Genomic DNA, 144,179 nt, shown 5'->3' on the forward strand with positions numbered 1-144,179 from the left:
GCTTCTTGGGCTGGGGCAGGAAATATATAACCAGTACAGAAAGCCAACAACCGCTCAAAACCACCCACAAAAGGATATGGCTTGACAAAGGAACATAGGAGACAATTCAAAAGCTTTCCTGATGGCTGAACGCAGAACAGTTTGAAGCGCAGGTTATTACTCAAAGCATTAAGTAGATCACCATGAGAGTCTCTACTGAGATAAATGATGGTTGAGTAAATCAACACATGGGGTAGAAGAGATCAATCTTTTTCACAGAAGAATTTCAACTCATTTATACAGACACTACTCTCCAGGAGATAGAACTTAAAAGTCTCCCCTCTCCACACCTAACCCCTTGAAGTAAATGAGGTACTGTACTTAGTGACTTGCTTTCAAACAGTAAGAGAGAGAGAGAGAGGGAAAAGATAATTTTTCACACTAGGGAGCCTGGCCTAATGGTGAAGGTGACCTGCGCCCTATGCATAGTATATACTTCCAGCCCCAACATCATGGGGTTAGAAGGTGACTTGACCCTCTGTGAGTGTCCCCCAATAGCTTGTAACCACAGCAGAGTCATGAGAGAGCACTGCCAGAATGCCTGACTGCACTCCTCCAATCTGGCAAAGTCCATGAGAAAATAAGACTACGATTTCTAAATTGTAGCAGACTAGAAGGGTTAAGAAGATGGGGTGACTACATGTAACAACTAGTGTATTCTCTCTTTTTTTTAATTTATTATTTTTATTTACTTATTTATTTATTGCCTCCAGGATTATTGCTGCACTATGAAACCTCTGCTCCTGGAGGCCATTGTCCACATTTGGTTGCCCTTGCTGTTATTGCTATTGTTGCCATTGCTGTCGTTGTTGTTGTTGGATAGGACAGAGAGAAATGGAGAGAGGAGGGGAAGGCAGAGAGGGGGAGAGAAAGACAGACACCTGCAGACCTGCTTCACCGCCTGTGAAGCGACCCCCCTGCAGGTGGGGAGCTGAGAATGACACTCTGGAACAAAAAAAAAGGGTGCAAAAGAGAAGGCGGGGGCAGAGAGAGCTAAATAGCATGAGGACCTTAGCAGTAATATATCAGTACCGGTTCACTAGTTGTGATAATTACATCATTATAATGTAAGCTGCTAGCAACAGAGTGAGCTAGGTGAGGGGTATAAGGGAACTCTGTTAACTTTGTGACTTTTCTAGGAGTGTAAAACTTTTTTTTTTTTTTTAAATTAAATGAAAGTTCAGCCTCCTTGACACGAGCAGGACCTTCACTCAGTGGCTTTTATGGGACACGCTACCACATTTCAAATACTGCCAGCCACAGAGAGGCCTGAATCCTTGGAGAATAGACAGCAACAACGCAAAGCATGCAGGGTGGTGAAGACATGAGCAAGACACTGGGGCTTGCAGGTTGACTGTGTAGGGAGAGGCAGAGGCAGATGGGGGTAAAGCGGGCAGGTAATGGGAGATATTAAAGGCAAGAATGAGAAAGCCAGGGGAGAAGAGAAGGCCTGGGTGACTTCAGTAAAGTGGATTCACTGGAATACAACCCCCCGCCCCCCCCCCCAAGACCAAATATTTAAGACTGTAACTTGAGACACAGGAAAGGTTCAGAAAGGTGGGTTGAATTGTTGAGTAACTAGATTAGCAGACAAGGTCCTGCTGGAGGTCTGCTAGAACATCAGAAACTCTGTCTGTAGGCCTCTCAGGTGTCTGATGGATTTGCAACCTGTCCAGGTGCTGACTGTGGGTGTATCATCCTGAAAGAGGGCTTGCAGATGTTGACTTTGGCTTTGAATGGCCCAGAGTCCACACACAGGTGCGGAAGCACTCGGGCACAACTTACTTTCTTGAAATATTTCTTCTTCTTTTTCTTTTTAATTTTGTTCTCTTTATTTATTGGATAGAGATAGTCAGAAATCGAGGGTAGGGGAGATAGAGAGGGAGAGAGAAAGAGAGACACTTGCAGCCCTGCTTCACCATTTGCAAAGCTTTCCTTCTGCAGGTGGGGACCAGGGACTTGAACCCAGGTCCTTGCGCACTGTAACATGTGCACTCAAGGTGTGAGCACCAGGTGTGCCACCACCCGATCCCAAAACATTTCTTGATGCTATTAGCAGGCAGGTCTTCAGACCAGCACTAGGACTTCAGACTTCAGACAGGGTTTCAGAAGGCGCAGAGAGACAGCTGGGAGAATGCTGAATTTCCCCGTGCAGTGACCACAGACATTCTTCCGTAGGGCTTCTAAATGCTTAATACATTCACTTGCATATGGTCAAGTTTATACAAAAACTCAAATTTAGGAGTCATTATGAAAAAGCGACATCTACTTATATATCTATTACAAGATATGGGAAGATTATGTGTATTACTATTTAATAACCCCAAAATGCATAAAGTGAAAAGAGGAATTACTGAACACTAAGTTATGAATGTCTATCTGGTTTCTGCAATACACAAGTAGGGCAAGAAAGGCTTTCACTGTGTATTCTTACAACTTATTTAATTTTATCCATGTACGGTGTATCTGGAAATGAAAAAATCTTGCATATGATTTCAAAGACTCTTTGGGACTTACAAACAGGTTCTAATCATCTCTTTTTTCCTGATTTATGCTTGGATTTTACGGCTTTTTGCTTTCTGCAGAATCCATCAGGTGCCAAATTACAGACAGGCTAGTTATTCTGCCTGTTAAATTCTTGCTTTAACATAATCTTCAATGAGGTTTAACATGAAGTGACAGAAATATACTGATGGGACTAAAACGAGGAAGCCACTCGTCACAGTGCATTCTAAACCAAGGATGAACTTTCAAGCTCAATCCTACAGCTTGTAAACAGCACTCTTGTACTAAAGTGTGGTTTTCTGTTAAAAAGTGTTACTTTGTTAGGCGAAAGCATTTTTAAAAATCATCTAAGAACATTAGCAATAAATCATACTAGCACCTTAAAAGCATTTTTTGAGATGTCTCAAATTTTTTTGAATCAACAAATAATAGATTTCTCAAATATATAACTGATCAAAAACCTCACTGCTATCAAAGATCTCATCACGATCACACACTACTTTTAAGCAACTTTCTGTTTTCTCACATTCCAAAGCTATATGGTTTCACATTCCAGAGATGACTCCTTGCTCAGCACTGACAGAATGAGTATTCAAGAGCCATGTAGCCACCTTGAGCTGTTTAAAAGTAGGACATGCTTGTGAAGAGGTGTACTCCAATAACATTTCAGCTAGCATCAGGAGAAAAAAAAAAGATGTCCGATTTTCCTTGCATAGGTTTCGCCATAAGGTTCAGTCAGATGTAAAACATGTACATTCAGCTTTCATAAGAAACAAACAAACACACGCACAGAAGCAGGGAGGAGATACTAAATCCAGCAGCAGCACGGCAGCCCTTGAGAAATTGCTAGAAAAACAGATTCTTGAGCCCTGTCCTAATCTGTCACAATCTTCACCCCAGTAAGAGTACAGAAAGTGCTCTATGGCTGGTGACACTTGAGAATCTTTGGGTTAAGAAGCCTTAGTTATGTCCAAACTCAGATTATATTCCTTAGTGAACACTGTAAATCAGGAAAATACGATTTCTTTTTTAGACCAACCAGAGATTAGAAGTGACTATTAAAGGGGGACCCGGCAGCGGTGTAGCCAGTTAAACGCACATGGTACCAAGCACAAGGACCCGCATAGAGATCTGGGTTCAAGACCCTGGTTTCCCACCAGCAGGGGGGAGTACTTCACAAGTGGTGACGCAGGTCTGCAGGTGTCCATCATTCTGTCTGGAGAATATTATGCATTAAGTTGACTTGAATGTAGAGAGGTTGGGGACAGGGAAGAGGACACACAGCAAAGGTATACATCAGAAAGAGAAGCCCTTAGGCTGAGCTGAGAGCAATGGCTATGCTTGGGTCACAAAATAAATAAATAAATAAATAAATAAATAATAATAATAATTAAAAAATAAAAGGAACAAGTGTAGCTGCCAGAAATGATAGCTTAAAAAAATATTCACAAACTACAAGGGTATCTAGTTAGTAATACATCAAGCCTTTGGATGTGGCAATGAAATATATATTACCTTAAATAGAACTGATTTAGGTGTAATCACTAGCAGGTCACAAACTGCTCTTGAAAAATTTGGGGACTGAAAAAAAAAAAGAGAAGACTGTAGCTAAACCATTAATATGGTGGAAAGAGAGGGGAGAGGGAAAAAGAGACTTATGGAGGATCATTGGAACAATAGGGGGAGTTATATACATATATAAAGGGGGAGTTATATAAATCAATAGTTCTGGAATCAGCCCATATCAGCAGAACTACTGCAGTTTCCACTGGAGGGGATGGGACACAGAACTCTGGTGGTGGGAACAGGATGGAATTTATACCCCTTTAAGTTTTATAAATCAATATTAAATCACTAGTAAGAAGTAAAACAAACAAAAAGATCACCCTGGGGAAAGCAATAATATACAATGAATTATTAATAGTTACTTTTTTCTCCCCCCCCCAGGGTTATTATTGCTGGGGCTTATGCCGGCACTAGGAATCCACTGCTCTTGGCCATTTTTTCCATTTTATTGGATATGATAGAGGGAGATTGAGAGGAGGGGAGAGAGGAAGGAAAAAAGACAACCACAGACCTCCTTCACGCATGTGAAACGACCCCCCTGAAGATGGGGAGTCAGGGGCTCAAATGGGATCCTTGTGCTTAGTACTATGTGGGTGTAACCCACTGCATCACGGCCTGCCCGGACCCCCAGTATATTTACATTAAAAAAAAAAAAAAGCTTTCTTGTTTACTTGAAAAATGCAACTGTAGCTGGGTATCTCACACTTTTATTTGTGACAACAGGTGAAAGGGACTGGTCGGTTGGAAAGCCCTCAAGAACTGGAAGAAAGGAAGAGTGCAAATTAGCAGGAGGGTGGGAGGACGGAGACATTCCAGGTGGCAGCGCTTGTTGAAGGAAAGGTTCCTTGTTTCTGATGACCTGAAAGAGTCACTATATGACTGAGCAATGAGGAAGAGGAGATGTACTGGGGGAAAAAGTCTTGTGGGAAAACGAAGTTCTTGCAAAGTCTGTATCATCCTAAGGATCTGGGAGTGCCCTAAAGACAACAGAAGTGATTTAAGATTTCAGGCAGAGGAGAAAATGCATCTAAAGTGTCTCTGGTACACAATGGAGGAAGAAAGGGTTTCCCTTACCACCGGAAAGTAATTCCGCTACCAGCACGCTGGGCTAACAATTCTCACACTATCAGAGACAGCATCAGATTCCACAAGACTGTCCCAACCCCCACTTCAGACGCCAATGATAAGCTCGGGTTGTTATCAGTGCTTCTGACCAACTGGCTATTTATCAAGTTTTCCCATAGGCCTTTTCTCCTTGGGTGCATTTTCTAGAGTGGCACACAGAATTCAGAGAACCATCTTCCTCACTAGGGTATCAGTGTATTTATTACAAAAGGGTCTAACTCAGGAACAATTAGAAGAATCGTATAGGGAACGGTAAATGGGAAGGGTGCAGAATTCCATGCTCCTTCATGGACTCCACTATCCCCACTCTCTCTATTTTCTTTCTTTATTATAGGATAGAGCTATAAATTGAGAGGGGAGAACGGGATAGAGAGGGAGAGAGACAGAGAGACCCCATAGCCCTGCTTCACCTCTCATGAAGCTTTCCCCCTGCAGATGGGGACCAGGGGCTTGAACCCAGGTCCTTGAACACTGTAATGTGTGAGCTCAACCAGGTGCGCCACTGCCTGGCCTATGGAGGCTTCTTTGTTTGCTCTTTTCCCCCCCTTTTGTGGCACTTGTTGTAGTTATTATTGTTATTAATGTCGTCGTTGTTGGATAGGACAGAGAGAGATGGAGAGAGGCGGGGAAGACAGAGAGCGGGAGAGAAAGACAGACACCTGCAGACCTGCTTCACCGCCTGTGAAGCGTCTCCCCTGCAGGTGGGGAGCCAGGGGCTCGAACCAGGATCCTTACGTCGGTCCTTGCTCGTTGCACCACCAGCGCTTAATCCGCTGCGCTACCGCCCACCCCCCTCTGGAGGCTTCTTTATAACAGGCATGATTGATTGATTATATCTCTGGACACTGGAAATCATTCAACTTCTAATTCTTCTCCTCAGGCTGGAAGTCAAGGGTGGTAGTGGTGGTGGTAGTGAGATTCGAAGTTCTTTTGCCTCCAGGGTTAACGCTGGGGTTTGTTGCTGGCACTATGAATCCACCGCTCCTGGCCATTTTTTCCATTTTATTGGATAGGACAGAGAGAAATTGAGAGAAATGGGGAGATAGAGGTAGAGAGGAAGACACTTACAGACCTGCTTCGCTGCTTGTGAAGCGACCCCCCTGCAGGTGGGGAGCCAGGTGCTCGAACCCAGATCCTTGCACTTTGTAGTATGTGTGCTTAACCACCTGCGCCACCACCTGCCCCACCCCCTGTCTTTTTTCTGTTTTTATTCATGTGACTTTACCTGGTTCACTGTCACTCTTTACTTAGGTCTTTCCCCATTTTTTTGAACTATTTCCATTGCTTCAAGTTCCAGCTCAAATTTTTTTCTTTTTGATTAATTAGAAAGAAGTAGGAGTCAGGCGGTAGCACAGTGGGTTAAGAGCACGTAGTGCAAAGCGCAAGGACCGGCATAAGGATCCCAAGGATTCAAGGGCCCGGCTCCCTACGTGCAGGGGAGTCACTTCATTCACAGGCAGTGAAGCAGGTCTGCAGGTGTCTGTCTTTCTCTCCCCCGTCTTCCCCTCCTCTCTCCACTTTTCTGTCCTATCCAACAACGATGACATCAGTAACAACAACAGCTACAACAATAAAAAAAAGGGGGGGGCAACAGAAGGGAAAATAAATATATAAAAAATTACTTAAAAAAAAAGAAAAAGAGGGAGTCGGGTGGTAGCGCAGCGGGTTAAGCGCTCGTGACACAAAGGACAAGGACTGGAGTAAGGATCCCGGTTCAAGCCCCCCGGCTCCCCACCTGCAGGGGAGTCGCTTCACAGGTGGTGAAGCAGGTCTGCAGGTGTCTTTCTCTCCTCCTCTCTGTCTCCCCCTCCTCTCTCCATTTCTCTTTGTCCTATCTAATAACGAAGAAAGACAACACTAATAACTACAACAATAAAACAACAAGGGCAACAAAAAGGAAATAAATATTAAAAAGGGGGGGGCAAAAGTAGAACTGGAGCTTGAACTCCAGACCTCGTGCTTGAGTCCAGTGCCGGACCCACTGCATCAACTCCCATTCTCACAACAGCCTTTCTCAGAGAAATTGCTCCTAACCTACCCCCAGCTCACAGAAACGTATGCATTCAACAATATTGAACAAGGCAGTGTGGTGTTTCAGACACTAAAAGGCATGGGGATAAGGAAAAAGAAATTGTCTGCTCTCATGCATCGTTCTTTGTGAGACCCAAAGGAAGCCAAAGCAACTGCAGGAAATGGGTGAGACTGTGAGCCGTGGGTTGGCCCACTCTGGGGCTAAAATCCTGCTCAGATCATCTACTTCAGGAGGCTTTCAGTAGCTAGGAGAGTTACTTCAGCTTCCCCATGGAGATATTAATTGCCATCTCATGTACCTCTGAAGTTCAGTGAGATGATACCTGAAGTGCACTGGACTGTGCCTGGGACATGGTAAATGCTCACTCACTGTTACTGTCTATCTAGCCATAGATGCCGTACGGTACCTGGAGGGAGAATGCCCTTGGCATATCCTGGTGCAAGATGGCCAGGGGAAGCCAGTGTGAACATGATCCAGTGGAGGAGGCTGAGTGTTTTTAGGTCAGAAGTGGGGACCAGGTCAAAAAGAAGCCTGAAGGAGAGTACGGATTGAGAAAGGGGAACGAAATGAGAGAGGCCGCTCACTCTAACAGTTCAGGACGGATGGCGGTTTCTTAGGTAGCGCCAGTGAAGCAGCTGAAAGGTAAACTGAGGACATTGTTTCAGTAGCCTTATTCCTACTCGACGACGAGTTACAGGTGAGTGTGGATACAGGGACTAAAGGTGAATAGGTGAGGAGGTGATGATGCTTATCTGGGAGCCAGAGATAATTTGTTAAAGGAGATAGAGGCCTAAGGAAAAAGTCAAAAGTCTGCTTTGATCAAATATGATCTCAACTATCCAGTGAACACACCCAAGATGGAGGCCAAGTAGGTGGCTGGGTTCAATTCTGGAGCTCAGGGGTGAAGTGGCTACCGGAGGTCACGCGATGGTGCTAATAGGATAGGTGGAAAGTGTTGCTGAGGACCTGTGGCAGTTCAACATTTAGGGGTCCAAAGAAGAAAACCATCAAAGGAACTGAGGAAGAGGCTGAGGTAAGAGGAAAACCAAGAGGGTGTGGTGTCCAGTGAAGAAAGTGTTTCGAGAATGAAGGTGTGATCAACTGCCAGGTGCTTCTCAGGGGTCAAGCAAGATATTACCTAGTTCGTGCAAAGTACATCTTTGTTTCCTCAGCTCTATTTCCTCAGTGTTTTCTCTGCCCCCTTCTCACTACAATTTTTCAATAGTCATGCTTCTTGTCTTCTCTTTCCTTATAGAAATTTCACAAGGTCAGACTCTATCTTATTCCTTTAAGAACATCCAGCTACCTTATTTGTCCAGTAAGTGAGAAGATGAATAAATCATATGGATATGGGGGAAATAGGTCTGGAAGAACTATCTAAAAAAATAAGATTTTCCTGAGATGTCCTAAATGTTTTTTGTAAAGATTAATACATGAACTTTTCTTTTCTTGCCTAGAATGAAAGATGTCTACCACAAATCAGATCTGACTTTAACATGTCAAAGCATTTCAATTTTTACACCAATGTTTCATGACAATGTAGTCCCAATTAATTTAGCTATTACCCAATTTGTTGCACGCTCTACAGATATAACGGGCTATACCTATATATAATCTCTACACACACATTTTATACTGGCTTCTTTTGGTCAGGGATATAGCTTGGTGGTAGAATGATTGCTTTGCAGGTATGAGCTGGGTTTGATTCCAGGAAGCAAAAACACCCACCAAAAGTAAACAAAATGTTGACTCCAGTTGATAATCCCCAATGATCGTTAGGAATCTCCTCTGTTCACGCCCGAGTATCAGCATCATTACAGTACATCAGAGACATCAAGGTAAGTTGACATTTTATATTACGTGACAACGAATTTCAAAACCTTGATGGGAGGAACTATAGAAACACAAACAATAAGAATGATGATTCCCCCCCCCCCCCATTCTTTAAGAAACAGAAAAAGAGGAGAAACCTGCAGCACTGCTCAACAGCTCATCAAATGTTCTCCCTGCAGGTGGCAGCCAGGGGCTTGAACCTGGGTCCTTGTGTATGATATGTGTGCTTTACTGGGTGTGCCACCATGTGGCCTGAATTACCAAATTCGGTCAAGCATACACAGAGAATCTGAGGCATGCTTAGAAAAAGGGCCAGTGGTCAGGAAACAGAAATTCAAGCCCCTACGTCTCCACAAAATGAATCATATACAGTGATCAGCTCAACAAGTTACTGAATCTGGAGGAGACAGGAGCCCAACATTTGACTAACAAGAATATAAACACCCAGGTTATGAATGTAAACTTTCATCAGCATATCTGATTTGAAAACTATGTATTAGACAAGATAAAAACTGTCACATCCCGAACTAGTAACCAGTTTCACTTAGAAACCAAGTTCTAAGTTCTAGTTCTAAGTTTCTAGTTCTAAGTTTTAAGTTTTAAATTTAAGTTTAAGTTTTAAGTTTCAAGTGTCTAAGTTTTAAGTTCTAAGTTTCTCAGTTTCACTTAGAAACCAAGTTCTAAGTTCTAAGTTTCACTTAGAAACCAGGAGTGCCCAGCCTGTGTGCCAAAGCCACAGTGAACCACCCATCTGTGAGGTGAGTGTCTATCTGGCTGCAACCATTCCATTTTGGCTTCTTGGAGATGATGTTCCTAGCTGGCTCATTTCAGCTCCCTAGGTCTTCTGGGTAACTTTAAAGTAGCTCCCTGAGAGCGATAAATCAGTCACTCACCTTTGATGCTTACTCTCATTCCAAAGGGCTGAGAAGGCATTTTCCCAATCCAATCAACCCTTGGAAGAGTTTGCTCGCTTCTTTGAAAGGTTATTACACTATCTATATAGAGTACTTGCAGACTCAGTTTACCATTCTCCCTTTCTCTGTCTCACTTCTTTCAGGAAGAGGCAGAGAAAAAGGGGAGGGAGCCACAGCACTGAAGCTTCCTTCAATGCAGTAGAGATGAGACGTGAATTTAGGCTGGGAGTTGAACCTGGCAAAGCAGCACACCAGCCAAGTGAGCTATGTTGCTGGCCTGAAGCCAGCTCTTACTAAATCTTCCTCTGAATCGCGATCAAATCACAGCACTGCTGAAAAGTCAGCCTGTACACCAAATGCCGGCATTACAAAGCCTATCTAAACTGCCACCTCCTTCACATGGCTTCGTGTACATGAATGCGCATTCTGAATGAAAGTCAAGAACACAGAAACACAGGCACTAAGAATGACCATCCCTCCTTTTTTGAAAGAGGGTGAGAGATAGTGAAAGAGAGAGAGCCAGGCAGGGGCACACCCAGTTGAGCACACACATCACAGTATATAAGGACCCCACTCTCACCTGCAGTGGAGAGACTTGACGAGAGGTCTGCAGATGTCTCCCTTCCCCTCTCAATTTCTCTCTTTTCGATCAAATAAAAAGGGTGGGAAAATGGTGGATTTATATTCAGCCCCAGCAATTACCCTGGTGACAAAAGCAAGTTTTTATAAAAAGAGACAGACAGAGGAGGCACCTGCAGCACTGCTCCACTGCTCATAACGTTTTCTCCCTGCAGGTGGCTACCAGGGGCTTGAACCTGGGTCCTTGTGCATGCATGTCAACAGTGATTCGGACAAGGTGGGACATTAGTTCTGGAGAAAGGAATATGTTTATATTTGGGATCAGAAGCTTGAAAGATTTTTTTTTTTTTTTTTGCCTTTCAGTGAGAATTGTTAGAGGAGGGATAAACTTCAAGCCTAGGTGATGAGACACTAATGCTGAATGTAGCATTTCCAACTGTGAGTTTAACATGATGTGGCATTGGTTTGGGGGTGAGTGAGCCATAGGAGATGCTGTAGAAAGCCATAGGAGATGCTGTAGAAAATACTTTTTTTTTTTGGCACCAAAGTAAAAGTCACTGGGGTGGGTGGGTGGGGGAGAATACAGGTCCAAAAAGGATGACAGAGGACCTAATGGGGGTTGTATTGTCATATGGAAAACTGGGAAATGTTATGCATGTATAAACTATTGTATTTATTATCGAATGTAAAACATGAATTCCCTAATAAATAAATTTTAAAAAGTACTTTTTTTTTTTAACCTTGGAACTTCTTGAAGCTTTTAGTATGTTAATGTGTTTTGGGCTCTACAATGGAGGGGTTAGCCATACAGTTTTTATCAAATCTTCTATTCAATTAAGTTTTTGTTCCAGTTCCTCTGTCCTAGGCATAGTGGTTAGTCCTGGGAGCACACTACTGAGTCTAACAGACCTGATTTCTGCTTTTCTGAACTTATGCTCAACATGAGAAACAATCAAACACCCCACAAGTATTTAAGTCACAGTGAATGTCAAAGTTAACCCTCATTTCCTAACTTGTGACGGTTGTCCTCTTCCACGCAGTATAAAGCATTGAAGCCCCAAACATTTCTCCCAAGTTTTTCATGGATGTGGTTCCAAGGAACATGACATCTCAGTGTAAATAACTTTGCCACAGGTGGACCACATTTCCTGAGCTTAAAGTACTGCATTTTTAGAGGTGATCTCTAGAGGCGAAAGCAAGACACAAACCACTCATTTATGACAAGGCCAGAAGTCACTGCAAGCCTCTAGATGCTTGATGAAAATGGCTCACGCATTAGAGCTTGCTGATATGTGAGGTTGAAACAGAGGAGACGGGGGGGGGGGGGGGGGCGGGGGGTCCGGGCGGCAGTGCAACGGGTTAAGTACATGTGGTGTAAAGAGCAAAGACCAGTATAAGGATCCTGGTTTGAGCCTCCTGGCAGGGGCGTTGCTTCACAAGTGGTGAAGCAGGTCTGCAGGTGTCTGTCTTTCTCTCCCCTCTGTCTTCCCCTCCTCTCCATTTCTCTCTGTCCTATCCAATGACTACGATATTAATAACAGCAATAATAACTACAAGGGCAACAAAAAAGGGAAAATAAATAAATAAAATAAATATTAAAGAAACAGAGGAGACCTACTGTGGTGGAGGCAGTGAAGATGAACGTGGACTGATGAAAGCATCGGATCCCCTGCGGTTCCTACTGGAAGTGGGTAATTAGAGTAAGCAAGTCTCCATTCGCAGTGCCGGCCTAAACCAATTGCACTTTGCGTGTTGAGTTCTCAGTGTCAAGATTCTGCCTACTTTCAAAGCTAGTCATCTTTATTATTTTTTTTTTCCTATTTATTGGATAGAGGCAGCCAGAAATTGAGAGGAACGGGGGGGTGGGGGGGGGAGGGAGAGAGACATCTGCAGACCTGCTTCACTACTTGTAAAGCTTACCCCCCCGCAGGTGGGACGGGGGCTTAAACCTGGGTCCTTGCTCACTGCAACATGTGCGCTCAACCAGGTGCGCCACCACCTGCCCCAAAGCCAGTCATTTTTAACAGGTTCTGTCTTCTAACACAAACTTGCAGAGTACCAACTATGTGCTAGGCTTATCTCTGAGAACTAGAGAAAACAGAGGAAAAAGCCTCCCTGTGCTTTACTTAACCTTCCAATGCAAGCTCAGGGACACCTTAGAGAACCCCAAATCAACTTCTCAATAGGTATGTCAGAGCACTATTCCTAACTCTTCACTCCCTAGGGGTAATTTTTCAACACATTCAGACCAGAAAATGAATATATTCAGAAAATACTTAAAGATGACGAAGGATAGAAAAGGCAGAGAATCCTTTTTGACTCATGTTCCATTCCAGCGATTGACTCTTGAGTGTGACGAAATATATACATTTTCCCCTATCCGAAGGTAGAACATTTCTACCTGGTATATTTTGGTTAGGTTATGTTTTGGCTTAGGAATGCTACTAGTAGTAATACATACTGAATAATTTTGAGTGCTCTCAGACTGAAAATAACTTAATACAAAATTGAATTGCTCTACTTATGCACAGTGGAGGAAAACCTATAGCCTTTGTTAAAATTATTTTTTTCTTTCCTAATCAATCAAGTCTTACAATTCTACTTCAGCTATGTTCAAACATCTAAGAGAAAACCCAAATCACCTTTGACCTAAATTCCAAAATATGATAAAAGTAAATGCTGTCGTTCTTTGGCACGGCTCACATAAAACAGTCTCTGAGGACTGAAAAAACACGCTACCATCGAGAACACACACACTAGAAAGATAACCATTAAAAATGTCTATTACTTTGGGGTTGGGAAGTGGCAGGCCCAGTTGAGCACAAGTTATGATGCACACAGGCCTTGGTTCAAGCCCCTAGTCCCACCTACAGGGGGAAGATTTCTGGAGCAAGAAGCAGTGTTGTGTCTCTCTCAGCCCCCTCTCTATCACCCCCCCCTCAACTCTTGTTTCTATTTTTAAAAAAGTATTTTTAAAAGTTACTATCCCTTAATATCAAAATGTTTATATTGTCTTGATTTCTATCTAGTTTCCAGAGAATGGGGGATAAACATACCGAGAGTGACTCATTCATGAGTTTGTCTCAGACTGACCAGGGCACGGATCACCACATTACAAAAACTGGCAGGACAACTTTGATTATGAGCAGGCTTCTTGGGGTCACTAGATACATAAAAGGTGCTGATCACAGCCCAACTCGTGGCCAGAACTTCAGGCATCCAAATACAAAACATTATAAAGGACAATGATTCCAGTTGAATTTTATTTTATTATTGTCTAGTTACCGAAGTCAGTATATTGAAAGGCGTGGCCATCTCTTAATTGTAACTCACACGTTCTCATTCAGCCATACAGCTCTTACTTCCTTGAGAAGCTATGAACAGGTATAACAGGTGACTTATTTTTATATGATTTCACTTTTAGCTTCTAGGAATAAAGACAGACACAAAATTTGCTTATTATTTTTTAATAAACCGTAGAATTTTAATATTCAAACAAAAAGAAACAAAAATAGATATTTAAGCTCGCACTAATTTGTTTTATTCTTCCTCTGGATATTAAAGGCATGACTTACCTGGGACTAGAGTGGATTAATACAGTTATGATGCTGGTGTAAGGATGAACTAGTAAATCAAAACGGTCAATGACTTGAGCAAAATTTACTTTCACTTGAGCCCACTGCAGAGACCTTCCACTGGTCTTGTCTGTGGAAGCCACACGCCTTCCCATTCTTAGCACACTTTCTTATTTACAATGTGGCACTCTGGCTAAATTCTCATCCTCTTGCTCACTGAAGCTCCCTTTCGTCTGTCAAAACATCGAGGGGGAAAATCCCCAAACTGAATAGATGAATAAACACTTTTAATGTGAACAATCATATTTAGATCAATCCCTTTTTTGAAAAATCCGAGTCAGTGGGTGTTTTTTTTTTTTTTTAATCCTTGAGTAACTCAAACATTGCCTATCCTGCCTCTACTAAAATAACATTTTTCATTTTATTGACATTAGTCCATTATTGGTGACCTGCTTCTGTTTTTCTCTGTACCCCATTTTATTGCCCTTCTTGACTGAACCCTATACTTTCCATTCCAGAATATTTTACCTTTTGACTAATTTCAATCTTGTTCTGTGAATAACTCTGCTACCAATCAGTGAAAAAAAAAATCACAGAAGGGAAAAAGAAAGTAGTAAACACTAGCAGGACCTTACTTGAACAATTCATGTGATTTTTTTTTAAATAAGACAAACATTCATTTTTTTATTGTGGACTCTACAACCATTATTGTATGATACTGTATATTTAGCATACCCAAATGGGTTGACATTCAACACGGACAGCAAGCTAGCTCACAACAAGATTAGCGAGATGTAATGCACAATGGGTTCAGCTGGCGCAGCCCCAGCAGCATGGTAGGTAATAAAGTGCAGCAAAAATTTCCTTATATTGAATAAGAACTCCAGTGACCTCTGAATATTTTTGGTAAAGTTAAGGAAAAACTACTGCAGTTAGGAGACTGGTAATCTTCAGACTTCCAAGAATGGCTGCCAGGGACCACAACAGTGAAATATTAGACCTGGAGCCAATAAAAAATAATCATCATCATCATAATAAAAAAACCTACTAGCTAAGGGAAGAAGTTTTTTCCAATGTAGTATTATCTTATACAGATACTCAGCTTATTATGATTTCACAGAGCTACAAAGACACATGAGCATTGGTAAATGGTGACGTCACTTATATTTCAGCATGTAAAGGACATAGTTTTTAAAAAATAGGTAGCAAGAAATTCCACGACAGCTCCTGAGACAAGTAATTCTCTGCCTTACATCCATTCTATTCCAGTGATAGCCAGTCTCAGTGGCAACAGAGAGTAAAAACAGTGATCTACTGTGAGTCAGAAAGTACTGGAAAAGTGACAAAATTGTATGTTATTAAATGACAAAACATATTTAGAGGCTTTATTTAAAAATCTCTTACTGTTCATTATCAAAGTTACAAGATTGTTTGCATACCAATAGACAGACTGTAAACATAGGAAATTTTTTCATTAAGGAAAGATGGGTTTACTGTAATTTGATCTTTTACAAAAAAATTACTGCAAGTTATTGATAACAGAATTTCTCTTTTACTTTCTTAAGTCTAATTCTCTTGAAAATTAAACCAATGTTTCCACTCCCTCAAGCTAAAGTTCACCTCTGGTCACCTTAGGAAATACCCCTGTTTATTTGCTGATCAGAAATACCAATCAGGTAGCACATATTTCCATTTTCTTCTTAGGCTGAAGGTTTCGGCTTCGTTATATTTTACAAGAAAACAGAAGGCTCGCAATGGTCCTGTCGAGTGTTTCATGTCACAGCTGAGGTTTAATGACGGCAGTGGGGCAGTGGAGGAAAAGCAGTGGTAATGCAGAGTCAGACCAGCCCGAGCGCCCTTATCTGACATGGAATCTTTTTCCTGTTTGGCTCGCAGCAGTGTTTCTGGTCAGGTTGCTTCCACCAAACCTGACTGAAGCAGAAGGGTGACAACATGCTCTGGTAAACTGTCTCGGGGTGATTCCTCTCAGGCAGAGTTGATCCCTCAATCTGTCGGTTGGGGGACGACACTGATATGAAGAAAGTTATCTGGGTAGCTCAGGTGTTCACTCAGCCACTGCAGAGGTGTTTCTAACATCGGTTCAATTCCATGAATCATCACTTGGTTCTTTTTTTCCCCATCTATTCCAAGAAAGAAATCCAACAGTATCAATGTGTTGAAACGGCTGAAGGAAAAGAAAAACAAAACAAAACACAATCTGCCTTTTGAGAACTTGAGTGAATCAAATAGACTTTTACAGTTCTAACAGGTTAAGCTTATCTCCCAGCAGGAAGTGTGGACATGGAGAAAGTTTGAATGTTGCAGTAAGTATCACCCAAAACAGAAACCTGAGGGTTACAATGAATTCTGATAAGAATTCTGTTGCTATATGTGAAAGTATTCATTCTTTCTTAATTACTGTGCTTACCTACGACTGACGTTAATGAAACTGTGGTGCAGAAAACAGCCCACTGTACCCACTGACCAAACTGTGCCTCAGGTACATGAAAAGACTGCACTATGTGGCTCTGCGAGGCCAGGACAGGTACAGAGTAGGCCGACAAGCACAACTTGAAAATGATCTAATGGGAATGTGACTGGGAACCATCAAGCAGAGCAGCAGTGCTTAAGAAGATGTTTGATAAAGAGATGGGACTTCAGGTTAATTTTCATTACAGCTATTCAAAGAAATACCCGGAAGTGCAAAGGACAGGGTTAGCAGTTAAGAGTTTAAATAAGGAACTATGAGTCTGACTCAGGGATTCCTGTTTTAGTCATTAAACCTGATTGATTTTTTGCTAACACCCATTTGCTAATTAAAAGGGTGCTGAAATTCGGTTTTTAATTCAAATTTTGTTACAGACTAAATTTAAGGTCAGTTTTGTTCTTTATGATTTTTGCATGATAAACTGACACTCTTTAAAGACAGCACAACCAAATTCCTCTTTTGAAACAAGACAATAAAGAGAACCTCCAAGCAACTCCATGGCCCCCCTTTAGTACAATTCTTGGCTTGGCTCTTCAAAACATAGTATGTAAGCCTCCAGCTTCCTGGACACAGGAGACAAGGAAGCAAGGGATTCTTAGAATTCTAAGAGGGAAATACCCTTTCCTACTCTGCTCAAAATGACTTTTGATCCCTAGTCCTCTGATGTCTCGGCAACATGGGTTGATGATGTGCAATGATTAGAGCTTGGCTGGCACCTGAGACAAGAGACCCTTTTAAAGAAATATTTAACTTCCTCTTAGAGGCAGCCCAAGTCATGGGAGGTGACAGTAAACAGTTTGACAATAAGAGGAGAAGGAGGAGGAAGAAGAAAAAGAAGCAAAACTAAAAAGGGGGGGGGGGAAGGAAATAAAAAACTACAGGGAACCAATAATAGAAAGCCAAAGTAAAAATCTAGCAAAATTGTTATCAGTACTAGAGGACTAAACAGACAACCCAAACTAACCCTTGAATCACCTGTGATAGTTTAAAACAATTGCGGAAAAAGGTTATCGCATCAAAAGGATTTGATTTTCCTTGTCAGTTTGGTTTTCCATCAGGATGGGAATCATCTATAAACCAAAATTTAAGCCACACATAGGATACTAAGGAAATCATGTTTTAGATATTTGAGATTTTAAAATTCAAACAGAAAGAAACTCTCAGTTACCCGCAATGATTCATTCTTTTCAAATTCTACATTGTCATAACTTTACTGTATTAGATGTTTCTTAGAATATTTGAAAACATTTCCGTGTAGTTCTCTTCATTCTTATTACATATTTCTCTGAAATATTTTAATATTCTCAGAATCTTCCTCCTACTTAGCACTGAGTCAAAATATGAAAGCGCAGTGGTGGAAGAGTAAAAGTTCCTGGTCTGAAGTTTTTCCTCATCTTTGGATACTCTGAAGCAGTAGAAGAAACCAATTACAACTCCATATTCCAAAACTACGCCTAAAGCAACTTTTAAAATGTGGGAGCAGATACAGCATGACACAGTACTCATTCATGCATAATATCCTGAGAGCCAACAGACCAACCCTGTGACATAAAGGGGCAGACAGACTTTATAAGCAAGCCGTACATATGCAGAACACAAGCACTAGTAAAAGTTGTAACGGTCTATCAACAAGAAAGTAAGAGAGGTTCAGGAGATGAAGAGCTCTGTAAGCATGACCAAAAGCAGAGAAAGCGAGACATACAAAACAGATGGAACAGGGAGCCATGTCACTGAGCTCCATGTGAGCATGCACCAGTGATTTAGGTGGGGAAATAGGAGAACAAAGATACTGCATTATCAGAAACCTGAAGATGAGACGCCAACTGTGGTTAGATTGTGACCACTTCTACTCTGTAACTAAACTGAAGTGAGGAAGTAAGTCTAGGACTGTCACACCCCTTAACGTAACAGTGTAAGATCTTCAAAACAAAATCTTGCCATTGTCTACTTTTGCATGAACGTTTCACCTGTCTACATATACCTTTTGTGCTTCCTGACTTCTCCAAAACAAAACAAAAACCCAAGTGATAAAAGAGGGTTTTTTAAAAAAAGATTTCTTTTTATTATCTTTATTTATTGGCTAGAGATAGCCAGAAATCTAGAGGGAAGGGGATACAGAGAAGGAAAGAGACAGACAGACACCTGCAGCCCTGCTTCACCGCTCATGAAGCTTTCCCCCTGCAGGTGGGGACCAGGGACTTGAACCTGAGTCCATGGGCATTGTAACATGTGCGCTCAACCAGGTGTGCCACCACCCGGCCCCAAAGAGGGATTCTTAAAATGGGAATACAATTCCCTTGGAACTATCAGTTATATGAGCTGCTTTTTTATTTGTCATGGTGACCGCCACCTTCTAGCAGGGTGTGTTAGCAGTCAGTCAATAAATGCTTTCAGAACTTGCATCATCTGCTACAGCTGCTAGAATATACAACCAAAATTCACATTTCGAGAATAACTATTGGTGGCCAGATCAACTGTGGAGAAGAACTCAATGTATAAAAAGCGGTTTTGCTTTTTAATCATCAAAATGTTCCCCGGCAAACCAGGAAGTCTATATGCTGCCACCTGAACTCATGCCGCCACCACACAGTAACAGATAAACATGACTGGCCATTCCGGCAATGTCAGAACTAACAACATGGAGCAGTGAGAAATGACAGATGTTTCTGTTTTTCTAACAGTGGAAAAAAAACTCTTCACGATATGACTAAAGTAAATCATGATTTGGGTAAATGTTGTCTTTGTGTTTCAAAATGGGAATATTGAATTCGGTACTTGGGAATACGAAATCTTGTCTCAATAAGCAGGTGACACAGGAAAGAAGCGTTGTTCTTCATGCATCCCTGCAACTCAGGCTTATTCGAAGTTAGTTTGATGCTTTAATGTTAGGCTAACATTTAAGACAGTGAGCAAGTGAATCAGTTCTGTAAAAATTCTTTCATAGAGGGTCGGGGTGGGGGCAGGGAGTTACTCTGATTGTGATCTAGCTTCACACTTACAGACAAGTTGCAAGAATGGTAAGTACCTCAGGAGAACCTCATTCACCCTGATTTTGCCACTGGTTCACCTCACTAGCTCTACCATTCTGACTAGATACTTGTTTTCTGAATCAACTGGAAGTAAATTGGCAACACTGATCCCTAGATGTTTTAGTCTGTACATCCTAATCAATATTTAGATTAACCTTTATTTATAAGGATAATAATTATGAATACTTGGATTTGTGAATTAAGAAAAACTAGGAACAAATGTCAAAGACATGTTTTCTTTTTTTTTGTTATTGTTTCATTTAGAGAAGGAATTCAATTTACTTTGTTAGATATTACACCTTAAGATATATATATATATAAATATACAGTCTAACCAATAACATTTTTATATTAAGTCCAAGTATTATGGAGAACATATAAACGTATAGCTTTGGTTATTATCATAGTCTAATAAAAAGCAAATAATCTTTTTAAAAATATTTACTTATTCCCTTTTGTTGCCCTTGTTTTATTGTTGTAGTTATTGTTGTAGATGTTGTTGTTGGATAGGACAGAGAGAAATGGAGAGAGGAGGGGAGGACAGAGAAGGGGAGAGAAAGACAGACACCTGCAGACCTGCTTCACCGCTTGTGAAGCGACTGCCCTGCAGGTGGAGAGCCGGGGGCTCAAGCAAACTTAAACTGTCATTTACTTTAAAGTGAGCATTTTTAGACTGATGTTATCATTCAAGGGAAAAAAAAAACCTCTCAGATTTTGGTTGTATGACTGGAATGGGAAGAGTTATATATAACTGCAAAACAAAGACACCCACTAACCACAAGTCATTTGTGAAGATTATAAACTTAAAACACGGACAGCTTCTAATGCATATTCAGAAAAGCACCAGGTTAAGTGCACAGACTACAGTGCACATGGACCCAGGTTCAAGCCCCTAGTCCCCATGGGGGGAAGTTTCACAAGTGCTGAAGTAGTGCTGCAGATGCCTCCCTTTCTCTCTCCTTCTGTCTCCCCACTCTCCTCACAATTTCTGTTTCTATTCCATGAGTAAACAAATCTTTTGAAATATATATGTAGAGAAAATACTGCTATACAATGATATAAGTGAACCATAAAGTCAACTGTGCACTGGTAGCCACAGATCCTACTGCAACAGACAAATGGGGCGGTGGGAGAGGTGGGTTCCAGGTCTGGAAAGGAAGGACTCGGACAGGCCTCCTTTTTCTCTCAGGGTGTTTCCTTATATATATAAAATGAAGATGTCTGACCAGAGTCTGCAAATCTGGCTGACCATCAGAATTTGGAAGATTAAAAAATATCTATGTATAGGTGTGTGTGTGTGTGTGTGTGTGTGTGTGTGTGTGTATCTGATCTGTGTGATCTTATGCAGAAATCCCACACTGACTCTAGGTGAAGGTAAGTAGCTTTGGTTGATGTGGGATTGAGCCTGTCTCCAAAGGCTGCCGACTGCTGACATAATTATGACCCGTGGAAATTTCTGATGAAACTCTATGAGTTAGTTTGTAAATCACTGGCTTAGCAAAGGTTCACTAACATGTCTCCACTTCTAGTGTAGTAGTCTCTAGTGCGTAAATAGCAAAATAAACCTTTCCAAGTTCAACCAGCATAATTTGCAAGTCTTTTCACCCATAAGCTTTCTAAGTCTGTTCCCTCTACTGTAGTATGGGTAAAGGATGAACATTCTCCAGGATTGCAAGTGAATTCAATGAGATCTATTTTTTTTTTAATTTTTATTTATAAAAAGGAAACACTGACAAAACCATAGGATAAGAGAGGTACAACTCCACACAGTTCCCACCACCAGATCTCCGTATCCCCTCCCCAGAAGGTGGACTAAGCATAAAACAAGGCACAGGGTTTACACACAGTAGGTATTTAGTAAAAAAAAAGTGACCATGTTCCCTATTTTTTCTCTAAAAGAATAAGTGTCCAAAATGTTACTCAAGAGTAGTTAATGCAAAAGACCAGGTATAAGAGGTTACAAAAGCCTGTAGTAATAATGATTAAAAAAAAAAAAATCTTTGTTATAACCTGTCCCTGCACACCAAGTTATGGGAAAAAGTTAATTATTTTAGTACTAGATGTGCTGAAAGTCGTAGGTGTAGATATGTGTATATGATAAAGACAGAGAAAAAAGATTTAACTATATGACTCCTGTGTGTGCCTGCGCTTTGAATTACTCAGCTCCATTACTGTGCAGTGTGCCACAGATTTTTATGAACATTTTAACGAAAAAAGAATCAGCAACAAAAACGCAGTCATTATACAAACTAAAGGAATGACATTTACAAAAGACCCTTAACGCCACTGTAAACCTCTGGATTAACCTGCCAGTGATTTTTAAGGGATAGTCAGTAGAACATTCTTTTTTTTTTTTAATTTTTTTTAAAATTTATTATTGAATAGAAACAGAGAACCTGAGGGGGAGAAGGAGACAGAGAAACACCTTAAGTCCTGCTTCACCACTTGTGAAGCTTTCCTCTGCAGCTGGGGACATGGGGCTTGAACCCAGGTCCTTGAGCACTGTCATGTGTGGATTTAACCAGGTGCAACACCCCTGGCCCCTAGAATACCTACATGTTCTATCGTACTATGCTTTCACTGCATAATGGTCTTTGGGTCAGGTTCCTTTTATAATTTAAATCTGAACAATGAAACATTCAGAGTTGTTATACAACTTACAAGGTATAATTATGTGGGGCCTCACAGAATGTGATAAATTGTCTTGTAGAATTTTTTTTTAGACTAGCAATAGCCTACACCCTTCCCATCCCAGTCTGACTCTCAGTAATTGCACTTATCTTTCAGCTAGTTTTCTTTAATGAATACGACTTATCTTTAAAAGCAGGCTACTTGAGATTCTACTATGATGAGTTGCATTCTTACTACTACCGATTTTACTAAATATAAAGAATCTCTTTGAATTTAAAGAAAGCTAAAGAAATGGATGGGGTTTTTAATCAGAAAAATTTAGTTAAATGCAGTTTAATTAAGACTTTTTGTTACTCTGTATCGGTGATTATGGAGTAACAGAAATATAAAGTCGAATGTTATGACCGCTGTGTTTGGCTTTGTGCCTTCACATTTCCATTTTTTAGTTCAGCAACAGATTACTTGCAGTCTCAGAGTGTGTGATACTTAAGGTAAAAGTTCTGAAAAGTACTTATGACATATGAAAAAGTCCTAAACAAATCACTGAGCATGAACAATATAGTTCACTTAGCATGAACAATATAGTTCTTTTTTTTTGAACAATATAGTTCTGTCTGACAAATTTTTTAGCCTTGGACATGTCCATTAGGAAAATGCCAACTAATTGAATTCACTGACATGAAAAACCACAGACTGAAATCTAAAGTGCATACATCATGCTGAAGGATTTTGACTCAGCCTCAACAGTAATAATCAGCGAGGTCAGGTCAAAGAGGGTTAACCAAGCCAGGATATAGCCAAAGGGATACATCAAACGCTGATTTTAAAAGGGCAATTAATCTTAGACAGAAATGCTTCCTGGGGAATGAGATCTCAATCTTAAGAGTACATGATGTAGCAGTAAAAATGAACATATACAAGCTTACAGAGCTTTTATCCTATGATCACAAACAGAAGGAGAGAAATACAAACCCATTTACAAATACTTACGTTAACTTCTTCCGGTTCCATAACTTTGTAAGTAGTACAAATCTTAATGTACATATAGTACCACGATTAATATAGGTCAATTATCTCTTTCCATGTGTAGAAATATATCACTTACAGATTTATTTCTGTCCAAGATATTCTAAATCCTTACCTTTTAACAATTTAAATATGATTTTCAAAACATGACTATGTTGATTTTTTTGATTGATTTCTGCTTAAAATTTTTCTATTTCCTAATGAGAACATTACAATTTAAACAAAATCCCACATAATTAGAAAGTATTTTAAAATCATACTAAACTGATTATAATACTTTTCAAAAAGCTGATTAAAATTGCCTTGAAGATAAAAATGTATGTTTTATATTAAAAATTCTTCTTACAGCCAAAAAAATCATCAAACAAGACAAAAAATTTTAAAAAGAAATAGGTTCAAATGTCTTTGATCTACTTTCATAAAATGACCCAGAAATTCTAATTGGTTGTAATAAAGTCCACTAGTATTTGTTACTTAACAAATGCTAAATTTGCTTTATTTAAAATATAGGCGAGACAATGTTTTTATATGGGCCAATAAATCTCACAGGTCTCGTCTTAATGAAGAGATGACTATGCCATTATTTTACTCATGATTTTTGTTTTCTGGTGCTAAAGATTAAATACTAACTGTGCAAGTATCTGTTCTCTTTAAAAACTCAGGTTAATTCACTTAAAACTTAGATTAAAAGAACAGTAATTGAGAGGAAAGTTGAGGGGACATTTCTGGACAGATCTGATAATCTTACCACCTTCATCAATGAAATAAACAAAAACAGTAAGTTTATTATTTCTCTGATTTTTGAAAAGACGGATGTCAGTAAGTTCAGTCACTAAGAAATTCTATATCCCCAAGATTAGTTCATGTCGTCCACCAACTTGGACAAACTACAGAGAAGGAGGGAGGATGGGACAATCAAGGCAAAGAATTTGATGCCGTTTAGTTGAGAATTTGATGGTATAGTTAAAGAGAAAAGAAACTGCCTACCAGGTTTAAATTGAGCTAGCAAATTGTTTCTATCTAAGCATGAGCAAGGAGCTATTCACCGATGAGGACTACATCTGAAGAGGGTTTTGAATTCTCCCTGTAAGGGCTATGTCACTGTTTTCTTTAAAATACACATCGCCCAATGAAGAAGAGTGAGCAGTAAGGCTTCCATTGCAGTTCAGTGACCAGTCCTTTATGGCGGGATCACACTATCCCAGCAAGGTGCAAATGGGCTAGGGTCACTTGTGGGGAGTTAAAAACTTTAAATAAATGTGCAATGTATTATATATAAGCCTCAAGGAAAAAATTTTTCACTAGCACAATCACTTTGGGACCTCTTCTTGCCTTAAGACTTAACTTTTAATATATTAACATTATGTGAGAATTGAGCTTTGGCCGTGACAAATGGCTGTCGAATTGTACTTGCTGGTAAAGGAATGAAGGAGAACTTTACTAGTTTGGCACAGAGTAGAAACCCTTTACTGTACATACAAGTACAAACATTTGCACAATATCAAATATGAATACGAGCCTGACCCATTCCAACTACTAAAGAGGACTGATCAGCCAGAATATCAAAGTAAATCTATCAACGTAAAAATGGGCATTTTTATATTTTATTTACTTGAGATACAGAAGAAGAGATAGAGAGAGAAGAGGGAGAGATAGAGATAGAGAGAGAGAGAGAGCAAGCGAGTGAGCAGAGCACTGCATAGCTCTGGTTTATAGTGGTATGGGGGGTTGAACCTGGGACTCCAGAACATGAAAGGATTTTGCGTAACCATTATGCCATTTCACTTACACTGACATTTTTATTCTTGAATGTCTAACTTTCTAGGGTTTTATACTTTCACATGAACAGACTGAAATAAAATACAGCTAGAAAAAGCTTATAGGTGATTCATATTCTCCAAAGTAAAAGAATAAAAGCAGAAGCTTTGAACTTTGTTTTTATTTTTTCTGTTGTGCTGATGACCAAAGAAAGGTATTTCAGCTTAGCTCTCTGGGTCATTCTAACTACAGCTGACACCACACAGACCATTTACCTAAGCTCACCTTTGGTTACTTTCTGTTATTTCTGACTTGGCAAACTCCTCCAACTACTTATAAAACCAAAAGAAACATACAAAAGCAGCGTATCATTAGTAATTCCACAAGAACAGTGACCTAGAGCACATCTTCACAACTATCAGCGCATTCTACATTCATATGACGAAATGAGGCAAAACTCCTTCCCGCATGAATCACTTACAAGGAACAGTAGACACTGGTGGCACAGACTTTCATGAAATACTTTCTCTTTTTATCACGTGACGACAGCCAGTTCTTATCCATGCACACCCAATTCAAAGTCTTTCGCTTTCAGCTTAAGTCGGGTGCAGGTGTTTCTGACTGCTTCGTGTTTGACAATACCACAGGTGTACTGAACCAGACAGTAAACAGTTCTTGACTAAAATACTGACTTAATGTTTTGGATATTCTCCACAGGTCTTGAAATGATAGCTATTTTCCAAAATGAAGTTAACAAAAGGAGGCGACCAACAATTGTTTTTTCCATAGACACGTTACTGGTGTCAGAAATGTAGTCTTCTCTATGAATAGATGTGGGCCCTAGGTCAGATCGGTGAGGCTCATAGTTAGTGGTATTTATATATTTTCCCCTTACTTGGGAGCTACTCTACTCTCTGCCCTGACCCAGCTCTCTAGTCCTGTTCTCAACTCTGACACCATCTTCCCAGACAACACTTTTAGCCCACCTGCATGTTAGCTGTCGGGCTCAGGCAAAAATTACTAAAGTCATGGGCCCCTTGAATAGACCTAAAACAGACTTCCTAGCTTCTTTCCACACAAAGACCCTTTGTTTCACCTGTCTATTCTTACCTTTAGGCTCCTGTTTATTAAACAATTTGTCCTGCTTTATATCTTACCGCTTTTACTGCAACCATCAAGTTGCAGATGGTACCATGACGCCATGCTGACTTCCCTGGGCAGATGACCTCACTAATGTGTCCTGGAACCCCACATCTCCAGAGCCCTGCCTCACTAGGCAAAGTCAGAAACAGGCTGGGGGTATGGATCCACCTGCCAACACCCAGGTCCAACAGAGAAGCAATTACAGAAGCCAGACCTCCCAACTTCTGCTCCCCATAAAGAATGTTGGTCTATAGTCCCAGAGAGGGATACAGAATTGGGAAGCGTCCAGTGGAGAGGATGGGACAGGGAACTCTGGTGCTGGGAACTGTACTGTTTCTTACCATGTTATAAATCATCATTAAATCACATACAAGAAAAAAAGGAATGTAGTCTTCTCTTGATATGAAAACATACCGTCCAAAGTGGCTGAAAGGCTGGGTGCCATCTGCTTAGCAGTGAGGACTTGCCATTTGTGTCTCCCTTGATCAATATTAACATGGGACAGTCCGGGTGGAAGGAAGTCTGTCATCAAAAAACCTTCACTTCACCTACAGCATCTGAAACTGTTTAAGAGGCAGTTTTATGGGTTAAAGTCTGAATGGCTATTTTATCTCACTGCCTCCTGCTTCACAAAAATACTGGGAAGTCAAGTGGCACCCTACATCCTCTGGAATATACAAGGAGGGTGGCCTAAACAGTTAGGAAAAAACAAAGTCTTCGAAACAATAAAAAGCCTCATGAGTCCACATGGCGTTTTTCACAGGGTCAGGTTAATCTCTGCACTATTGTGACGGGGCATAGGAAAGGCAGAAGAACACAGTGCTGTGTTCTGACAGAGTGTGTCAGCTTACAGCATGGGACAACTTCTCGCTCACATTCCTGGATGTCATAGCTGCTATTTTAATAAACTCAACAAGAAGAATGGCCACAATTATAGGTAGACACTGCAATATAAAAAAGCAATGGCAGAAAATCAAGTTCCCAACACCACATCAAGAAAATCTAAAAGTGAAGAATAAATGAGATTAGGTCGTGAATACAAATCACAGAATGGCCAGCAGGGGAAACAAACATTTCAGAATGTTGTTTTCTGTTAAACTAGAAGATTAAAAGATTGAAATGTAAACAACAGAAACAAAACGTACCACAGTGAAGTGGAAAAACCAATGGGCTGGCAGATGAAGACTATATTCTAAACCTAGGGCTATAAAAGTAGTTCACAGGTCTTTAGCTGATCGTCTGAAAAATTAAAGAGACTGAATTGAATTAACTCTGATGCCTGGCAGTTACATGGTTCTTCAAAGATGTCAAACACCAAATGAACACCCGGCCAGTCCCATCCTGCACCCCTCTAGGGAGCTTCCTCTCATTCATCTGCGTATTTGTTGACAGTTATACAGCTCCTTGGGAGACAGATCACTGCTGAACATTTTTTTCTAAGGTTTTCATTTTCCCTGTGATGATTTCATTTGATAGTCAAGGGTCTTATAAGTAAATTTTAAATGACATATGCTTTCTAAAGTCATATATATATATATATACATATATATATATATATAATGTAGCCTTTTGAATACCAAGGCTTAGGTTAAATTTACTAATCTTAGTTGATGACAGTATTTTCAATGTTCTTTAAAATAAAATATTACAAAGTACCCAATGAGTGAAAGGTACAACACAAAGGAAGGGTAACTGAAAAACATTCTTGCAGAAGGTCAGGTGAGAAGTTTAAGGATGGACCCGATGTCTGTTAGAAATGGAAATGTGTAATTGCTTATAAATTTTAAATGAAAAAACTAAGTCTATATTTCTAAATCCTCAAGAATATAGCAAAATAGACATGAATTGTTTTTAAAAGAAAAAAAAAACTACATGGAGAAAATGAACTAGAACTTTTAAGATTATTCCCCAAATTAAAGAAAGTTACTGGAAATTTCCTGATCGAGTTTTTGTAATAAGAATTTTAAAATAGGGTTCACTACTTCTGGAAGGATATGCAGGAAAGTGGCAACACGGGTCGTTTCTGGAGAAAGGAACTTGGGGTTTTGGTGGGCGGGAGCCAGGAGAGACTTCACGAAATTCCTTTACATAGTTTCTTGATTTGGGAACTATTTAATGTACTATGAGAAAAACCCAATTATTTTACTGAACATAATACAGTAAAAAAAGAAAAAGGTGACAAATAGCACTGCATCAAAATTAAATACTCTACTCTTCAACGCAAAAACAAAGACAAGGAAAGCTAGGTTCAGGTCGCATGTCTGATAACCAGCACGCGGGGAATGTGAACGACTCTTAAACTCAGGGAGCAGACAAAGGGCCCAACTTGGGGGGGGAGGATCTGTTCTTTATACCCTTTAAAGAAAGAGAAGGAGGGGGGAGGGGGAGGGACCGCAAAGCACTGCTCAGCTCTAGTATCGTGGGGGTAGGGACTAAACATGGGGCCTTTCTGCGAAAAGTCCTGTCCACTATTACCGCAGATCACCAGATACTAACTACTTTGCAGTCACAGGACGGCTATGGTAAGTGACGGCAACAACAACTATACTGGTGAAGGTGTGAAGAAACTCAAATGCCCATACACTGCTGGAAAACTTAAACAGATTCTGTAATCAAACACAAACTAGACATGTGATCCTGACAGTTCACTCCTAGGAATCCACCCGCTCCCCCACCCCATGCCCACACCTAACTATCTGTGAGGCTTCACAGCAGCTTCATTCACAATCCACAAACCCGTCACCCGCTGAATGAATGAGCCAGATGTGGTCTACACAGTATCCCAGCGGCAGGGAAAGGAGTGGATGGACGCGCGCCACATGCACTGCAGATGAAACCCAGGCGCCTTAAATTAAGTGAAGGAAGCAATGGGAATGGGCGTTAGTCTACTAATGTAACATTTCCAAAGAAGTGAGCCACTGAGACAGAAAGCTGACCAGTGCTCCCAGCAGAGGAAGAGATCAGCAGCAAACAAGCCGTCTCAATATAAACTGATTATTTATAATCAATTCAAGTTACTTATGTCAGGATTTAATGAAAATAGTGATAGAGTAACTTGGAAAATTGTGTAGATATATTTTCCCAGCATTGGAGATATTGCAAGACACCATAAGAAAAGAATGACATACAGACTAGCAGAGTCTAGTAATGATACCTCTACACCTTGCAAAATACACGTACAATCTCCTGAAAACGAGACCTGTTCCATTACAATTGATTTGAGTAGTTGCTAATGATCCCTTTCCTCAGTTCCTGTTGGCATTCCCCTCCTCCAGCTAGATTCAGGAAGGCCAGGAAAGCGGACAGAGTTGACTAGGAGGAAAAGAGTCACGCTGACAGACCAAATCTAACTTATTTTGAACTCCATATTCTTTGCTTTGTCATTTAGGCTGGAATGTCGATCTTCACTTCCCCCACCCCCAATTCTTTTTCTACTTCTACTTATTAGGCAAATTATTTCCTTAGATATACCGTGCTTGACCTGTTATAAGGCAGTCAGTTATAAATGCTTTTATTAACACTGCCATCACCCTGAGAGTGTTAGAAAGAAACATAGTGTTATCTACCTAACCATTATTTTTGTGTTTACTTATGCCCTACCACTTTCTCTGAAAGATCTAAAATGGCAAGTTTAAAACTTTTCGCCCCTATATAATAAATATAAATCTATGCAATATGTCAATATGACACCAAACTTTCTCCCCTTTGGATCAGAGTATAGGTCGTTCATAAAGTAGTGATCAAATCAGGGTACATCAACAGGAAGGGCCACATCCCCCCACCCCCACCCCCAGCTTCAGAGAATTGAATGACTAAAATACACTCATGCTGTGTTAGGCGAAAAAAGGGGAACAAATAATTCTATCCACATACTGCTCTCCAGTGCACACAAGCGTGTGCGTGTCAACAGTGGCTTTTGAGTTCAGAAGATATTTTATTGTTTTCTGTCTTCTTAGTGCTGCTTATGTTGTAGTTAAGAAAACAGAATTCAGAAATCTTTCTTCTTCCTTTCTTTCCTTCTTTTTCCCAACAGAAAACAATTTTAAACAAGGCTACAAAATGAAAACTATGAAAAAGAGAAAGTTCTGTTGTAATGTCAAAGCAATGTGGAGGAAAACATTAGAAAGCACTAAGTTCATATAAAATGTTTTCCCATTACTCAGTATTTTGAACTTTCAACTATCAGCCAACATATGTTTTCATCACCATCTCCTTACTCTCCGAGGATTAAGAAGCAATGAGAGATTAAAAGTATTAACCAGAACTACAACTGAAATACCCAGGGTACCAGTTATGTGATAAGGGGGAAAATTTAAAATAAAGTCTATTTATTTAATTAGTATTTAAATAGTGATTATTTTATTGGTGGTGATAATTCATAAAACAGTTAAGTGAAATATTAAGTAGTTCTGTTTCCAAAAAAAAAAAAATCTCCCTGTAAGAGAAAATACCTCCTCGACATACCCAAGAAGTGCTGTTTTGAATGAAGAATGAGCATCTTAGTGGCAAAGAGAAATGTTTTCACATTACTGATCATATCACCTTCAGGAGCAATGGCAGAAGGACAAACTTCTTTCAGGAGGTCTCCTAGTGTGTGCAACTGCCCATCTGCAGTCAGGGGACGAAAAAGTTTCTGAATGAAAGGTCTTTCTGTTGTTGTCTATTTGAAAAAGAAAGAAAGAGAGAGAAAGGCTGGCATTAGACCTTCTGGCATAGCACAATGAGCACTACATTGTACCAAAGATGTGGAACTGGAGAAGCACTTACTACAAAGCCAAGCAAATCTAATCACAAGCCAAGCAGATAGATTCGGAATATGCACCACTCTAAAAACAACCGTCGCAGACACTTCAGCTAAGACAAGGGCACTAAGAAGCAAGACAGGGGCTGCAAGATAGCTCACCTCAGAGCACACGCATTGTGACACACAGGAACTAGGTTCAAGTCCTCCTCAAGAACAAAAGAGGAGGACTTGAACCTAGTTCCTAGGAGATGGAGCAGTACTATCCTGTCTCCTCTTCCCTCCCTCTCTCTCTCTCTCACTCCCTTTGTCTCATCTAAAAAAAAAAAAAAAAAAAGGAGAGCCCACTGGGAGGGATGGCACTGTATAGGCTCTGTGAAGCCCAGGTGAAAACAGACAGCAAAATTAATTAATTGATTAATTAATAAGATCAACAGGACATTAAGAGCAAAGTACAACTAAATAAACCAACCTAGACTGAGTAAGATTTTTTTTTTAGTCAGCTAGAAAACACACTAAACTACTATTTAATTTCTTAGGTGTGATAATGGTTACAAGGAAGGTATCCTTAATAAATCCAGACTCGTGTATTTAGGGATTAGGTGCCCTGATGGGTGAAATATCTTCAAATGTTCTGGGAGGAGAAAGAGCAAATGTGGGAAACATTAACTACTAGTATGAAGGGTTTATGGTCTTAGTCGCCTTACGATTTTTCTCCGTTTAAAAATCTACAAAGGAGACACAATTTCCTCTGAAAATTGCTAGCAAAAAATATTATCAGAACTTCTTGCTAAGAACTTAAATCACTTTCAAAATTAAGTGACATTTCCCTAGGAGCATGATGAGTGTGATGGAAACCTCCTTGTGACACAGGGGCAGATGTTCTGGAATCAACTCATCTAGGAAGAGCTGAAATGTATGATGGCAGACCAGCCAGTGTCTTTGGGAATTCCGGACACTTAGGGCTGGGTGGTGGCGCACCTGGTTGAGCACACATGTTACAATGCACAAGGACCAAGGTTCAAGCCCCTGCCCATTTTACTGGATAGGACAGAGAAAAATTGAGGGGGGGAGGATGAAAAGGAGAGAGACAGACAAACACCTGCAGCCCTGCTTTACCACTCATGAAGCTTTCCCCCCTGTGGGGTGGGGGGGACCGGGGACTTGAACCTACTATCATCAGAGTAGCAATGAATAAATTATGAAAAAAAAAAAAAAAAACGAATAGAGACAGGCTATAGGGTTATGGATCAACCAGCCAACATCCACATCTAGCAGAAAAGCAATTACAGAAGGTAGAATTCCTTCCTTCTGCACCCCAAAAGGAATTTTGGTCCTTACTCGCAGAAGAGGGAATGTTGGGGAAGAGCCTCCTTCTGGACAGGGCTCTGATCAGTTTTCTGTAGCTGAGGTCTACTTGATGCTAAAAGACTATTAAAACCCAGCTGATGCTGTCATACTTATCGGCATGGGAACAAAGAATTATTCCAGGGATTCCAAATTAGTTATCCAAATTAATATCTGTAACACGCTTATGGGATTCGCTGTGGGGAGGAATAGCAACCCAGTATTGCCCAATACTATGAACATTCTTTAACTAAATTCTGGAGAATAATACATAAGAAAATTCTTACCAAAATTAAGAGTTTTCCTATAACAAAACACACACACATACTATTATTATTACTGTTATTTTGCCAGAGAACAGCTCGACTCTGGCTTATGGTGGTGCTAGGGATTGAACTTGGGAGCTCAGAGCCTCGGGCATGAGAGTCATTTGACAAACCCTTTATTTTGTATGACTCAAATACCCCAATGAAAACAATCTAACCAAGGCCTGTGAAGTGACATGGCAGCAGACAAGATACTATATCACTAAGATCAAGTTTGATTCTTATGAGTTAGTAAGGAACTTCCTGCAAAAACAAAAAAAGTCAAGGCAGTAGTTAAAAAATGCAGGTTTTCGAATCAGAAAGAAGTGGTTTCAAGTCCAGGCTCTCTCACTGGCAGGACCGTGGCCCTGATCACTTAGTTCTTCTTCAGCCTCAGTTTTCTCAAGTGTAAAATCAGAATGTGTATGTGTCCATATGTGTATACATACACATATGCATGAGTATAAATGGAGACGCTCATCTACACTGCAGCTTCTGAGATGAGAAAACACTTTCATGGTACAATCACAGTCCATTCAAACCCCAAAACATACCCTAAACCGTGCATCACCACAATCTACAGCTTTGGAACACAAATGAAACAGACACAAAAAAGTAACAGTTAAAAAAAATCAAGAACAGGGAGTCGGGTGGTAAAGCAATGGGTTAAGCACACATGGCTCCAAGCGCAAGGACAGGCGTAAGGATCCCAGTTCGAGCCCCTGGATCCCCACCTGCAGGGGAATCGCTTCACTGGTGGTAAAGCAGGTCTGCAGGTGTCTGTCTTTCTCTCCCCTTCTCTGTCTTCTCTCTGTTTCTCTCTGTCCTATCCAACAACAACATCAATAACTGTAACAATAAAACAACAAGGGCAACAAAAGGGAAAAATAAATAAATAAATATTAAAAAAAAAAAAAAACAAACCAAGAGCAGGGCAGAGGTAGATAGCAGAATGATTATGCAAAAAGACTCTCACGCCTGAGGCTCCAAAGTCCTAGGTTCAGTTCCCCGGCACCACCATAAAGCAGAGCTGAACAGTGCTCTGGTAAAATAAATAACATAAAAAAATTGAATATTTTAACACCTTTCTAAGCTAACAAGTTTTATTTTATTTTTGGTTTTGATCAACTTTCTGTAGGTGTGGTTTACTTGATGCTGAGACTATTAAACCCCAGCTAATGCTGTCTGTCATATTTATATCCACATGGGAACAATGAGTTATTCCAAGGATTTCAAATTAGTCTAGAATTTAATTCCAAAAGCGAGATTCTTGTAGTGAAATCCTGACAGAGTGTATCTCATCAAAATTAGAGTGTTTGCTCTGCAAACGATCCTATGACAATAAGACAAGCCAGAAACTAGAAGTGAGTACCTGTGAAAAGCATAGCTGGTAAAAAGCAGTGAAAAAGAGAAGAAACTAATTTGAAAATTGACACACATATTCACACACACAGAGATAAGTAAATTTAAAGAGTTTTGACATGTCTTTCACAGTCACAGTGCATGACTACAACTCACCAAAAACAGTGACAGCGGCCAAGTGCTGGTGAGCCTGTCAGGAAGATTGTTCACACCTCGATGGCAGAAATGTGAAACTGGGCGTTGGGTGTAGCACAGCGGGTTGAGCTCACGCGGCACAAAGCACAAGGACCGGCGTGAGGATCCTGGTTGGAGCCCCTGGTTCCCCACCTGCAGGGGGGTCGCTTCACAGGTGGTGAAGCAGGTCTGCAGGTGTCCGTCTTTCTCTCCCCCTCTCTGTCTTCCCCTCCTCTCTCTATTTCTCTGTCCTATCCAACAACAACGACATCAACAACAACAAGTACAACAATAAAATAAGGGTAACAAAAAGGAATTAAAAAAATATTTAAAAAAGAAATGTGAAATAATCTGATTCCTGGGAAGTGTGTATAATGATTTTTTTACAGAAGTAAATAATCAGCATGTGGCCCAACAAGTGTACCTTGAGCATTCCCAGAAAAATGCAAACTTATACTGACTGGTTTTTTATTTCCCTTTTTGCTGTCCTTGCTTTTTCTTATCATTGTTATGGTTATTATTATTGCTGTCGTTGTTTCCGAACAGGACAGAAATAGAGAGATGGGGAAGACAGAGAGGAGGAGAGAAAGACAGACACCTGCAGACCTGCTTATGAAATGGCACCCTGCAGGTGGGTATCCGGGGGCTCAAACCAGGATCCTTATACCGGTCCTTGAGTTTCATGCCATGTGCGCTCAACCCGCTGTGCTACAGCCCACCTACCCCCACCCTGCAAAAAAAAAAACCTTCTTATTTACAAATGTTCAAAGCAGCTTTACTCATAACACGTTCAAACTGAAGACAATTCTAATGTCTTTCAACTGGTAAATTGCTGAGCCATCTGAGGTATGCCCCACGCAGGGAATGCTACTTACCAACAGTAATAAACAGCTAAGAATACATGTTATAATCTGTGTGGCATTCAAGCAAAAACAAGCAAAAAATAAAAAAACAACCCTGAAAAGGTTACTTACTATGTGATCTGAATTACGTAACTATAAGAAATGAAAATATTTTACAAACAAAAAAAAAATTAGTGGTGGTGAAACAGGTGGTCATAGCTGTACGGACACTGTGAGAGGTGGCTTGCTTTGAAATAAACTGATGAAAAAGGAGTAAGGTCTGCGCGCTGTCAGTTTTCTGGTCATGATACTGGACTACACTCAGATAAGATGCCACCAGTGGGGGAGACCAGATGCAAAGTACAGTCCTTTCTATGCTATTTCCTACAGCTGCACTGGAAAATGATTAAGTGTCCATTCATGGGAGTCGGGTGGTAGCGCAGCGGGTTAAGCACACGGGGCGCAAAGCCAGAGGACCGGTGTAAGGACTCTGGTCCGAGCCCCCGGCTCCCCACCTGCAGGGGAATCGCTTCACAGGTGGTGAAGCAGGTCTGCAGGTGTCTGTCTTTCTCTCCCCCTCTCTGTCTTCCCCTCCTCTCTCCATTTCTCTCTGTCCTATCTAACAACGGTGACATCAACAACAATAACTACATCAACAATAAAGGCAACAAAAAGGAAATAAGTAAGTGTCCATTCAGTTTGAGTCAATGCCTCACAAGTATCGATAGCAAGTGCCTGACAAATACTGTCACTGTTCGTACTAGATGTGACTTGAGATTCAGCAGAGATGCATGAAACACTAGTGCGTATTTTGTATTTGATCATAATACAAAATCATGGATGCTGATCTGAAAGTAAACCAGTTACATGTAGCATCCGTAATGATTCTGTTGGTTGGATCACGTATGTTGTGTCTGTATCGAGTGTGAATTAGAAATGTTCTGTGAAAGATGATAATTCATAGCTGTAATGGTACATGCCTGATTCACCGATCATGGCATCAATGAAAAAAGTGATTAAAATTCATGACAGAAGGAATAGGAGGTAGCACGCCCACTAGAATGCACACGAGACCAAGCCCACCAAGCTGGGTTCCTGCCACAGCAGGAGATTTCATGAACAATGGAACAGAGCGGCAGGTTTCTCGCTCTTCTTCACACTTTCTCTCTCATACTCTATCAAATCAGGAAGGGAGGAAGGAAGGAAGGAAGGAAGGAAGGAAGGAAGGAAGGAAGGAAGGAGGGAGGGAGGGAGGGAGGTAGGGAGGAAGGGAAGAAGGGAGAGGCCACAGGGAACAGTATAGTTATGCAAGCATGATAAACTTAACGGCCAAAAGCAAAGCTATGAAAAAAACAATTCCCGGCAAGGGGTCTAGTTTGTTAAAACACCTTGGAAAATCTGGACGGAGATCCTAGTAGCAATAACTAGAGATCTGAATCCCCACAGACTGAATCTGTGCTGCCGTTTGCTGAAGCCCTCTTTAAGCGAGCATTTTCTGTTTGGCTGTGTTGAGGAGATTTTATGCGACTGTACATCCGACACACTCTCAAGCACAGCCGTACGCGTCTGCTCTGTGAGTCTTCTCCATGTGTCACTCACATTATCTGACTCCCATCAGCCGCTTACGTCCGTCCTAGGAGCTCCACAGGAGTTCCCAGGTGCTGACAAAGTGAGCTCCCCTGCAGCCTGGGAGGTGACTAGAGCAGGAGCTGCTGCAGGCAGGCATCGCACATGCCAGAGTGATGCCGGCTCCTGTTCTCTCTCTCTAAATGCGTGCATGGCCGCCTCCCTCTTTCTCTCATTAATACAACTTTATTTATTTGTCTATTGCCACCGGAGTTACCACTGGGGCTCCGTGCCAGCACCAGCTCCCACCTTCTCCTGGCAGAAGTTCTCTTCCTTTCCCTTCTTCCTTGCTTCTCTTTTCTTTCTATTTGATTGGATAGAACAGAGAGAAATTGAGAGTGGAGGGGGCGAGAGAGGGAGAAAGACACCTGCAGACCTGCTTCACCGCTTGTGAACCATCTCCCCTGCAGGTGGGGAGTGGGAGAAACTATCATTTACAACGTCAATAAAATTCAGATCACTATAAGCATGTTGTCTGTGTATAAATTCTATCTCCGGGGGGTGGAGGAGACAGCGTAAAGATTATGCAAAGACTCTCATGCCTGAGGCTCCAAAGTCTCAGGTTCAATCCTCCGCACCACCATAAACCAGAGCTGAGCAGTGCTCTGATGTTTCTCTCTCTCTCTCTCTCTCTCTCTCTCTCTCTCTCTCTCTCGGCATTTCTCTCACAAATAAAATAAATAAAAAAAATTTTTTTTAATTTCTATCTCCAATATCAAAAATATCACCATGGGGGCCAGGCGGTGACTTGATTAAGCGCTCACATTACTGTGCTCAAGGACCCAGGTTCAAACCCCTGGTCTCTACCCGCAGGGAGAAAGCTTCATGAGAGGGGAAGCAGGGCTGCAGGGAGGTGTCTCTCTGTCCCTTTCCCTCTCCCTCCTCTCTCAATTTCTATCTCTAATAATAAATAAAAAGATTAAAAAAACATCTTCACCATGTTACCATGGTTACCAAATGATGAAAACTGAGTGACTTATTATATAGAGAGCATTAGTTCAAAAACCGCACAGAATCACTGAGTTGCTGTTTGTCCGCTATTAGTGCTAGAAGCTATTACAGCAATACAGAGATAACATATTCCAATGAAAATTGTATTTACTTTATTTATAAGAATTTTTTTTTGAGATTGCTTAACAATAACACACATAAATTAACAACAAAACTAAGAACTGTCCCAGTACCTAGGTCCACATTCTCCGGCCAATGACTAGAGGGCAGGAGTAGGTTATATCAGAAACCTTCCTTCTCTCTCTCCACACTTAAAAAGTACCGTGCCGGGTACCCTCTGCTAGTGGGTGCAGAGATGAGTGCACACGGAGCACAGTGCTGACTGGCAACAGGAAAGCACACAGAATGCAGAGAGACCTGAGAAACTAAATTTAACTCTGGACTTCTTTTTTCTTTGGGGAGGGGTAAGTTAAGAACAAAACCAAGAATACACACACACACACACACACACACACACACACACACACACCAAAATCATAAGTGGCTACATAATTTCATTTTCTAAGATTGGAAGATACCAGTTAGTACAAAGTAAAATATGTTAAGTGTGGTAGAATAAAAAATATTAAAATCGGGAGTCGGGCTGTAGTACAGCGGGCTAAGCGCAGGTGGCGCAAAGCACAAGGACCGGCATAAGGATCCCGGTTCGAACCCCGGCTCCCCACCTGCAGGGGAGTCGCTTCACAGGTGGTGAAGCAGGTCTGCAGGTGTCTGTCTTTCTCTCCTCCTCTCTGTCTTCCCCTCCCTCTCTCCATTTCTCTCTGTCCTATCCAACAACAACAACAACAATAATAACTACAACAATAAAACAGCAAGGGCAACAAAAGGGAATAAATAAATAAAATAAAAATTAAAATCATGGGGAGTTTCAAAAAAAGGATGAAAACAAAGGAATACAGAAGACTTTCAATCTTCCAAGTGTATAATAAAGAAAACGGAGGCCCCCCACTCCCCAACTCTTCATCTGACCTACTCCAGCCTTTATTTAGGTTCATGATTAGTCAACAACTTGTTTGGCTTTATATGTAAACTCTGTTTTCAGCCACCAGGTTCCAGATGCTAACATGATGCCAACCCAACTTCCCTGGGCAGATGACCCCACCAATGTGTCCTGGAGCCCTGCTTCCCCAGAGTCCTGCCCCACTAGGGAAAGAGAGACAGACAGGCTGGGAATATGGATCAACCTGTCAACGCCCATGTTCAGCAGGGAAGCAATTACAGAAGCCAGACCTTCCACCTTCTGCATCCCATAATGACCCTGGGTCCATACTCCCAGAGGAATAAAGAAAACAAAAGCTTCCAATGGCACAAAGCACAAGGACCGACGTAAGGATCCCGGTTCGAGCCCCCGGCTCCCCACCTGCAGGGAGTCTCGCTTCACAGGAGGTGAAGCAGGTCTGCAGGTGTCTGTCTTTCGCTCCTCCTCTCTGCCTTCTCCTCCTCTCTCCATTTCTCTCTGTCCTATCTAACAACAATGACATCAATAATAACTACAACAATAAACCAAGGGCAAAATAAATAAATATATTTTTAAAAAGCTCCCAATGAAGGGGATGGGATACGGAATTCTGGTGGTGGGGACTGTGTGGAGCTGTACCCCTCTTATCCTATGGTTTTGTCAGTGTTTCCTTTTTATAAATAAATTTTTTAAAAAAGAAAGGGGGCGTGTGCGTTAATGGTTCACAGTGCAGCTGCTGGCACACATGTACAGTCTGACACTTGTGTACGGCGGGTGTCGGCAGGACACACTCAGTCCAGCTCTGGGGCCTGCCCGCCGTCACACACGAGGGCCCGCTACCCTCTCCATTCCTGCTCCCCCCAAAGGGCTCTGTTTTGTGGTGCGCCACACACCAAACCCAAGCTCCACTCTGTGCTTACCCTTTCTGTCCTTTAGGCCACACCTACAGGAAAATTATCTGGTGTCTGTCTTTCTCTCTTTGACTTGTCTCCGCTAACACGATGCCTTTCAGTACTTTTAAAAAATGTGGCAGGAATACAGTAATTTCGGGCCGAGTGCAGCACTGCTCCTTCTGTCTCACATGCACCCGCAGTCAGAGGAGCGTGGGGATTAAGAGAACCTGTGGAAAATGGCGGGTAGGGGACAGAAGGCGGCTGGAACTGTGACATGCAAACCTTTATGTGCTGAGTGGGATGAATCAGCAAGCTTGCCTGGTATCCCAGTTCACAACACGACTGCAGTCCCGAATACACCCTATATTCTTTACGCATCTAGTTCTCACTTTTAAGACAGGTAAAACACGTCTCTTTGAACGAGTGTTGTGCAAATCAAGTCAGATGACGTCATCTGAACACCTGATGCAACCAGAGCTCAACACTGTGATCACTGTTCTCATTCCCTCACGTAAGCCACAGTTACGAGGTGCTGCCAAAGAAAGTCACACTGCTTAGTCGTTAGATGACCAATTAGAGAGAGAATGAAAAATGTTACTCAACCATTAGTTTCCTTTGAAGTTCTGGAAATTAGAATACGTGACAAAAAGAAAACAGCTGTTTACACAGGACATGCTACCAGACTTCAACAATGGTATATAGTTCGTGCTTCAAACGGTCACGTGCATATTTGGTCTGAGAAGCACTCATGCATGTCAAGTTTTGTATCACGTGCCACTCAAAAGAAGCCTCATAATAAGATTTGTTTAAGAATATACACAATTACAATAGTTCATTAAGTAAAAAAGAACAGACCATTTTCAAATTAATGCTTTTAGACCTTCACAGTAAACAGTCCTTTTAGTGTTGGAACATGGGGGGAGAGGGAAGGAGAGGGGAGGGGATTGTTTGGACCACTAATCAAACTACTTTTATCCTTTATGGAGGGAAACAGGAGACTCAGAAATAAGTACTTTCTGTAGTTATGCTCCAGAGACTGAAGCCCACTTTTAATATTCCCTCCAACACTAGAAAATAATAATTACCATCTTAAAAGCCACCATTATTATCGGCAGGGACAGTTAATCCTTAAAATAGTAGTGTCTTAATTGAGACTCTGATTAAATGAAAGCTCTCCTCGGAATTATATCCACAGTATCTGGTTTGAGGTTTGCATTATGTATTATTAAAATGATTATGTTTATCATAATTCTGTCTAGACAATGCCAAACACATTTGACATACGTAGATGAGACAAATTTTCTTCAAATTTGTGTAACAGTTTTTGCCTTCCCGTATCATTTCATTGAATGAAACATATTACAAGGGAGTGATATTTCACCCTACTCGTGGTTAAGAGCAATTTGATGATGTTTATGGACCAATTTATGAAAGCCATATTACTTTGATTATTTTTATCTGAAATTGTCAGCTGGGTGGACATATAAGAATCTGTAAAAGTGCTATGAATAATGTTTTTGGTAAGAGTTATCTTACTTCCTTGAAGGTTTCTTCTTCAAAGATTTCAAAACCATACTAAGAGAATCACAGATTAGATTGCACTATCTATAGTAGCTTTAAAACATCTTTGCAGCCCAGAAGGTAGGATAGTGGATAAAAGCACTGGACTCTCAAGCATGAGGTCCTGGGTTCAATTCCTGGCATATGCATGCAAGGGTGGTGCCCTGGTCCTCTCCTCCCTCTCTTGTTGATTAAAATCTAAGTGGCTTCAGAAGTCAGTGGCATTCCTCTATGCAAACACTAAGCTAGAAGAAATGGAAATCCAGAAATCTATTCCTTTTACTACAGCAACAAAAACAATAAAATATCTAGGAATAAACCTAACCAAAGAAGTGAAAGACTTGTATACTGAAAATTATGAGTCACTACTCAAGGAAACTGAAAAAGACACAAAGAAGTGGAAAGATATTCCATGTTCATGGGTTGGAAGAATTAACATCATCAAAATGAATATACTACCCAGAGCCATCTACAAACTTAATGCTATCCCCATCAAGATCCCAAGCACATTTTTTAGGAGAATAGAACAAATGCTACAAATGTTTATCTGGAACCAGAAAAGACCTAGAATTGCCAAAACAATCTTGAGAAAAAAGAACAGAACCGGAGACATCACACTCCCAGATCTCAAACTGTATTATAGGGCCATTGTCATCAAAACTGCTTGGTACTGGAACATGAATAGACACACTGACCAGTGGAATAGAATTGAGAGCCCAGAAGTGAGCCCCCACACCTATGGACATCTTATCATTGACAAAGGGGCCCAGACTATTACATGGGGAAAGCAGAGTCTCTTCAACAAATGTTTGTTGGAAACAATGAGTTGAAACATGCAGAAGAATGAAACTGAACCACTGTATTTCACCAAATACAAAAGTAAATTCCAAGTGGATCAACTATCAGATACTTAGAGGAAAATATTGGCAGAACTCTTTTCTGCATAAATTTTAAAGATATCTTCAATGAAACAAATCTAATTACAAAGAAGATTAAGGCAAGTATAAACCTATGGGACTACATCAAATTAAAAAGCTTCTTCACAGCAAAAGAAACCACTACCCAAACCAAGAGACCCCTCACAGAATGGGAGAAGATCTTTACATGCCATACATCAGACAAGAGTTTAATAACCAACATATATAAAGAGCTTGCCAGACTCAACAACAAGACAACAAATAACCCCATCCAAAAATGGGGGGAGGACATGGACAGAATATTCACCACAGAAGAGATCCAAAAGGCTGAGAAACACAGGAAAAAATGCTCCAAGTCTCTGATTGTCAGAGAAATGCAAATAAAGACAACAATGAGATACCACTTCACTCCTGTGAGAATGTCATACATCAGGAAGGTAACAGCAGCAAATACTGGAGAGGGTGTGGGGTCAAAGGAACCCTCCTAACACTGCTGGTGGGAATGTAAATTGGTCCAGCCTCTGTGGAGAATAGTCTGGAGAACTCTCAGAAGGCTAAAAATGGACCTACACTATGATCCTGCAATTCCTCTCCTGGGGATATATCCTAAAGAACACAACACATCCATCCAAAAAGATCTGTGTTCACATATGTTCTTAGCAGCACAATTTGTAATAGCCAAAACCTGGAAGCAACCCAGGTGTCCAACAACAGATGAGTGGCTGAGCCAGTTGTGGTATATATACACAATGGAATACTACTCAGCTGTAAAAAATGGTGACTTCACTGTTTTCAGCCGATCTTGGATGGAGTTTGAAAAATTCATGTTATGTGAAATAAGTCAGAAACAGAAGGATGAATATGGGATGATCTCACTCTCGGGCAGAAGTTGAAAAACAAGATCAGGAAAAAAAAACAGAAAACACAAGTAGAACCTGAACTGGAATTGGCATATTACACCAAAGTAAAAGACTCTGGGGTGGGGGTGGGGGTGGGGGGGAGAATACAGGGCCAAGAAGGATGACAGAGGACCTAGTGGGGGTTGTATTGTTATATGGGAAACTGGGGAAGGTTATGCATGTACAAACTACTGTATTTACTGTTGAATGTAAAACATTAATTCCCCAATAAAGAAATAAAAAAAATGGTAAAGGTTGAAAAAAATAAAATCTAAGTAGCAAGAAGAAACATATGAACAAAATATCATGCTAAAATTTGGAAGAGTTAAAGTTCTGTTTCCTTGGTGATCAGTTTCCTTGGTGATCCTTTTGTCTAGACAACTTTTTCAAAACGGGGCTAGGAATTAGTGAAATTCTATAATGAGCTACAAAGGTCCTCAGCACTCTGAGCAAGGCCTGTAGGGTTTTTTTTTTAATCAGCTACACTTAATGTGTAAAATATATTATTAGTTTACATACATAAAAATCCTCTCTTAGTGCATAGTTTATGTTGCTTTTGACAAACGCATCCCAGTTGTGTAACCTCCACAACCCAAATTGTAAATACATGTATGTGATAATACGAAATGGAAGTCAGCACACACACGTCTGACACTATTAGTGATCTGGGAGACACGATTCAAAGCCCAACCGACAGCACAGCGTCACACACACTTAGAACAACTAGAAAAGGACAGGAAATAAGAAGTGTTGGGAAAGACGCGAACAAACTGGAGCCCTCACACTTTGGAATAACCTGGAAATTCCTGGCACAGTTATACATGGAACCAGCATATAACATCATCAAGCCGTTATCTGCCTAAGGAGTCAGAAAAGCGGGCGGGGGGCGGGGGGAGATGGAGGGTAGATAGCACAATGGTTATGCAAACAGATTCTCATGCCTGAGGCTCTGTCAAGTCCCAGGTTCAATCCCCCATATCACCATAAGCCAGAGCTGAGCAGTGCTCTGGTGTAAAAAAAAAAAAAAAGAGAGAGAGAGAAAATATCTGTTCAAGGGGCCAGGAGGAGGTAACACACTCTGTAAAGCACATCACCATGCATGAAGGCCCAGGTTCAAGTGCCCGGTCCTGCTCTCCTCTGGGGAAGCTTCATCAAAGTGGTGCTCTATTCCTCTCCGTCTGTTTCTCACATACTGTGAAAAGTTATATATATGTATATATATATATGTATGTATATCCATCCACACAAGATCTTTTATTTTAATTGCCACTAGGATTATCACTGGAGCTCAGTGCCTGCATGAGGAATCCATGGCTCCCGGTGGCCTCTTGGTATTGTTAAAGAGACAGAAAAATGCAGAGGGAAGGAGGAAAGAGGGGCACCGGGAGCTTCATCACTGGGGAAGCCTCCCCTCAGTAGGAGGACCAGGCACTGAAAGCATTCTCTATAAAAAAAAAAATTAAAAAAAATCAGGCCTGAGTGGTGGTGCACCTGGGTTCGAACCCCCGTCCCCACCGACGGGGAAAGCTTTGTGAGTGGGGAAGCAGGGCTGCAGGTCTCTCTCGGTCTCTCTCCCTCTCTACCACCCCCATCCCTCTCGGTTTCTGGCTGTCTCTAGCCAATAAATAAATAAAGATATTAAAAAGTTAAATAAATAAAATAAAGTAAAATAATTTTTTAAAAAATCAGTGACAAGCACCCTTTGCAAAGGGAAACTTTATAGCTTCAAAATTATACCTCAATAAAGGTGCTATTAAAAAATTTAAATAATGCAAAAAGTTATGGCATGTGATGAGATGGAGTCCTTCTGCAGTGTTAGCCCAGATTCATCTAAGCTGTTTATTTCATAAATGTTTAAAAGTAATAATCATACACCTCTCATTTTTACAAGTTAGACTAAACGCCTCCAAATTAGTATGGCTCTGAGGTCAATTCCTGCTTCCTCAGGAAAATGACAGCGCCGAGATCAGGTGCGTTCAGGGGAGCAGCTGTAGGTGCTGGGCACAGAACTGGGTAGCAAGTAGTGATGTGAGTTAGAAACACTAGCACCCTGAACTCTGTATCTGGTTCATTAAAGGGGGGGGGAGTCTTACTGACAAACTGCTCATAGACTGATTCTGTCTACTGTTTCTGATACCTCCCAGGTCCTCTTCATCCTCTAGTCAAGAGTCAAGGAATTCCTCCTCTTCCTCCCTCGCTCACTAAGAAGCCCGCCTGAACCACTAAGCCTGAAGTGGAGAGGAGGAGCTCTTCAGTGACTGAGACTCTCCCCCTCGCAGATTCCTGAGTTAGGGCCTGGAGAGATACTCTAGATATAGCTGAGTGTTTACAGTACTGATCTCATAGTTCTGTTTTATTAACTACTGCACTGTCTGTAATACAAAGCTTAGTGTTTTGAATTCAGGTCTCCCCTCCAAGCACTAACCAGGCCTGACCCTGCTCAGCTTCCGAGATCGGGCATGTTCAGGGCAGTATGGCCGTAGACTAATTCAATCTCCATAAAAATTCAAATTTTGGAAATATATATATGGGGGAGGGAGAGTACTGTCTATTGGAGGGAAAGTGGGATGTATGCCAACTGTATCTGTTGTCAGGATTATCATTCACCAGTTCAGAAAAATGAGTTTCTTTTCCGTAGTATTTTATAGTCACATTGCTATTTAATGCACTTAGGTGGTAATCTGAATATAATATTCTAAAAAGATGATTTACATCAAAGATTTAAAATCTATCTATTTCAGAAACAGAAATCGAGACTGTGTCAAGGGGCTGGTCAAGAGGCGTCCTTCTCAAAGATTCACCAGCAAGAGGATAGATTGTGGCTAAAAGTTATCATCTCTGTACTTACTCTAAAGCCATCCTAGGAACCAGGTCTTAAAAGATGATAAACCTGGCCTCATGAATTAGTTATCAAACTACAAAGCCAGTGGAAGTGCAATGGTCCATGTCAAATACAGTGCTATCAGGAATTTAAGCAGGTTTAGTATTCCCCAGAATTAATGATAATGAAAGGAAGCCTTTCAAACTACAAAGAACATGAACTACAATGTTTGATGTGAGCTATATCAAAACACTCCAAAGTCATAAAACTCTTCAATTACATGTGCGAGAGCTTCAGGAGGACATGGATGTCAAAAGGTTTTCAATGTGTTGAAGAGGAAGACCAAATTTGTTTGTTCTACTCACTCCAGCAAGGATTCCTCAAACAATGTACAAACCAGAGTTCCAGTCACACTCTGATGCGTAGCTCCTTTTGAAAGCTGCTCTACCCTGTTTTATATGAAGCATCCGTAGCTGCCATGAGCACCTACTGCAGAGTGTGGATGCTGCGTGACAGAAGCAGACGTCAGAACTGCCCCAAGCTGACGCTAAGGTACTTTAAACATGTGTACACAGAGTCAGGCATTAGCTCTGACTTACTTCTTAGAAGTAACAGATAATTACCCTCATCGCCATGAAAAGGACTTTAAATGTAAGCTAATAGATGTAGTTTTCCTTCGGCAAAGCTCTGCTTTTATAAATAAACTTTCATTAAAATAGGAAATGCTTTATCTACTATATAGTAAAAACACTTTTCAGACTAGTGAGGCAGAGAAAGAACTTTGGGGAGGAGGAAAATTAGAACAGAACGATGAAGAAAAAGGAAGGAGGAAAAGAAAGAAAATACTGGAAGGACAGAAGGACCACTGAAACATATGATCACTTTCAAATTTTAAACTAGATGAAACACTCCCACACACAAAGATGACCAACATCCTTCTTATCTGTGCTTTGAAAAAGTTGAATCAGTACGAGGTCAAGAAGCACTGCAGTGAATTCTAGACTCTTCAACTCTGAAGACATATTTAGACATTTATTTTAGGGGCTGGGCTGTGACACATCTGCTTAAATGCACATGTTACCAAGCGCAAGAATCCAGGTTTGAGTCCCGCTCCCCACCTGCAGGGGGTATCTTGCTTCATGAGTGATGAAGCAGGTCTGCAGGTGCCTCTCTCTCTTTCTCCCCCTCTCAATTTCTTTCTGTTCTAATTAAAAAATACATACATACATACATAAGGAAGGGAAGGAAGGGAGGGGAGGGAAAAAGAAAACCAGCCGTTGGGAAGAGTGGATTTGTAGTGCAGGCACCAAGCCCTAGTAATAACCCTGGTGGCAATTAAAAAAAGGACTATAAGCACTCTAGTCTGGCATGTGCAGTGCTGGGAACTGAACAGAGGACTCCGTGCCCATGCCACCTCCACATTCTACCCACTGAGTCACTTCTACAGCTGCATTATGTTCAATACAAGTCGAATCTCTACACTTCAACTGCATTTATGATGATATGTTTGAAGTTTAATATGGCAGGGAGCAGGGTTAAATGAAGTTCAGTGACAGGTAACATGCACTAGTTTGATTTCTCAAAGTTTCACACACATTAACTCAGCCCAACACCTGAAATGGAAATCCATCAGTGAACCCAATAATCATTTGAAATTCTCTCCTTAATACACACATAATTTCACAAATAGTACAATTTAAATGAACTTCAATTTTGCACACAATTGTGTGACGACAAACATAGGCAGACACGCTGCTTTCCTGAAGCAATCACACCCAGGGGAGATGAATGTTCGAGTACAGTTCCTGAATGGAGGTTCAGTGCTGAGAACTGAACTGTGCCCAGTCATAACCCCACTGGCAGAGGCATCTCTCTACTCCCAGCTCCTCTCAGTAGCACACTCTGACAGTGGCTCTTTGAACCAGCATTCATTTTCCCTTAAATTTACAGCCTTTCAGAAAGCAGCCTTCTGAGAGGTAAAGCCTGATGAAGACAAGTTATTCTGTAAAAATTCCAAGGTATTTACTTTGGTGGTGGGTGCGGTGAGTTGCATGCACATATATATAGTGTGAAACTATACCCCTGCAATCTTATAACTTTGTAAACCAACACCAGATCACTAATAATAAGAAATATTAAAAAAGGAAATATTTAAAATGTTCCAAGTTAGCAAAGTAAAATAATGTAACTGGATAATTATACTTACCTGAAAATCACTATTTTATATAACAGTCTGTACAAGAAATTACACTGAAGATTTAAAATGTTTCAAACTTGTATTTATATCTAGAGATGACAATATACTCCACATGTGTACACACACACACACCTATCTGTATTTATAAAACTGCCCTGGCACTTGTCTTTTAAAAGAATCTATATATTATGAAGCAAAAATTACATCATAAAACCTTTAAAACTAAAAACAGAAGTTAAACTAATATTACATAAGCCAAGTATGCCTCAATGAACACACACCTATGAGAAGAATAAAAAAAATTCCAAGGTAAGTGATCTAATAGTTGAAGAACAATACTTCATAAAAAATTCCAATACTAAGCTATAAAGTGCCAAACATTTTTTTTTTTCAAACTCAGACCAGAAATAAAGAAGCATATTGTAGATTAAAGAGAAATTTACACTGGTTTTTTCTACACATGTAAATTCCCATATGATCATTCTGCATGTTACTTATTTGAAATTATTAGTAAGTAATTATTTTAAAAATATGAGTAACTAAACCAAAAGTCAACTGTCATATTTACCCAAAAGAAGGAACCACTACCAAGAATCAAAGCCTAGTAATTCTGCTCTTAAGAGACAGGTGTTGTGTGTTCTGGCATGTTATATGAAAATCACTTATGAGAAGAACAGAAAAAAATCAGAAGGTAGTTTTCATTATTGAAATAGATAAGTGAGTAAGCAAATTGTCTTGCACCATGAAATTGTAGAGAGAACAAATGACACTCTACAGTATATTATTTCAGGGTGTGGGCATTCTGTGGAAAGAAAAGGGACTGAAAGAGAAATGTGAGTGTCACAAAAAAGATCAATTTGTGTCACCAAGATCCTTCTGAATAAGGCTGAAGGAATGAATACTCTTTAGACAGGGGGAAAAGTGGAGGCTTGCAACTGCCAAGACCTTACTGTCCCTGCAGGAAATTAGGACACAGAGTCCATGACAGCCAAGGGGAGAGGAGAAGAATGGAAGCCATCAGAGTAGCGATACCGGCTAGTCCCAAGGCACAGGACCACATGTTTGGCACATAGTCCCAGGGCACAGGACTGCACGTTTGGCACACAGTGCTCAGCTGCTGATACTTTTAAGAAGCTGATTCTGAGGCGCCCTAATAAACAAATAATCAACTGAAGATTAAATCTGATCTAAAAATATTTTCTTAGTAGTGGTATATACTTTGATCGTATTTTGTGATGTAAATACGACTGAGTACTTAAGTGTGACACAGCTCTATTTTCATTTAGCTAACAGCTGGAACCTTTAAAGCCACCTCACATTTAATCTAAGCTCTTGTCAAAGTTCAAATTGCACTCTAGGGAGACTGAACTCTATCCATATTTTCAAAGAGGCATTAAGGAGGTAAATCTATTAAAAGGAGAGAAAACACACACACCCCCTAATAATTTAGAGTAAGGTATTTTAGAATATTATAATAAAACACTCTCCTACCACCACCAAAACTTTCTCTGTGGATGGAGTTTAAACATCCTGTTTAGTGAAATAATTAAGAACATCTTATTTCAGCCATTTCTCTTAAAACAAGGTATTTAATTACCCTAAAGTGGAATTCATTCTGTCCCTAGTTTGAGCTCATGTTTAATGTGATCACCAAAAATTGCTAAAGTAGTAGTTGGAAATAGAACATTCTGCAAATTACAAAAGGGAAACCACAAGATTCTAGCTATCTGCTTCATCTCTTCAACCTAAAGGGAGGATATTATGTTTTTACTTTTTGTCCATGCAGTTTTCTCTATTAGAAGAAAAAAAAATTAAAGCAGGAAGTAACAAAAAGGGTGGAGTAATAAGCTTGGTGTTTGTGAAAACTGGAAAACAGTCTCAAACAGAAAGTTACAATAAAAAAAAAGAGAGAAGTAAGAAAATAAAAGTGATAGGTTTACCAGTATATCAGACAAGAAAAACAATGACTAAGATAGCGGCTCTGTGTCCAACGGGCAAGTTTCAATAACCCACTTGTATCTTGATTATCATACACAGACAATGAGGACAGTACCAGCACTTAGCTTCAAACACTTTAGTGAAGACAAAGTGAGACCTATTTAAAGTACTATCTGCATGGGATAAAGTGTTGGAACATTAGCTAATATTTGTCCGTAGTTTAATCATCAGAAATTCTTCAACCTTGAAAATACGAGATGTAAGAAGTAAGCTTAGTGTAACAAATTATCACTAAGAAAACACCCACTTCCTTGAACACTTGTATAGTAGGCTTGAGGTAACACCATTAATGACATACTTTGATTTCTCTCACAATTAATTATGTATATTTGCCATCAGATTTCATGCATAATTTTCTAATAAATACAAGAACATGTTTTAAAGGTCCTAGCAAATATCTGACTTTAACTACAGCTTAAAAAAAACCAGCAAACCAATTGCTTCAAAAAGTTCCCATTCCTACCTATGACAATTATTTTAAAATATACATGCCAAATAAGTTTATAATTAACAGCCGCTTGCATTTTTTCAAAGATCCACATAGGAAGCAGCTGAAGTTTAAAACTACCTCAGAAAGTAAGTGGATGGCTTATTTAGCGAGAAGAATCAAAACTTGCTGTGTTGGGCTGCCCCCTAGAGGTCTCGGCTTGACTGTTTCTTTTGAAAGTCGCACGAATCGCATTCAAGTTTTCCGGTAAGATTAATAGCAAAGCAAACCATTCTTCATCCACTCTAGATGGAAACAGTCTCTGAGAAACACCCCTACAGGGAAAACTAACACCACTCCTTGTCCTCTGAGGATCTGGAGATTCCCCCCCTCTTTTTTGTATAAGTTCTTTTCATGAGGGGGGGGGGCGCTGGGTGACTGCAAGGTTTGCTGATGGCAGTATCTGAAAACTCCATCTGCCATAATAAGTAGCAGATGGTCAATCTTTTAAAACTAACATTCAGGAAAAGGAGAAATGACTTCTCCATGGGATGAAGAGCTGAGACGCACATGGGAAAACCAAGACCAAGGATTTCAAAGGAGGAGTATTCAGTCAGTATTGAAACAGTCGGAGCTACTCCCAGGAGAAATGAGCAGCACAGGAAAAACAAAACACTGAACATATTCTCGAGGACAAAACACGACGGCCGGCGTATGGCTATGGCTTAGGGAAACCAGAAGTGTCGGAAGTCAGTGCAAATAGCAAGGGGATAAATGCAAATGCTTCTGGTACATTACATCGTACAGTTCTAAGAAACTGACCAAAAACGATCCCAACGTGTTAAATCTAGGGACTTGAGGGAAAATGGTCAAATATATACATGCATATATGGAACTGAAACTGAAAGAATCAGTTACACAAGAATTTGGTAGTGATGAGAGAAAAAAATTTGAAGGGGACAGATAGAACTTCACAGAGAAAGCTGTGCTAAGATCAGAGCCAAACTGAAAATGCTCTTCCTTCACTCAGAGTGATTATTTGCCAGTTAGGTTCCACCGGCCGCACAAAGTAAAAGAGCTTGGGTGGCATGGTGAGTTCTCCTTATTGCTGACAAAAATAATTCACATAAAATCTCAGTCATGTGTCAACAGCTCTGAATAATAGTAAGTGCAAAATGATTTGCAAGTCATTTTCCTACACACTGGGCACTTCACTGGGAAGATTCATCAGTTTCCTTAACGACTCTGAAATAGTACCGCGCTGTTTTACTGGTGATGACACTGAGGTCGTGAGGTGTCAGGCGAATGCCCCAAATCACACACTCATTATATTAATCAGTGTTACAGAATTAATTTTCACAAATTTTTCAAAGCTTTTTATCAGAGAATCTGTGAGGAAAAATTAAAAGTATCAAGAAAGTGCAACTTTAGCAAAAAGTAAGCGGCTGTAAATATCCATGTTCTTAGGCAAGTAAGTTACATTTTTACACTCTGAAATAATTAGAAAGAACTGATTACAAAAAAAACCCTCAGTATTCTCTTTTTCAAATCTTCTACAAAATGTACCTTTTTATACTTGAAAGTTATAAATAATTAAAAATTGTGGGGTCATCAGTGATAGAACTCAAATATTCTCTCGCCATAAAAGCAATAATACTAGCAAAACAAAAAGCTGTAAATATCTGACTCAGAGGCCCTAGTGGGGCTTGTATTGTTAAATGGGAAACTGGGGAATGTTATACATGTACAAACTATTGTACTTACTGTTGAATGTAAAACATTCATTCCCCAATAAAAAAAGGAAAAAGAAAAAATCTGAATAGATGTATTCAAGTAAGCTATTGAATTAAGTCATCTTAAAAATTCACAAAGAAAATTTAAGACCAGATGACTTCAAAGGTGAATTCAACCAATTCTTTCAATGTTTAACATCAACTATATACCAACTCATCCAAAACTAAAGAAGGAAACACTTTTCAGCTGATCTGTAAGGCCAGTAATAACCCTGGTATCTACTGACGGCTGGGCCTAGGCATGATGCAAAGAGATTTTTCCTGCTGGCAGCTCAGAGGTCCCAGGTTCAGTTCTCTGCACCAACATTAGCCAAAGCTGAGTGAAGCTCTGGTAAAACAGACAAACCACACTAAAAACCACTGATGATGAAAATACCAACAGTCCTTTTAGGACTGACACAGAAGAGGAGCAAGCCATTGCCACCAAACAGGTCAGATACGATGACCCAAAGGCAACCATCATTTTAAGATCCTCAGGACTCCCCTAACTCTCCCCACGCCATAGTCTGATTATTTAACTTATAAATGTATAATTCCAAGTGTAATAAACTGTTTCGATATTAAGAATTATTAGCCTAACCTTTCCATCCTTACCTACAATTTCCCTGCTGCCTCTTTCTTAGTAATTCACCTCCTCAGACAATTACTTTGTCGCTTTTTTTTTCTTGTTCTACCTTGCTATCTTTTTAAATAAGTAAGCTTCCAACTAATTTCAGAAAATCATCTGAGATCACTGAAAGACGTGGCATAAAAAAGAAAACCTTTAAGTGAAACCAAACTAAATAAAAAAAACTGTGGACTTAATTTCTAATCAATCAATCAATCACTCACTGAACAAATCAATTTATAAAATATGAGCCTCATACGCAACTCCGGAATTCCTCGGCAAAGTTCAGATGACAAAGTAGGGGTTCCTTTCTCACATGTGCACGACTATTCTGAGGGAGACCTGCACTCCGGCCCTGTTTCACTGCTCACTGAGTATCTGGTCATTCACACTCACTATATAAAAAAAACAACTGTCTGGGAGTCGGGCGGTAGCAGCGGGTTAAGCGCACGTGGCGCAAAATCCAAGGACCGGCGTAAGGATCCCGGTTCGAGCCTCCAGCTCCCCACCTGCAGGGAGTCGCTTCACAGGCGGTGAAGCAGGTCTGTAGGTGTCTGTCTTTCTCTCCCTCTCTCTGTCTTCCCCTCCTCTCTCCATTTCGCTCTGTCCTATCCAACAACAACGGTATCAATAACAACAATAACTACAATAATAAAACAAGGGCAACAAAAGGGAATAAATAAATATTAAAAAAATAATAACTGTCCAAGGGACCAGGCACACCTGGTAGAGCAGACATGGTACAATGCTCAAGGACCCAGATTGAAGCCCCCGTCCCCACCTACAGGGGAAGCTTCACGGTCAGTGAAGCAGTGTTGTAGGTGTTTCTCCCTCTCAAGTTTCTTTCTGTCTCTATCAAATAAATGAATAAACGATAAAGTAAAAAAAAAAAAAACTGAAAGAGAATTGTCCAATCTGCACAGAGTGTCAGAAAGCTCCAGTGAGGAAATACGCAGACATCTTATAAAATACAAGATATATTTGGAGTGCAAATGTGACTTGTTAGAATCCCCTGTTTATTTCTACAACTATAAAGCACAATGGTGCAGAATGCTATTTCCTCACAGAAAAACCAGCCCCAATTTTTATATTAAGAAGGCCCGATGTGGACATTACAGTAGAGTTACGAGGCCAGAATGATCATCATTTTCTAGACTACAAGAATGTCCTCAGCCTGTTCATGATAACTTGCAGAACTGGGCATCTACTGTACGTAAGGCATTGTGAGGGGCGAGCAGAGGAAAGGACAGCACACAGCATGCTTCTGCTGTCTTGTGTTCACCGAAGAATTCTCCTTACACGTTTACTATGGGTCAGATACTGAGGAGCAAAATTCACTTTACAAACTGACGTCAGATCAACATCTACATAAAAAGATGAAAATAGATCATATTACAGTCCAATACTTTATCCACTCCGCCAGGCTACAAATCTTGCTTTGTTAAGCACAAAGCATAATCCTGACAGGCTTCCACCATAGCTAGGAGTGAATTAAGTGTTAGACACCATTCCCTCAAAAATTACCGGAGTAATTTGACATGACAAACAATACTAATACCTATACACAGAAGGGATCCTTGCATAAGCACGGCCCAAATTCCTGCTTCAGTCCACCGTCTGCCCAGTCTCCAGTTTCACGAGCAGTGGAGCAGTACTACAGGTATCTCCCTTTCTCTCTATCTTCTCCCCTCTCCATTTCTCTGTCTCTGTCTGAAAGAAGGAAGAGAAACATGACTGCCAGAAGCAGGTAGACTTGCCGTACATGCATCGAGCCCCCGCCCCCGCAATAACCCTAATGGCAAGAAAACTGAGAGGAAGGAGAAATGAATCAAAAACTCCGAAAGGAAATTAACTAGACCTGGCCAAAAAAACATGCATCACCGAGTGCGTGTGTGTGTGCGTGCACACACTCTATTCTTGCTGGGGCTTAGTGCTTGCACAACTCTACTGTCCCCAATGGCTCTTCTTTTCTCTAGACAGCGGATAGGAGAGAGAAGGAGACCACAGCACCACTTCACCAACCATGAAGCTACTATCTCCTTGCAGGTGCGCTCCCAAGTGGCTCCCCGGGGCTCAAACTCACGTCCTTGCACATGGTAATCTAGATGACAAAATATTAAATCCATGTAAGTGAATATGAGACACTAGAAAGAGATGTCTACTAGAACAATCATTATTCAATACTATCTTGAAAATGGAATAATAGCAGTGCAATAAAGAAAAAGAAATGGTTGATAAAATAGTGGGAAGAGGTATTCTGGGGGTGATGGTATAAAAAATAACTAGAAATGGAAATCAAATAAGGGGGAAAAAAAAACCTATAAAAATACCCAGAAATAAATTGAGTAAATTTTAAAATATACATGGAGCATAAATCAGAGTCAAACTGCTGGCTCATCCCAAAGACACTGTGGGCTTAGTTCAAGATCACGGCTATAAAACCAGTCACATGAACCTGGCTTCCTCTTGCTGACACGATACTGCATTCTATTAACTACGAGGTTGCATTCTATCTTTAAAAGAAAAAGTACCAATCTTAACTTAAAAACATTCAATTAGGGGCCGGGTGGTGGCGCGCCTGGTTGAGCACACATGCTACAGTGTGCAAGGACCCAGGTTCCAGCCCCAGGTCCCCACCTGCAGGGGGAAAGCTTTGCGAGTGGTGAAGCAGGGCTGCAGGTGTCTCTGTCTCCCTTCCTCTCTGTCTCCCCTTCTCCATTTCTAACTGTCTCTATCCAATAAATAAATAAAGATAATAAAAAAAAACCATTCAATTGGAAATACGTACTAACCATTATTTAAGCCTCTAGCAAGTCATATGTATACAGGGGTTTTTGGATTATTTTTGCTGCTGGAGGATCTTTAGGGGGAAAAAAAAAACAGTATCAGGGCTAGCAGTAGCACACCTGATGGAATACACATGCTACAATCTGCAAGGTTCCAGGTTCAAGCTCCTGGTCCTCACCTGCAGGGGGGATGAAGCTTTTCGGTGGTCAAGCAAGACTGTAGATTATCTTTCTCTCCCCCTCTTTATCTCCTTCTCTTCTCTTGATTTCTCTTTATATCCAATAAATACATAAATAAAAAAATTAAAAAAGAGAAAGAAGCCTAGAATGTTCCTAGCTATGACCATGAAACTCGAGCTCAGACTGACAGGGATGCAGGGGTTACACAGGCTCCTGTGCTGAATATGGGCCCCTTATCAGATCGATGGAATTTACAGTGAACGATATTTATACACTTTCCCCATATTTGGGAGCTACTCTCTTCCCTGATCCAGATTTCTAGTCCTATTTCCAACTCTGACACCATCTCCCCAGACAATAACCTTGGGTCCACCTGCATGTTAGCTGTCAGGCTCAGGCAAAAACTAGTAAGGTCATAGGCCCCTGGGAACAGACCTAAAATAGACCTACTAGCTTTTTCCGAAGTGGAGACCCCAAATCTCTTCTGAGATATCCTTGCCTTTAGGTTCCTATTAAATAATTTGTTCTGCTTTATATCTTTTTTCACTTCTTTTTAAAAATATTTATTTATTCCCCTTGTTGTAGTTATTACTGTTGTTATTGATGTCGTTGTTGTTGGATAGGACAGAGAGAAATGGAGAGAGGAGGGGAAGACAGAAAGGGGGAGAGGAAGACAGACACCTGCAGACCTGCTTCACCACCTGTGAAGCGACTCCCCTGCAGGTGGGGAGCTGGGGGCTCGAACCGGGATCCTTCCGCCGGTCCTTGCGCTTTGCGCAGCCTGCGCTTATATCTTAATGCTTTTCAGCTATTAAGTTGCAAACGCTACCATGATGTCAACCTGACTTGCCTGGGCAGAAGATCTCATCAATGTGTCCTGGAACCCCACCACTCCAGAGCCCTGCTCAACTAGGAAAAAACAGGAACAGGCTGGGGGTATGGACCCACCTGCCAATGTCCATGTTCAGTGGAGAAGCAATTACAGAAGCCAGACCTTCCACCTTCGGCTCCCCACAATGATCCTGGGTCCATATTTATCTCCAGAGAGATAAAGAATAGGAAAGCTTTCAGGTGAGGCGGTGGGATATGGAACTCTGGTGGTGGGAATTATACCCTTCTTATCCTATGGTCTTGTCGATATTTTTTATTTTATAAATAAATTTAAAAAAGAAAATCAGTGTCTGTAAAGCACAGTGAAGTGGAACACAATGAAGTGAATCATTTGTGTATCATGCTCTTAACTGACAGAATCTGATGACATACCAGTATTACACAAATCTCAATTAAAATTTAGTGTATTTCCACTCATATTTGAACGTCTTGTCATGGGGGATTAAACAAGACTGTTTTAAGTCACATGAAAAACCTATGAGGAGTAACAGTGAGGAAACATGAAAAAGGAATGGGGAGGTGGTTTTCTAAAGTGTAGAAAGTGTCAAATTAATCTCTGACATCTTGGTTTCCATTACTCAGAAATGTCATCTTTCACACATACTCCACCCCAAACTCCTCTGTCTCGATTCTTCAATTGGTGTGCTGCACAGTTAAATAGAAGGTAGGTAGGTTTGGTTAAGTAAAAGCCCAGTAAGTTTCCCAACAGAATTAAAACATTAATGGAGTTTTTTAGTGGATCTACACGAACAATTTCTACTGAAATGCTAAGGAAAACATAATAGAGCAGTCCTGGGAATTATGAAAGAGAACAAAATTAAGATAAAACCTTTTTTCCAGGGCAGGGTAGATAGCATCATGGTTATGCAAAGAGACTCTCATGCCTGAGGCTCCGGAAGTCCTGGGTTTAGTCCCCTACACCACCATAAACCAGAGCTGAACAGTACTCTAGTGAAAATAATAATTTTACGGGGGGGGGGGGGGGGGGGTGTAATGCTTATGGTATTGCTGGCACAGCTTTTCACCTTCATTGATAGGTGTCTGAGCACCATTCCCACCCCGACCTTTGGCCCTCTCTCCCATCATGCACTGGGTCCTCAACACCCTCCCCACCTCCTGCTCACCCTCCTCCCCTAGGGTCCTTTTAAAATAGAATCCTAATGCGGTCCACTACTATATAACTGATGAACAACTTCCAAAATCAAGAAGCCAGCTTTACTTTATTTAGGGGAAAAAAAAAAAAAAAAGGCAAGCATTGCTTATCGGTTTAATTTTTTTTAAACTAAAAAGAACGTTATTATCTTGTTCATGAAATTCCTTGAATTTATAACATCTAAGAAATTTAGAACAAAGCAAGTGATAAAATAATTCCACTGAATAAATGAGTGGGTATTCAAGATTATTAAAAAAAAAAAAAAACAACTTTGTACGGTAAAGAGAAAGCTCCTTAATGCCCCCCCCCCAACTCTGTATTCAAGACAGACCGTCGGGTTTTTACAACATCCTCGTTGCTACAAACTCTTCTCGGCCCTCTTTACACACCGCAAGTTCTCAAAAGACACACCTCTGCATCAAGGAAGCTTTCTCAGACTCCCCGAATTACTCTTAGAAGAACCAGACTTTATGGCACTGCAAACCCCAGTCCACGGCAAGCTGCACACAGTGCAAACTCTGCACTGGTTTGTATATTTCCATTGGTTTCTTTCCACCCTTGGATTATAAGGTCTATTAAGAGTAATGCTCGATTGGAACCACCATGCGTACCATTGGCATGCAAATAACTCTGAGTAAATGGACTCATTGAATGAATGAATGAATGAATGAATGAACGAACGAACGAACGAACGAGTGAGATTTATTTTTTATTCTCTGAAGCATACTGGCAGGATAAGATTTGTGAACCTATGACTTGTGTTCACTTTTAATTCTACAGGCTAAATACTAAATGCTTCAGGATTTCAGTCATTTCAGGAATCATTTTTAACAGATCTTCTCACTGAACGCCATCTGTTTACATGAGCTATTCTAAATAACATTCTAAATTACATTCCTGAAACAGGCCCTGCCCCAATCTCTTCTCTACAATACTGGCTAATTTGATGCACCTGGATTTCAGAACCCAGACCTGAAACTCAGACACCAAACTGTTATGTAAATTACAGAAATGACACATTTTGCTTTGTAACTACTTTTGGACCTATTTTACTTTTACCACTAAAATTTTTGTCACTAAATTTTAGTCATTTTCAGCCTGTGATAATCAAATTACAGATAAGGGGAAAAAAAAAACTAAAGTTTTCCAACAATTTGTACAAAAGTCAGCCTTTAAAGAATATTGCCATGTCTCCTAGGTTCCTACCAGCTTATTTGGTCAAGGCGGATTCACTTGATGGGATAATTATGTTCAGGAACTCTACAAACTGGATTTTTTATAAGTCAAATCACAGTTTGTAAGTCTCATCTAAGTCTGAGTTCTTTTTAAAATCTTTTTTAAAAAATTATTTATCATTAGAGACAGAGAGAATTGAGAGGGGAGGGGAAGATAGCAAGTGGGAGAGAGACAGAGAGACACCTGCAGCCTTGCTTCACCACTCTGAAGCATTCCCCCCCTGCAAGTGGGGACCAGGGGCTTGAACGGGGGTCCTTGTGAACTATAATGTGAGCACTTAACCAGGTGTGCCACCGCCTGGCCCCCTAAGTCTGAGTTCTAACTCTCCTAATTATAACTTCTGCAACCCTGAACAAGTGAGTTAAAATTCCTCAGCTTGTTTCTATATATAAAACAATGACCCCTGCTACATAGAATTTCTATTAGGATTCCGTAAAGAAAAACATTTTACTAAGATATCCGATATTTTAGTAAAATGTAAGTGCTTCATTTATCTTAATAATAAACTTGAATTTCTCAGGCTCTATTTACATTTACTTGTTAGTGTAAGGACTCAAATAGTCTTGAAGAGTTCAGAGACTTGTTTTCATGAGTGAAGAGTACAGACTGATGGAAACGTCTAAGTAAAGCTCTACTCCACTGATGGAAACTCGCAAACATCCAAGTTGTGCTGTGGCAAAGGCGTCAGCAACAAGAATCGGATATCAGTCTTAGGTCAGATAAGAGAAGTTCGGAAGGCAGAGCCCATCTTCCTACGGCGAGGCATGAATGAAGATTGAAAAGCACAAAATAAATAAAAATCCCAGAAATAATTGGGTGGTAAAAACCAAGACTCCTCCATCTTCTGTTCACACATCTCACTCTTAACATTCTGATCAAGTAAAAGCAAAGCTGAAAAGGGGTAGAGGCAAGAGGAAACAAAAACTGTTTCAGGCTCTCTCCTCTTGTTTGATTAAAAAAAAAAAAGCCAGTTTTTTTTTTACACAGAAGTCAGGCAGCTGCCCTAACACAGCCTTCTCCCCACCTGGCAGCCAGGTTTTGTCAAGCAAATTATGAGAATTCTCTACCTTCCCACTTTCTAGCTAATTATAGGGCTTTAGAAAACCATTCTCTCTTTCACAAACACACTCACACACACTCTCTCCCTCTCCCTCTCCCTCTCCCTCTCCCTCTCCCTCTCCCTCTCCCTCTCCCTCTCTCTGTTCTACTAGTATAAGAGAATACTGTTCTAGGGGAGTCGGGCGGTGGCGCAGTGGGTTAAGCGCACGTGGCGCAAAGCACAGGGACCGGCATAAGAATCCCGGTTCGAGCCCCCGGCTCCCCACCTGCAGGGGAGTAGCTTCACAGGTGGTGAAGCAGGTCTGCAGGTGTCTGTCTTTCTCTCCCCCTCTCTGTCTTCCCCTCCTCTCTCCATTTCTCTCTGTCCTATCCAACAACAAAGCAACGTCAACAATGGCAATAATAACTGCCACGAGGCTGCAACAACTAGGGCAACAAAAAGGGGAAAAAATGGCCTCCAGGAGCGGTGGATTCATGGTGCAGGCATCGAGCCCAGCAATAACCCTGGAGGGAAAAAAAAAAATTAAAAATAAAAAAAAAGAGAATACTGTTCTACTAGTATAAGAGAATGCTCTCTCTCTCTGTTCTACTAGTATAAGAGAATACTGTTCTACTAGTATAAGAGAATGCATACATGTGACATTTACCCCAGGACAAAATGGCCAATATGCAGTACCTCCCATCTGTATATCGACTATAATTCCTGCATTAAGTACTAACAGAACAACATTCTTTTCCTATAGATACACAACATATTTACAAGATAAAGCACAGTGCAGTAAAAAAAAAAAAAATGCATGTCACAACATAACACGATCATTCATGGTATAATAAATTAGCCCCAGATCAACTATCGATGCAGGCTGGGTGAGTCAATGAATTAACAAATACCTGTCACTACCACCTGCCACGGAGTTGTCTAGACCCTGGGGCCACACAGCAAGAACAAAAAGATGAACACCTAACAGAAGGATAGATTTTTCTTTTAGGACTGATGAAAAGAGGGAGTACAAAGTAAATCTTAGACTGGCTTGGTGTGGACCAAAGCAAGGGACTCTGGAGCAGGGTCAGGAGGCTGTCGGGTCCTGGTACCCAGCGATGAACCTGAGTTTTGCAGACAGCTCTCTTGATGAAAGAGAATCCGCAGCCATATGCCAACTGAGCTGTCAACCATCCATCTCCTAATAAAACAATAAAGGGAAGGCTAGCCAGTGCCAAATCGCCCACAGAGCCTTGGAGGCAACCCTCCTCGCTCAGCGTTCTTTCTAGGAAACACAACTATTTTTAGGGGCAACTATGTTAGCCGTTACAGCTCAGACACTCTACAATTGTCTGAGTTTAGTGAGGTTTACATGCGTTCACAAATTGTCAGGCCAGGAATCTGATGCAAAAGGGCACAATAATTTTCTACTAGGTGAGCGAAGCAAAATTATGGTGTTGACTTACTGCACTCTGTTATTGTACACAGCTCTGCCAGCAGTTCTTTTGATATGCTCCAACTTTTTTTTTTTGCCTCCTGGGTTTTTGCTGGGGCTCAGTGCCTGCACAAGGCCACTGCTGCTGGAGGCCATTTTCCCCATTTTGTTGCCCTTGTTGTTGGGCTTGTTGTAGTTGTTATTGTTGTCATAGCTGTTGTTGTTAGACAGCACAAAGAGAAATTGAGAGGAGGGGAAGACAGAGAGGAGGAGAAAAAGATAGACACCTGCAGACCTGCTTCACTGCCTGTGAAGGGACCCCCTGCAGGTGGGGGCCCTGGGGCTCGAACCGGGATCCTTATGCTGGACCTGCACTTTGCACCATGTGCACTTAACCCACTGTGCTACCACCCAGCCCCCAATATGTTCCGACTTTGCTCTCATCATTTCAGTTAATTGGAAAATGCTTTGTTTTCTTCAACAGCGAAGTTTAATACTCTAGGAGTCGCTTACCTAAGCATACTTGTAAAGTGCCTAAGTATATGAAACAGATCATTATTATTTTTTAATGTTCTTTTATTTATTGCTGTTGATGTCATCCTTGTTGGATAGGACAGAGAGAAATGGAGAGAGATGGGGAAGACAGAGAGGGGGAGAGAAAGATAGACACCTGCAGACCTGCTACACCGTCTGTGAAGCGACTCCTCTGCAAGTGGGGAGCTGGGGGCTTGAACCTAGATCCTTACCGCCAGCCCTTGCGCTTTGCGCCACGTGCGCTTAACCCACTGCACCACTACCCGGCTCGAAATAGATTACTTTTGTGATCTAGTCTTGCCTTCAATGATCTCACAAGCACTGGAGAGATCGGCCAGCCTACCAGAACACCAACCTCCTTGCGCAAGGTTTCAGAGACTAGAGGTTCAATTACCAGCACAACCTTATAGTGCTGAAAAGAGGTCTTGTTCTCTCTCTGTCTCTCTCTGTCTCTCTCTGATACCCCCTCCACTTTCTCCTCTCAGCAAATACCTATTTTAAATCCCCATGGTATGTTGAGGACACAAGTGCACTTAGCATGCTAGCTAGACCAGGAATCAGCCAAGATGAACAAAATACTCAACTTGTGAACTGACTTGAGGATTTCTACAGATACGCCATGCTACAACTACCAGCCCAGTTATGTAAGTCGGTTCCTTTTGCCTCCACCCAACCTCTTGCAAACTCAGTGCCAAACTGGGCTGTTTTCACAGGAAGCTACTGTGAAAATCTAATCACTGTTGTTTCTGGATGTGATAGTGTGTAGCATGACACTGATATTTACAAAGAATCCTGCATTTCAATACCTGTATTTTACATATGCTACGTGTCCATAAAAGCTGGCCCTTGCTTGGACTAGTTAAAGCACATCACCCAGTGGTAATCAATCTGCCTACGTGCTATTACCGCCAGTGCTTCTCTGATGAGTAGCTCGGTGGTCAGCGCGAATGCATCTACTGTGAGCTATTTCTTCCCTCAGGGCTACCAGGTTTTCTCTCGATCTACCGTATGATTTTACTCGAAGAAACTCTTCTATCTGTCCACCGTCACACAGAACAGCGGACAAAAATGTCACACAACTCTTCTCAAAAGACAATGTTATTCCTTGCTGTACAAAAAAAGAAAAAGAAAAAAAAAAGACAGGTGTTCTCTCCTATTAGTAGCACTCGCTTTCTTTCTCCCCCCTTCCCTTCACGCGTTCTCTGCAAACCTCCCCCTCTTGGGCTAAGCTGTGCTGTTGCTCCCACTCCCAGCTACTTTGTTCCATTGCCTCCTTCCTGTTTAATAAACACACTCTCTCCTCCACACAGCTGGATTACTGTGAGCCTCTGCTTACAATATATACTTCTCTTCTTTTTCTCTTTTTTTCCTTTTGTCATCACTGGAGCTTTTCAGATAGAGAGGGGCAGAGACAGGGAGACGCAGAGAGACGGAAAGAAAGCTTCACCCGGTGTGCTGGGGGTTGGGCTAAAACCAACGACCAACTTTTTCAAACAGAAAAAGAGAAAGAGAAGGAAGACGAATCACCGGAGCACTGAGTCACCTCAGGGTCAGTCATGACGCTGGTCGTGCGCGCGGCAGCCTGGTGTTCTCCCTGGTGTGCCGCCTCTCGGACCCCACAGCATATTCTCCCTGGTGTGCCGCCTCTCGGACCCCACAGCATATTCTCCCAGGTGTGCCGCCTCTCGGACCCCACAGCATATTCTCCCAGGTGTGCCGCCTCTCGGACCCCACAGCATATTCTCCAACTGACCAGTACTCAGCCACGGGGTGTGTGTGTGTGTGTGTGTGTGTGTGTGTATGTGTGTGTGTGTGTGTGTGTGTGTGTGTGTGTTTGTGTGTGTGTGGTGTGTGTGTGTGTGTGTGTGTGTGCGTTTAGAATAGCACCTATGCTTGGAAATCAGTTTAAACAGCAAAATCAACAAAAAGCAGACGAATGTGGAAAGTGGCACTGGGCGAAGGAACAGCAGCACTGAGAATGAGTGTGCCCAGCAAAGCAAGTTTCTCTCGGCTCTGTATGTGGACCCTGCTGAGCACTGACTCTGAACTTACAAATACATTGCAGCAAGCTGGCCAGTTTGCAAAGAGCATGTGCTGAGGACCAACTAAATATGAGAAAAAGATTTACTGTGACCTTTCCTGTGATTTCCAATAAAGAAAGATCTTGAAAGTTCCAATAAATAGTATTTAGTAGCTATGCAGACATAAAGAGCTTTAGATTTCTGCTCCAAGTACCAAATGAGGCAGTCATGATAGTATTAAAAATGTTACTTCCAGGGGTCGAGCGGTAGCCCCCGGCTCCCCACCTGCAGGGGAGTCGCTTCACAGGCGGTGAAGCAGGTCTGCAGGTGTCTGTCTTTCTCCACCCCCCCCCCCCCCCCCGTTTTCCCCTTTTCTCTCCATTTCTCTCTGTCCTATCCAACAACGAACAACAACATCAACAACAATGACCACAACAAGGCTACAACAAGGGCAACAAAAATAGCCTCCAATTCATGGTGCAGGCACTGAGCACCAGCAATAACCCTGGAGGCAAAAAAAAAAAAAAAAGTCACTTCCGGACTTAAGAACCTTACACTCATGGCTACATTAGTCACAGTCCCAAAGTATGGAAGCAACCTAAATGTCTGCTGACAGATGACTAGATAAAAAGCTTAAAGGATATATACTCCATGGAGTACTATTCTGTAATGTTTTTTATCTGTTTGCTATTGGATAGAGACAGAGAGATGTTGAGAGAGGGAGAGACAGAGGGTGAGAGACAGAGAGACACCTGCAGCCCTGCTTCTCCACTCATGAAGCTTTCCCCCTGCAGGTGGGGACCAGGGACTTGAACCTGGGTCCTTGTGCACCATAACGTGTGCACCACCACCTGATCCCTCTTCTGTTATTTTTTAAAAGACAGTATGGCATCCTTCAGGACAAAAATAGATGGAACTGACCGATGGTGGTTATGCTTACTGAAGTAAGTGAGGTGATGAAAGGCAGCTAGCAGATGATTTCACATCTACGTGGAACACAGAGAATTGAAATGTGTTACGAAAGAAAGAAAGAGAGAGAGAGAGAAAGAAAGAAAGAAAGAAAGAAAGAAAGAAAGAAAGAAAGAGGGAAAGAAGAAAGAGACAGAGAGAGAAAGAAAGGAAAAGAAAGTAAGTCGAGTTGTCCCTGAAACACTGAGAGGACGATGGTGGTCCCCCTAGTGGAAGGCATCGTGGGGAGCGAGTCTCCATGCTGTCTTTTTTTTCTTTTCTTTTTGCCTGCAGGGTTACTGCTGGGGCTCGGTGCCTGCTCGCCTAATCCACGGCTCCTGGAGGCCATTTTCCTCACTATTGTTGCTTTTGTTGTTGTTGTTGTTGTCATTTCTGTTGTTTAGGACAGAGAGAAATGGAGAGAGGAGGGGAAGACAGAGAGAGAGGGGGAGAGAAAGACAGACACCTGCAGACCTGCTTCACCGCCTGTGAAGTGACTCCCCTGCAGATGGGGAGCCGGGGGCTCGAACCGGGACCCTTACGCCGGTCCTTGAGCTTTGCTCTGTGTGTGCTTATTAACCTGCTGCGCCACCACCCAGCCCCCTCTTCATGCTATCTTATAGTCTTGTAAATCACCAATAAAAAGAAAGCGAGAAGTGGGGGAGAAAGATGGAAGAATGTTAGTTCCTACCTGATATATTTTGAAAGGGATATAGCGGAATCCATTTTCTTCTGCAGGATATTCCATGAGTTTTCGATTGATGGCCCAGAACTGGTCAAACCTATCTGTAAAGATATTTATTTATTATTTACATTGAGCATTACAATACACCACACATGAAAAGATAAAAGTTGAGCCTCCCTTCAGAAATTTTTGAAAGGGTATTATTTATATACTCTGTTTTGTTCAAGCTTATATTCCTGTAACAGAAAGCAAGACATGCAGGCATCTTCTTCCTCCCAGGTACACATCTGTGCAGACATTTCTGCTCATGAGAAAACCCCTCAACGAATCATGACCAAAAAGGGCAAGGAGGGGTGAGATTCTTGGCTTTACTCCTACCATATAAATTACAAATATGCAGCTTCGAAGAACCCAGTATTTAAGCAGAATATATTTAAAGAAGCGCAGTGAACATTCAACACCAAAAAGGCAAAGTTATAGAAAAGCCTGACTGAAGACTGCGGAGCTGACACTTGTCATGTAACTGTGACGTGCAGTCTAACCTCTGCCTGACAGCACAACTGCACATGTTTTCAGTTTCAATTTTAAAAAATAGAAAGAAAAAAGAGAAAAGAAGGAAAGGAAAGGGAGTGGAATAGAACGGAAAGGGAGGGGAGGGAAGGGGAAGGGGAGGGAAGGGAAAAGGAAGGGAAAGGAGGGGTGGATGCAGAGAGCAGTGGATACACAGTGAAGACACCCAGCCCAGGTGATAACCCGGGTGATAATTTTTAAAAATCAACTTTAAATAAAAAAAACCTGAAATGTAATTCATATATGATAAGACTCATCCTTTAAAAATATTTAACTTAGTAGTTTGCATCACATTCAGAAATGAGTGACTACCGCCAGTGTCTACTTCACACACAGTAACCATCTGCAGGCCTCCCCACCCCGGAGACCTATACTCGCTGATGGTCACTTTCTCCACACCTCCCTTTCCCCCGGGAATCCTGCACCGACTGTGACCTTATTGTGTTCTGATCACTTCATGTATGGAATGATAGAATGTGAGGTCTTTGGCTTGCTAGCTGGCTTTTTTTTTTTTTTGTTCCCACCAGGGTTGTCGCAGGGGTTTGTATGACAAACCCATCACTCCTGGTGGCTGTCGTTCCCCCCCCCTTTTTTCTTTCTATTTCATGTATTTTTACGATCTTTATTTATTTATTGGACAGAGACAGGCAGAAATTGAGAGGAAAGGGGGTGATAGAGAGGGAGAGAGACGAGAGACACCTGCAGCCCTGCTTCACCACTTGTAAAGCTTTCCTCCTTCAGGTGGGGACCGAGAGGCTTGAATGTGGGTCCTTGCACATTCTTATATGTGCGCTCAACCAGGTGGGTTACCATCCGGCCCCCTATTTCATATTTTTTATTTTCTTCCTTTTTTTTTTTTTACATGCATAACATTCCCCAGATTCCCATTTAGCAATACAACCCCCACTATTTCATTCATCATTTTTCATGGACCTGTATTCTCCCCACCCACCCACCCACCCCAGAGTCTTTTACTTTGGTGTAATACTCCAATTCCATTTTAGGTTCGACTTGTGTTTTCTTTTCTAATCTTGTTTTTCAACTTCGACCTGAGAGTGAGATCATCCCATATTCATCCTTCTGTTTCTGACTTATTTCACTCAACATGATTTTTTCAAGGTCCATCCAAGATCGGCTGAAAACGGTGAAGTCACCATTTTTTACAGCTGAGTAGTATTCCATTGTGTATATATACCACAACTTGCTCAGCCACTCATCTGTTGTTGGACACCTGGGTTGCTTCCAGGTTTTGGCTATTACAAATTGTGCTGCCAAGAACATATGTGTACACAGATCTTTTTGGATGGATGTGTTGGGTTCCTTAGGATATATCCCCAGGAGGGGAATTGCAGGGTCATAGGGTAGGTCCATTTCTAGCCTTCTGAGAGTTCTCCAGACTGTTCTCCACAGAGGTTGGACCAATTGACATTCCCACCAGCAGTGCAGGAGGGTTCCTTTGACCCCACACCCTCTCCAGCATTTGCTGCTGTTACCTTTTCTGATGTGTGACATTCTCACAGGAGTGAAGTGATATCTCATTGTTGTCTTGATTTGCATTTCTCTGACAGAGACCTGGAGCATTTTTTCATGTGTTTCTCGGCCTTTTGGATCTCTTCTGTGGTGAATATTCTGTCCAATTCCTCCCCCCATTTTTGGATGGGGTTATTTGTTGTCCTGTTGTTGAGTCTGGTAAGCTCTTTATATATGTTGGTTATTAAACTCTTATCTGATGTATGGCATGTAAAGATCTTCTCCCATTCTGTGAGGGGTCTCTTGATTTGGGTAGTGGTTTCTTTTGCTGTGAAGAAGCTTTTTAATTTGATGTAGTCCCATAGGTTTATACTTGCCTTAGTCTTCCTTGTAATTGGATTCGTTTCATTGAAAATGTCTTTAAAATTTATGCGGAAAAAAGTTCTTCCAATATTTTCCTCTAAGTACTGATAGTTTCTGGTCTAACATCCAAGTCCTTGATCCACTTGGAATTTACTTTTGTATTTGGTGAAATACAGTGATTCAGCTTCATTCTTCTGCATGTTTCAACCCATTGTTTCCAACACCATTTGTTGAAGAGACTCTGCTTTCCCCATGTAATAGTCTGGGCCCCTTTGTCAAAGATTAGATGTCCATAGGTGTGGGGCCTCATTTCTGGGCTCTCAATTCTATTCCACTGGTCAGTGTATCTGTTCATGTTCCAGTACCAAGCAGTTTTGATGACAATGGCCCTATAATATAGTTTGAGATCTGGCAGTGTGATGCCTCCGGTTCTGTTCTTTTTTCTCAAGATTGTTTTGGCAATTCTAGGTCTTTTCTGGTTCCAGATAAACATTTGTAGCATTTGTTCTATTCTCCTAAAAAATGTGCTTGGGATCTTGATGGGGATAGCATTAAATTTGTAGATGGCTCTGGGTAATATATTCATTTTGATGATGTTAATTCTTCCAACCCATGAGCATGGAATATCTTTCCACTTCTTTGTGTCTTTTTCAATTTCTTTGAGTAGTGACTCATAATTTTCAGTATACAAGCCTTTCACTTCTTTGGTTAGGTTTATTCCTAGATAGTTTATTGTTTTTGTTGCTATAGAAAAAGGAACTGATTTCTGGATTTCAATTTCTTCTAACTTAGTGTTTGCATAGAGGAATGCCACTGACTTTTGAATGTTAATTTTATAGCCTGACACATTACTGTATTGCCTGATGATTTCCAAAAGCTTCTTGCTAGATTCCTTAGGTTTTTCCATGTATACTATCATGTCATCTGCAAATAAGGAGAGTTTGACTTCTTCTCTTCCAATCTGTATTCCTTTAATTCCTTGCTCCTGCCTGATTGCTATGGCAAGAACTTCCAACACTATGTTGAATAGTAATGGTGATAGTGGGCAGCCCTGTCTGTACCTGATTTGAGTGGAAATGCTTCCAGTTTTTCACCATTGAGTATGATGTTGGCTGTAGGTTTGCTATATATAGACTCCACTATCTTCAGGAATTTTCCATCTATTCCCATTTTTTGTAGTGTTTTGATCAGAAAGGAATGTTGTATTTTGTCAAAGGCTTTCTCTGCATCTATTGATATGACCATGTGGTTTTTGGTCTTGCTTTTGTTGATGTGGTGGATCACATTGATTGATTTACGTATATTAAACCAACCTTGCATGCCTGGGATAAACCCCACTTGGTCATGATGAACAATCTTTTTGATATACTGCTGTATCCGGTTGGCTAGAATTTTGTTCAATATTTTCGCATCTATGTTCATCAGAGATATTGGTCTGTAGTTTTCTTTTTTGGTTGTGTCCCTGTCTGCTTTTGGTATCAGGGTGATGTTGGCTTCATAGAAGCTGGCAGGGAGTATTCCAGTGTCTTCAATCTTCTGGAAGACTTTTAAAAGTAGAGGTATTAGTTCTTCTTTGAAAGTTTTGTAGAATTCATTTGTAAAACCATCTGGTCCAGGACTTTTATTTTTGGGAAGATTTTTGATAACTGTTTCAATTTCATTAGCTGTGATGGGCCTGTTCATGTTATCCACTTCCTCTTTACTTAGTTTTGGAAGTTGGTAGGTATCTAGGAAATCATTCATTTCTTGCAGGTTCTCTAGCTTGGTGGCATATAGTTGTTCATAGAAGCCTCGCATGATATGTTGAATTTCTGCAGTGTCTGTTGTGATTTCTCCTCTTTCATTTACTATCCGATTTATTTGGGTCTTCTCCTTTTTTTGTTTTGTGAGTCTGGCTAAAGGTTTGTCGATTTTGTTTACTCTTTCGAAGAACCAACATTTACTTTCATTGATCTTTTGTATGGTTTTCCTATTCTCAATGTTATTTATTTCTGCCTTAACTTTAGTAATTTCTGTCCTTCTGGTTGCTTTAGGATTCCTTTGTTGTTCTTCTTCTAGGTCTTTAAGATGTGCAATCAGGCTGTTTATTTGTGCCTTTTCTTGTTTCCTAAAGTGTGCTTGTATAGCTATGAACTTCCCTCTTAGGACTGCTTTAGCTGTGTCCCAAATATTTTGATAGCTTGAGTCTTCATTTTCATTGAACTCTCGAAACATTTTGATTTCTTCCTTGATTTCCTCTTTGACCCAGAAGTTGTTAAGAAGTGTACTGTTGAGCTTCCACATTTTGGCACTGTTTCTAATCTTTTGTTGATTGTTAAGTGTTAGTTTAATTCCACTGTGGTCTGAGAAGATGCTTGGGATGATTTCAGTGCTCTTGAATTGGCTGATGCTGTCTTTGTGGCCTAACATATGGTCTATCCTTGAGAATGATCCATGTGGATTTGAGTAAAATGTGTATTCCAGTTTCTTGGGATGAATGACTCTGAAAATGTCCAATAGTTCTAGTTTATCTATCTCTTCATTTAGCTCCCTTATGTCTTTATTGATTTTCTGCCTGGATGATCTGTCAAGTTGAGATAGTGGGGTGTTGAAGTCCCCTACTATGATTGTGTTACTGTTAATATATTGCTGTAGCTCTTTCAGTAGAAGTTTGATGTATTTAGATGGCTTCTCATTGGGTGCATAGATATTAATAATTGTTAAGTCCTCTTGATTGACTGATCCTCTGAGCAGTAAGTAGTGTCCATTCCTATCTTTTTTAATCTTATCTATTTTAAAGTCTATCATGTCAGATATGAGAATAGCTGTTCCTGCCCTTTTTTGTGGGCCATTGGCTTGAATGATAGTTTTCCATCCTTTCACTTTAAGTCTGTGTTTGTCTTGTTGCGTTAGGTGAGTTTCCTGTAGACAACATATTGTTGGGTTGTGTTTTCTGATCCATCTTCCTACTCTGTGTCTTTTAATCGTTGAATTCAGTCCATTGACATTTATTGATATCAAAGATTGAAGATATTTTAACGCCATTCTTGTAGAGTTTTAGAGTGTTTTGATATATGTTCTATTTGTGGTGGTCTGGTTGTTTATAGGAGACCTTTCAGAACTTCTTTCAAGGCAGGCTTGGTGATGGTTGCTTCCTTCAACTGTTGCTTGTCTGAGAAGGTTTTGATGCTTCCATCTAGTCTGAATGACAATATAGCAGGATATAGTATTCTTGGCTGAAAGCCTTTCTCATTGAGCACTCGATAGATATCTTGCCATTCTCTTCTGGCCTGTAGTGTTTGTATGGAGAAGTCTGCTGCTAATCTTATGGGTTTTCCTTTGTAGGTGACTCTTTGTTTTTCTCTTGCAGCCTTGAGGATCCTTTCTTTATCCTTATTCCTTTCCAATCTAAGTATGACATGTCTTGGTGTCTTTAGGTCTGGGTTAATTCTGTTTGGGACCCTCTGGGCTTCTTGAATCTTTATGTCTTTGGTGTTGTCTAGACTAGAGAAATTTTCAGCTATTATGGCCTGGAGAATGCTTTCTTCCTCCCCTTCTCTTTCTTCCTCTGGTAAGCCAATAATGCGTATATTGTTTCTTTTGAAGTCATCCCATAGGACTCTGTTGTTGTTTTCAGCATCTCTTAATCTCTTTTTGAGATCTCTTACTTCTTTTTTAGTTGTCTCTAATTCATCCTCAATCTTGCTAATTCTGTCTTCAGCCTCATTGATTCTATTCTCTCTGCCCTCTACTGCTTTCTGGAGTTCATCTATTTTGTTGCCCTGCTCTGATACTGTTTTAGCTTGTTCAGTTAGTTGCCTTCTTAGCTCAGCAATTTCAGCTTTCAGCTCTCTAATAACCATGAGATAATTAGAATTTTCTTCCATATTCTCATTTGTTGTTCCTGCATTTCTGATTACAATTTTTTCAAATTCTTTACTCACTCCTGTTATTATTTCCTTAGCTAATCTTTGGATGTTGAACTCATTGTTTTGTGCTTCACCCTCTGGAGGACTTTTAGCTGGACTCTTGTCCTGGTTCGAGTCTCCAATATTTTTTCTTGTTGTTTTAACCATTTTATATAAGTTAACAGTTTTTTCAATCCCTGAATTGGAGTTCAGTGGTGTAAAAGCCTTTTTTTTTTCCCCTGTAGGCTATGGGAGCCTGAGGGCTTTTAAACTATCAATAGGCTTCTTGGCTTAATCACTGACTCCTGACCAAGAGATAAAGCAGGGTGTGGCAGAGATACTCCAGTGGTTATGCAAAGAGACTTTCACAGCCCCTCAGCTATGCCACCGAGAGGCATAGGTCTTCTCCTGAGTTTCCCGGTCAGATCTCTGTACCCTGGTGTCCCTCCCTGTTGCTGCTCCAGACTCTGAGGGCAGTAGCAATGGAGACTCAGAGTTGCATTTGGTGAGTCTCTGGGGAGCCTCCTCCTCCCTTCAGCTGTCCCCTTGTTGTGGAGCAGACTGGAGGTGGTGTCTCCACTGACAAACTGTTGAACTAAGCAGCCACTTAATCTCTCCTTAGGCCCCTCTCTCCTCTCTGTCACCAGCCACGCGTGTTTGTACTCACGGGTGATTTACTGGGTTCCTGTGGTCATTCTAGTCCTGTCCTGTTTTGGTCCGGGTGGTCTCCTCTGGTATTCCTAGTTGATCAAGGAGAGGAGAGGAGAGGGGAGGGGAGGGGAGGGGAGGGGAGGGGAGGGGAGGGGAGGGGAGGGGAGGAGAGAAAGCGATCTGCTGCTCGTAGCTCCGCCTCCGGAAGTCCCATATTTTTTATTTTCATAGAAACAGAGATACATTATGAGGAGAGAGGGAAATAGAGAGGAAGGGAGCGAGAGAGAAACCCGCCCCACACTGGTTCTCAGCCTGCGTCCAAGGCTTCCGCACACACGGCAGCCCCTTCATGTTTATGGCCAGACAGTATTCGACTCCATAGTGTCCCCGTTTCCTTTACCCATTTATGAACGGGCGCACGCACAGGCTGTTTCTACTTTCTGGCTACTGTGAACAGTGCTGCATTTTTACATGCAGGTTTCTGCAAGGATGCGTGTTTTCAATATTCCTTTGTATACAGCTCAGAGCAGAATTGCTGACTTGTGGTGGCTGTTTACTTGTTACACGGTAACTGTGTTCCGAGCAGCTAACAAACTGCTTTCCAGTAAGGCTGCCCACTTTACATTCCAAACAACAAAGTATGAGACCTCCCAACTGATCCACATCTTTGCCAACACTTGCTACTGCGCCACGGTTCTGTTTATTTATTCCGGATAGAGCCAGAGGGAAGCTGAGACACCTGTGGCGCCACTTCGCTGTTGAGGAAGCTTCCTTCCCGAGGGTGTAGATCTGAGGACCAGAGGTTTGGACCCGGGTCCTTGTGCACTGTAACGTGTGTGACCACCCAGGGGCACCACCCACCAGTCCCTTTGTCACATCTTTTTAAATATAGTTGGGGAGTGTGTATACAGGTGAGGGTGAAGCACTGTCGCCTTCTGGTTTCGATCTGCGTTTCCCTAATGATTAAGCATTTGATCTGCATTTCCCTAATGATTAAGCACTGGGCATCTTCTCTTTGTTGAACGGTCGTCTACGCAGCATCTTTGGAGAAGTGTCTATTAATTCCTCTGCCTGCCTAGTAACTGAGTTCTCTGTCTTTTTATTGCTGAGTTTAAGAGTTCCTTATATAGTCGGAATACAAGTCCCTTTGCCAGCAAATGACACAAATGTTTCCCATCCTACATATTATTTTTAAACTTTTTGAACTCCCCAAGATTCCACCTAACAATATTTCTAGCTCATGTTTTTCTCGGCAGTAAATCTCTAGACATTCCATACCAGTGTAAGACTAATCAAGCCAAGGTACCTTAAAACATATTATCTGCCACAAGCTTAATCACAATTTAATTTGCATTTAGTACATCAATCTTGCTTAGATTGTCATTAATGACATAAAAGAATAAAGTTTACTTGCTCTTTCTAATATCTCTGTCCTAGAAAACTGAGTTTCTGAACCTACCTTATTCTCACTCTTAACTTGGACAGGTAATTTAATCCAGTTAGTTTAATGGATTTTCACAGTTGACAACCAAGGTTCAGCTTGTAACGAGTTTAATTAAGAACCAAGACCAGACTTTCTGATTCAGAATCGTAATTGTTTCAACAACTGTAACCACAAAACTGCAGCTTCACCAATTTTTTTTCACATATGAATAAATTATTTTTAGTGCTTGTTCTAAAAAGTTACCTACAGCAAACAGATACCTAACAAGAATAATACAGTTAAATAAGTATATACTTCATGCATACCTAAAGTTTTACTCATGACCTCATCATTCAATCTCTGGCCCCTGTCACAGTAAGTGTGAAGCTAATGCTATCAAATCAAAGAATAGAGTCCTATGAACATAATTGTACTGAAAAAACTTGGGGTTCTCATTCTAGAGTTGTAGGTGTTTCTCTTCCTCCCCATCACCTCATTCCCTCTCAGTGTTTCACTGTCCTATCAAATAAAGGGGGGGGGGGGCTTGGCCATCGGCATCAGTGGATCTGTCCTGCCGGTACTGACACTCGTGACAACCCTGGTGGCAGAAACAAATAAGTAATAAAAGACCTGTATAAATCTTCAAATAAAAATTTATGTTCTATGAGACAGACATTTTCTCACCAATGCTAAGAACATTTCAATTAAAGGTAAGCTGTCAGTTATAAATCAGTTATTAACAAGAAAATGTAAATAGAAGTAAAATAAAGTCGTGGACGGGCCTGAGTAAACAGCCCAGTGTTACAGTGTTTACGGCATCAGGTCTCTTCTATCACTTAGTGTTGCAAATTTTGAAAATTTCTGGTTAGAGCACGACATACAGAACTGTGTTGGTGGGTTCAGTGACTTACATGCACATATATACAGGAGTGGGGCAAGCTTATAACTTTCTCTTTTTTAACTTTATTATTTGGATACATAAAATTTTATTTATTGGATACAGACAGTCAGAAATCGAGATGGAAGGAAATAAAGAGGAAGAGAGACAGAGAGACACCTGCAGCCCCGTTTCACCGCTCATGAAGTGTCCCGCCTGCAGGTGAGGAGAGGGGGCTCAAATCTAGGTCCCTGCAAATTGTACGGTGTGCATAAGCAGGTGCACCACTACCCAGCCCCAAAGCTTATAATCTTCTAAACCACTAAGAAATCACTACTAATAAAAATAAATGAAAACTATTTTTAAGGTAATTGGTCACATATTTCTGCTAGGATGATAGTCTTCTACTGATCCTGCTGAAAAAACCACGAATAATGGATGGCAACAATTCCAAGTAGGAAGGCAATGATAATCTAAGTTTGCAGTCAGCTAAAAACGCGCGTGAGAAAAATGCAGTAGACAGGCCCAGGCGGTGCTTAAGTGCTCACATTATAGTGATCAAGGACCTAGGTTCAAGTCCCTGGTGCCCACCCACAGGGGGACAGCTTCAGGAGTGGTGAAGCAGGGCTGCAGTGTCTCTTTTTCTCTTATCTCATCCCCCTCTCAATTTCCCTCAATCCAGTAATAAATAAAATAAAAATGTAGTAGAGTATGAATTTTGCTGTACAACTGAATGTACTTAGTATGTTCAGGATCCAAGAGAAATAATGAATACATACAAGTACTCCATTTTAAAAAAGAAAGAAGACACGACACATATTACATGCCTCTACTAGGTTGAGTAATATTGTCCATGCAGAATTCTGTGAAGAGGAGGGTTGCCTACAAAGTGATTTTTCAGTGAACTGCTTTTATCTTTACAGCAAAGCTTGGTGCCTGGTGGTGGCGCACCTGGTTAAGTGCACATCTTCACCATACACAAGGACCCCTCCCTCTGGTCCCCAGCTGCAGGGAAGATGCTTCACAAGCAGTGAAGCAGCTGCTGTAGGTGTCTGCCTCTCACCCTCCTCCTCTCTCAATTGCTCCTTGTCCTATCAAATAAGGGGGGGGGGGAGAAGGAGGACACTGGGAGCAGTGGATTTGTGGTGCCAGCACAAAGCTCTAGCAATGACCCCAGTGGCAATAAATAATAAATAAGCTTAAAGTCTGTGTCAGGTGCTACCAGATTTTTTTTTTTTTAATTTGGAACTTTTTTTTTTTTTTAAACTTGTGTTTTCATTTGATAGGAGAGAGAGAAAAAGATAAGACAGACTCTTCTGTTTTGAAGTGGAAAAAGTCACTGAGAGCTGTCTGGCAGGGGGCCTCACCCAGTCCAAGCAGTCTTAAAGAGACTTGCAAACTCGTGAAGAGAGAAGTGGGCAGAATCCGTGGGCCGGCCTGTGTGTTAATGGTAAGAGGAATGTCCGTGCCAGAGAAGCTCACTCTGTACTTCCGTACAGAAACAATCATCTGAGCACAAGGACTGCACTCCAGGGAATGTTGTTGCTGAATGCATCAAAGGAACGACAGAATCTTTATTCCAGGGCAATTCTGACTGAAAATATCACCTTCTCAGAATAAACTGAAAGAAGGCTTTTATTTTTTTAAAGATTTTCAATGAAATATTCTATTTTTATTTATTTCCCTTTTGTTGCCCTTGCTCTTTTTTTTATTGTTGTAGCTATTGTTAGATAGGACAGAGAGAAATGGAGAGAGGAGGGGAAGACAGAGAAGGGGAGAGAAAGACAGACACCTGCAGACCTGCTTCACCACCTGTGAAGCGACTCCCCTGCAGGTGGGGAACCGGGATCCTTAAGGTGGTCCTTGTGCTTTGCGCCACTTGCACTTAACCTGCTGTGCTACTGCCTGACTCCTGACTTTTACTTTTTTACCCTGCAAAAGTGGTGGTCTGGAAAACTGGAATCATGGAAAGTAACCAAAATTACCACTGTGGTGGCCTCCTAACTAGTCTCTGCATTTGTGTCTTCTCAACACATATCAAAAAAAAAAAAAAAAAAAAAAAAAAAAAAAAAAGGACAAATCAAAATCATATCACTAATTTAAAAAATATTCCAGAAAATTTTCTAATGGGCCATACATGAGGGGAAATGCTTATTATTATTATCAGTGATTACTTGCAGATAAGTACTAGAATCGTTATTTTAAGAAAAACCAATCCACGGTACCTCCTTACTGTCTACAATTCGAGCAGGCTAACTCCCGCTCAAACAGACTCTGCATGCAAGCAACTGGAACGTCAGAAATGAAGCGGTTCATCCCAGGAAGCAGCTCTTTTCAGCCTTCTTAGCCAGCCGGTGGAGTACAGAGACTCCCGAGTTCTTCTGAGGCCTCCTGTTCGCCAATCTGCTCACTCACTAAGCTCAGGTCCTATTCTCTCTCTTCTCTGTCCAGAAAGCTAGCTTGTTCCCACATCAGTTTAGGCAGCTTGGGATCCTCACTTTTCTGATCTTCACATGCAGCTGGCTTCCTTTTCATCCATCAAGTCTCAACAGAAGTACCATCTCCTCAGTGTCCCCTCCTAGTTCTAGCTGAGCGTTATTCTGCTTCTAAACTCATCACCACTTGAAAGGGTAGCAGGCTCTCAAATGATGTTTCCATTGGTGGTATCCAAAATGATTTCCAGCCAGGGGAACTTTTTCCTTAAATTTTTTATTAGTGATTTAATAATGATTAACAAGATTGTAAGATAACAGGAGTACAATTCCACACAGTTCCCACCACCAGAGTTCTGTGTCCCCCTCCCCTCCATTGGAAGCTTCCATATTCTTGATCCCTCTGGGAGTGTGGGCCAAGATTCTTTATGGGGTGCAGAAGGTGGGAGGCTTGGCTTCTGTAATTGCTTCTCTTCTGGACAAGGCTGTTGGCAGGTGGCTCCACACCCCCAGCCTGTTTCTATCTTTCCCTAGTGGGGATCAGGGTCACTTTGTGTGTGGGATTTGCATAGTCTTCCTGAGCCTGCCAGGAAGAAAACCGAGGTTTACCCTGGGCACTCTGGTTTCTTTTCACATCCCAAACATGTGTGTGTTAGGTTCCTGCCTTGTTTGAATAGCTCTATTCTGAATGAGTGTGGATGTGTTTGCCTGTACCCCAAGCCAAAAGCACTTCCTGCCCGGGGCTGGTTCCTGTGTCATGCTGCCAGCTACCAGGGGAAAGGCTCTGTCAACCTTGATTCCGAACCGGGATAAGCACGGTGGAAAATAAATAGATGAGTATAAATAACTGTTTAATATTAGAAGTGTCTGTGGCCATTATTTAGAATGTTGGTGATGTTTTTGTGACCGGAAGTGACAACATTTGCTTTAATCACTCTATGGTAAAATACACTTAGCACACATCAACTTTGCTTAAAGCAGCAGATTCCAAGAACCTACAGAGGTCACAAGACTAAGAAATTGCAGCTACTTTACATTGTACTGTCTCTCTCCCCAACTCAAAAAAAGGCAGCATGAAAGTGAAGCTTTTGCTTTCAACCCTAGAATGTTCCTAGTATCATGTACATGGTCAAAAAATGTTTGTTAAACATTAAGTGACTAAATGAATGACTACTTTAGGCATGTAGGAAGCAAGAAAAAGAAGGGATCCCAGATGTTTTAATTCCTCATTTATGAAAGGAAATTATTAGCAGTGCATATTCGTAAAGTCTCTGAAAGAGCAAGAGACAACAGTGCCCGGCACAAAGTAAACGCAACAGAAGTGTCTGATCTCTTCAGCCGCCTCAGATTCAACAAGACGACACGCTCGGCAACAAGGTTAAGTACAGATCCAGAACCAGTAATGGGAAAGTGGTTCTCCTCAGACCCAATCATCATACAAGTGCCGTACTGTTTGCTTTGGCCCAGGCCCAGGTAGTCCGTACTACTCGCTTCTACGCTGCGTCTTGAAGTCATACAACTGAAGCACCTTTGCTAGACATGGTGGGGGGATTCTGAGCCATAACACAGGTCAGCTACGGTTTGTTAGAGCCGCCAGTTTTCCTCAATAGCTTGGACCTTGGACGCTGTGCTGCGAGGCCAGGCGTTAGACCAGCCTCCACCAGCTGGAAGGAAGCTTTGCCGCTGTGACTCCTTCACTCTTATTAGTCTCTACCACTGTCTCTTACAACAAGTTTCTTCTCCTTCATGTCCATTTTTGCTTTCTCCAGCCTTTCAACCAATTAAAGAAGGCTCTATCTCTTCACTGTATGAGGAGATTTTATTTATTTATTTTTGAATCTTTTAATTTGACAGGATAGAGAGAAACTGAGAGGGGAGTGAGATATTTGAAACAATGTTGTGGCCTCTTTCACCAAATCTCTCTGCCTCTTCCTGTCTCTATCCGAGGGGGAAAAAAAAAATTCATGCAAAGTGCCCAACACAGAGCTGAGGTATTTAGCTGAAGGGGTCATGGTTACTCTAAAGGGGAATTATACTTTATCCATGAACTCGGTATCAACCCGTCCAGAACACTGCTTCTCAGATGTTATCATCTTTATCTCCTGAAGGAATATCTGGCAATATCTCTTGGCATTTAAGGTATCTATTTATGAGAGAAACCCAGAGCATCACTGTGACACAAGCAATGTCACAGACTGAACTCTAGACCTCGTGCTTGAGGGTCTGATGCTTTACCCACAGTGCCACCTCCTGGGCAGGGTCTTTAGGCATTTCTTCAATGTCATGACTGAGTTGGAAAGAGTTTGCTAGTGCCATCTGACAAGTGGGTAGAGGCCAAGAATACCACGAGGCCTCCTAAAACTCCCAGGTCAGTGCAACAGCCAACAAGTTACCCAGTTCAAACTACCTACCCTTCCGAGCTTGCGGATCCCTGCTCCAGAGTAGAGGCCCACAAACCAAACTTCAGTGTGCGGCAACACTCAAGCCACACCCAAGACTTCAGCTGTGTGATTTCTAATCAGTCCCTACCTAATTCTAGAAGATATGGCCACTCACTGTTAATAATGGACTCTTTCCAATAAACTTATATTAGTATAGTTTATGGTGTATTATGAAACAGCTGTCTCAATGTTTTCACCAAGTTTTAATAACTGTGATGCTTACTGCTAAGTCTAACCAAAGAACTGTAAGGGGCTATGATCCAAGCTATTACCAAATTTACTTATGCACTTAAATCAAGTAATTTAAAGAGCAATGTTTCTCCAGAAGGCTAGTAGAGTCTCTATACATTTGTATTAAAATATAAATGCAAAGCCTTTATATTTCTGATTACAGAACGAAGATCATGGGACTGATCTTAAGTCTGTAGTAGTTTTTAAAAAATGTTTGTTTCATAGTAAAACTTTCTAAACTCTTTTTCAGCCACCAGGTTCCAGATGCTACCATGATGCCAACCTGACTCTCCTGGGCAGATGATCCCACCAATGTGTCCTGGAGCCCCACCTCCCCAGAGCCCTGCCCCACTAGGGAAAGAGAGAGACCGGCAGGGAGTATGGATCGACCTGCCAACACCCATATTCAGCAGGGAAGCAATTACAGAAGCCAGACCTTCCACCTTCTGCATCCCACAATGACCTTGGGCCCATACTCCCAGAGGGATAAAGAATAGGAAAGCTATCAGGGGAGGGGATGGGATACGGAGCTCTAGTGGTGGGAACTGTGTGGAGTTGCACCCCTCAATATAGTTGTACCTGTCAATATTTCCATTTTGTAAATAAAAATTAAAAAAAAGAAAGCAAACAAAGTGCGATCTCGACTCATCTTTTCCCCAGTTTGCTTTTCCCCTCATGGCGCTCATGACACATGGTGGGTTTAACTTTTATCATATTTACTTAGTTGTGTTTCTCACGACAGTGAAAGCTGCACAGGTCACAATTTAGTCTGTTGTGAGTCCTGTTTTATCTCCAGTACAGGTTCAGTAACTACCTCCTCAAGGAGACAGCATTAAAGTGGCACACCTGGGGCCAGGCAGGGTCGCACCTGGTAGAGTGCACACATCCTAGTGCGCAAGGTTCAAGCAGCCCAGTTCCCACCTGCAGGGGGAAAGACTCATGAGCAGTGAAGCAATGCTACAGGTGTCACCCACCACCCCCTTCCCTCTCAACTTCGGTCTCTATCTTAAATAAATAAGTAAATAAATAAAGATATTTGAAGGTGATGTCTGTAAGGAGATGGACCAAGTTACTGCAGGCTCATTTTGTATGCCAGCTTATTCCTGAGTGGGGCAATGAGGGTGTTTCCAGATGAGATGAGTATTTTAATAAGGGCTGTCCGTTCCCATATGGGGAGCACCACACCACTGTTAGTTAAGGAAGGACATCACAAATGAAAACAAAAGGCCAAAGGGAATCTGCCTTTTAGTCTTCCTGGCCTACTACTGAATTGGCCATCTTATGTCATCAGACAGGAATTCACACCATTGGCTCCCCTGGCTCTCAGCCCTTTGTACCTGATCCTGAACTAGATCACACCAACAGCTTTCTTAAGTCTCCAGCTTGCAGAGAGGCTGAACACGGGATTTCCAGCCCTGCACAGTCATAAAGAGTCATTTTCTCAAAGTAAATGCACTGTAAATTTTATATGGCTTTATGTACATAAACATATACAAACAAATTGATTTCATTTCTCTGAGTAATATAAGGATCATTAAGGAGAGCACATGAAACCAAGCACATGATAAGGCTTATTAAAAAAAAAAAAAGCTGTAAAAGGTGTATCAAAGAAAGAAGAAACACAGAAAAAGAAAGAAAAAAGAAGAGAACATTTAAGGGAGTTTGGCATCATATTAAGAGATATGAAAACAAAGTTCAACCATTCAGCTTCTGTCTAGTCTCCATTTCTCCAAGGACAGAATGAAGTTGAGAGAGTAACACGACAGCAAAGCTAAAGTGAAAAGCCCAGAAGTAGTATGAGGTACTCTCCTTTGGGCTCCTAATTTAAATTACTGTTCATTCTCAAATAATGGAGAATTACTTCAGAGAATACTAATTCAAATTAGACAGAACTAGAAAACCAATGCCAACAGTCTTAGGAAACTGGAAAAATAGAATAAAAAATAAAATGAATGAGGGTCTGGGCGATGGTGCACCTGGATGAGTGCACATGTTAGCGCATGCAAAGACTGTGTCCAACTGCCCAGTTCCCACCTGCAGGGGGAGCTCACAAGTGGGGAAGCAGGGCTGCAGGTGTCTCTCCTGTCTCCTTCTCTACCTCCCCCTGGCCCTAAACAGTTACAGAGCTCGAGGGATACCTTAGAATGGTCAGGCTCAAGTTGCAGGCCTAGAAGGTACAGACTAGATCAACTGAGGAGAGAATGTCAGTGCTCCAGATACAGCCACCAGAATCTGAATTCAAACAAGTTGGAAAGGAGAACTTTAGAGGGGGAAATGAAGTAATCCTCTATGACTGCAGATTCCATTTAAAAAAAATGAATATAGGAACTATAGGGATACCCAAGGAAAAAGAGGAATAAAGAATATATTTAAACAAATCGTAGCAAAACAAAAACCAAAACACCCTCCATAGCCTAGCAATATCAAAAACACAAGACATTGGGAGTTGGGTGGTAGTGCAGCGGGTTAAGCGCTCGGCACAAGGAGCAAAGCGCAAGGACCGGCGTAAGGATCCCGGTTTAAGCCCCCGGCTCCCACCTGCTGGGGAGTCGCTTCACAGGCGGTGAAGCAGGTCTGCAGGTGTCTGTCTTTCTCTCCCCTTGTCTTCCCCTCTGTTGGGCAGTCCTCCAGCTTCCCCGCTTAACACTGCGGTCTATTTACATAACCACTGTTAGCTAAGAACCGCCCTGCCTGCAGGGCATTGGTTTAATCCCCACTGGTTCACACTCTTTTTGCTCCGCCCCTCCACCACTCTCTTTTCGCTCCACCCTCTCTACATCACATCCTGTTTCCACCCTACTTGGCAAATATAAATACAGCTGCTCTTCTGATTAAACACACTTGGAATTGCTTTCTGGCTCTGAGAGTCCCAGAGTCTCTCTCCTGGACACTAGCCCGGCAGGAGTTCCTGATCCCTCTCCCACGCAGCAGCCTAGGTTGGCTCCAGTCAGTTCTCTCCAACCCAGAGAGCACTTGCTCGGGAAGAAGCACCCTCAGGCTATCCCGGCACCCCTCCTCTCTCCATTTCTCTCTGTCCTATCCAACAACAGCAACGATAACTACAACAACAAAAACAACAAAAACAACAAATGGGAAAATAAATAAAGACATTCAGAAATTGAATGAACACCCAAGTTTCTAACCCCTCCCCCCCCCACAAAAAGGCCCACACCAAGACACATCGTAGTAAAACTATGGAAAAGTGCAAACAAGTAAAAATTGGATGGGCTGCTAGGGAAAGGAAGCAACCAACACACCAGGACTGCCAGGCTCTCATTGGAGTTCTCATCACAAGCCCTTGAGGCAAGGAGGATGTGCAATGATTGACATACTTAATATATTAAGAGCTAATATACCTGTCGGCCACAGACACTCTGTCCTGCCAAATTATCTGTCACATAGGAGGGAGAAGTGAAAATGTTCTCAAATATACGGAAGCTGAAGGAATTCACCACCACCAACCCTGCCTTGCAAGAATGATTGAAACGAGTCCCACGTGAAAAGAAGCAGAGGAATTCCAACGCAGCGAGGCAAGCAGGCAAGCAGTGGTAGATCAGGACCAGGACGACAGAAAACATCGAGAGGAAAAAACAGACAGTGGGGGGGGGGGGGAATAGAGCAACACGGGCAAATGTTGGTAAATTAAAACCAAACTATCATGGATGGATAAGTCCTTTTCTGCTTCTAAGCCTAACCCTGCTCACCCACCAGCACCCTGCCCTCTATGTCCCCGCTCAGCTCACCCAGACACACGTACTCTACAACTCAAAGTGAGACCGACACTGACAGCCTGCACCCCACCCGTACTTGACTGTAAGACTGAATGCTTGGGGAACGTGCCACGCTGCCACATTCACCCTGGTGTTCCTTCTGTCGGGCATGATGCCACCACATGCAGGTTCTTGCAACTGGCCAATCAATCCACAATACCAGGATCTGTGCAGGGTTCTCCAATAATGAAAGCTGTTTTTGAGACCTGATTAAAGAGTATGAAACCTGTAAGAACATAAAACCAAGGTCTGGAGAGTGAAGACAGTCCTGCTGGTAAGGCACCTGCCTGGCCACACGTGTGGCCCAGCTCCCGTCCGGCACCACATGGAGGCGCTGTGGAGTGGAGGAGCCTCCAGTGCTGTGTTGTCTCTCGTCCTGCCCCTTTCTCCCTCTGTCTGTCTCTAACTGAAAAACAAAAGCAGCATGGGAATACTGAAATCCTGCACTCAAGACCCTGCTCTACATACACAAATGAATAAGCAGTGTTTACGGCCTTACGAAAAAAAGAACAAACATTTTTATAAAAGGAAGGAGAAGAGCTCAGAGCTGGGTGGTGGCCACTGGGTAGAGCGCACACATCACCGTGCACGAGGGCGTGGGTTCAAGGCCTGGCCCCATCTGCAGCGGAGAAGCTTCACAACTGGTAAGAGTAGTGCTGGTGGTGACCCCACCCCGCACCCCGCTTTACCTCTAGCTTTATCTTACCCGCTAGAAGAAACAAAAAGGCTGTGTGCGGGGTGGAAACAGCGGAGTCATTCAGGCAAGAACACTGGTGGAAACTTGAGAGAGAGAGAGAGATGTAACAAGACTAGCCATATATTGATAACTGATGGGGCCAAATAAGAAATACTTTGGAGCTCATCATGCTCTCATCCATGTCAGAGTACTGGAAACTTTATTAAAGACAGAGCTGAGTCTGAAAAACCTGCGATCACCATGTCTTAGTAATATTTCTATGACTTACTGATTTCTAGAAATCCAATGATCTCTCACCTAATTCCTGCTTACAAAGAAAAAAAAGGAGGGGAGGGGGACCAGGAAATGAAGAAAGAGAAAATATCAAACACTTTTATTTCTAAGAAGTTCTTCTGGAATTGAGAATTCATGATCAGAAGACAAATGTATGCACCACTTTACTGTCAATGAACTTGAGTCTTATGGGATATGAACACCTTCACACTTACAAGAAACTCCAATTTGGAAAGATAACCAATCTGGGGGCCGAGCAACAGTGCACCTGGTAGAGCATATGTGTTACCTTGCCCAAGGACCTGTGTTCAAATCCCCAGTCCCCAAACTCAGCACTTTCTCCAAAAATTAAACACAGAAAGTTTCTATCATCAGATGTGATGGCCAGAGTAATCAGCCTAATGCTAGGATCTCTAAACTGAGGGTTGCCGACAGTACAGTGTATAAGATAACAGAAGTTCCTTTATAAAACCGTGTGTATGGAAACGGAACTCAAAACTTGGGACAACCGTGGTCCTGGAGGTGGTACAGTGAATAAAGCATTGCATTCTCAAGCAGGAGGTCCTGAGTTGGATCCCCAGCAGCACATGTACCAGAGTGATGTCTGGTTCTCTCTCTCTATCTCTCTCTCTCTCGTTGATAAATAAATAAAATATTAAAAAAAAAAAAAACTTGTAACGATCAACCTTAAAATGTACCGATTCCTCAGAGGATTTTAGCTTCTTCGCACTTTGTACAATGAAGTCAGGTGGCTTAAACGCTGCTGGACTCACCGTTCTGCAGTCCCATCCAGAGCTGCTTGTGATCTTTCTTCTGCATCTCATTGATTACTTGGCTTTTATGCTTTAGTGCATCAGCTTCTTTCACACAGGACATAAAGTGAGCTTCTACTGCATCCTTAGATGGACAGTGCAAAAGGTCCTTTTCTGGAAAACTCTATCAAGGGAGAGGGGAAGCACATATATAAGCAGGTGTGCACAGGGGTTCGGTGATGGCGCGCCTGGCTCAGCACACGTCGCCATGTGTAAGGACCCGAGGACAAGACCCCAGTCCCCATCTACACGGGGCAGAGGTGGGGGTGGGGCTTTATGAGTAGTGAAGCAGTGCTGTGGGTGAGTGTGTCTCTCTGCCCCACTTCCCTCTCACTTTCTGTCTAGAAAAGAAAGAATGAGAGGGGAGGCGGGAGGAGAGAAATGGTTGCTGGAAACAGTGGATTCAACATACAGGCATGAACCCCCCGTGACAGCCCAGATGGTAATAAAATTAACTAGTAGTCTAATTAATTTTAAAAGTAGTAAAACAGGGGCTAGGGAGACAGTACGATGATTATGGAAAATAATTTTTGTCTAAGGCTCTGAGGTCCTAGGTTCAATCTCCAGGACCACCACAGCTCATAGCTGAGCAGTGCTCTGGTCTCTTTATCTTCCTCTCTGTGCTCTTCTCAGTAAAATAAATAACAGAGCTTTTAAAAGTAATAAAACAGGTATACACATTACAAAATGGGCTTCCTCAAGAACTGCACTGCCTCTAGTTTCCCAATATATTTATTAAATCATCTTTTATCTTCTAGACAACCTCTGTCTTCCCCTCTTCTCAATTTCTCTGTCCTATCCAACAACAATGGCATCAATAACAACAATAATAAAACGACCAGGGCAACAAAAGAGAAAAAAATAGCCACCAGGAGCCGTGGATTCCACCGAGCCCCAGCAATAACTCTGGAGGGAAAAAAGAAAGAAAGAAAAAGAAACTCGAATTTCTGGATCAAGAGGCTTAATCATGGGAGTCAGGCGGCAGTACAGCAGGTTAAGCATACGTGGCGCCAAGCGCAAGGACCGGCATAAGGATCCATAAGGTTTGAACCCCGGCTCCCCATCTGCAGGGGAGCCCCTTCACAGGTGGTGAAGCAGGTCTGCCAGTATCTTTTTCTCCCCCTCTGTTTTCTCCAGTTGTCTCCATTTCTCTCTATCCTATCAATAACAACAATAACAAAAGGGAAAATAAATATAAAATTTTTTTAAGTCTTAATCACTATATAATACCTTAACCATTACACTTCCTACATTAAGATCAAAATGCTTAAGATATTCATTATATCCCAACAAAATTTTACAAAAAAAAAAAAAAAAAGTTCTACAAATTCCTTAGTGAAAACAGTCAAACAGGAATGGCAGAAAACATGACTGTCTCAGCAGACAGCATAAGTTACCCAGATACAGAAGGCTCTTCTTATATGACTCAGAAACTCACAGTAGATGCCCTCCTACCAAAAGAAAAGCTACCTGACAACTTACAGAGATTTCCCACCCCCCCACCCCCACCCCCACCCCCACCAGCACTATGAATCCACAAGTCCTGGCGGCCTTTTTGTCTTGGAACCTCCCTCCCTTCTTTTTTGGAGAGAGACACAGAGAAGTTGCAACGGAGACAGTGAGGGAGAGAGGAGAGAGAGAGGCACGTGCAGCGCTGCTTCACTGATCTCGCTGGGTCCCAGCACGTGATGAACAGTGGCCACTTTACCAGAGGTGCCACCCACTGCCTGGCCCTCTCTTCCAAAGATTTCTAGAGTTTAAGTTCCTTTTTTTTTTAAAGTATGACTCTCTCTATATATATATTTTAAAAATACTTTATTTATTTCCTTGTGTTGCCCTTGTTGTTTTATTGTTGTAGTTATTATTGTTGTTATTGATGTCGTTGTTGTTGGATAGGACAGAGAGAAATGGAGAGAGGAGGGGAAGACAGAGAGGGGGAAAGAAAGACAGACACCTGCAGACCTGCTTCACCGCCTGTGAAGCAACTCCCCTGCAGGTGGGGAGCCGGGGTCTCAAACCGGGATCCTTATGCCACCACGTGCGCTTAACCCGCTGCGCTACTGCCCAACTCCCCAGTTCCTATTTTTATGTTTTATATCCATCCCTACCTATTTTTGGAAGGATCAATTACATTTTTTTTTCTTTGAATGTAGGTATCTAGTTGTCCCAACACCATTTGTTGAAACACCTTTTTCTTCCTTCACTGAATTGTCTAGATATTCATGTAGAAAATAAACTGTCGGGGTCTGGTGGTGGCGCACCTGGTTGAGCGCACATGTTACAGTGCACAAGGACCCAGCTCCGAGCCCCCGGTCCCCACCTGCAGGGGGAAAGCTCTGCGAGTGGTGAAGCAGGGTTGCAGCTGTCTCTCTGTCACACCCTTCCCTCTAGATTTCTGGCTGTCTCTATCTAATAAACAGAGATGATAAAAAAAATTAAAAAAGAAAATAAGCTGTCAGTGGGAGTAGGAGAGAGAATGTGTGTGTGTGTTTTCACTTTCATTTCTTTGTCTACCTTTATCTTAAGTACTAAGCAGCTTAGGTTACTGTAACTTGGAACTTAAGAAATTTGAGTCTAATCATTATTTCTTTAAAGTGAGTGTGTGTGTGTGTGTGTGTGTGTGTGTGTGTGTGTGTGTGTGTGTGTGTGTGTGTGTGTATTTTGTCTCCAAGGTTAACAGTTGGGCTCGGTGCCTGCACTACAAATCCACTACTCCTGGAGGCTATTTTTTCCCCTTTTTTGTTGCTCTTGTTGTTTTATTGTTGTTATTATTGATGTCATCGTTGTTGGATAGGACGGAGAGAAATTGAGAGAGATGGAGAAGACAGAGGAGGAGAGAAAGACAGATACCTCAGACCTGCTTCCCCGCCTGTGAAGCGACTCCCCTGCAGGTGGGGAGCCCAGGCTCGAACTGGGATCCTTACGCCGGTCCTTGAGGTTTGTGCCATGCACTTAACCCACTGTGCTACCGCCCGACCCCCAAAATGTTTTCTTCTGATCCACATTCTCTATCCTCTCTTCTCTTGGGACTCCAATTACGTGTTGTCAGATTGCTTGGTAGTGTCCTATATGTCACTGGTACTCTGTCCTGTCCCATCTCCCCTGATTTTCTTTGTTCTGTTCTTCACACTGGATAATTTTATACATCCTTCTCTAAGTTCACAGGGCCTTTCTGGGGCCTTTTCTACAACTTAACATTTCTTGGTAAGTCCATCTCACAAATGTTTCACATCAGGTCTAGTTCTCTCCAGCGTTAGTTTTTAAAACATGTTTAATTTACTGAGTTCTAATAGTTGCTTACTTTTTTTTTTTTTTTTGCTAATTTCAAAACTGCAGCACTGCAAGGTCAGTTTTTGCTGACAGCATTTTTACTTCTAGATATGGTTCAAATTGTGCTGCTTCTATGCATGTCTAATAGCTGCTGTATGTACAGTGCGATAAATATGGTGAAAGGATTCCAGACTGTACCTTCTTGTTCAGTTTTTTTTCCTCTGCCTAGTGTCTCTCTTTTTTACTCTCAAAGCGCTTACTTATAAGCTCTCTTAGGACAGATTCTGAGCAATCCTCACTCTGTAGTAGGAACTGGTGAAGCTTTTCTGTAAAAGGGCTAGACAGTAAAGGTTACTGGACCCGTGAGTCATAGCCTCTGAAGCTAGTGCTTAACCCTGTTTCAGACCAAAAGTGATACGCAAATGAATTAGCATGGGTGGTTGTATTTCAACACCGCTTTATTTATGGTCACTATGATTTATAGTTCACAAAAATTTAGTAGCATTTTTTCAGTGATTAAAAATATGGAAAAAAAATCCTGTGGGCCAGATTTGATACACGAGTCATAATTTTGCCAGCACATGTTCTGAGGTAAGATCCTTACTCCACAAACATGTTCAGTATGTTCAGAGTCTGTCTGTCCATCCTGGAGGAGCTAGAACCCAACAACCCAGGCATCGTGGAATTTTTACCACTCTGAACCTCCTACATCCACGACTTGTGCCTATGCTACCCATTAAGTTAAGCACCCTGGGGGGGAACTCACTCAGAACTTTGGGCCTCTCTTCCAGGACACCCAGCCTGGCAAATTCTAGATGCATTAGCCCCTTTCTGCAGCATTTCTTGCTGTGCTTGAGTCTGGTACTTGCTAAACAGTAAGAAAAATGTTTCAAATCACAAAAATGGGCTGACTAGGGGGCTCACCTGGTTACTCTTCTGCCTCTCTAATGTCCAATGCCTGGAAAAAAAAAACAGCTGGGCTTCATATATTTTGTCCAGTTTCATAGCTGATTATGACTGAAAAAAAAATTCCTCTTTAATCACTGTCATAATTGAAAGCAAAAGTTAATCTCCATAAATACTTTATGGATTGATAGCTAACCAAACCATATTTCATAGAATTTTAGGTATGTGTGACCCTCTGTGATGTCCATCCACCCTCCTGATGTTCACACATTGCTCTAATTCCTTGCTAAGGAGTATGAGCAGGCCACGTGAGTTTAGCCACAAGGACATGGTAAAGGGAATCAAATACTGCTCCTATGATTCAATCACTTTCTATAAGAGTTCAGTCTTGCTGAGAGTCTAGCTTACTGACCCAAGGCAATAAGCTGCTATGTGTGTAAGTCCACATAGCAAAGAACTTTACGGATCTGCTAGGTGCTGGCTGGAACCTCTAAATTGATAGCCAGCAGGAAGACTGACTCTAGAGTTCTGTGATCACACAGAAATTAATTCCACCGGGACCCGAGTGAATCTGGAAGCAGATTCTCAAGTCTCTAGGTGAAACTGCAGTGTAAGTACCACAGTGATTACAATTTTGTGAGAAGCTGAGCAGGAAGTCCAGAGACGTCTCCGTGGCAGAAGGTGTGAAATAGACATGTGCTATTTTTTGCGGCTGCATTTACGGTAATGGATCACATGACAAGAGAGAATATAAAATGCTGTTGCCAACTACAAAATAGCCACAGGTACTTAAGAGGAATCTAGGCAGAAGTATGGGAGAGGACACTCAGTGTATCAAATAATAGGGAAGACTACTTCTGGTCTGGGTCCCTCACACACAGTAAAAGCTGCAAGGACATTGTCAATATTCCCAGAGAGATATTGTGGCTTTCTGCTTGGCAAGAAAGAACCTGTCCATCAGAAAAGGGATGTGGCTGGCCATGTACGTCCACCTCAACAGTCCAGGCACTGGCAGTGCCCAAGAGAGATACTGGCTGGCCAACAACTTTACTTTGTCTAGTGCAGCCACTCAGCGGTGTTCCGTATAGAAGCACTGACCTTTATGCCGACCCTATTTCGCCAAAGAAATGTTGTAGATGTTTCTTTCTGCCAAAATTTAAACTTTCACTCTTGGCAACTCAGAAACAGACCAATTATCACGAAAGGAAAAAAAAAATTACTGCTGGTTTTATCTACTCTGTTAAACTTGACTTAGAATATGCATTAGGGGGCTGGGTGGGGGCACACTTGGCTGAGTGTACACTTTACAGTGTGCAAGGACCCGGGTTCAAGCCCCCTGTCCTACCTGCAAGGGGAGAGCTTCACTAGTGGTGAAGCAGGGCTGTAGGTGTCTCTCTGTCTCTCTCCCTCTCAATATCCCCCTTTTCTTCCAGATTTCTGGTTGTCTCTACCCAACAAATAAAGATGATTTTAAAAAAAGGAATTAAAAAAAAAAAGAATATACATTTGAACTAGGCATTATACCTTTACCTCCACTGATAAGTTTTTTGAATCACACTACTAACTTCCCTTTTTAGAAATCCCAAAGGTAACTGTAAGTATATAATGCACCTAAAGGATCAATGAAAAAGAAAAAAAAAATGATCGGGGGGGCGAGGTGGTGGCGCCACGCACCTGATTGAGTGCACATGTTACAATGCACAAGGACCTGGGTTCGAGACCCCCACTCCCCACATGCAGGGAGAAAGCTTTGCAAATGGTAACGCAGGGCTGCAGGGTCTCTCTGCCCCTCTTCTCCTCTATCTAGCCCCTCCTCGATTTCTGACTGTCCCCACACAATAAATAAATAAAGATTAAAAAAAAAAAATCACAGTGACAGAGAAACAGAACAAAGGTAGCAAAACGCTAACAAGCAGAAAATCTGAATGAGAAATATGAGGGCATTCACTGGACAGCACTTAACTTTTCAAATATAATTTTAAATTTTAACAGAAAATTGAGGAAAGAAAAATAAGGTGATTTTGTTACTAGGCTAATCAACCTTAGAAATCAAAAATGTAAAGGTAGGTAAACCTGTAAAAGATGCCACTATGTTTTGCTAAACAGGAAAGAGAATTCAGAATAGATACCCAGATCTCTAAGCTTTGTAAGACATCATTTCTTTGTGGATGAGAGAGGGGGAGGAAAGGAGAGAACCTGAACATTTCTCTGGCACATGTGATGTCAGAGTTCTAACTTGGGGCCTCATACTGACTTACAGGAGTGGAGGGGATTGAACCTGGGACCTCTGAGCCTCAGGATGAAAGTCCTCTGCATAACCATTATCCCTTCCCTCATCACCATCCACACTGCCAACGATTTCCCTTGAAATAGGAGCTTCATTAAAGAAATTATATGTCAAGTGGCAAGTGTGAATACCCAAGTGACAAGCCATTTGTTCAAATATTTAAGAAACACGCTTATTTGATCAGAGTTAATAAGTTGGCCTGTATCATTCACAACAGTGTTACCTGAAACTGGTATTCTTTGAATCCCTTGAATGGGTTTTGAGAGCCACAGCCAACTTTTTTAAAAAATTATTTTTATTATCTTTATTTATTAGATACAAACAGCCAGAAATCAAGACTAGGGGGTGACAGAGAAGGAGAGAGACAGAGAGACACCTGCAGCCCTGCTTCACCACTTGTGAAGCTTCCCCCTGCAGGTAGAGACTGCAGGCTCTAACTGGGTCTTGGTGCACTGTGCCGTGTGCTCAACCGGGTGCACCACCACTGGCCCCAAGCTAGACAACTTTCAGAAGCAATATACTAATCCAATCATAGCAATTCTGTATCGCTCCTATTTTCACTGTAACTCAGAGTCATTTAGTGAATAATTATGGAGAGCTTAGCATCTCGTGCCATCCAGATACCCTGCGGTGTCTGAGCGAGTCACGGCGCCATTCCTGCAGGCATCCCAAACCCCCTTACAGCACCCGGCTGGCACACAGCACGCTCTCAATACCTAGTGAATGAGCGAATACGTGGGGATAGTCACGATGCATTTTAACTTAAATTTCCAAAAACAATGGTAGAGTGCCTCACATACATAAGCTAGTCATTTAAATTATTTTCTGTTAAATGACTTCTTAGGCAATCTGGAACCTCTATTCTTAGGCTTAGGCATACACACACACACACACACAGACACACATCGGCACTTCTTGTTTTGCATGGTATCATGGTACTGAAACTTGTGTGTATCAAAACCATATCCTCACTTGGTGTGGCTCCAGGGTAACTAAAGCTTGTAGAAGCAGAGTACTGGGAAAAATACAAGACTGCAACTCCTAGGGAAATAAATGCCAATGAGCCACAGGCTTGATTTCAATAAAATGGGCAGGAAAGTGTCTTAGGATGGATGCCTTAGCAGTCTTCTGGTAGTGACTTCTTGTTGGAAAAGTTTTCTGGTCCCAGACTTCTTGGTATTTGTTGTTAGTAGAAATTCTATTGATTTTTACCTAGAGGCTCCATGTTTACAAAACATGTCTGGAGGTGCCCAGGAAGTAAGGCCACGGGCTCTCCTTTTGGTCACAGCATCCCCCCATTCCCGTCCCCAAGGGCAGAAGTAAGAGGAAGGTCAGTTATAATGGCAGCCCGCAGGCCTGGAGATTATGCAAAATGCCACTCTGTAACTCACACCTCTACTACTTCCCTGCAGGCTTTGGGCTTTGTGCACAATAGAGTGACCTGAATACTTCTTGAGGCCTCCGATAACTGCACCTGACTCAGAACATTCAGGCACAGACCACTGTAAGCAAGGTTAACACAGTGATGTCCCCCATGCCTTGAAAGTAATGGCTGCATTGGCAACTGCTCTGTGGTGGTCACCTAGAAGCACCTGTGATCTTCCTTTTCCGTTTGATGTGACAGGATTTTTATCAAGCCTCTGCTGGAGTTCTGGTCAGGGGCACACCTGACGTTCCTCCACCTTGAGGCGTCCGGTGCTATTCCTCCTGAAGTGATCTTCTCTCAACCCTGGGACATGTCTTCGAGGTCCTAGCATCTGGCTACGGTTCTGCTACCTGCACATAAGCCATGGCTTCTAGTGAGTGACCCTGCCGGGGAAGCGGAGCAATGTCTCCCTTCCACAATCCACTGCCACTCGAGAATCACTGTCAACTAATGAGAGGAGTTTTGATCTCCCAGTGATCTCTGAATTGTTTAGGAGGTGGGAACAGAGATGCAAGGTAGCTAGGAGGAAAAAGACTTTTTCAACTTTAACAATAAACTATTCTCTCTGTCCAATAAAGATAATAACAAAAAAAGAAAAAAGAAAGAAATCTATCCTCTTTAAAAAACAAGAGGAATAATATTTTTTAAAATAGACTTAGACCAAGTCTCCAGGCTTCTCTTCCCTAATCTCTTTCTGAAGTCGATCCAAACAGCGTTGAAGCTGTTCCACAACGTTAGACTGGCCCTTCACTCCCATGCTCCCCTCTGTTCTTGGGGTTGGGCTTTCTGTGTGTGTCCCTCTCTCCAGGTAGCCGGTAGGGGTGTGTGTGTGTGTGCGTGTGCGTGCGTGCGTGTGCATGCGTGTGCGCGTGCGTGTCCCTCTCTCCAGGATTACCACTGGGGCCCACACCAGCACTACATATCCGGGGTGTGTGTGTGTGTGTGTGCGCGTGCGTGTGCATGCGTGTGCGCGTGTGTGTCCCTCTCTCCAGGATTACCACTGAGGCCCACACCAGCACTACATATCCAGGGTGTGTATGTGTGCATGTGTGTGTGTGTGCATGCGTGTGCACGTGTGTGTCCCTCTCTCCAGGATTACCACTGAGGCCCACACCAGCACTACATATCCATTGCTTCCAGCAGCCATTTTGCCCTTCTTTTTCTTTCTATTTTTATTAGACAGGACAGAAAGGAATTGAGAGACAACAGGGAAACAGAGAGGGAGAGACACACCTGCAGACCTGCTTTACCTATGAAGCACCCCCCCTGCAGGTGGGGAGCAAAGCTCGAACCCGAGTCCTTGCACATGGTAATGCGTGTGCTTAACCGGGTGTTTCACCACCCCTATTTGATTTTTAAAGGAATATAAATATTACAAAATGTAACCGTAAATGTACTGTGTACTAACAGTAGAGGCATTCATACAGTAAATGTTTAAAATGATCTGACAGGAATTCAGAACACATTAAAAGATGTTTTACAAATGAACACTAATGGCAATTCAGCAATTCGCAAGCGTCATGGGACAAGCAATAAACAAGTTTCACTTAAAAATCTACTCTAAATCCACGCACTAAGGGCCACGTGTGGGACAAGTGGGAAATGCCATTTCAACTATACCTTAAAATGTACAGTGATGTTCCAAGGAAGAGCAGAACTTGATGCGAGGAGATCAAAGAGCAAACCAATTGGATAATGCCTGAAAATGAAAGAGCAGATTCTCAGAGAATGAGGACTTAGCATCCTAACTACAGCTCCAGAAAGAATTCTAGCACACGTCGTAACGCCGGCCATTAGGGGTGACTGACTACAAGTCACAGCAAGGTAAGGTTTTATCGACTGGTCTGGGCAAGTAAGCTCGAGAGTAATTCCCAGGCATCAGACTGTTTGAACTGTAACCAGCTGATTTACAGCCAAAGCTCGATACAGATGATGGGATTAGCTGAGGGATCTATCAGCCAGGACTGCTTCAGTATCCAGTTATCAGCCCAGCACTTATACTGGGCAAGCAAGTTTAAATATAGCTTTTATTTCTAAAGCAACTTAGAATTTTAGAAGCATGATGAGCCAGAAAGGCATCAAAAAATGCATTTAATCACCTATTTTTGTGGCTATGACTTAACACTACAGCAGAGATATTTCTAGGATTTTGTTTATGCTTACACATCTAGGTGTGGATCAGAACCATTCTTTATAAAGCATATTGTAACAATTTTCCACATAACATAATCAGCATTTTCCAAAGTCACTGAATGTTTCTGCAAACTAAAAAGTTTAAAGAATTTATATCAGTCCCCCCAATGAGAACATTTTCTAATACGGTTATATTATAGTGACACTTATTATTTACAAATAAACAAAAGTCAATACAAACCTTGCAGATTTCAAAGAACAAGACTCATTTTTAAAGTCATTCTTTCAGGCTGTGGAGTCACCACAGGAGTAGACACCAGACCTGCATGTCTAAGACCCCAGAAGCCCCGAGCTCAGTCCCTGGTACCAGCAGAAACCAGCGCTAGCAGGGTTATGCATAAGCATTCTCTCCCTCCCCATAAAAATAATTTTTATTTCTTTTTTTTTAATCTTTATTTAATGGACAGAGACAGCCAGAAATCAAGAGGGTAGGAGGTGATAAGAGTGGGACAGAGACAGAGAGACACCTGCAACCCTGCTTTCAGTACTCGTAAAGTTTTCTCCCCTGCAGGTGGGGACCGGGACGCGAACCTGGGTCCTGGAGCATCGTAATACAGGCGCTCAACCAGGTGCGCCACCACCAGGCCCCCCAAAATAATTATTCTGGGCAAGTCAGTCTTATGCCTGTGCGAGTTCCCTGCCCCGGCAGCACTGTCATCCAGGTGTCTGGCACCCCGATGCGGTGCAGGGACTTGAGGGAGGCAAGGCAGGCACCCCTCCAGTGAGCTACTCCCCTGAATGTGCTGTATCCACCTACCCCCATCCCCCGCCAGCACGTGCGCTTGTGTGTGTGTGCGTGTGTGTGTGTGTGTGTGTCTGTCTGTCTGTCTCTCTCATGCACCACTCTGAGCTGACTTTTTTCAGAAAGAAAAAAGAAGGGCCGGGTGGTGGTGCGCCTGGTGGAGCACACGGTCACAGCGCACAAGGACCAGAGCTGGAGCCCCCACTCCCCACCTGCAGGGGGGAAGCTTTGCGAGCGGTGAAGTAGGGCTGCACCACTGTCTCTCTCCCTCTACCCTCTCAATTTCTGGCTTTGTTTATCCAATAATTCAACATGACGGCAAGAACTTATTTTTATAAAGAAAGAAAATATCCAAAAGTAGACAGAGGTTTTTATGTTATTTGTATACTTCACAGTAACTGGACGTAAGTTACAGAAGACTTGGTACACAATGCGACTAGAAAGAACTAGACGAGGTTAAGCGCAGGTGGCGCAAAGCACAAGGACCAGCGGGAGGATCCTGGTTCAAGCCCCCGGCTCCCCACCTGCAGGGGAGTCGCTTCACAGGCGGTGGAGCAGGTCTGCAGGTGTCTGTCTTTCTCTCCCCCTATCTTCCCTCCTCTCTCCATTTCTCTCTGTCCTATCCAACAACGACAACAATAATTACAACAATAAAAAAACAACAAGGGCAACAAAAGGGAATAAATAAATATTTAAAAAAGAACTAGATACACAGAAATGAGAAAGTATTGACCTGATCACTGAAATGCAAAAAAGAAAAACACACTAAATCATGCTACACCAAACTGCTCTCTTAGTGCTGTATCAGATATAAGGCAGGCCAGAGACAGTTACAAACTACCTACCATCTCTTAGAAATTTATGTGAATGTATGACAATGAACAGCAGTCACGTGCATTCAGAAGGGTGCCCGTTTCGAACATATGTATGTATATGTACACATATATCAGTTACGAAACTAAAGAGTAAAATTTAAATATGCTATTTTAAATTCTCATAAAATATTAATCAAGTATTCCCTCTGAAAAATTAAGGGTTAGAAATAAAATTTAAATGTCATGGTTTCTAAAAAGTAGAATTAAGTATATAAAACTTAAGTATATAAAGTATATAATATATATATATAAAGTATATAAAAGTATATAAAAACTAAGTGTATAAAACTGCTATAGAAATAGCCAAGGAGCCAGGTAATGGCAGTAAAGCACACAAGTTACCACATGCAAGGACCCAGGTTCAAGTCCCCAGCCCCCACCTGCAGCAAGAAAGTTTTAAGAGCAGTGGATCTTAAAACCCACCCCCTTTCTCCCTCTCTTACCCTATGCCTGTTTCTATCATAATTAAATACATTGAATACATAAATATTTTAACAAGCATTCTACGTGATACAGTTAACATTATCCTCTAGCACTCTTTAAAAATAACACAGGACAAGAAAAACAAAGTGATTTCCTTTTCTTTTTCTTTTTTAATCTCCACCAGGGTTATTGCTGGGGCTCACTGCCGCACAACAAACACACTATGCCAATGGCCTTTTAAAATTTCTGATAGAAATTGAGGGGGAGGGGGGAACAGAGAGGAAGGAAAGGGCACACCAGCAGGACTGTGTCACCACTATGAAGCTTTCCCTGTGCAGATGAGGACAGGGACTTAAATCCGGGTCCTTTCACACGGTAATGTGTGCGCTCTACCGAGTGCCACTTTTTTTTTTTAAATCTTACAGAGTTCCTGGGGCCGAGCAGTAGTGCACCCGGTTAAGTGCATACAGTCAAGTGCCACTTTCTAACCCTCCTAGCAGAATGATTTGAATGCATAAAGACATTAAATCCAAACAGATGTAACTTCTAAATAAACCAGCTTCAAAGTGGCTTATTTCTGACAAATATATCAGTATACAAAAAAGAGAATGGGGAAGCTACTGGGGAGGGGATGGGATATGGAGATTGGGGGGCGGGAATTGTGTGGAGTTGTACCCCCCCATCCTATGATTTTGTTAATGTCTCCTTTCTTATAAATAAATACTAAGAAGAAACTGAATTTCTGTTGACAGCACAGTCTGATTTCTATCAAGGATTTAAAGTCATTAATTCGTACAACTTCCCTAGAATAATTATTCTTTACTTGATTCTGTCATCTGGCTCCTTACCCTGAGCACGGAAACTACGTAAGCCACTAGCTGTAAGAAAATCAAAACTGTCACTTGGCTGTCGTGTCGCCTCTCCTGTCAATTTAATCTAAATTTAATAAGGAAAAAAAGTCTTGAAGATTTCCATCTGGAAAATATCCCAGGAGACCCGACCAGCTAAGGACTCCATCTCATGCCCCCTAAAAACAGACAGTACCATACTGTTTACTGTTGGATCTATTTTCAAATTATTCATTTTCTTTCTCTTCCTTAAATTGCTCATCTTTTCTATACTCAATTCTCAAAATGACTGGCATTTTCATTTTTCTTTGCATAAGTTCTTCACCCTTTCATAACTGCTCAAACACACACACACACACACGCCCTGGCACATGGTGTGGCAGTAACGGCCATGAGCTGAGATCAGCCAGAGTCCTCATTCTAGTCGCAACAGCTGCAGTCACACAGCAAACCGGTATTCTAAGGTCAGCGCTGATAGGAACCTTGCCCACACACTCACTACACAACGACTTACCTGCCCCACCAGCTGTCAGAAGTAACACCCTATAAATTAACGACTCAATGGAAACAAGATTTCACTTCACTGAGGAAAAGAGTGTAACTCAAAAGTAAACCAAATATTTATTATTTCAAAAAAAAAAAGCAAAAGTAAACCAAAGTAACTTAATAATAGAGTCCATTTTGCCTTCTCTATAGTATAAACACAAAGTTTTAACTTAGCACTGCTCCAGTTTTCTAAGCCTACTCTGATGTACAAAAAAAAAAAAAAATTTTTAAGGGGGCCAGGCGGTAGTGCAGCAGGATAAACACATGGTGCTAAGCACAAGGATGGGTTTAAGAATCCCTGTTCACCATGTTCGAGCCCCCGGCTCCCCACCTGCAGGGGAGTCGCTTCACAGGCGGTGAAGCAGGTCTGCAGGTGTCTGTCTTTCTCTCCCCCTCTGTCTTCCTCTCCTCCACTTCTCTCGGTCCTATCCAACAACAAGGGCAACAAAAAAAAAAAAAAAAAGGGAAAAAATGGCCTCCAGGAGCAGTGTATTCATAGTGCAGGCACTGAGCACCAGCAATAACCCTGGAGGCAAAGAAAATAATAATAAAAAGACAAAGGGGTACTTCCTGTATGAAATGCTAATTAACTGCATTCCAAAGATCTAATTTACAGAATGACTTCTAACCTTTTTAAAATTCAAAACATTAGGAAAATGACTAAACATGAAAAGAGCCTATGCAACACTTCAGGTGCTGGATATTTCTAAGAGTTTTTTTAAAAGGGAGTACAAGTTACAAACAATGCCTGTGTAAACTTATATTTTACATGTGAAATCAGGGATACAGTTTTAAATTTTGTTTTATTATACTACATTTAAGATCATGACAAGTTATTTGCTTCTATTTTTAATTCCAAAGAGAGTTTCAACTTTTTACTTTCCATAACCAGTCCTGAAGAATGGATTCATTTACACAAAAGAGAATCCTACTGGAAATGTTTACAGCTGACAAAAACAAAGTTCATGCCTATGATCTAGACCAAGGGTAGGGATAGTAACAAAAGTATGCTTTAGAAAAACCAACACTCCCAGCCAACAGGAAACATCACCCCTTAAAATACAAGGTTAGAGCGCCCTCTGCTGCCGACACCAGCCAAGCCACTCTTGCAAGAGGACGCTGACATCAGAGCTGTGATGAGCGCTGCTCATGCCCCATCGGATGTCTTCCTTATGCGACATGCCGGTGGGGCAGGCGTGAGGTGTGGGAGACGGGGGCCGGCACCACCACCGAGAGGCAGCCCCGGTCAGGAGCCCACCACTGCCCCACACTACCTCGCTACCCAGCGATCTTTCCAAGCAGCAGATGGCTCCACCATCCGCGGGCGGGGCTGGCTCTGCAAAGCCTCCAGGCCGGCGGGTGTGCACTCCACCAGGCAGGCGGCCTGTCCTCCTGCCCCAGGCAGTTATCTTTTTCAATAAAGAGACGAAAGGCTGTAGACGACACATAGACAAAAGTTTAAATGATTCACCCAAGGCTGCACAGCTGGTAAAGTGACAGAGCTGGGATTTGAACCCTGGTGTCCACGAGCCACGCACGCACACAGAGAGCTAGCTACACACGCACCTGCATCCACTCATGAGTGCGATGCAGAGAACTGAAGCAGGTACGCCTGAAAAGAGAAACAGACCTCAGCTCCTGGGAGAACTTATGGTGGTCACCACGGGGCGGGGAGGGGAGCTGGACCATCTTTAGTGGCGGGAGGGGTGTGGAATGATACCCTACTGGAAGCTTGTAAAGCACTGATAAAAAAAATTAAAGTAATAAACCGTGGGTCAAAGAGAAGAAAAAACATACAGAACTGAATGAGAACATAACGTCGAAATTCATGAATGCAACTAATAGGGCAGAGCCGACAGAAACTGGAGGTTAAGTGTCCACCCGAAGAATAAGCTGAGAAACCACGGAGGCGGCTCCGAGGGCAAAGCACGTCTTTCCTCCACGAAGCCCTGGGTTCCTGCCCAGCACCAGACAAACGTGCACACAAACTCCGGGGCTGGTCAGTCGGCGCTCTGCTGTCTCACCTCTGGTTTCTCATAAAGACGGAGAGTAAAGCGCACGTGGTGCGAAGCGCAGGGACCCGCATAACGATCCTGGTTTGAGCCCCCGGCTCCCCACCAGCAGGGGGGTCATTTCACAGGCGGTAAAGCAGGTCTGCAGGTGTCTCTCTTTCTCTCCCCCTCTGTCTTCCCCTCCTCTCTCCATTTCTCTCTGTCCTATCCAACAACGACGACATCAAAAAGAACAACAATAATAACTACAACTAGGGCAACAAAATGGGGAAAATGGCCTCCCGGAGCAGCACACAGGTAGTGTAGGCACCCAGACCCAGCAATAAACCTTGGCAAAAAAAAAAAAAAAAATCTTTAAAAAGAAAAAACAAACTAAAAAACTGGCTCAAGGACATGTGAGGTCATATGTGAGGTCTCAGTTCACTCTGACATCAAATTAAAAATAAAAAAAGCAGAACAAGAACGTGAAGTATCATGAAGACTGGATGGTTACACATTATGGATGTTTTAATAGCACTGAGCTACAAGGTAGCACAGTTTACTTTACCATCCATCTTACCACAATTCAAATCTGATTTAAGGGGTGCAGGAGACGGTGCACCGGACCCTCAAGCATGACAACCCAAGTTCGGCCCTGAGCAAGGCGTGTACCAGGCTGGTACTCTAGTTCTTTCTCTGCCTCTCACATTAATGAACAGATAAAAGTTAATCGATGTGCGTGTATTTATTTTAAAGTAAGCTCTTTAATCTGTAACTGAATTCCCATAGGAACCAGGATGTGAAATATTCCAAAAGGGCAGGGGCAAACAGACTCTCATGCCTAGGCTCCATCCCCTGTACCACCATAAGCCAGAGCTGAGCAGGGCTTTGGTAAAAAATAAATAAAAAATAAAAATAAAATATTCCGGGAATTGGACGGTAGAATAGTGGGTTAAGCACACGTGGCGCAAAGCACAAGGACCAGCGTAAGGTTTGAGCCCCCGGCGCCCCACCTGCAAGGGGGATTCTCAGGTGGTGAAGCAGGTCTGCAGGTGTCTGTCTTTCTCTCCCCCTCTGTCTTCCCCTCCTCTCTCCATTTCTCTCTGTCCTATCCAACAATGACAACATTAATAATAACTACAATAAAACAACAAAGGCAACAAAAAGGAAATAAATATTTTTTAAAAATTAAAAAAATAAAAATATTCCAAAATAAGTTAAAGAAAGAAAGAAAAAAGGAAAATAGAAAATTGGGTAAAGACAAAGAAATAAAAAGCGAGCCATTTAAAAAAAAAAATCAATAGAATTGATAAAACTCTACCATTGCTGACAAAAATAAAAGGAGAAATCAGAAATCCCCAAAATCGTGGTCCTGGAGGTGGCGCATTGATAAAGCTTTGATCTCTCAAGCAAGAGGTCCCAAGTTCAATCCCCAGCAATCCCACTCAGCACATGTGCCAGAGTGATGCCTGGGTCTTTCTCCTCCTTTCTCATAAATAAATAAAAATCTTAAAAAAAAAAAAAAAAGAGAGAGAGAGAAAGAGATCCCCAATATCAAAAAAGAAATAGGGCATACCGATACACATCCTGTTACCATTAAAAGGAAAGACTTTTTAACAACTTTGTATCCACAAAATCAACAACTTAAAAGAAATGTAACAATTCCTTAAAAACATTAAAAAATCACCAAAACTCAATCAATATGAAATACATAATCTGAATTGAACTAAATACAAAGAAATGTAATTCATAATTCAAAAACTCACCAAAAAAGAAATTTTACTACACATTTAAAGATTAACACAAGCTTTTCAGAAAACTGAAGAGGATGATACTTTCCAACTCATTTTTACAAAAGTCAGCCCTACTCTCAGATCAAACCAATAACTGATTTAAATATATAAAACCACACACAAACCCATGAATTAAGACACAAAAAAGTCAAAAAATATTGACAATGTGTAACAAGTGTATATCATTCTGAAGTAGAATTTATTAAAGGTTTGCCAAGTATAGGAATCATTACAAAACACCCAACATGTTATCACTGTAAGGAACCAGGTCAAAAGCCCGACTCCCTGCCTCCAGGGGAAGCTTCATGAGCACTAAAGCAAGTCAGCCACAATCTTTCTCCCTCTCTATCTTCCTCTCCTCTCTGTTTCTCTCTGTCCTATCTAGGATGGATGGATGGATGGATGGATGGATGGATGGATGGATGGATGGATGGATGGATGGATGGAAAATAGCCTCCAGGAGCAGTGCAGTGGGTGGGATGCATTGGATCGACCTTCTCGTTGTGCATCCCGTGAGTACCCATTCATTGGGGAAACTGACGATCCTTCCTAGCCGACTGAATCCACATGGATCCCAGTCACTTTCAAAGCCAGCAACAAGCAGCTCCTGACAGCTTTCAACCTGACCTGTTGACTGGCTACGGAAGAAGGGCAAATGCTAGAAGAAGAAAGTGCAGTGGGTTAAGCACACGTGGCGCAAAGCACAAAGACCAGCGGTAAGGATCCTGGTTCAAGGATCACCACCTGCAGGGGAGTCACTTCACAGGCGGTGAAGCAGGTCTGCAGGTGTCTGTCTTTCTCTCCCCCTCTCTGTCTTAGCCATCTCTCTCCGTTTCTCTCTGTCCTATCCAATGACATCAATAACAACAATAAAACTATAACAATAAAAAACAACAAGGGCAACAAAAGGGAAAATAAATATTTTTTAAAGTGGTTTCATGCATAATGTTTAGAAAATTAACACCCGTCTAACTAAAATGAAGGTATGTGAACACGATTATGATTATAAATGGGCTCAAACATTACTTCCTGTTATTGTATGTAGAATCACATCGAACACTGAAATACAAACTACACAGGACTGCGCAGAACAGCAGCTGCAAGATGATTATTCCCAATTATTTACTACGAAAACTATAGTTTTCCATACAACCTTTTCCCTGTTATAGAATCTGTAAAGGCCAAGGCTGCGGCTAAAACCATACAGTCTACACAGCCCCCCCGCACACAGCCGAGAATTACCAAGGTCAAATGTCTCTAACAGAGGACCCACAGGGGTGAGCACAGGACTTGCAAACTTGAGGTTCCAAGCTGGGTCCCTGGTACAGCCTATGTCAGGATGATGCTCTGCTCCCCTCTCTCTCTACTGAATAAGTAAATCTTCAGGACTAGGACAGCTTACCCATTCGGGCATCTACCTCTCCATGTGTGCAGCCCAGTCTGAGCCCAAACACTACATGGGAATACGCCATAGCATTGGGGGAAGCTCCAGTGATGTGATCCCACAACCCTTCTGAAGCAAAAAGAATGACACAAGCTGGCCCAGAAACAGTGAAATCTTACATGTGAATGACTAGTGAGACCCTGACAGAAATGTGTAGACACACACCAACAGGTCCTTAGTTGAAAGTTGACTTACGCTGAGAAAACTAGAACCCTATGTCAGTAGCACAAACTCTCATGACAGCTTAGAACTATACATATAAAATAATACAATTTCAGTGGCTGACTATAAAGTACAACTGTGAAGAACACACATATATCCTAATGCTACTCACCCAATCTTTCCCCCTCCTTCCTTCCCTCTACTTTCCTGATCTTTGTTTCTGTTACACTTCTTGCAAGTCACTTTCCCATTCCAAAACCTCCAATTCTTCTGAGAAATAAAAAGAAATGGAAAACATTGACTCATCTATGCTGCCTGAGGCCTGAGTCTACTGGAGTTCTAATAAGTCTGATACACAGTCACAAAGCTCATGATGTTTGATTTTACACTGAAAGCTGTCAGAGCAATCTTACCACCCCTCCTCAGACGCATCACAATACAGAATGTCACTCTGTACTATACGCTTCTCAACTATCATAAAAGATCTATTCACCTACTAGGAATTCGTTAGCACAAGCAGAGTCCCCAAAATTCACACCTTTCTGAGGATTCCTCGAACCTGAGTCAGCTATACTTATTAAACATTGATTGGCTTCCTCCCTTCCTCTTTTTTTTGTTTTGTTAACAAACCTCCTTCAAATGTCTATGTTTTAATATTCCTAGAATCAAAGAGCAAATTCATTTTTAACCCCCTTGTATTTTTCATTATGATTCTGCATTTTTCAATTCAATTACACCTATATATGGGTGCATTTCAACACCTGCACCTCAGCATAACTTGAACCCTTTCTTTATATTCTTCTGTCATTTCCTTTTTCCTGCCATTAACAGTTTTGGAAGCCAATAAACAAAACTCCCAGTAACAAAGGAAACATAAACAACACTGTCCATTGATAAGCACAGATATGTAAGTTCAATATGCTCCTTAAAAATAATATAATATCAAAATATTCACTCACAGCAAAGGAAATAAGATGCATTTTAAATTTATAACCAAAGCTTCACAAAATGCGCTGATGGTGTAGTGGTTACCTGAATGTATCAAACCATTTAAAGATGCCACCTTATTTAATCATATATATAACTATCTGCCCTAAGAATTTGGAGGACAGAAACAAAAGTGAACAGTGTCACAGAAATGACTTCTTCACAAAGTAGCTTTAAATAAGTCTGCAAAATAAAACTCCACAATTAGAGATACTATTATGCCACATAAAAAAATTATTGCTAAAAACACACAAATCTCTCCAGTCTCTTTCCTAGGCATCCAAATAAGGCAGAACTATTTCCAATAAAATATTCTAAACAAACTTCGCAACTCACTGCACTATATGAACTAGTGATTATTATTCTCCCTTTGGTGAACTCTTAAAAATTGCTGCCGGGCACTACACCTTCTTTTAAAGCAGATAGTCAATGCTTAATAATGCAGGAAAACAGCAACAACACTCACCATTTCAGTGGCGTGCCTTCATATTCAAACCACATCTCACTAATGTCTTCTTGTCTCATGACCTTCTGGAAGTGCTTTTTCACTTTGTCAGTTACCAACGTCAAATAACTTACTCTTGGCAAGAGCAACTGAAATGAAAAGGTGTAAAGCTGTATTTCTTTTTTTTTTTTTAAAGGTACATATGTACTACACAGGCCTCTAAATTTGAGAGGAATAAAGCCACGCTCTTAACATGACTTTGAATTTTCCACACAAAGTCCACTGATTTTTATAGAAAATTAAATGGTTATGGTTAACAAACGCTTTCAAATTCCTTAAAGGATCATTACTTTTAGCACTGCTTGTATATATCAATACATGCTTATAATAGACACTAACCTATAAGCTTTCCGTGATACTTTTCTCCAGATAAAAACAGAATGTAGTCAGGTGACATATTATTTAGGATACTTATTAGTTCTACTGAACTTAATATAAAAATTTAGAATGATTCACCTGGGTTAACTGTTTTAAGAAAATAACTTTGAATTGCTACTTTCATTTATCAATCAATAAACTTATCAACTGGCACTTCGTAATCATCATTTTGATAAACTACCTCACTTTAGATTAGTTGCAAGTAAAAACACCATGGCAAAGACATAATCTGTCTTTTTTTTTAAACTTTTTTATTATTTATTTTTCCCTTTTGTTTCCCTTGTTGTTTTATTGTTGTTGATGATGTCATCATTGTCTGATGGGACAGAGAGAAATGGAGAGAGAAGGAGAAGACAGAGAGGGGGAGAGAAAGACACCCGAGAACCTGCTTCACCACTCATGGAGCGACCCCCCCTACATGTGGGGAGCCGGGGCTTGAACCGGGATCCTTACGCTGGTCCCTGCACTTCGCGCCATATGCGCTTAACCCCAATGTGGCCTTTTCCATACGAGGTTAAAGTTAAGTTCAAAGTGAAACTATACTCAAAAAACTTTTGAAGGTCCGGGTGGTGATGCCCCTGGTGGAGCACACACGTTACAATGTGCAAGCACAAAGACCTGGAGTCAAGCCCCAGTGGGAAGTTTTGCAAGTGGTAAGGCAGGGCTGCTGGTGTTTCTCTTTCTCTCTCCCTATCCTCCCCTTCACTCTTAATTTCTCTCTGCTTCTATCCAATGAATTAATAAGTTTTTAAGTTTTGAACAGAAGTGGTTTAGCCGAAGAACATCTACCTGAGCACACCTGCTTTGTCATCTGAGTCAAAGTACAGTTAACTCCTCCCCCCACTGACCTCTTCTTCATGAACCTCAGTCAGAACGTGAACAGGCTGCGCTCCTGAGGCCAAACCCTGTTCTATCACCTCACCTGAGCCTTGAGGATGTTCAGGAAAGAGACCTATTGGTTCTCAGACATTAAGATGTTTACCTCTTTTCACCCAGAATCTTTACAACATCGCTATTATTAGAAACTAAAACTAATGTTTACAAGCATGGTTAACAACCAAGAAACATATGGTCTAAAACTACACTGGCACTAAGCTTTTTGCTGAAACTCTAAAGCTAATCATCGCTAATGATTTTGTGTAGTTTCTCCCTATATGATTAACTTACACTTAAATATGAAGTGGTGCACCTGGTTGAGTGCACACATTATAATGCACAAGGACCCAGGTTCGAGCCCCCAGACCCCACTTACAGGGGAAAGCTTTGAGAGTGGTGAAGCAGTACTGCAGGTATCTGTCTGTCTGTCTCCCTCTCTATCTACCCCTTCCCTTTCAATTTCTGACTTTTTCTGTCCAAAAATTTAAAAAAGAGAGACCAGAGCACTACTTACAGGAGAGAGTAAAAAAAAAAAAAAAAAACTATTTGAAAGCCACCCAAAGGAGGAATGTTAGGGGAAGATGACCTGAGGGCTCTGAAACCCAATTCTATCAGGACCCACAGGGAGAAGAGGTAAAAAGGAAGGGCATTTGGAAGTAGCAGTAACTCGAGGTGTGGCTTAAAAAAGAAGAGAAGACAGGACCATAGGAAAAAATGGGCAAAACTATAGACAGACAGAGAGAGATAACTAACAGAGATAACAGTCAACCCACATCTGCGATCTTGGGAGAACCACTGCAGTTTCCAGTGGAGGAGATGGGAATAGAGAACCCTGGTGGTGGGAACAATGTGAAATTATACAAGTTATTTTGTAATTTTGTAAATCACTAATAAAGATAAAATAAAAGGGGGGAAGCCACCCAAAGTTAAAAGTATTAATTAAAAAACTAGTCTGAGAGCAAAGCATAAATATACTAGACAATATTATAAAAGAACAGAAAAAAATATATCTAGTAAATTAAATTCTTCTAAAAGCAAACTGTAACATTTTAATTATAGAAGTTTTCCTGAAGACTAGAAACCTATGAAATGTCCAAAGTTAAAACTACTAAAATGTACCAAATCAATTATAAGTAGCCAAATACTAGTAACAAAAGATTTGGCCATAAGAGGGGGATGTACAGAGAATAACCAAATCATTTCTATACCCCAGACATTAATGAATGGGCTTCTCAAATATCTTCCTCCAGCATGCTGACTTCAGCATTGCCTCTCAGACAAGAAGGAAAGCAAACAGAAAGCTTTACTAAAGTAAGATAACAAATAGTTCAGTATGGTCCAAGTTTGGGAGGAAGCATCAGGGTTGTAGTTTTTTTGTTTGTTTACTCTCTCTCTCCCTCTCTCTCCCTTTCTATCTTCAAAAGTTGTCCCAACAAATACAAATAAATACAGATAGTTACAGAAATAATACATCAACCCACATCTATGACCTTGGGAGAACTAGTGAAGTTCCCAATGGAAAGGATGGGGACCCAGAATTCTGGTGGTGGTAGTGGGAACAGTGTGGAATTAATCCTTGTTATCTTATATTTTTGTAAATCAATTATTAAATCACAAATAAAATAAAATATGTTGTCACAAAGCACTGAAGACCCAGCAATGGGGAGAAAGAGAGGAAGACAGGCAGAAATAAATAAATGGAGGAAGGGAGTGAGTGAGTAGGGAGGGAACAGAAGGTCAGTCACTCAGTCCAGCCCTACAAATCCACTTCCACTTTGTCCAGATCCTCCTGGAAAACCAGTATTGTGTGTACCTGAAGCATGAAATGACAACCTGAGAATGCCTTTGGCAGCTAATGTCTACTCAGTATACACACTGGACACTAATGCCTATGTGGCCTGATGCTAAACTCAGGCTACTTGCTTGGAAAAAGAACAGAAAAGCAAACTGTGGTATTAAGTCAATTTCATAGAATAAGTATTAACTTAATGAATACATGGAGATACATGTAGATATTCGTAATTTCACTGAACTATAAAAATAATAGGAATCTGGGGAATGTCATACATGTACAAACTACTGTATTTACTGTTGAATGTAAAACATTAGTTCCCCAATAAAGAAATAAATTATTAAAAAATAATAATAATAATAATCTTAGCTAGTTTTCTGTAATCACCTAAATACAAAAGAGTCGAATACAAGCTCTTTTTTCAAAACAGCTAGCATTAAGCAGTAATAATCTCATTATCAGGTTATTCATATGTGAAAAAGTAAAGATCTCTTATCAATAACTGACAATAATCTTTCCCTGTGGTAGAACTAGGGGTAGTTTTTATTTTCTTCTTTTTGTATATCAGTATTTTCCATTTTCCCCCAGAATAACAATGTCTTAGAATGTGGGTAACAGCCTCTGCACGTTTAGGGCTTTATTTACAAAAACAGACAAAGTCCGATACCCTATTTGCTACGGTCGGCATACTTACATAATAGGGTTCTGCCTCCCGTTCTGTTATCTCATCCTGATACAGGGTGAAGCAAGTCGGAATTCGTCCAAACCACACATCTCGAAGCACATCTTTGTCATCTGTCATTCTTCCAATGAGCAAAGCAGTACATATAGGCTAAATTCTTTTTACAACCAAAGCCAAACTGAAAACAAAATGAAGAATTTCAGTCAGATACTTGCAAAGGTGAACCTGCTCTGAAACTTAAACATACAACAGGCAAAGCGCCACAAAAAACCATTAATTTCCCCCCTCACAGAAGTGTGATCAGCATTCTTTAAAGCTATGCAAAACTCAGTACAACTTCTATATGTAAACCTTCACTTATTTAAATGGACCCCTGGAGTCACCAATTCAAAACTACACATGTTGATGGACTCGAGGAGTGAGCCAGAGAAGGTGTGAAAAAAACATTTGCATCTTTTTTCTAGATGGCTTCTCCAGAGTGAGCTCTTGCAGCCTGGTGAGCGGCTCTGTGGACTAAGCACAGAGAGACCTGCGATCAGTCCCTAGCACTGCACATATAGTAGTGCTCAGCCCTCCTCGCAGATAAAAATCATTCTCTCTCGGGTCTTTTGAAATCTATTTAAATAAACACATGAATCTAAAGGAATTAAATAAAGTGAACCTTCCCCCTATGTCCTAGTCTTCACCCTTTGTCTAAATTCCAAAATAAACATTCCCACCATTACCTGTTCCCCCTCTACCCCATGGATTTTTTGCCTTTCTCTTCTTGGAAAAAAGAGCTCTCATTCTGTAGAATCTCTGTCAGTCTATTGCCATGCTAAATTTCCTTTTCCCCATAATGTGGTCCTTTCATTTCCAGCCTTGTTTGCTGTACTTCTCTTTTCTAAACCCTGACTCAATAGGCCTCTTGCTCTCTGCCACCATTTCCCCAGCCCAGTATGTTCGTCTCTCATCTACTCAAGCCCACTGCACTGTGCAGCCCAGCTCACAACCTCTGCCCGCAATGGAACAATAAATGCTTTTACTTCGAACATTCAAACAGTCTCTATTCCACAAATACATCACTAACCTGCAAACTGAAATTTTCTGAGTAAGGTCAAACATAACTCTTGGCCAATATAACCAGTGTCCCCCCGATCTAGGGCTATTATTCAGTATGAATGTTTACAGTCTGAGTAAATGTTGACATCTGTTGCTACCTGGATACTGAGATTCAATCTTGTTCTATTTATTTATTTCCCACTTGCCAAAGGATAGCTAACCCATACTTCTCATAAAATATCCTTTGGAGACGTCCTAACCATATTAACTTAGCCAGATGACAGTCATAAACACTCAATTATTCAAGGAGCTTTTTTGTTTTCTCTTCCACTGACCAATGCCAAATACATCAAGATGGCCATAAATCAGACAGAGAACTCTAAACAGTATTGTGAATTTTTTATCAGACACTTTTTTTGTATCAACACACCTGGAAATTAATCAAATACCATGTTACCTATAGGTAAATAAACTAAAATGGATGAAGAGAGACTGACTGTTTAACATAACAAGAATACTATGTCACAGTCAAACCAGCATAAGCACTGGTCATCTAGCAAATGAGAACAGCACTTATAACCTAAGACAGCTATGAAAACTAAGATAACATGGAAAGAAAGCACTTACAGCAATGCCTATAGCAGAGTACTAGAGTGTGTCTGTGATTATGATTTACAGAGTAAGAGTCACTTCTCAAAAAATGTCAGCCATTAGAACACCAAGAACTAAGAAAAACCAAAAGGATTATAAACCTAAGTAGAAAAGTTAAGAATAACGGGAAATAACTAAACTAAGAGCATTCAAGACAGAGTCACCCAATGATCGATCGATCACACTCCATGCCCAGCTGAAGGTTATGTAATGAGGATAATTTAAAATTTTTCTAAATCTCAGGCACTGCCCAGAAGATACTAAAATACTAGACACACATGGAGTAGAGCACATTGAAGTCTTTCCCAGACTTTGTTCAACACTGGTGGTTCCTTATGCTACAGGGTAGACTTCTCCACTGAGCCTTCCAACTTAGCCGGCCTTCAGTACCAACTCAAAACAGCATTCTGAGTATGTCTTGGCCAGAAACTACTTCTTCACTACCACTTTGCTATAGTGTACAGCACTTAAAAAATTTATAGTAAAGTGTTTTTATATCTCTGATTACTAATCTTATCTTCTTTCCCTCAAAAAAAAAAAAAAAAAAAAAACTCATACCAAATGCTGACTTCCCTACCACCTCCAAATACCCACAGTTATGATTAAATAGGGCTGTGTAAAAACTTTCAAAAGGAGAGAAAAGAAATAAACGGGAATTTGCTCTCTAGTTCTCAGGAGAATAAATTTGCTCTCTAGTTCTCAGGAGAATAATAAAACTATGGAACTTGAAAAATGGGTGGAATATGAACAGAGAAAAAGAAGACACAGATTCCAAGCAGGGCCAAATAGCGGCAGCAAAGGCAGGAAGTGGGCAGGAGCATATGTCTGTCAACATCTTTTAGGAATTCTGACTGGGAAAAACAGAGAAAATAAAAGAGCTGATATCGTGGCATGTTTTGGTATCATTGAGATCCTAAGCAAATCACTTGACTTTATTAAGCCTCAATTCCCTTTCCTATAAAATTCATGGTTTGCAGTGAATGAGATAGCTAACTGGGATACAGCTGTTCTGCCGTGCTGTGACGCAGACTCAAGTCCAGTAACTGGGATACAGCTGTTTTGCCATGCTGTGACGCAGACTCAAGTCCAGTTCTGACTGCACTGGAGGAAGCTCCAGTTGTCTGTCTGTCTGACTCTCACTCTCTGCCTCTCTGAAAAAGTCATCCGGTAGTGGCAAAGCCCCAGTGAGAACAAGCAACAACAAATTTACCAGGTTTTTCTGCAAGAAAAAGTATCAAGTGTTTGACACAGTACTGAATACATAGTAAATGTTGAGAGATAAAAGCAAGTCTTCTTTTAATGTTCAAGGTAAAAAGACCAGGCCGTGACGTGTACCGTGAAGGAAGGTGGCCAGCTCCAGTAGCAGTAAAATTTATGATAGTGAAATACATATATATTTTATATATATATAACACCCATGTTCAGCAGAGAAGCAGTTACAGAAGCCAGGCCTTCCACCTTCTGCTCCCCTAAAAGAACTTAGGTCCATACTTCCCAGAGGGATAAAGAATAGGGGAGCTTCCAATGCAGGGGTTGGGACATGGAACTCTAGTGGTGAGAATTATATAGAATTATATCCCTCTTATCCTACAGCCTTATAAATCATTATTAAATCACTATCAAAAATAAATGTATATAATTTTAAAAAATTTAAACTGGGGGTGGATAGCAATAAGGATCATGCAGAGACTTGCATGCCTGAGGCTCCAAAGTCCCAGGTTTAATTCTGGGCACCATCATAAACCAGAGCTGAGCAGTGCCATGGTTAAAAAATAAATAAATAAATAAACTGCAAAAAATATTATATATGGGGGTCAGGCGGTGGCGCAGTGGGTTAAGCGCACGTGGCGCAAAGCGCAGGGACCGGCGTAAGAATCCCAGTTCGAGCCCCCGGCTCCCCACCTGCAGGGGAGTCGCTTCACGGGCGGTGAAGCAGGTCTGCAGGTGTCTCTTTCTCTCCCCCTCTCTCTCTGTCTTCCCCTTCTCTCTCCATTTCTCTCTGTCCTATCCAACAACAAAGCAACGTCAACAATGGCAATAATAACCGCAACGAGGCTGCAATAACTAGGGCAACAAAAGGGGAAAAATGGCCTCCAGGAGTGGTGGATTCATGGTGCAGGCACCGAGCCCAGCAATAACCCTGGAGGAAAAATATATATATTATATATATATATATATATATATATATATATATTCCACAATGGATCATCTCCGGGTAAATCCCTGGACATTTAGCTACAAAGTGGAGCGTCAACGCAGCCCCAGCATCCCTCCGTTCCCCTAGTCCCCCCTTCCAAAGTTCAAGGTAACTGTTTCATACCTCCTGACTCCTCAAATATCCACATCTTCTTACTCATCCTCTCATTCTCCTAGACCTGATTTTCTATTTCTTTCCACACTGCTAACAAGGCTCAGTGGTTTTCAATAGGAATCTGGATGCACAGCCCTAACCCATCCAGAGGAAGAGTTCACACGTCTTCCCAACTGCCAGTGCTGACGAGCCTTCTCATCTTTCATCACCTGTGCATTACCAATTCCCACTTTCACAGCTCCAGCCCAGGAGCTGTGGATCATTTCTGGATCATTTCATATTGTACTACTGCATACTGACATTCTGTTGGAAAGCTTAACACAAAAAAAACTCAAAGTTTCACCACTCACAAAGCTTCCCCTGCAGGTCTGCCACCACCTGGTCCCCAGACGGCACTTTCTATCAAACATCATTCATCTAACGGCACCAGTAATCAGTTACTCTTTACTACTTCTAGGCCTTTCTAACATTAACTATATGGTAATATTTTCTTTTGTTTTTTTTAATCGCTGGGACTTGGTGCCTGCACTACGAATTCACTGCCCCTGGTGGCAAACGCTTAAATCTAGTGTAAACTTGTTTAAAATCCCCCTTGCCCACTACTCTCAGCCTAGCACCTCCACTTTCAAATTCAAAATTCAACCAAACAACTCCCCTAAACCGAAAGAAAAAAAAAAAAAAAAACAATTACAAACAGTTTCAGCTTCAAGTCTCCAAAGTCCCCCAAACTCTGAGCTGTAGCGAGTGGACTCTGCAAGGCTTTGGCAGCTCACACTACGTGGCAGCTTCTGGGCTCGGATTATGCTGAAGCTCCACCGTGTCTCGTGTCTGTTTCCACAGACCTCTAGAAAAATCCAGAGCCGGGTGCGGGCACCTGGTTAAGTGCACATGTTACGGGGCGCAAGGACCCAGAGTTCCAGCCCCGTGTCCTCACCTGCAGGGGGAAAAGCTTCACTCGCCGCTAAGTATTGCAAGTATCTGTCTCCGTTTCCTCCCTCCCTCTCAATTTCTCTGTCTTATCAAATTAAAAAAAAGTTAAAAAGAAAAAAAAAAAAAAAGAACGGGGAGTCAGGCGGTAGCACAGGGACTGGCGTAAGGATCCCAGTTCGAGCCCCCGACTCCCCACCTGCATGGGAGTCGCTTCACAGGCGGTGAAGCAGGTCTGCAGGTGTCTGTCTTTCTCTCCCTCTCTGTTTTCCCCTTCTCTCTCCACTTCTCTCTGTCCTACAACAATGACGACATCAATAACTACAACAACAATGAAACAACAAGGGCAACAAAAGGGTATAAATAAATATTTTTTAAAATTTTAAAAAAAGAACGTAAAGAAGAAAAGAAAAAAAAAAGGAAGGAAGGAAGGAAGGATAGATGGAAGAAAGGAGAAGAGAAAAGAGAAGAGGAAAGAGGAGAGAAGAGGAAAGAGAAGAGAATGGGCCGGGTGGTGGCGCACCTGGTTACGCACGTTACAGCGCGCAAGGCCCCGGGTTCGAGCCCCTGGCCCCCACTGCAGGGGAAAAGCTTCACGAGCGGTGAAGCAAGTCTGCAGGTGTCTCTGTCTGTCTCCCTCTCTGTCACCCGCTTCCCTCTCCATTTCTGGCTGTCTCTCATAAAGATCTTTTTGTTTAATTTCTTAAGAAACATTCAGAACCGAGCCAGTTTCTCTAGGCGACTTGCACTTCCCTGATGTGAAAAGTGAACCCCCCGCCCCTAATCAAAATATGCGAAAGTTCTCTGCCAACAGAAGTAAAAAAAAAAAAAAAAAAAAAAAAAACATTAAAAAAAGCTTTTGTGAGTTTAGCACCGTTGCTGCGAAGAGCAGACAGTGAGTGGTCGCTGAGAAAAGGATGCCCACCGAATTCGGGTAGAATCGAGCCGGCTGCGTGCAGGAAGCGATGGCTTCGGGCGGCTGCCCCGGGGCTCAGCCGCAGCCCCGGGCTCCCAAGCGTAAGGACGGACAGACACAGGGACAGCGACAGACCCACAGCCTCGGGCCGGCCCAGGCCGAGCCCACCTCCCCGGGCAGGGAAGCCCCCGGCCCCGCCACCGCCGGCCCCGCCCAGCCCTGCCCCCGGGGGACCCGCACGCCGCCGCGCCCGCCCTACCCGGAGCGCCGCCTTCTCCTCGGGCTGCCAGCGCCGCTGCAGGCGCTCGGGGCCGGCGAGGACGGGGCGGCGGCGCAGAGCGCCCGCACACGCGGAGTCCCCGCGCCGACACCCGAGCCCCCGCAGTCCCCGAGAGCCCGCGCGGCCGCCGACACCACCGGCGCGGAGCCCCGAACCCTGCGCCGCGGCACTTCCGCCCTCCGGCACCCAGAGCGGTCGCGCAGCCAGGAAGCCCCCCGCCGCCGGTCCTCACCCTCGGCGCCCGGAGATGACGTCACGGGACCCACGTGGCCCGCACGCCGCCCTCTGAAATCCGCCCACCACGGGGGAGGGGCGAGCCGGAGCCACCGTGCGCGTGCGCAGACTGAAGAGTGCCTGTGACTGTGGATTCAACCTTCCCGGCAAGATGACGCCTTGTACACCACCCCTTTGTAAATTTAATTTTCTTAAACTTTTTAAAAAATTCTTTATTGAGGGGTTAATGGTTTACAGCCGACAGTAAAATACAATGGTTTGGGGGTGGGGTTATAGCATAAGGGTTACACAAAGAGATTTTCAGGCTTGAGTTTCTCAAGTCCCAGGTTCAATCCCCCTCACCGCCATAAAACAGAGCGGAGCAGTGCTCTGATAAAATAAATAAATGAATAAATAAAAAAACTAAAAATGTTTTTTAAAAATACAACAGTTTGTACATGTGTAACATTTCCCAGTTTTCCACATAACAATTCAACCCCTCCTCTGCCTTCATGTTCCAGGACCTGAACCCTTCTCCCCACCCCAGAGCTTTTTATTTTGGTGCAATACAACAACTCCAATCCAAGTTCTGGTTAGTTTTCCTTTCTAGAACTTTTCGCCTGTAGCTGCCATAGTTGTAACACTTCCTGAAAAGCAGAGAGGTTTTCTTCCCTAACTATTTTTTTCATAGGAGTACTGTTTTTTTTCTTTTAATAGTGACTTATAAGACTATTAATAGTATAGATTTACACTGTTCCAACCACAATAGATCTATGTCGTATGCCCATCCCCCCTACAAAGGAGCTTAAAATCTACACTCCCCCACCACACACCAGTCCTTTATTTTTATTTATTTATTTGTTTGTTTATTTTGCCTCCAAGGTCATCACTGGGGCTGGGCCAGCACCACGAATCCACTGCTCCTGGCAGCTATTTTTTTCCCCTTTTGTTGCCCTTGTTGTTATATTGTTGATATTGTTGTTGAACAAGACAGAGAGAAATGGAGAGCGGGGGAGAGAAAGACAGACACCTGCAGATCTGCTTCGCTGCTTGTGAAGAGACCCCCCCTGTAGGTGGGGAGCTGGGAGCTCGAACCGGGATCATTATGCCTGTTCTTGCCTTGCCACACGTGCTCTTAACCTGCTGTGCTACTGCATTGGCGTCCAGTCTTTTACTTTAGTGCAACACAACAAACCCAGTCCAAGCTATGCTGTGTGTTTCCTTTATGTTCTCTTCTCAACTTCTGAGTGGGATCATCCCATACTCCTCCTTCTGGCTTCTCTCACTTAACAGTTTCTTCAAGCTCCATCCAAAATGAAGTGAAGAGGTGAATTCATCATTCTTAATAGCTGAGTAGTAGTCCATTGTGTATACATATGGAATTTTTCTCAGCTACTTGTCTGTTGTTTTTAAAAAACTACTGAAACCTTGCTTCCTTAGAGCTTGATTGTGGCTTTTTTTTTTTTCTGATTTCTCAAAAAAGTAACAATTTACCCTTCTTTTTCACTTTTTTTCCTCATTATCTTTTGTTCACTCAGCTTTGTCAGTGCCAAGGCTAGCATTTGTAGCCACATCAAACAGAAGACAGACACCTTCCCATTCATTCAATGGCGCAGATCTTTTTAGCTTTGAGTTTCTGAAATGAACAGTCAGTAAACTTACTTCCAAGGAGTGCTTACTCAACTCTCTCCAGAAGTTTTACCATGAACTTTTCAGGTCTTTCTCTTGTAGATTTAAGTAAAAGGTGTCAATGAAAGAGAAGCTTATTACATAAAGTAAGGATTTGAACAGAACCCAGGAACAATAAGACAGCTCTTACTCTGAGGTCCAGGAGTTAGCTCTCCTGGTGGAGAACCAGCACTACCACACTGGAGGCCCCATCAGAACCCTGGTGCCAGATGGGGGTTCAATCAAGAGGGGGAGCCGCATTGATGATGGAGTCTTACTGTGATGCCTCTTTCTCTTCTGACATCTAAAAGAAAAACGAGTGAAACAGTTAACTTGGAGAACCATGGAATTACACATCTGCAGTACTGCTTCTCCATTCGTGAAGCTTCTTCCTCCTGCAGGCAAGAACTGGGGGGCTTGCACCTGGGTCTTTATGCGTTGTAATTTGTGCACTCAACCGGCTTTGCCACCATCCAGCCCCTCTTTTTGCTTATTTCTTTGGTCACTAGCAGGGGTTTTAGTGGTTGGCTCCCTGCATGTAATGGTTTACTGCAAGACAGTTTCACAGTTCTGAATGTAAACCCTCAGAGATGGCTTGAATCTTTCACCTGCTCAGCTCTGGTTTGTAGTGCTGCTGGGGATCAAACCTAGAACCTGGGAGCCTCAGGCATAAAAATCTTTTTGCATAATATCTAGCCTGAAAGAGAGTACAGTGGTTATGCAAAAAAGCTTTCATGCCTGAGACTCCAAGGTAGCTCTTCAGATGACCCTCACATGGTCTTCACAGCCATTGAGAAAGTCCCAGACAAAGCTCATTGTAGTGAACATGTAACGATAGTAACCATAGTGCATCTGCATATAGTGTGATAAGACAGAAACATGTGTATAAGTAGGATAAGAAATACTATGATGTCAACCCGAACCTGATTGGCCAGTGGAGATGTAACCTTAAAACCAGAGGCAAGCTAGTATAAATAGAGGCTCAGAAACCAGCTGAATGAAGCGCTGTCACCTCTACTAACCAGGATGCTGCCGGTGGTGCTAAAAAGATTTAAGCACACGTGGCCAGGCTAAGTAGCTGCTTCCCCAGCTCCCAGAGACCCTCGTTCATCTGGTCGCACCAGCAGACGAAGGACCTCCAGTTCCTCAACACTGCGGCTGGTGACCACGTCGTGAGCCTTACCTGCGAATGGCTACCAAGTAAGGAGAGGTATCGGGTTGACTGTGTCTTGTGTGAATTGTCTGACCCTTCTATGGCATCTAAATAAGTAAAGAATTATTGCTTAACCCCGACACGCTCTCTGAGGGAGTCCTTACTCTTATGCCTTGCTCGCAACACTCATGTAATTCATAAACCCAGAAGTGTTAAAGGTTATGAGAAAGTAGGTCAAACCCTATCCCTACTGTGTCATTAACATGTGGAAAGTGATGCAGTGGGCAAAAGTGTTGGATTCCCAGGTATGAGGTCCTATGATCACCTGTGCCAGTGATACTCTGGTTGCCTTCTCACAACTAATGAATAAATTGATATTTTCAAAAGTTTAAATTCACTGTGGTGGCAGGTGATGTAGGCTAGCACATTTTTTGTGAAGTTATGAACTTGTACCCCTGAGAGACAACTATGGTCTTGTAAAATACCATTCCTCAATCAGACATTATTTAAAGGATTAAATTTGACATGAATGTTCATTTTTATTTTACTTATCTTTTATTATTAGTAGTATTTTTTTATTGGATCACTGCTCAGCTCTGGTTGGTGCAGGGGGGGACTGAACCTGGAGCTTTGAAGCCTCGGGCATGAATGCTTTTCTGTATGACCATTCTGCTGTCTTCTCCCTCCCCGTGAATATTTGTTTTAAATCTCAATTTGGAAGAAGATTCCATGGGAGATATAGCATCTTGGTTATGCAGAGACTTTCCTGACTGAGGCTCCAAAGTCCTGGGCTCAATCTCTACCCCCCACCACCACCTTAAGCCAGAGCTGAGCAGTGCTCTGGTAAAACAAACAAACAACAACAACATTGGTGGGGAGGGCAGTTGGGGCCACACCTGGTTGAACACACATGTTGCAATGTGCAAGGAACTGGGATTGAGCTCCCAGTCCCCACCTGTGGGGGGAAGCTTTGCAAGTGGTGAAGCAGTGCTGCAGCTGTCTCTACATCCCCCCACCCTCTAAATTCTAGCTGTCTCTATCCGGTAAATAAATATAATTTAAAAAATAAACAATGAAACAACTTTATGACTACCATATGAATCAGATATGTAATTCATTCACCATTACAAATAAAATATGGGTTTCTATTCAAAATATTGTTATAAACTTGTAAATCTAGTTACTAGTAAATTAAAGAAACATGCCAAATATTTTTGACAATATGTAGAAATACAATTCATGCATGCACACATGTATATATGTATATATTCATAACTCTCAGGTGTTGGTGTTCTGTTTTCTTTGTTTTTTGTTTTGTTTTGTTTTGTTCTTACCACCAGAATATCACTGGGTTTGGTGGCCTTTGTTTCCCTCAAGACACAGGGAAGGAGAGGGAGTCAGGCAGTAAACAGCAGGTTAAGCGCACGTGGCACAAAGCGCAAGGACTGGCATAAGGGTCCCAGTTCCAGCCCTCCACTCCCCACCTGCAGGGGAGTCGCTTTACAGGCGGTGAGGCAGGTCTGCAGGTGTCTGTCTTTCTCTCCCCCTCTGTCTTCCCCTCCTCTCTCCATTTCTCTCTGTCCTATCCAACAACGATGACATCAATACCAACAACAATAATAATAACTACAACAATAAAACAACCAGGGCAACAACAACAAAAAGAAGACAGAAGGTGAGAGTGAGGGAGGAGAGCTATCACTGCTTCACTGCTCAGGAGGCCCCTCTTTCCTTGTGTGGTGCTCCCATGTGGACCACGCACTTGAACCCAGTTCCTTGCACATAGTGAAGTGTGCACTTTACTCAGTGAACCATTGCCCAGAATATAGTTTAAGTTTTGATTGCATAAACTATTATTTAATGTTTATCAGTGATTTAATAATGATCAACAAGATTGTAAGATAACAGGGGTATGATATACAGTTCCCACCTAAAGAAAAAAGTCTTTCTTAGAGGAAGAGGAACAAAGGAATGCTAAAGCAACCAGACGGACATAAATCACTAAAATTAGAGCAGAAATAAATAACATCAAAAGTAAGAGAACCATACAAAAGATCAATGGAGCCAAATGTTGGTTCTTTGGAAAATTAAACAATATTGACAAACCCCTAGCCAGACTCACTAAAAAAAAGGGAGGGGGAGAAGACTCAAATTCATAGAATTGTAAACAATAGAGGAGATATCACAACTGACACCACAGAAATCCAGAAAATCATGCGAAACTTCTATGATGAACTACACGCCACCAAGCTAGAGAATCTGGAAGAAATGGAAGAATTCCTGGAAGCATATGCCCTTCCAAAACTGAACCAAGAAGAACTACAAAGCCTAAATGCACCAATCACAGACAAAGAAATAGAAACAGTTATTAATAATCTCCCCAACAACAAAAGTCCTGGACCAGATGGCTTCACAAACGAATTCTTGAAAGCCTTCAGGGAACAGTTAATACCTATACTTCTAAAGCTTTTCACAAGATCGAAGAAACAGGAACACTGTCTCCTACCTTCTATGAAGCCAACATCACCCTGACCAAAAGCAGATAGGGACACAACAAAAAAGGAAAACTACAGACCAGTATTTCTTTTCTTTTTTTTTTTTTTAATTTTTTTCCCTTTTTTAAAATTTTATTTAGGAAAGGATTAATTAACAAAACCATAGGGTAGGAGGGGTACAACTCCACACAATTCCCACCGCCCAATCTCCATATCCCACCCCTCCCCCGATAGCTTTCCAGACCAGTATTTCTGATGAACATAGATGCCAAAATATTAAACAAGATCCTGGCCAACCGGATACAGAAGTATATCAAAAAGATTGTTCATCACGACCAAGTGGGATTTCTCCCAGGAATGCAAGGCTGGTTCAACATAATAAGTGAATCAGTGTCATTCACATCAATAAAAGCAAAACCAAAAACCCCATGATTATCTCAATAGATGCAGAGAAAGCCTTTGACAAAATCCAACACCCATTCATGCTCAAAACTCTACAAAAAATGGGAATAGATGGGAAATTCCTCAAGATAGTGAATATATAGCAAACCTCCAGCCAACACCATACTCAGTGGACAGAAGCTGAAAGCATTCCCCCACAGACTGGGGACCAGACAGGGCTATCTACTATCACCATTACTCTTCAACATAGTGTTGGAAGTTCTTGCCATAGCAATCAGGCAAGAGAAAGAAATCAAAGGAATACAGATTGGAAGGGTAGACATCAAGCTCTCACTATTTGTAGATGATATGTTAGTATACATAGAAAAGCCTAAAGAATCCAGCAGAAAACTACTGGAATTTATTAGGCAATATAGCAAGGTGTCAGGCTACAAAAATCAATGTACAAAAATCAGTGGCATTTCTTTATGCAAACACTATATCTGAAGAAGACATCTAAAAATCACTCCCATTCACTGTTGCAGCAAAATCAACAAAATACCCAGGAATAAAGCTGACCAAAGAAGTGAAAGACTTGTATACTGAAAACTATGAGTCACTATTCAAGGAAATAGAAACTTATACCAAGAAATGGAAAGACATCCCATGCTCATGGATTGGAAGAATAAATATTATCAAAATTAATATTCTCTCCAGAGCCATATACAAATTTAACGTGATACCCATCAAAGTTCTACCAAGCTTCTTTAAGAAAATAGAACAAAAACTACAATCATTTATCTAGAACCAGAAGAAACCTAGAATTGCCAAAACAATCTTGAGGAAAAGAAACAGAAATGGAGGCATCACACTCCCAGATCTCAAACTATATTATAAGGCCATCATCATCAAAACAGCCTGGTACTGGAACAAAAATAGGCACACAGACCAGTGGAACAGAAATTAAAGCCCAGAACTAACCCCCCACACCTATGGGCATCTAATCTTTGATAAGGGGGCCCAAAGTATTAACTGGAGGAAGGAGGCTCTCTTCAATAAATGGTGCTGGGAAAACTGGGTTGAAACAAGCAGAAGAATGAAACTGAACCACTTTATCTCACCAGAAACAAAAATCAACTCCAAATGGATCAAGGACCTGGATGTTAGACCAGAAACTATCAAATACTTAGAGGAAAACATTGGTGGAACACTTTACTACCTGAACCTCAAGGACATCTTTGATGATACAAACCCAATTGCAAGGAAAACTTAAAACAGAAACAAACCAATGGGAATACATCAAATTGAAAAGCTCTGCACAGCCAAAGAAACTATCACACAAACAAACAGACTCCTCACAGAATGGGAGAAGATCTTCACATGCCAAATATCAGACAAGAGACTAATCACCAAAATATACAAAGAGCTCAGCAAACTTAGCAACAAAAAAACAAATGACCCCATCCAAAAATGGGCAGAGGATATGAACAAGACATTCACTTCAGAGGAGATCCAAAAGGCTAACAAACATATGAAAAACTGCTCCAGGTCGCTGATTATCAGAGAAATGCAAATAAAGACAACATTGAGATACCACCTCACTCCTGTGAGAATGGCATACATCAAAAAGGACAGCAGCAACAAATGCTGGAGAGGATGTGGGGACAGAGGAACCCTTTTGCACTGCTGGTGGGAATGTAAATTGGTCCAGCCTCTGTGGAGAGCAGTCTGGAGAACTCTCACAAGGCTAGATATGGACTTTCCATATGACCCAGTAATTCCTCTGGGATATACCCCAAGGATTCCATAATGTCCAACCAAAAAGATATGTGTACATCTATGTTCATAGCAGCACAATTCGTAATAGCTAAAACCTGGAAGCAACCCAGGTGCCCAACAACAGATGAGTGGCTGAGAAAGCTGTGGTATATATACACAATGGAATACTACGTAGCCATTAAGAGCAATGAACCCACCTTCTCTGACTCATCTTGGATGGAGCTAGAAGGAATTATGTTAAGTGAATTAAGTCAGAAAGATAAAGACGAGTATGGGATGTTCCCACTCATAAATAGAAATTGAGAAAGAATAATAGAAAGGGAAACTCAAAGCAGGATCTGACTAAATTTGCAGTAGGGCACCAAAGTAAAAACCCTGGGTGGAGGGTGAGGGTGGATGTTCAGCTTTGTGGGGTGGGGGTAGGGGTAGGGGAATGGAATGGGACACAGTCTTTTGGTGGTGGGAATGGTGTTTATGTACACTCCTATAAATTTGTAGTCATATAAATCACTAAGTAATATGAGAGGGGAAAAACTGATTGAATGTCTCAAACTTTTTGAAGCACAGACTGAGTCTTTTTAATACATAGGCTGAGTCTTTGATATATTGACTCTCTTAGAAGCTTAGTCCAGGGAGAACAAAAGCAACCGGTGGCATAGCCATATGCAAATAATGTCAAAGGACATTAAATATGGTGATGGTGTGTATGATACAGCAAATCCTAACAAAGAGATTTTTCAAAGTGAACCCAACTGCCAAACAATATGATTACTGAAATAACTATTGTCTTCTTAAACCCTAAGACAACAATTGAACAATCTCCCGCTTCCTTTATAGAGTCTATGTTTTTCCCAATCCTGGAACCTCTGGGGTGGGGCTCACTTCCCTGCATGCTTCTCTTAAGTCAGGCCAAATGATATTGCATCCATTGATTCCAGCCTAATCAATGCAATGAGTACCACCTCAGCAGGCTTCACCTCAGACTGTGTACAGAGACATCAGGCATGGAATGTCAACCCTTCACCTTCATTATTCAGGTGAGACCTTTCCTTTCATGGTATTCTCTAATTCCATTCCAGGAAGTTCACTTCCTAACAAAGTCCCAAGACCTAGATATAGGCCAGGTCCCATTAGATAGAGCATATGTTCACATGTATCCGTAAATTAGGGCAAAATATACACCTGAAAGCAAAAATACACAATAGTCTGTAGTGAGTCAGTATCAAGTTCATAATGAAATAGTGTCCACTGAGACTTAGATATCCTCCTCACCTACCTCCTAGTACAGTTCTCTCACTCACTCCAAAGCTAACCTTATCAAAGCAAGGACTGCAAAAGCTAAATAAGGGCAAGAGACTGGCATACTTTAACGATGACTCTTTAGTCACTATCAGGCCATTCCACCCGCTGGGGCCCTAATCAGGGAGTCCTGAGATTCCCAAACAGAGTTGATGGGCCTAGACCTCAAATAAATCCCTCTCCCCATTGATAGCGGTCATTTCTACCAGGAACAACACAATAGACCCCATTGTGGCCCCCGTAGGACCTTGCCCTCAACTTGGATCAACAACGGTAGAGAAAGTTCCATCCTCCAAAGGGAGGATGGACAACATACTCTATGCTGCACCTGAGGAAGATGGGTCGATATGGGGGCAGCTTGGAATGTTCCTACTCATGACTACAGAATGTGAGCTCAGATCTAGAGGAATGCAGAGGTCACACAGGCTCCTAAGCTAATTATGGGCCCCAGGTCACATCAATTTGATGGAGTTTACAGTCAACAATATTTATACCCCTTTCCCATATTAGGGAGCTACTCTCTTCCCTGATCCAGCTTTCTGGTCCTTTTTCCAGCCATGACATCATCTCCCCAGACAATAACTTGGATCCATCTGCATATCAGATTTCAGGCTCAGGTAAAACAAACAAACAAACAAACAAAAAACACACTAGTATAGCTACAGTGCCTTTGAAATATAACTAAAATATGCCTACTAGCTATCTATAAAATGGAGGACCCCCCCAACACTTCATCTGCACTATTCCAGCCTTTAGGTCCATGATTGTTCAACAATTTGTTTGGCTTTGTATGTTAACTCTCTTTTCAGCCACCAGGTTCCAGATGCTAGCAGGATTCGACCAGACTTCCCCAGACAGACAACCCCACCAATGTGTTCTGGAGCTCTGCTTCCCCAGAGCCCTTCCCCACTAGGGAAAGAGAGAGACAGGTTGGGAGTATGGATCAATCTTTCAACGGCATGTTCAGCGGGGAAGCAACCAGACCTTCAACCTTCTGCACCCCACAATGACCTTGGGTCCATACTCCCAGAGGGTTAAAGAATAGGAAAGCTATCAGGGGAGGGGATGGGATACAGAGTTCTGGTAGTGGGAATTGTGTGACGTTGTACCCCTCTTATCCTATGGTTTTGTCAATGTTTCCTTTTTATAAATAAAAAATTTGAAAAATAAAGAGAGAACTAAAAAAAAAGAAAGAAAAAGAAAAAAGTCTTTGAATTCAATTATTTGACTCTTCCTCATGATCAATTTTCTTTTTTAAAAATATTTTTATTTATGAGAGAGACAGAAAGAGAGAAGAGAAAAAACACCAGAGCACTGCTCAGCTCTGGCTTATGGTGGTGCAGGGAACTGACTCTGGAACTTTGGAGCCTCAGGCATGAGCGTCTGTTTGCATGACCATTATGCTATCTCCCCCCACCTGGTTTTTCTACTAATATATAAAACTTCTTACTGAAAACAGGGACAAATAAATCAGTTTTCAATATACTTTTTTAAGGGAATGCAGAATGAAAAATAATTTCAAAAAAATTAAACTTAAGGGGAGCATTTTGTTGCTGTTGTTTATTTGTTTGTTTCTGAAAGCCCAAACTGAACAGCAAGGTTCTTGAAACAGCAAAGTCAGTCCTTGCAGTAATGCGTTGTAGTCACTAGGTGTCACAGTTGACCCAGTGTAAAGCTCAGAGCTACCCAGCTAGTCAAGTCAGACAACACCCTCAGAGTTGTGACAGGGTTTCCCAATAGTGGATCTCTGTTATCACAACAGATCTTGCAAAACTCTGTAAAACTTCTCACAGCAGGAATGGCAAAACAGCTCACCTGGCAAATGTGCTGCTTTGTTTGTCATGTGCACAACTCAGGTTCTAATAAGCTCTTCATAGCATAGAAGGAACCTTCATTGCTGCAGTCATTTCTCTCTCTCTCTCTCTCTCTCTCTCTCTCTCTCTCTTTCTCTTTCTCCCTATCTGAAAAAGTCGGCATGGAGTGAAATGAAGACCCCCTCACCCCTCAATAAAATAGTTATCACGGGAGCTGGGCCGTAGCGCAGCAGGTTAAGCACGCATGGCGCAAAGCACAAGGGGCATAAGGATCCCGGTTCAAGCCCCCGGCTCCCCACCTCCAGAGGCCTCACTTCACAGGTGGTGAAGCAGGTCTGCAGGTGTGTATCTTTCTCTCCCTTTCTGTGTCTTCCTATCCTCTCTCAATTTCTCTTTGTCCTGTCCAATGACAATAACAACAAGGGCAACAAAAGGGAAAAAAATCGTCTCCAGGAGCAGTGGTTTCATAGAGCCCCAGCAATAACCCTGGAGGAAAAAAAGAAAAATACAGTTATCACAATAGAATTAAAAATTGATTTAAATAAGAATAAATAAAATAAATACGAAATAAAAATAAATGAGGCCAGGCACACATTACAGTGCATAAGGATCCAGGTTCAAGCCCCTGGTCCCCTACCTGTAGGGGGGAAGCTTTAGAAGTGGTAAAGCAGGGCTTCAGGAGTCTCTCTGTCTCTCTCTCAATTTCTGTCTCTATCCAATAATAAATAAATAAAAATATTTTAAAATATATGAAATAAATACATAAATAAAATGTCAAAAAGTTGATTTTTTAAAAGTCTCACTTTCAGATAAAAGAACTGTTTTGTGTAGTTCCAGCTGATGACTGGGAATGAAATTGTTGGATCATAATCTGCTCACCTAGGCTCAGTGCAGCACTCTCTACAATAGCCATGGTGTGGGGACCAGGTGGTGGCACACCTGGTTGAGCACACATGTTGCAGTGTACAAGGACCCAGGTTCAAGCCCCCAGCTCCTCACCTGAAAGGTGAAAGCTTCACAAGTGGTGAAGCAGGGTTGCAAGTGTCTCTCTGTCTGCTTCCCTCTCTATCACCCCTTTCCTCTCAATTTCTGGCTGTCTCTATCCAAAAATAAATGAAGACAATTAAAAAAAAAGTTTAAAAAAATAGCCATGGTGTGGAGTCAAGCCAAGTGCTCAACCACGGATGAGCGAATGAAGAAGCTGTGATCTAAGCGACTGGGCGATGGCACAGACAACATATTGTGCAAGTTCCCATGCTTAAGGACCCATGTTCAAACCCCTTTTCCACACCTGCAGGGAGGAAAGCATTATGAACAATAGGTCAGAGTTGAAAGTGTGTGTGTCTCTCTCTTGACCTCTCTCCCCTCTCCCTCACACTCTCTTTCTGAGAGAGAGAGAGAGAGAGAGAGAGAGAGAGAGAGTATTGCACCAAAGTAAAGGATTCCTGTGGAGAAGAGCTGTGCATGATGGTAGAGGGGAATCTAGGCTGGGGTGAAAGGGTGTTTTTGTTTTTGGTTTTTTTTGCAGAAAATTGAGAGATTTTACACATGTATCAACAACTGTGCTTACTGTAAACCATTAATTCCCCTGAATAAAAAAAATAAATTTAAAGAAAAGAAAGAGGAAAAATAGTCACCAAGAGCGGTAGATTCATCATGCATCAAACTCTAGCGATAAAGCCATGATGGCATGAATGAGCAAATGAACGAATGCTGCGGTCTACCTACATAATGGAATATGACTCAGCAAGGAGAAAAGGCAAAATGTTGGCCTATGCAACCAGCTGAGTGGCTCTAGAGGGGCCACAGTAAGTGAAGTAAGTCAGAAGGACAAGCACCAGATGATCTCACTTATGGGTGGTATGTGGAGAAACAAAAGCAGGGAAACAGAGTCAAAGGGAAATAAACCCCTGGACTCTGACTGCAGAACTGAAGTCACAAGGGGGAAGGGGTAGGGAGAGGAGACTTACAAGGTTGAGGAGGGAGAGGAATGAGCATCGGAGAAGGGTTGTTAGCTTTTGATGGAGGATCAGGCATTGTAACACAGTAGCAGGCAGAGATGTAGAATTAGGGGGTGAGGGGAGATAGCATAATGGTTATGCAAAAAGTTTCTAAAGTCACAGGTTCAATTCCTTGAACCACCATAAGCCAGAGCTGAGCAGTGCTCTGGTAAAAAAAAAAAAAAAAAAAAAAAAAAGGAAAAAAATTAATATATATGATTGTATATCCCTGCCTTATAGACCAACATTACCTCAGGAAAAGAAATAGAAAAAAAGAAACCACATTCTAAACCTCATCAGTACTGACAAAATAAATCTCTTTCAAATCTGTGGCCCAGGAAATGGTTCAGCTTGTAGAGCGCATTCCTTCCATCTGAGGCCCTGACTGATTTCTGGCATCATACAAGACCAAGTATTATCTCCTATCTGCGCCACGCCCACCCCCCACACACACACACTTTAAAATGGTAACTGAAAAAAGCAATTTCCTCTCCGAAACTGGTTTGTTCTCGGGTCACAAACTAGTGCAGCCCAGCAAAACAGATGCGGGCTCGTAGATGCCACATCCAATACCTGTCACCTACATCCCTGCAGGCAGAATCATGGAGCCAGTTTGCGTTACATAACTGCTGATGACTAAATAAAAATAAGGGCCCTTGGTCAGAGAAAAATGAATTTCCAGACAGCAACAGAAGACAAGTCAAGTGAATGCTATGTGACTGAGAACCGCTCTCGCCCCTGGGTCCTGGCTCTTAATACAAATGCTCCAAGCCCCTGTGCCTCTATTTTGTTTGAGTGAAATGAGGGTGATGATAGCACCCATTTTATAGATACGTCCTGAAGATAAAGTGGGCAGACGTACATGACACCTTTATCACAGCTCTTGGCACTCAGCAAGCTCTCAACACAAGGGAACTGTTGTTACAATGCCAGGCATTACATTGTGTGCCTACACACTACCTCATCAATCCAGTCCACAGCCTTCTGCCAGGGTAGACTACCTTAACACAGCCCCGATTATCCCCCTGTCCTGTATGAACAAATAACAGATCCTTACTACAGAACAAAATCTAATTTTATTTATTATTATTTTGTGTGTGTGTGTGTAAGAAAAAGTATTGTGGATGCATTTTGTTCTATATATATAAGCTACCTTATTATATGCTTATAATGTTTTCATTATCTTTGTTTATTTATTGGATAGAGACAGCCAGAAATCAAGAGGGAAGGGGGAGACAGAGAGGGAGAGAGACACCTGCAGCACTGCCTCACCACTTGTGAAGCTTTCCCCCTGCAGGTGGGGACCAAGGGCTTCTCCTCCTCCTCCTCCTCCTCCTCCTCTTCCTCCTCCTCCTTTTTCTTTTCTAAGCCCTGCTCACTTCACTTCCCACCCTTGAATCCACACCCCCACCAGAAAGTTGTAGCCAGAGACTAGAGTTAATGTTGCAATTCCATGTCTTTCCCTAATTTTTCCTCTAAGAGTCATGTATCATTTGTGTTAGTCTGGCTCCTCCTAGAATCAGAGGACAAGGCAGCATCACATTTACAAATGAGGAGACATGTTTTCAATAGAAAATGAGGCGGGAGCTGTCCAGGAGGTGGTGCAGTAGGTTTGCAAGTGTTGGATTCTCAAGCATGAGGTTCTAAGTTCAATCTTTGGCAGTGTAAGTATTTCTCTCTTCCTAGCTCTTTCTCTCCTCCGATCTCTCTTTCTCTCCTGCTAGCTCTCTCAATAATAAATAAACCCTTAAGAAAGAAAGAAAAAAAAAGCACAAAGGACTGGGAGAGGTGAGTTGACTAATATAGCCTAAGGGAGTTGGAACCAGAAAATTTGAGGAGAGAAAGAAGAGGAGGAGGAGGAGGAGGAGGAGGAGGAGGAGGAGGAGAAATTTGGAGCTGTCTTTGAACAAAAGTCCTCCAAGCACAAGGTCCTGACTTTGACAGCTGGAAACATATGTCAAAGTCATGCTCTGAATCTTTCTCCCTATCCCCTTTCTTACACATATATAAATATATCATGAGAGAGAGAAAGACAACAGCACCAAAGTTTGGGAAGCCGGACCATGTGTATGACTAAGCAGCTGACAGGAAATTTCCAGATTCTATCCCCCTGGATACGCTTATATATGCTTATAATCTGATTGTGATGCATTTGTAAGTAGGTCTCAATACAGGACAGAAAGACTGAAAAATGAAGGCTGGCCTTCACTAGGTGGGTGAGCAAGTGATAACACGTAGAGACCATGAGGTCAGACTGAACATTTACTGGGAAGGCAGCTTCTGTAACCCTAACTAGCTTCTGCCCTCCTAAAAGTTACCCCCCCACACACACACCACCAGTGGTGTATCTTTTTTTTTTTCTTTTTGCCTCCAGGGTTATTGCTGGGGCTCCGTGCCTGCACTACGAATCCACTGCTCCTGGAGGCCTTTTTTTTCCCTCTCGTTGCCCTTGTTGTCTTACCATTGCTGTTGTTAATATTATTGTTGTCACTGTTGTTGGACAGGACAGAGAGAAATGGAGAGAGGAGGGGGAAGACAGAGAGGGGGAGAGAAAGATAGACACCTGCAGACCTGCTTGACCACCTATGAAGCGACTCCCCTGCAGGTGGGGAGCCAGGAGCTCAAACTGCGGTCCTTATGCCCGTCCTTGCGCTTTGCTCCAAGTGTGCTTAACTCGAGGCACTACCGCCCGGCCCCAACCTGTGGTGTATCTTATGCTGAGGCAAAATATCCAGACACAGCTATTCAAGAAAGATAACAGGAACTAAGGCAACCAGACCCTGAGCAATGGGTCCAAGTCCCTCCCCTTTAACCTTGCAGCTTCTGTTTCTGTGAGGACGCTTTTTGCTCTCAAGCCTGCACCCATATATAAACTTGCATTGTCCCTTTGTTTGTTGCCAGAGTTGTCAGAATAATCTGAGCTCCTGGCCTACATGTCAATAAAAGGCTCCTTTCTTCCTCCACCCACCTTGGCTTCATTCATCTTGGATATTAGTAGAGTTCCTTAACACAGACACCTACCCGGCAGGCTCTCTAGCTGGCCTCGCCCGTGTGTTCTGTGAGGTAAAGTCAGATAACCCACTGCCTGTGTTCTGTCTATATTTTACTCATTTGCTTTGAATCTCCTCCCAGAACGTCAATGTGAGAAGACATTTTGTTATTTTCATTTCTCCAAATAATAAGGATGTCCTCTTTTGGGAAGTCCTTAATCAACTGGAAGAATTATTTAGTAATCTCCATTGACTATGGATGGGAAATGCTTGTCCTGTGTGTTCTATACACTCAGTCTACCTCAGTTTCAGCATGGATCCTGGTCCAAGCAATGTGAGTGTTTTAGCACATCAACTGTGGGTGTAGCCTTACTTAGTATTTAGGCCAAGCTAGCAAGGAGGATACGGAGTAATAGTGAACATAACTCAGCAAAGGGAATGAGACAAGTTTATTGCTTCTGTACGTTTGACTGATGAAATAGTAATGACTATTAAAAAATTCACACTGAGGGAGCAAATTCCATGTGCATGTGTGTGTGTTCCAGCCACTTAGCATTTATGAGTCTTATGTGTTAAACCAGATGATGATTTCTTACAGGATATTTAGGGTCCCACAATGTGCATGGCAGTGCCGCGAGTCATGCTTATTAATTGCCTGAAGAATTTATTACAAAATTCTAATGTTAACTACAAATTACCAATAAAATCTCCTTATAGCTATAAGTAATGACTTGAATTAGATTTGTTTACTTAAGCCTAGACCTCTAACATTTCACCACTATTTCAAATGTCCCTCTCAGCTGAGATTCCAGGCCACACACTTGTTGAATAACAATAATGCAATCAGTCAAAACATCAACAGCATTCTCTTGCGATTGACTTTAAAGTCAGTTAATGGAACACACAAGTAAGACCATTCATATCGCTTTATAACTACAGCTGATTTTTATATTCGCCTTTCTGAAAAAAAAAACAACAACAGTTCAATCATCTATTTTACTCACACTTGGCTCTTGATAACTCTGGGCTGATCTGACAAATTGCCTTGAAACATAATTTGCAGACATTAGATGTGACAGAGGAGGGTTCTAATAGATTAAATCTCCATGTTGAGAAATCCTAGACTATGTATGCAGGCTTCATTTGTGTAGTGAGGACTCACCTCTATTAACCCCTGAACCGCTATGTCTAGGCATTTTTATTTTTTAATTTAATTTAATTTGTTTTTCCTTAGGGTTATTGCTGGGACTGGGTACCTACACTACAAATCCACTGCTCGTGGAGGCCATTTTTTGTTGCCCTTGTCCTTGTTGTTATTGTTGTTGTTAGATAGGGCAGACAGAAATGGAGAAGGGGGGAAGACAGGGGGAGAGAAAGACAGACACCTGCAGACCTGCTTCACCACCTGTGAAACGATCCCTAGCAGGTGGGGAACCCGGGCTGCAACCGGGATCCTTATGCCGGTCTGGTCTCTGTACTTCGCACCATGTGCTCTTAACCAGCTGCACTACCGCCCAGCCCCTCTAGGCATTTTTAAATTAGATCAAGTATAGATTGTGATAATACACTGGTAAGGTACAACATTTTTAGCACTTGTTTTCTAGGTTTCCTAGTTAGTTCATGGCAAAAAGGTTTGTAGTCTTTTTTTTTTATTTTTATTTATTTATTCCCTTTTGTTGCCTTTGTTGTTTTATTGTTGCAGTTGTTATTGTTGTTGATGTCCTCGATGTTGGATAGGACAGAGAGAAATGGAGAGAGTACGGGAAGACGGGGGGGGGGGGGGGGGAGAAAGATAGACACCTGCAGACCTGCTTCACCACCTGTGAAGGGACTCCCCTGCAGGTGGGGAGTCGGGGCCTCGAACCGGGAGCCTTACGCTGGTCCTTGCACTTTGCACCACGTGCGCTTAGCACACTGTGCTACCGCCCGACTCCCAAAGGTTTGTAATCTTAACATTAACAGTTGCCTTAGACATTTGACTGGATGTAAAAAGGAAGAAAACTAAAATTTGTGGCAATAAGCAAATGTCTGTGTAGAAAGACTGAAGCTGTATGTGGATATATGTAGCTTGAGCAACATATTTGGCTATAGATTACATGATGGGAATGTTCTCTTGCTCCTACTGTTAAAAGCTTCTTTGGTAGAATACATGTTTTAAGAATTGGTAATTTACATATTTCTTTTTCTTTCTTTTTCTTTTTCTTTCTTTCTTTCTTTTTTTTTTTTTTTGGCTCAGTGCCTGCACTATGAATCCACTGCTTCTGGAAGCTATTTTTTTCCCTTTTGTTGCCCTTGTTGTTTATCATTGTTATTATTGTTGTTATTGCTGTCTTTGTTGTTGGATAGGACAGAGAGAAATGGAGAGAGGAGGGGAAGACAGAGGGGGGAGAGAAAGACAGACACCTGCAGACCTGCTTCACATGCAGGCGGGGAGCGGGGGACTTGAACCTGATCCTTAGCAGGTCACTTCGCTTTGTGCCATATGAGCTTAACTGGCTGTGCTTTGGCCCGGTCCCTTACTTACATATTTCTAAAGTAGACATGGTTTTATTTTCTCCACTTTATTTGGTGGGAGGCTGAACGGTTTGCATACACGTACAACTTCTCTCCCCACTACAGGTATCTGCAAAATGCTCTGTTCCTCAACCCAAATCCTTCTCCGCCATCACCACCAGGGTCCCACATCCCCTTCAGTCCCAGCCTTCTCCCTTCTTCCTCAGAGTGCTTTGCTTTGGTGCAGATACAATTAAAAAAAATTTTTTACTGGGGGGGGGTTTAATGTTTATAGTAAGTATACTTGTTGGTACATGTGTAAAATTTCTCAGCCCCACCCTTGGAAGTGACAAAGAAGGAGAGACAGCACAGCACTGCTTCAGTGTTTGCAGAATTTCTCTGGATGTCTTGTGTGCTGTTCCCATATACTGAGAACCCAAGCCTGGCCCCTTGGTGATTTTAACCATTTTCATAACTGCCACTCCCACATGTTCAGTGCTGATGTCCAAATCTACTCAGTACACCTGACAGGTGCACACTACCAGGTGAGCCTCTTTGGGCCATTTTAATGTCTCCCTGTGGATCTGTTTAGATTCCTGTTATCTGTTAGACTTTGAACTTCTTGTCTGTTTCCTCAGAGAGCATTATATGCAAATACCCTCCACCCTGTCTTCAGGGTCCTTCTCAGGAAATTCACCTGCTGTGAGGTGGTAGATTTTGGTTTTCCTGTAGCACCAACAGCAACCATTTGTATTTGAAATGATGACTATAGGCAAGGCTATAATTTACTGTCCAAACTGGGAATGTGTTCTTTTTTTTTTTTTTAAGAATTTTTTTTAATTTAAAAAAATATTTTATTTTATTTATTCCCTTTTGTTGCCCTTGTTGTTTTATTGTTGTAGTTATTATTGTTGTTGTCATCGTTGTTGGATAGGACAGAGAGAAATGGAGAGAGGAGGGGAAGACAGAGAGGAGGAGAGAAAGATAGACACCTGCAGACCTGCTTCACCGCCTGTGAAGCGACTCCCCTGCAGGTGGGGAGCCGGGGTTCGAACCGGGATCCTTATGCCCGTCCTTGTGCTTTGCGCCACCTGCGCTTAACCCGCTGCGCTACAGCCCGACTCCCATGTTCTTTTCTTAACTACAGTTAGCAGGTTGAATTTGTCACTGGAGGAGGCGGCTGGGTGGTGGCACACCTGATTAAGCACACAGCATTTGCAAGGACCCATACAAGGTTCCAGGTTCGAGCCCCCAGCACCCCACCTGCAGGGGAGGATGGACCCTTCATGAGTAATAAAGCAGGTTTGCAGGTCTCTCTCTTTCTCTCTCTCTCTCTATCTCTCCCACCTCTTTCAATTTCTTTATATCCAATAAAATGGGGGGGGGGGAATAGCTGCCAGGAGCAGTGGATTCCTAGTGCTGGCACCAAGCCCCAGAGATAACCTTGAAGAGAGAGAGAGAGAGAGAGAGAGAGAGAGAAAAGAATTATCACTGGCCACCTGAAGTAGCTAGCATTAGAAACGAACTTCTCTCCCAGAAGGAAAGGGAGAAGCAAAGGGAAGGAGCAAAGGGAAGGAAAGGAAGAGGGAGCTTTGAAATTTTATTAGTGATTTAATATTGATTTACAAAATCACAACACCTCCCCATCTGGAGCCCTAGTCATGGAATTTTTGGATCCCTACACAAATAGGATGGGCCAAGACCTCTAATGGATCCCTTTCTGCACCACCACTGGTCACTTCTATCAGGAATGTCATCACAAGCCCTCTTGTGTGTCTTCTCAGGATTCCTACACAAATAGGATGGGCCGAGACCTCTAATGAATCCCTCTCTGCACCACTCTCTGGTCACTTCTATCAGAAATGTAATCACAAGCCCTCTTGTGCGTCTTCTCAGGACCTTGGCCTCACCATAGAGCAGCAGTGGTAGGGTCGGCCCCAGTCTCTGAAGGGAGGCTGGGGTCTCCTGCCCTGCCACTCGAGGAAGACTGGTCCTGAAAAGAGTGTAGCCTGCACTGTTCCCAGCAGTGACCATGAGCTGAGAGCTCAGACCAATAGGGACTCAGAGGCTACACAGGCTCTGGGGCTAAATGTAAATAGATAACACGGGCCGTGGGTAGGGGGATGGAGGTAAATAGTTAATTCTAGCCACAGAATATTTTCAAGAATGAGAGCTCCTCTCTTCCCTAACCCACCTTTCTGGCCCTTTTCTCTCCTCTGACACCATTTTTCTCAGAAAATGTTTATTTAATTTTTTTTATTTGCTTCCCCCCCTTTTGTTGCCCTTGTTGTTTTATTGTTGTTGTAGTTATTATTGTTGTTGTTTTTGATGTCATCATTGTTAGATAGGACAGAGAGAAATGGAAAGAGGAGGGGAAGACAGAGAAGGGGAGAAAAAGACAGACACCTGCAGGCCTGCTTCACCGCTTGTGAAGCGACTTCTCTACAGGTGGGGAGCCGGGGGCTCGAACCAGGATCCTTATGCCAGTCCTTGCACTTGGTGCCATGTGCATTTAACCCGCTGCACTACCGCCCAACCTCCTAGAAAATGTTTTTATCCAACTTCGTACTAGCTATCCAACTCAAGCAAAAACTACTGTGGTCATGGGCCCCTAGAAACACGTCTAAAATGGACTTCGGAGCTTTCATGGTTGTTTCTCCATGTGTGTTCAATATGACTCAGCAGTTGTGACTCCACTTTCCATCTGTATTTTTATGCATTTCCTCTCTCCATTCGCACTTACTGCCTTGCTGTGGGTTCCCAAAATCTTTCACCTAACATCTTGAAACAACCTCTTAGTGATCTTCCTCAAATAGTGGTTGTTTCCCCTCTTAGTGGTTTCCCCTTACTCCACTCCACTCAGGGTACTCTTTCTAAAACCAGAGTTTGTTCATGTTAGTCCTCTTTTTAAAAATGGAAGCTAAGTCCTCATTACTTGCAAAGTTAAATCACAATTTCTTAAGAGCATGACCCCACCAGTACTTAGCAATCTGGCTCTGCCTGATTTTACCAACATCACCTCTGGTCATTCTGCCCTTCCTTGTCTTTTTATTTTGGCCTTACTGAACTTCTCACCATTTCCCACCAACAATATGTGCCCTTTCACAATCTTGGGCATGATTTCATGCTGTTTATTCTTCCTGGACAGCTGCCCTTTCTTCTCTGTCTGGCAAATTCTTATTCATGTGCACCTCTCATAAACCTGTCACCTCCTTACTGATCATCTCCCTGAGCCATTCAGAATTAGTCACTTCTGTGTTTTCATAACCTTTTGCCCTCTCCTTTGGCTATGACTATACTCCATGCCTTAAGCAACCGTCTGAATATAAATGAACTATACCATACTTGATCTGAGCCGAAAGGTCAAGAAGCAAGCTGTATTTGATACATGTGTAGTCACACGAAGTCCATCTCTCTGACGAGCCCCCCAAACTCAAATTCCCCCTGTAGTCAGAAAATCATTAAATGACCCAGGATTCCCAAATCAGATGTTTCTTTCTACATGGACCCATTTTATTCAGAAACCAACAAGCTGTGTGTAATGGTGGGGAGGGCAGTGTGGTCAAAGGATGATTTGTCAGAACAGGCCTCTGGTTTTTGGGGTGACAGGACAAGTCCTGGTGTAGGTCTCTAATTCTGAGAGTTGGTGAGATGAATGTGTACTAGACAAGTTCTCCAAGGTCTCTTGGCATGTTTGGGATACAAACTCAAGCTCTCTGGTTCTCTGAAATGTTTTATGAATCCCATAATATGTCTTGATATATTTAATTTATTGCTTAAACAAGTCCAATTGGAGCTGATTATTACAATGATGAAAACTAGTGAAACAACTTAAAGTACTTATCATGTTTCATTATAAAAGTTGTATTTTATTGTACCAAGTTGTATTGTATTTGGGTGTGCGTTTCTCTCATTAGAGTGATCACAAGAACTATATTTCATCTTTCTGGGAATAATTCCATTTTCTATAGACCCAGTATTTAAAAAATATTATATTTATTTATTTATTGGATAGATACATCCAGAAATTGAGAGAGAAGGGGGAGATAAAGTGAAAAAAGAGAGAGAGAGAGAGCGAGAGAGAGAGAGCTGCAGCATTACTTCACCACTGGCAAAGCTTTTCCTCTGAAAGTGGGAACTACAGGCTCAAACCCAGGCCGTTGTGCATTGTAACATGTGAGCTCCACAAGGTGTGCCGCCACCTGGCCCCATTAGTCCAACTTCTTATTGAATTTGTTCTATGAGGGTATTGTTCCACTGTGGAAGTTGCTGGTTCTAGGAATCAAGCCCGGGATCTACTGCAATACCTCCCCATCCCAACTGCTCAGCTAATTCCCACACAATATGGGTTGAGTACCGACCTACGAAGTCCCTCACACTGTGTTTGTCATTATGGATAGAAAAGTGAAAAAAGACACATGTGAATTCTTCACTTCTAAAGTGGACAGTTTAGGGACCAGGGAGGTAGCTCAGTAAGTAAAGCATATGCCTTCCATGTGTGAAGTCCTCTGTTCAGTCCCTGCCCCTACATGGGAGCAACTACAGACGCGAGGTGTCACTACATAGATGGTACTTTGCTGTCTCTACCTCTCCCCCCCCACTCACTTTCCTCTCTCCGTCATGAAAATATAATGTCAAAGATTCGGCCAGAGAGAGATGGCTTAGTAGTAGAGAATGTGTGTGAGGCCTTGAGTTTGATTCTGGGACCACATTAAAGTTTGCAGTCTGAAAGATCCGTGCCTGCAAAGCACAAGGACTCGCTCAGAGACCAGTGTGTGTGGGGGGGTGTGCTTCAAGGTCAGTGAAGCAGGTCTGCAGGTGTCTGTCTTTTTCTCTCTCCCTCTTTCTCCCCCTCCTCTCTCAATTTCTCTCTATCCTATACAATAAAATGGAAAAAATGATCTCCAGGAGCAGTGGATTTGTAGTGCATCAAGCCCCAACGATAACCCTGGAGGTAATAATAATAATAATAATCTGTGCCTATGCATTCTAGGTATCCAATAATATTAGTGGATCAAGTTGTTCAATTAATTTTTTCACTGAATGGACATTTATATCCAGAAAATATAAAGGTGCTGGAGCCATGAGTCTTTCTCAGGGATAACAGGAGACTCAGATATATAAAACATTTTGATATGATGTGAAAATTGAGACATGATCCAGATTCATGTACAAGTATAGCGGTGTGGAGAATTCTGCTTGGTGGAGTCAGAGATGACTGAGTCACTGAACTTGGGATATTTGGACAAGTTTGCAGAATGAGATTTTCTCTTTCCTCCTATCTTTCTTTCTTTCCTTCTTTCCTTTTATTATTTTTTTCTCATCTCCTTCTTTCCTCTTCACTTCCCTTTATCTTGTTGTTCTCTTTTTGACCTTTAAGGTTCAGTCGAAGGACCACTGTTAGAATTAATTTTTACAGACTATTCCTCTTTTTCTTCCCCAAATCCCCCAGTTGAGTTAGTATTACTACAAGTACTCTTATATTTTGTTGCGCGTGGTCTAAGTGTCTGTCAGTCACCCCCTTCCCAAGTAATTTCCAGGTAGTTCCTTAGCACTCTCTAAGTTCAATAAATATTTCTTGAGGATGTACAAATTTAAAAAAGCAAAAATATACCATTCTACCCTACAGAATGGTCAAAATGACAAGAACTGATAGTATCAAGTGCTGATGAAGCTATGGAAAAACCGGACATTTCCAGCACTGCTAAAATACCCATAAATTAATACAATTAGTTTGCAGAATTGGAGAAATGTACTAGAGCTGGCCATATGCAAACACTTTGACCTCAGGATGGAACTCCAGAGGTTATATCCTAAAGAAATGACAGTTGATATCTCGGAAAGTTTGCATGTTTTATTATTTAAAAAAAAATAAAAAACTTTAAAAAGTTTTTAAATCTTTATTTTATTTATTGGATAGAGACAGCCAAAAATCTAGAGGGAAGGGGGTGACAGAGAGAAAGAGAGAGAGAGAGAGAGAGAGAGAGAGACCTGCAGCCCTGCTTCACCACTTGCAAAGCATTCCCCATGCAGGTGAGGACCCCGGGCCTGGAACTTGGGTCGTTGCGCATTGTAACATGTCTACTCAACCAGGTGCGCCACCACCCGGCCCCTATCAGTTTTATTCTTTATAACCAAAGCTGGAAAAAGCCTAAGCCACAGTGAAGTAGGCAAGTGAACTATGCTGGGGACGAGGGGATGGTTCACCCAGCAGAGTGCACATGCCACAAGGATCTGCGTTCAAATTGTAGACACCCCCCCCCCCCCATCTGCAGGAGGGACGCTTCACAAGTGTTGAAGCAGCTTTACCGGTGTCTTTCTTTTCTCTCTATTTCTATCTCCCCCTTTCTTCTCGATTTCTCTCTGTCTTTATCAAATACATAAAATAGTTTTATAAACTTGTTTAAAAATGAATTGTGGGGATCAGGCAGTGGTATAGCAAGATAAGCGCGTGTAGTCCGAAGCACAAGGACCCGCGGAAGGATCTGGATTCAAGGAACCGGATTCTAGCGGTTGGCTGGCTTTCCACCTGCAGCGAGGACTCACAAGCGGAGAAGCAGGTCTGTAGGTCTCTCTCCCTACTCATCTCCCCTCCTCTCTCAATTTCTCTCTGTCCTATCCAATTAAATGGAAAAATGGCTGCCAGGAGCAGTGGATTAGGACAGCAAGCACAGAGCCCCAACGATAACACTGGATGCAAAATAATAATAATAATAATAATAATAACAACGTGTTGTGTCCATATCACAATATATCACACTCTAGTTTTTTTAATTTTTTAAAAATATTTATTTTATGTATTTATTCCCTTTTGTTGCCCCTGTTGCTTTATTGTTGCAGTTATTATTGTTGTCATCATTGTTGGATAAGATAGAGAGAAATGGAGAGAGAAGGGGGAGACAGAGAGGGGGAGAGAAAGACAGACACCTGCAGACCTGCTTCACTGCTTGTGAAGCGACTCCCCTGCAGGTGGGGAGCCCCCGGGGCTCAAACCGGGATCCTTCTGCTGGTTCTGGGATATTGCAGATGAAGATGTGGGGGATATTGCAGATGAAAACGGAGGTTTTGGAGATAGATAGTAGGTCTATTTTAGGTAGATGGCTTTTAGAGCAGGGAAGGGTAATGTCCTAAAAGGGAACAGGAGAGAGGTTGATGAAATTTTGGAAACATCTACATTTTACAGGGGCTTATTTAAAAGTCATACCCAGAAGGTTTTTCTAGGACAGTGACAAGAAACCATCATTAAAACCATTTATGCAAACATAAATATGCAAAAATCGTTATATACTTATGATTTCTGATGTTTTATTGTGTGAAGGTTATGCCTTGCTAAAAATGTAAATGTAAAGGTAATGATATACAGATGAATGTTGAATGGGGGGGGAAGCAGCTCACAAGGTAGGGCCTGTGCCTTGTCATATCTGAGGCCCAGTTTTAAACCCTAGCACCACAGTCCTGAGGGAAGCTTTAGCACTATTGAGGAGGTCTGTCTTCTCTCTTCCTCTCTGCCTCTGGCTCTCTATCCAAAGGGAAGAACTGGCTAGGGAGCAGTGAAATCATGCTTAAGTGAATCTCTGATGGTAATGGTGAAAGGGGACTGCTCCTTGAATTAATCCTCAAATTACTGAATCAATGACCTCATTTTTAAAGAGGAAGAAAATAAGGCATTTCAGGATATGAGGGACTTGTCCAACATTCGGCTTTTTTTTTTTTCTTTATTGAGGACATAAATGATTTACATTTGACAGTAAAATACGATAGTTGGTACATGTGACATTTCTCTGTTTTCCACATAACATTCCAACCCCCACCCAGGTCCTCCTCCACCATCATGTTCCAGGACTTGAACACTACATCATCTTTTAAGTACTGTTCATTTCTTGAGTTCCTGATAGTCAAATAATGCTCCAAATAATTTCTGAAGCACTCGCGTTGCTTAAGTATTATTATTATTATATACTATCTACAATTTTGATGGCAAGAGAAGAAAATCATTAACAGCAAAGTCCATGATGACTATCTTGTCGGGCTGAGGTTTAATTTCCCGTCAGGTATTTCTTAAACTTTCTTGAGAATGAGGGAATAAGCCTCATTCTCTTCTCTTCTTCTTTTTCATCTTTCTCCGTTTTTATCAAGCTGCTAGTGTACGTCAAACTATTTTGGAGAGGGAGAGGGAGAGGGAGAGGGAGAGGGAGAGGGAGAGGGAGAGGGAGAGGGAGAGGGAGAGGGAGAGGGAGAGGGAGAGGGAGAGGGAGAGGAAGAGGATAGCAGAGGGAGAGGGGAGAGGAGAGGGAGAGGAGCAACCACGTTTACAAGCAGGAGTGGAAGCCGCCCAGCCAGCACATGGCGTTACTCAAGTCACACACAGGTGGCACTGGGATCCTCCTAATTGCAGGGCGTCCCGGCCACGGACGGCGCCCCTCGCCTCCCTCCGCAGGCGGCTTCTCGGCTACTGCCCCGGTTCTGCCAGGCTGACCCCAGGCGCCAGCGGCTTCGGAGCCCGGTCGGTCAGACGCGATGCCCTGGGAGGGCGGCAGGTGTCGCTGCGGGGCGGCGGCCGGGGGAGCGCCCGCTGCACCTGGGAGGCTGCACCAGGGAGGCTGCACCTGGGACTCCGCACCTGGGAGGCTTCACCAGGGAGGCTGCACCTGGGAGGCTGCACCTGGGACTCCGCACCTGGGAGGCTGCACCTGGGAGGCTGCACCTGGGATTCCGCACCTGGGAGGCTGCACCTGGGATTCCGCACCTGGGAGGCTGCACCTGGGAGGCTGCACCAGGGAGGCTACACCTGGGAGGCTGCACCAGGGAGGCTGCACCTGGGAGGCTGCACCAGGGAGGCTGCACCTGGGAGGCTGCACCTGGGACTCCGCACCTGGGAGGCTGCACCTGGGAGGCTGCACCTGGGATTCCGCACCTGGGAGGCTGCACCTGGGAGGCTGCACCAGGGAGGCTGCACCTGGGAGGCTGCACCTGGGACTCCACACCTGGGACTCCGCACCTGGGAGGCTGCACCAGGGAGGCTACACCTGGGAGGCTGCACCTGGGACTCCGCACCTGGGAGGCTGCACCTGGGAGGCTGCACCTGGGACTCCCGGCGCGCCTCCCTGTACTCGCCGCCCGCGCGGGGGCGCAGCGGAGGCGGGGCGGACCCTGCCCCGGGCGGGCTAGGCTGTGCGGCGGCTGGGTCCCAGCGCGGGCGGCCGGGGAGGCGGAGCCCGGAGCGCCTGCAAAGACGGGCGAGCTGGCACCCGGGGTGGTTCTTGCAGCAGGGCCGGGCGGCGCGGAGGACGGCGTCGGAGCAGCCCCGGGAGGACGAGACGAGGACGAGGAGAAGGCGGATCAGAAGATGCCACTGTCGTCGCCATCGCAGAGCGACCCGACGGAGTCCAGTCCGTCCAGGACCCCCAAGAAACACACCCACTTTCATATCTGGCGCTCCAAGAAGAAGCAGCTGGCGCCCGCGAGTTGCGGGGTGTTCGTTCCGCACCCGGCCCCGGCTCCCAGGTAAGCTGCGGTCTAAGCCTCGCACCCGGGACCCTCCCGCTGGCTCCCGGAGCCTTCGCCGGCCTTTAAGTCGCTGACTGCACCTGAGGGAAATGTCCGTGCCCCTTGCACCCCGAAAAGGTCCTGATGGGTGCAGTCGGGTGGTCACCCGGTTCCTCCTGGCTTCTGGATCTGAACTCCCATGTGGCCTTCTATTTTGACTGGCAAAGTTTTTTTTTTTTTTTTTAGGTTTTATTTAAATCTTTTTTAAGGATGATGAATTCTTTTTTAAATGATCTTTATTTATTTATTGGATAGAGACAGCTAGAAATTGAGAGGGAAGGGGAGATAGAGAGACAGAGACAACTGCAGACCTGCTTCACCACTTGTGAAGCTTTTCCTCTGCAGGTGGGGACAGGGGACTTGAACTTGGGTCCTTGTATATATATATATTTTTAAAGATTTAAAAAAATATTCATTCATTTATTTATTCCCTTTTGTTGCCCTTGTTTTTTATTGTTGTAGTTATTATTGTTGTTGGATAGGATAGAGAGAAATGGAGAGAGGAGGGAAGACAGAGAAGGGGAGAGAAAGACAGACACCTGCAGACCTGCCTCACCCCTGGAAAGTGAC

The 144,179-nt window shown here is 42.1% G+C and overlaps 1 protein-coding gene across 6 annotated transcripts; it reads right to left on the reverse strand.

Annotated features, from left to right (window-relative positions):
- Positions 1–15,539: 15,539 nt before the first annotated feature.
- ATG5 (autophagy related 5) lies at positions 15,540–116,027 on the reverse strand. 6 transcript variants are annotated; one of them, XM_060190694.1, is made up of 8 exons: positions 115,758–116,026; positions 109,665–109,830; positions 105,886–106,013; positions 95,036–95,114; positions 85,488–85,650; positions 65,636–65,730; positions 30,708–30,903; positions 15,540–16,309 (listed from the first exon to the last, which is right to left on the reverse strand). In XM_060190694.1, exons 2-8 carry the CDS (start codon positions 109,770–109,772, stop codon positions 16,173–16,175), a joined length of 906 nt encoding a protein of 301 aa, XP_060046677.1. In that variant the 5' UTR covers positions 109,773–109,830; positions 115,758–116,026; the 3' UTR covers positions 15,540–16,172. The 6 variants fall into 6 exon arrangements, with proteins under 6 accessions (XP_060046677.1, XP_060046678.1, XP_060046681.1 ...); XM_060190695.1 differs by having other exon boundaries at positions 30,786–30,903; positions 115,758–116,025; XM_060190698.1 differs by lacking the exon at positions 30,708–30,903 and having other exon boundaries at positions 115,758–116,025.
- Positions 116,028–144,179: the final 28,152 nt, after the last annotated feature.

This window comes from Erinaceus europaeus, chromosome 4 (assembly GCF_950295315.1).
Source record: "Erinaceus europaeus chromosome 4, mEriEur2.1, whole genome shotgun sequence".
NCBI classification, from domain to species: Eukaryota; Metazoa; Chordata; class Mammalia; order Eulipotyphla; family Erinaceidae; genus Erinaceus; species Erinaceus europaeus.

Coding starts and splice junctions, on each gene's coding strand:
- ATG5 (XM_060190694.1), bottom strand. CDS start 109,772: ATGACAGATGACAAAGATGTGCTTCGAGATGTGTGGTTTGGACGAATT. Junction 65,731..85,487: donor CTGGATGGGACTGCAGAACG/GTGAGTCCAGCA, acceptor ATATCTTTACAG/ATAGGTTTGACCAGTTCTGG. Junction 30,904..65,635: donor TCCCTTTCAAAATATATCAG/GTAGGAACTAAC, acceptor TTTTTCAAATAG/ACAACAACAGAAAGACCTTT.